Source organism: Lissotriton helveticus, chromosome 8 (assembly GCF_964261635.1).
Source record: "Lissotriton helveticus chromosome 8, aLisHel1.1, whole genome shotgun sequence".
Classification (NCBI taxonomy): Eukaryota; Metazoa; Chordata; class Amphibia; order Caudata; family Salamandridae; genus Lissotriton; species Lissotriton helveticus.
The window spans coordinates 317,187,037-317,331,215 of NC_136069.1; positions in this window are offsets into that span (position 1 = coordinate 317,187,037).

Here is a 144,179-nt window from a genome sequence, read left to right on the forward strand (position 1 = left end):
AGAGACACCTTAGTCACGTATGAGGAAGAGTTGCCTATGGGGTCCCGCCCCAGAGACTTTTGGGAGCCCTTTCAACAATATCTGGTGTCAGTGGCATCTGAAGATAATGAGGGCTGAGCGCTCAACTGCTAAAGACTTATTGCCATTATGAGCTGCACTTGATGGGGCAATGAGGGGGGGAGAATGCTGTGACACAGTGCTTTGAGTTTTACAGGGGGTTATTGCTTTGTTGTTTGTAATGTCCCCCCTAGGTTAAGGGGGCTTTTGTCGAAAATACCAGAAAATGTAAGACTGATCAGGCAAATCTACCATGCGGATGCACTGTCGAAACCATCGCCTACACTGCTACCGAACTTGCGCCGCCGGACCTATGGTTGTCGGCTGATGGGCTGTGTATGGATAAGCTGATCATTTACTCTTGCGTGCTTTGTAAAGCCGGCCTTCTGAGGTTGTAGGCGAGATTGACTGTACTATTTCTGTGACAATGCGCAATAAACGTCTTACCCAAAAAAAAAAAAAAAAAAAAAAAAAAACATTACTGAGACACAGGCACAGACGGCATGCATGAGCTGACGGGGGGCCGCCTTTTCTCCGCTAGAGGTAGAACCCACTGCACTGCTATAACGAACCACACCACGTGGCAGGTAGGAACGGATCGGCTGCCCTCATCCAGGCCTGAGGGGAAGCGGAATGATGCACTGCTAGGGCCGACAACTGATGGCTAGATACCTCCGAAAGCTGCTGAGGGAGAGATCAGCTACAATACCTATGGGGCGGGCACCTTTGATTGGGAGAGGCGCTTGGTCTGAGGGGCTCCCTGGCGCTGGCACCACTCGGCTGGGCAGGCCGAGGTTCCTCGCAGAAGAAACAGGCCGCAAAGCCTAAGATACTGTAAGAGTGACGCATACACCACGGGCCTTGCCTGTTGTTTGGTCTTGGAGCAAGCTCTCCCCAACTTGCAGAAAACGCGCTAGGGCGCAACTACGCTGCTTGAGTCTGGAGGTACTGCCTTAATAGGATTTGACTTGAATCAATACTTGAGGGGTCTGGGGGGACCGCAATTTAAGGTATCAGCATTGGACAGACAGCCACTTGATAATATAAAGACCTCCCCCTCTCACCCCCCCATCCTCATAAGGCGGGGAAGACTGTGGTGTGCACCTGCAGTACCTGCAGATACACTGGGCGACCCTGTGGCAGACACACAGACCGTGTAAAAGGATCAGCTAAGCCGCCACATCACGACAAACAAGCCAGAATCCTAGCAACATGGGGAAACCAGACACTCGCCAGCCCAGAATCACCTTCGGCTCGGCGGCAAGAAAGGGGCCCAAGCTGAGTTCCACTGCATTAGTGTTGGGGGGCACTGCAGGATCAAGTGCCAATGACGCGCCCCCGGAACTAGATATGCGACAAATCCTCCAGGAAATGTGACAGGGTTTCGCAACGGTTGTTGATAAAGTGGACCGCATGTCCTCCAGAATGGACGCAATTGCCCATAAAGTTGACCAACATGAAGAGAGGTTAAAGGAGACGGAATGGCGAGTCTCTGATAATGATGATACAACTGCTACTCATGCGGCACAATTGGCAAGAATGGATAGGCTGCTGCGCGTTATCGCCGCAAAGAACGAGGATTTGGAGGCCCGTAGCAGACGCAATAACATCCGCCTTTACGGGCATTCCGGAATCCACAGACACTGGTCGTATGGAGGACTACATTGAAAATCTGCTTAGAGACTCCATTGGGACTGAAGCTTTTTCTACACAACTGATTGTTGAACGGGCACACCGCTCCCTTGGGCCTCAGCCAAAGCCTGGGACACCACCAAGGCCCATCATTGCGCGCCTATTAAACTACCGAGATCGTGATGTGGGCCTCCGCGCAGCGCGCACCAAACAACAACTGTCCTACAAGGGAGTCACATTCTCGATTTTCCCAGACTTCACTCCGATAGTACAAGAGGAGCGACGCAAGTTTATCGAAGTGAAAAAAAAGCTGCGTGCGGCACAGATTGATTATGCTCTACTCTATCCAGCAAGACTGCGTGTGACACATCAAGGTAAACAACGTTTCTTCACTAATCCGCAACAGGTGGAGGAATACCTGCGCTCAGTGAAGAGAGCACACCGAGGTGGAACTGATCGCGAGTTAGAGCAACGGGAAGAATCCCCGGCCAGAGATGATGAACATTAGCTGGGAATCCCGCAAAGTGCCTTGATGCACTGGTTATTGCTGGGGACATTGGCTGGACATGCCCTTGAACCGAGTTGAGACTGGGATAACTGCCGAGACGCACAGTCAGATTACTCTTCTACTCGTCCAGTGGTAACGTATTCCAGGACCCACTGCCCTCCCTCGTTCAAAGCCTGGAGGTGGTGCAGGTCCGGAGGCTTGAGGAGAGGGAAGTGCTGTTGTGGCCCTCTAGAATGGCCCCCTATGGGTATACCCCAGCATCACTCTATGTTATTTGGGGATTGATTGTTCTACTGTTTGGGAGTAGGGGAAGTGGGTGGGTAAAGTATGCTGGCAAGTTGGGGATGCTTCAGTGGGAGGGGGGAAGGATGGAGGGGAAAGTGTTGCATGATGATTATAAGACTTGGATGACTGCTGGAAGGATAAGGGAGGGATTTTGGAACCGTCTAGGGAGGGGTTGTTCATATGGTGCATTTGAGACATACACACATGAGTGCCGACTATTTTAGCAACAAATGCATATCACGGAAGCTGAGACACAACAGAATTTATGTGACACGATTGGCAGATAGTACATGTCATGATATGGTCAGGTGGTTTTCCTGGGTGGATCAGACACGCAGGCACCGTTATCAATATGAAACGTGTGACACATGTCAGCCACTGACTTGAACCTTGTCACCTGGAGTTCAGCATTAGGTGCTGAACTCCAATACAGCAGCTAACAATTTTGATGACTGGATCTCCTCTACACTCAACATGGTCCTCCCCGTACAGGCTAGTAGCTCTATGAAAAGACCTAGAGCTGCTCCATGGTACACCCCTGCCCTTAAGGCCATGAAACTAACCTGTCGGAAACACGAAAGGGCCTGGAGACAGGACTATTCCGAAATTAGGAAGGATGATTATAGAGCCGCCATTAGGCTCTATAAACAGGAGATAAAATCGGCACAAGCTTCCTTTTATTGCAGCAAAATCGATGAAGCTGCCAATGCTCCAAGGGAAATTTTTAAAATTGTTAAAACACTTATTTCACCCCCTATTGAACTTCCTTCTGCAGACAGTGCCCAAAACCGCTGCAATGAACTAGCTGTTTTTTTCTCTGAAAAAATTCAGACTATATACTTCTCTTTTGGGGATGCTGACAGTGATTTAGACCTTCCTATGCCTACCACCTCTGAAGCCCCCGTCCAGTGTATACTTGACGCAATCCCCCCATTAGACACTCTGGCACTGGATAGACTCATCTCTAAAGTCACCACGGGCTCCCCTAATGACCCAGCTCCCCCTCAGACCCTTGTTAAGGCAATAGACATAATTCGCCCGGTCATATTGGACGTTCTCAACACTTCCATCTCCTCAAGAACCGTACCTCCCTCCTGGAAGTACGCGATGGTGAGGGCCCTGTTGAAGAAGCCCAACCTTGACCAATCCAACCTGGCGAATTATCGTCCTATCTCCTTGCTCCCCTGGCTGAGTAAACTACTCGAGAGGCACGTGAACAACATCTTGATGAACTTTTTGGAGTCAAATGGTCTCCTACGTGCCTCTCAGACCGGGTTTCGGCCCCTACATGGGACCGAAACAGCCCTCCTGGCCGTAACTGAGGAAGCTAGAGCAGTGTTAGACCAGGGTGGCAAAGTCGCAATCATCTTGTTAGACCTCAGCGCCGCGTTCGACACGGTGAACCATGTCATGCTATTACAACGTCTGGCAGACATGGGCGTGTCGGGCCCGGCGCTGGACTGGTTGACATCCTTTCTGGCTGACCGCTTCTTTCAGGTCTTTGAGGGCGAGGCAGTGTCACCCAAACATCCTCTTAGGTGTGGGGTTCCTCAGGGCTCATCCCTGAGCCCCACCCTGTTCAATGCTTACATGGAACCTCTAGACAGGATTGTCCAGCCCTTCGGTGTGCGTATTGTCACCTACGCGGACGATACCCAACTGGTGGTCTCTTTGGACCACTCAGAGGTATCGTCCTGTGGAAAAGTAAATTTTGCCATGTTCTGTGTCCCTACGTGTTCCCCATCTTATGTTATGTGTGCATGATTAATATGCATATGTATTCCCCATGTTCGATTAAAGACGCAATTACAGTTGTGTCCATCTCTAGTATGCCAGTTCCCAGTTCTCGTGAAAGCTACGAGTATTAGGCCTATGTAAAGTTACGTTGCCACGTTTCCCAGTGTGCACGTTATTTCATTGAAAAGTCCCCGTTTCTAGGCCTCAAAAGGGCCCGGACACCAGATTCAGCTCCTGTCTCCTGAGCCCTCGCTGAGGAGCGATACAGCCCCCACCTGTGTTCCTGACCCTTCACTTACTTCCTGCCTCACAGTGCCCGGCTCGGCCTGGCTCTGCCTCTGAGTCTGCCAAGAGTATGTTATGATTCTAGTTATCAGTCCAGCCCTCCTTCTCTGCATTCCTAAACTACTGAATCGCATCAATAGTTTCCGTCATCGTCTAGCCTTTACGTCTCCATGTAAGAGAAATACTGTATTTATGGTCATTTAATATTCTTCAACATGCACTACATGTAGATAATGCATGCACCAGTCTTAGAATCTGTTAGCCTTTACCCCGATAACTTTTGGATTCTATCAACATGTTCTCTAAACATCAGATACTAGATAGTGTTAGGTACATGTCGCCCTGACTCTCCAGACTTCAGTCTCTGCTCCTAGCGCAGAAGTCATAGCCCCCAGCTTCTCCTAGTAATACGTCATTGTCAGTTTACGCACACCACTAGGTTAGAGGTCCCGGCTCCTCAGGTAGCCCCCTCCATGTTTCCGCCCCATTTATGACATATTCTGTTACGTTTACATCACATGTCTATGTATACGCCTCCTGTTACACCCACTTTCACCCTTATCTTTCGCGACTGCTATTGACCACACCCACTGCTCCGCCTATTGTATGTATTGCAATTGCAACTGTTTTAGTATATATGCTTGTGTATTGTTATTAAAGTTAGCGCGCTCATCCCAGATCCAGCCCCGGCAGCTGCCGGGCTCTGCCATCCTATTCCTGTGCAGGTTGTCCTGTTCCTGTCCTTTATGCTGTATTAAACCTGCAAACTCCTACTACCTCGAATCTTGACTCTTATTTATTGAGCTATCTGTTATTGCTATGTCCAGTCAAACCTAGATCCGGTATTATTTATTTATATACCACATAATGGCGCCCGAATAGGGACTTGCCCTTTCCCCACGCGCCGGTGAAGCCACGTATGCCCCCTGATCCTCTGCAGCCGTGACGGAACCATACCGTGCACGTGCAGATATTTCTGCTTCAAGTATCCCTCAGGCCCACGGAGGAGACGGAGGTTGCGGTCCAGCATCCAGACGAGGCGGTGGAGGAACGCGGCGAGTCCCGACCAGAGCCCAAGCCGAGAGTCCAAGGTCCGAGGTATCCGGAGGCCCACCCGTAACAGAAGTCCGAAGTTCGTCCGTCCGGCGTCGAAGCAGTCCAGTCCAGTCCGAGGCCTTCCGTTCTTGCTGCCCGGTGAGTACCGTTGCTGGGGTAGTATCTAGACAGGGTCAATCTAATTGTCTCTGGTCCGTGGGGTTTGGTGGTACACAGATCCCAAAAACGAAGTGTCCACTCCGGTGGATGCGGGTCCTGACGTGTCTCTTTATGAGACCGGTAAGTTTCGTACTGTTCCAGCAGTGCATCTAGTTTCTGTTCTAGTCAGTTCTGTTCTCGAGAAATTCATGTATTCTGTTTTCCGTATTCCAGGTAGTATTCTGTCCGAACTGTTATTTTAAATGTTCTTCATGTATTCTAATATCGTGGTATGAAAGTGGTGTAATTATCGTGTTCATTGTGTATTGTATTGTGTCTAGATTACAGTTCAGTCATGCCGTTATTTTCCAGACTACGTCAGTTAAGAACTAGAAAAGGTCTGTTAGAAGAAGCAGTTCCTGTCCCGCCTAGGGACAGTCCAGGTCATTTTATGTATCAGAAGCATGGCATAAGTGCCATAATATATCTAGATTTATGGGTAGAGTATACCAAACAGTTAGAAGAAAAGTATAGATGGCCCGTATCGGGTACATGGGATGCCGAGTGCATCATGCGAGTAGAAGAAGCATTATGGAAAAAGAAAGCCAGACAGTCACAGAAAGATGCCATCGAGTTATGGCGCAAAGAATCTCATAAAAGAACCGAAAAAGAAACGAGAAAGTCAGAATTAAGTAGAGAATCCTCAGAGAGAGCCCAAGAAAGGGAATTAATCGAGATAGGTGAACGAGTCAAAACCGAACAGTCAGATAGACAGAGGAATGCCCTTATTAAGTGTATGTATCCTCTTCTTGCCGAGGGCTTGCCAAAAGCGACCCCGGAGGCATCCAGTAATTTTCCGCCACCATTAGTTCCGACCAAGCTACGTCACAAACCGACCGCAGCTGATATTTTCATCTCGTCCTACTTGGACGACACAGTCCCAGAATATGCAAATCCTGTTCCGCCAGTCCCTGTAAATCATGCCATTCCTGCTCCTCCAGACACCAGAGTACCTGCTACGGTACCCCCGGTCCAGCCTACATTACCACTGCCCGCCGCACCAGCACGAAGAGTATCAGTCGATGATTCCAGTATAGGGGCCGCAGGAGGAGGTCCTCCTGGTACCCCGCCACCACACCAACGTTTAACGTTAGTCGAGTTACATGAATGTGCGTTACAGCGTACGCCCAAATATAAGTCCGTTGCAGATATCCGACGAGCTCTTACTGAATGCCGCTATGATCCAGTTGCAGGTGATGATAGTACAGTTATATATTCCATCCGTGTAAGACGGGTGACCGGGTATTTGGACACCCTACCAGATATGAAAGAAGATCTAGACAGAATATATCGTTTCATCCGTACAGGGGATGATCCAGAAAGTATTGGCGAAGCCATGTCTCAAAGGAAAGCTGAAATCCAGCTCATGCTATTAAAGTTTCTGATTAATTGTTTAATAAGAGAACAAGATTACCCGTCCAAAGATCCGGCCGAAATGAGAATCCTGACAAGGTGGAGTGATAATATAGCCGAGGGTAAACACAGAACTATCAGTAGTATAGAGAGTATGTACAAGAGAATTCGTAAGGAAATAATAAAGTTACACGAACAACGTAAAGCAGCACAAGTAAGCGAGAAAGAGAATGACTCTTCTACTGAAGAGGTAGAGGACGAGAATCCCGCCAGAATAGCGTATGTAGGAAAATCTAGATTTCCAGACCGCCATTTACGCCTAGAACACAAGTCAGTTTTTCATCATCCAGCACCAGAACAAGGTTCTCTAGAACAAGTATTTCAAGCTACCGATCATATTCTGAAATCACGAATCGGTTATAGTGAGTTAAGTACTATGCATGAACAAGAACTAGTCCGATCAGCAGTCCGATGGATTACTGATTCTACCACTTTTCCAGACGAAATAGTGGCACACATGTTTCTGAAATTGCCCCCAGCCGAGCAGCGACTGGTGGGTATGTATATGATCCAGCACCTCATTACATTGTATGAGGGTCAACATTCTGATCCAGGTCCGTTACACGATGTCCTGAACGAGTTACTCCAGTATAGATGGAAAGGTTTAGGTACCGATTTAATTAGTGTCATTCTAGAACAGCGCCACAAATATAGAACGTTTCTGAACCCGCATTTTGTTCATGTCTCACCTCCAGAAAGTAAACCGTTTTACATAGATAGACAGAACCCGCTACGAGAAGTACACCCAGTCAGGACAGCAGATGGTGAAATGCAACGAGTATTTGTTTACACCCCGATTACAAAGATGGAACTCTTAGAGATGAAGAAATTAATTCCCTGTCACGACAAAGATCCAGCAGGGTTCCACCGAGAATTAAAAGACATGCTCCGTATGGGAGAATACACGTATCCAGATATTATTAAAATGCTAAAGGTCCTGTTGCCCGCAGGGGTATACGAGAAACTCAAGGAAAAAGAATGGGAGGTGGGAGAGAAAAAGATCGATTGGGCAGTTCTAGAAGCCGAAGATAAGATACGAGTACCAGGTACCGGTCTTGGAGAGAAATGTAAAGAATTACCAGAACTGTTAATACAAGTTTTGCCCAGATTATTAGCCACCAAAAAGGAAGACTGGGATGCAATCTCAGCCTGTAAACAGAAACAAGATGAAGACACTAGTGATTTTTATTCTAGGTTCGAGAAATGTTTCATTATAAACAGTGGCTTGAAGACGAGTAGTGAGTCGTACCCTCATCTTTTTGTTACTAAATTAGTCGAGAATTCAAGTCCACAAGTTAAGAATCGAGTTTTGAAAGTCGAAAGTACATGGCAAGCTAGTACCCCGTCCCAGATGTTACAGATGCTCCAGTACCACCAGAATAGAATCAGAGAAGAGCAAGAACACGAGAGAAAACGTATGAAAGACACGAAAATGAAAGTACTAGTTGCACAATCTGTTCCACAAGACAGTCAGAAGAGGGGTCCGAATCAAGCCAGTCATCTTGCAGCTCCCGTTAAAGGGACATGCAATTATTGTAAACAGCCAGGTCATTTTATAAACGAGTGTGCAGTTCTGAAACACAATATAGCTACTGGTAAAACTAAAGAAAGACCACGTCCGCCTAGACAAGAACAAGTTTCACAGACTTCTCAGCCACAGAATGCACAACAGACGGTTCCAGCACCGCAGCCTATTGCTGCAACACAGCATATTACACAGCAGATGTACCAGTATGCACAGTCTGAGTATCCAGAGTACCAACAGTACTCATGAAACAGCCTAGAGAGGGAGGTAGGCTTGCCTCTCATCGAGATTCCTGTAGATCAAGAAGGTCCCTATGTTCACAGTCAAGTATTAGGGAAAGACAGAAAGTTTCTGATTGATACAGGGGCAAGTAGGACGACCATCAGTCACGCCGAAGTTCCAGGGGCTCCGCTCTCAGGCTCTAGAAATGTTTCCCTTGGATTTTCAGGAAAGCCTATTGTAAACGAGATATCTAAGCCAGTTACTCTAGAAGTAGGTCCATTGTCCCGAACTACTGATCTATTACTTACGAAGTCATGTCCAGAAAATTTGTTAGGCATTAAGACACTGAAAGAATTAGGTGCAGTCATATGTTGTTCCCCAGAGGGAATACGTCTGTTTTTACGTGACTTCAAGGGTCACTATGTATTACGAGATTTTGATCCAAGATTGTCTAATGTTCCGCAGCATCTATGGGCGCAAGGTCCAACTGATGTTGGCTTCATGCAAATCACACCCCATCGTGTGACTCTCAAACCAGGTGTAGTGTTACCACGAATCAGACAGTACAGATTGCCACCTGAGGCTGTAGCAGCCTTATCCAAAATTATTGACGAGCTCATGGCTCAAGGAGTAGTTGTAGAAACTGACTCCAATGTATGTAATTCTCCGATCATTCCAGTCATGAAACGTACTGATCCAAATGCACCCCCAGTATATCGATTAGTGATTGACCTTCGAGAACTTAATAAATGTATTATTCCCCAGTACCCAGTTGTCCCAGATATTTCTTCCCTATTGACAGCCATTGATTCCGAAGCCTCATTTTTTACAGTCATAGACCTCAAGAACGCGTTTTTCAGTGTCCCCATTCATCCAGACAGCCAGTTTCTTTTCGGATTCTGTTTAAATGGAAGGAGCTATAAATTCACACGAGCTCCTCAAGGTTTCACAGAAAGTCCTAGTATTTACAGTCAAGCACTTAAGAGACAACTAGACAATATTCACATGCCAACTGACACTGCCCTGCTCCAGTATGTTGATGATCTACTGATCACAGCCCGTTCTGAACGTGCTTGCGAGCGAGCATCACTTACAGTCTTGTATTTCCTTGCCGAGATGGGGCACAAGGTGTCCCCTTCGAAGCTTCAATTCTGTGTACAGCAAGTGATCTACTTAGGCCACTTACTGTCCAAGTGGGGTAGGCAGTTGACACCAGACCGTATCCAGTTAATAGCGAGTCTTCCTCAGCCCAAGACCCAGAAGGAGGTACGTGCTTTTATCGGCCTTACTTCTTATTGCAGACAATGGATTCCTCAGTATGCATTTCTAGCTAAACCACTAATACAGTTAACGACACAGGAGACAGCCCTATCGACTGTCCTCCCTTGGACATCTGAACATACACTTAGTTTCAATGAGTTAAAGAAAGCTTTATGCCAAGCTCCAGTTCTAGCTACACCGAACTACAGTAAGCCTTTTACACTTTTCGTCACAGAACGCGAAGGTACAGCATTATCTGTTCTCACACAAGATCAAGCAGGACAATACAAGCCCTGTGCTTATTTTTCGAGCACATTAGATCCAGTAGCCCAGGCTTTGCCTGCGTGCCTCAAGTCAGTTGCAGCCACAGCACTAGCTATCAGACAAAGTGATTCCATAGTATTAGGACATTCCTTGACAGTACAAGTTCCACACTCTGTGGAAGTTCTTTTAAACCGAACACAGACTCAGCACTTGACAATTGCACGTTTAACAGGTTATGAATTGACACTGTTCCAGCCACACATAGAAATCAGACGCTGCAACGTTCTAAATCCTGCTACACTATTACCGTCAGTTAATTCGAATCCTGCCACACACGACTGTGTGGAAGTAGTTAACACTATGACTAAGCCAAGACAAGATCTGACAGATATTCCATTACCAGATTCCGACCTGACACTTTATGTGGATGGTTCATGTATGAGAACAAGTACAGGAGAACTAGTAGCCGCGTATGCAGTGACTACTGACACTGAAGTTATAGAAACACACCGTATTGACACCCTGTCTGCTCAAGCAGCAGAGCTAGTTGCTCTGACACAAGCCTGCATACACGCCAAGAACCTGAAAGTTAATGTTTACACAGATTCACGCTACGCATTTGGAGTTGTACACGACTTCGGAGTGCTCTGGCAGGAGAGAGGTTTCATGACTTCTCATGGAACCAAGATTCAGCATGGTCTCCTTATTCAAGCTCTGTTAGATGCCATACATTTACCGACATCTATTGCTATCATGAAGTGCAAAGCACATACGAAAGTTACTGACATTATTTCTCAAGGTAACGATCTAGCAGATCGCACAGCCAAGCTTACAGCACAGACTCCAGACATTTCAGTTAACAAGACACAGACACCTACTCCAGATCCGACTACATGCATGACAGTTAAGGACCCTACTCAAGATGTCATAGATATCCAGTTACATGCTACTCCCGATGAAATCAAGAAATGGTCCGAACAAGGAGGGGTCCAGACAGATCAGGGATGGGTGACGAAGGGTAGAGCCACATGGTTTCTCCCCGACTCAATGGTTCAAGTCATTATCAATACCGCACATAGTCCTGCACACTTAGGAGAAAAAGCCATGTTAGACAGTATCCAGAACATTTGGTTTAACAAGCATTTACGAGCTGCAGCTAAGCAGAAAGTCCGTACCTGTATGATATGTTGCCAGTTTAATCCAGGTAAAAGTGTCCCGGTGGAACAAGGTGGATTCCAGCCCCCTGACTACCCTTTTGAAGTCCTCCAGATGGATTATATTCAGATGGAGCGATGTCGAGGTTTCAAGTATGTCCTTGTAGTTGTATGCGCTTTGTCCAGGTGGACAGAAGCATATCCAGTATCAGATTACACAGCCGCGACCACTGCCAAACAGTTGGTTCGTGAATTCTTCCCCCGTTACGGACTCCCAAGGGTCGTATATTCTGATAACGGCCAGCCATTCTCATCTGAACTGATGAAACACGTTTCCCTGTTGTTAGGATACCAGTGGAAGTTCCATTGTGTACGCCATCCAGAAGCAGCCGGTCTCGTAGAGAGACATAACCAGACCCTGAAAATCCGCATTGCCAAAATCTGTCAAGAAAAAGGTGTAGACTGGTTAGTTGCCCTGCCAGTCGCTTTATTTTATATGCGCATGGTCGCACATTCCAGATCAGGTCTGTCCCCTTATGAGGTCGTATTCGGCCGCCCCCCGAATGTATGGGGTACACCTAGACCCCGAAGTATTACAGATGTTTCCAGTAATATGCTGACAGATTACCTAGCTTCCTGGATGTCTGCCCTACACTCTTGTCGTTCACAGGTTGCCGCCGCATTTCCAGACAATACCGAGGTGGCACCGCATGAGATCGTTCCCGGAAATCTGGTTCTTGTGAGGAACTTTGATCGTTCAAGTCCGCTGGAGCCTCGCTGGAAGGAGCCAAAACAGGTCCTCCTGGCCACCCGTACTGCCGTCAAGCTGGAAGGCAGGAAGGGCTGGGTGCATCTGTCTCACGTGAAAAAGTTTTATGGATTAAAGACTGTTTCCAAGAACATTTCCCAGGATTTTAAGGATTGCCAAAGTACTATTCTTAAGGACTGTCCCGCAAAAGACAATGATACTAAACCCTCCCTGTTAGAGAAAACTCCGCAACAGGAGTATAAGCTAAAATTAAGGTCTAGTAAAATAAGTCAGCCAGTTTGATTGTCTAAGTCCTCCCCTAGATGAAACGGTTAGACCGGTTTCTGACATGTATAAAATAGACCCCCATAGTGAGAGAGTTAGTCAAAACTCAATCCGATGTATCGTTTTTCTAAGTTTCATATTGTTTTTCAGCCTTATGACTACCTGCACAGGTTATGCATTTTATTTGTGTTTTCCAGTTTCTCATGTAAATAAGTCTTCTAATGCTACAGTAGAGCACACGTTTAGTGATCTGCCTCCTCATGAACTATCTTATCGTCTTGCTATGCGTAATAATTCCTTTATCCGCATGTTACATTATTCACACCAGACCAGCAATGCCACTAATTGTTGGGTGTGTGGTCGACTCCCCCCTTTCCAGACACCGAAGGGAGTTCTGCCACTGTTTCCTTATCCATTTTCACATAACGGTTCATGTGGAGCATGGTCCACGTTAACGTCATCTTCAAATGATATGTCCTTTCTTAACAGTACATGTTTTCCAGACAAGCAAGGTCTTCCCCACAGAACAGGGTTAGATCTAGAAAATGAAGTTTATAATTTAGGTAATTATTCTTCGAATTTCATGGTCCTGAATGTTCAGTCTGATACTACTCCAGACTTACCTGCTATGTCAGTACTACCAGTTAAAGGCGAATTATGTGTCCGAAAGAATGGTTCCGTACATGTAGGACATAGTGATTGTACTACTATTGTCAAGTATAGTGACAGTAGGAAATCTATTTTTAAAGCTTCACGTCATTCTTATTTTGTTTGTGGTCAGACCGCATATGTTCGTCTGCCCCTCGATTGGGAGGGAACCTGTTACATTGCATTCCTACTGCCACCAGTTTTCCTAGCCCCACCTGACTACCATAGGAATTCCCACCTAGTACATACTAGACACAAGAGAGACCTCCCGATTGTCGATTATACTGAAACTGCTCTAGAACAATATATAGATATCAATAAAGGTGTCTTCCCCTATTTAGGTACTGTCGTGAATAGTAAACTGATACGTAGATTAACCAGAACCCTTGAAGCAGTAGTGATTGAGACTACTTCTGCTCTAGGTAACTTAACCGAAGAGCAATCCTTTATAAGAATTGTCGTGCTCCAGAATCGTCTCGTCCTTGACGTCATACTGGCCGATAGGGGCGGGGCTTGTAGAGTCATCGGATCTAGTTGCTGCATTTTCATTCCTAATAACGCGCCGTCTGTTTATTCAGCTATAACCAGACTCCATAAAATTGCCCATATGTTACACCAAGATCCAGGCACCTGGACATGGTCCGGTTGGTTCTGGAATATAATTTCCGCCTGGGGATGGAAAGTGTTGTCCTTTCTAGGTATTGCAGTAGCGATCATATTCAGTTGCTGCCTCTGTATACAATGTGGCACTGCGATTTGCGGCATTTGTGCTACCTCTTGTATTCCTAGTCCCAAGTCCCGTTCTAAATCCCGTTCCAAGAAAATCCGAGACGAGCAAATGATACTGTATGAAATGATAGATGGTATCATGAATATTGATGTTTCCTGATGGAAACGTAGTGACAAGGAGGGAATGTGGAAAAGTAAATTTTGCCATGTTCTGTGTCCCTACGTGTTCCCCATCTTATGTTATGTGTGCATGATTAATATGCATATGTATTCCCCATGTTCGATTAAAGACGCAATTACAGTTGTGTCCATCTCTAGTATGCCAGTTCCCAGTTCTCGTGAAAGCTACGAGTATTAGGCCTATGTAAAGTTACGTTGCCACGTTTCCCAGTGTGCACGTTATTTCATTGAAAAGTCCCCGTTTCTAGGCCTCAAAAGGGCCCGGACACCAGATTCAGCTCCTGTCTCCTGAGCCCTCGCTGAGGAGCGATACAGCCCCCACCTGTGTTCCTGACCCTTCACTTACTTCCTGCCTCACAGTGCCCGGCTCGGCCTGGCTCTGCCTCTGAGTCTGCCAAGAGTATGTTATGATTCTAGTTATCAGTCCAGCCCTCCTTCTCTGCATTCCTAAACTACTGAATCGCATCAATAGTTTCCGTCATCGTCTAGCCTTTACGTCTCCATGTAAGAGAAATACTGTATTTATGGTCATTTAATATTCTTCAACATGCACTACATGTAGAATAATGCATGCACCAGTCTTAGAATCTGTTAGCCTTTACCCCGATAACTTTTGGATTCTATCAACATGTTCTCTAAACATCAGATACTAGATAGTGTTAGGTACATGTCGCCCTGACTCTCCAGACTTCAGTCTCTGCTCCTAGCGCAGAAGTCATAGCCCCCAGCTTCTCCTAGTAATACGTCATTGTCAGTTTACGCGCACCACTAGGTTAGAGGTCCCGGCTCCTCAGGTAGCCCCCTCCATGTTTCCGCCCCATTTATGACATATTCTGTTACGTTTACATCACATGTCTATGTATACGCCTCCTGTTACACCCACTTTCACCCTTATCTTTCGCGACTGCTATTGACCACACCCACTGCTCCGCCTATTGTATGTATTGCAATTGCAACTGTTTTAGTATATATGCTTGTGTATTGTTATTAAAGTTAGCGCGCTCATCCCAGATCCAGCCCCGGCAGCTGCCGGGCTCTGCCATCCTATTCCTGTGCAGGTTGTCCTGTTCCTGTCCTTTATGCTGTATTAAACCTGCAAACTCCTACTACCTCGAATCTTGACTCTTATTTATTGAGCTATCTGTTATTGCTATGTCCAGTCAAACCTAGATCCGGTATTATTTATTTATATACCACAGTCCAACACCCTAGGTCCCTGTCTAGAGGCTGTTGCCAGATGGATGCAATCCTCCCGTTTAAAACTCAACGGGGAGAAGACAGATGTCATCTTATTGGGCAACCCCTCGCCCTCTGTCTTTTCATCCATCTGGCCTCCATGTTTGGGCCCGCCTCCCGCTCCCAAACCTCAAATAAAAAGCTTGGGGGTTTGGCTTGACACCGCATTGAACTTCTCAGCCCAAGCCACAAAGACCGCAGCCACCTGTTTCGGCCTGATGAGGATGCTACGGAAGGTGCTCCCTCTGCTTCCATTCCAGGCAAGGAGGATTCTAGTCCAGGCCCTTATACTATCTCGCCTGGACTATGGCAATGTCCTCTATATGGGAGCCCCTTCCTATGTCATTCAGAAACTCCAAGTCACCCAAAACAGTGCGGCCCGTTTGCTTTACAATCTCCCTCGCTGGGAGTCAGCAAGGACCGCCATTGGGGAACTCCATTGGCTCCCCATAGTGGCCAGAGTACAATTTAAAGCTATGTGTACTCTACATAAAGCCTTCCACCACCTTGGTCCTGCAATTCTGCAACCCCTGATCACCCCCTATGTCCCCTCACGTTCCCTTCGTTCCAGTACCCTCCAGCTGGCCTCCTCTATCAGAGTGAGGAAAGCCCGTTGGGGAGGTCGCTCCTTTTCATACACCGCTGCCAAGTTCTGGAACACCCTCCCCCTTTCCCTTCGAGGAACCACCGATCATCTTTCCTTCAGACAAGCCTTGAAAACTCACTTGTTTGCCAATTCCCGCTAATCTGCCCGAGCCTGTGCTAAGTTAGCTTTAGTCATAAGCGCTACGAGGCCTCCGGGTAGATGGCGCTATACAAGTGCAATTTCAATTCAATTCAATTCACATGGAATGTACGGGGGCTAGGAGACCCGCGGAAGTGGCGACAAGTATTGTCATACCTGGACCGTCATGCTATACACATCGCCTTTTTACAGGAAACACATTTCAAACCCAACACTAGTCACACCTTTGCTTGTAGATGGGCGGCTTATACAGCCTTCTCCTCTTATTCAACTTATGCTAGAGGAACAGCAATTCTTATCAAAAAAGGCGCGCCATTTACTTTGGTTGGTGGCAAACAAGACACTCAAGGACGTTACTGTATCCTATGGCGGAGGCTGGGACACATGGCGGTTACTATGGTGTACAGCTATGGACCCAATACTGATGACCCTCAATACTTTATTGAGCTATGAGCCACTATAATGAGCACAGGCCCAATCGCATAATATGGGGCGGAGATTTTAACTTTGCACACAAACCTACCTTCGACAGGTCACATCCGGCCCCCCACCATTACACTAAAGCAAGGACTGCACTACACACCTTGACGCCACTACACGAGGAGGCAATCATTTCACAGCGCAGGCTAGTTCCTGGGCGAGGCTTGATTACATATTCATATCCCCGCAGCTCTGTCCTGCGCTTGTAAAGGCGCAACACTTAGCCAGGACTTACTCCGATCACTCGCCTGTAAAAATCACGCTGAGGGCTGAGGACCTAGGTCCACCGAGGTTTGCCTGGCGACTACAGCCTACAATGCTTCTAGACGCTGTATTTCAGGAGGAGTTACGAGAAGAAACTTTAGACTTCTTCGAACGCAACAAGGACTCTGTGAGGGATGTGGAAACTGTCTGGGACGCCTTTAAGGTGACCCTAAGAGGGATTTGTATGGCAAAGGGGTCTGGGGTACTTAAAAGTATATTGTCCAAATTGACTAAGTTGGAAACTGAGCTTAAAGCACTTGATGGATCCCTGGTGGAATGCCCAGATGGAATAACGCTATCGCAAATCAGAGATAAACTTACAGAATACACTGATGAGGCCAATAGAGAGTCCAAATTCAGAGGCCGGCATTGGACGGCTCGCAGATACGGCGAGGGTGGAAGACCAGGGAAGGCGCTCGCTGCGACAATCAGGCTGACGCGGCAACCAAATGTCATACTGGAGATTGAGGGACCGGATGGGCTAATATACAGGGACACGGCACAGATTCTTAATGCTTTTGTCGCACATTACACCACATTATATACCACCACGAGAACGGGAAAGCTTCACTTACATGACTATTTGCAGGATATATCCTTAGGCTGGCTGAGCGATACACAGAGGAATTTTTTAAGTGCTCCGTTTGAAATAGATGAAGTACGGGACGCTATAATGCATATGCAGTCAGGAAAGGCTACTGGATTAGATGGGATTCCAGTGGAGTTCTATAAAACATATATTGACTTCATGGCCCCGGTTCTGCGAGAAGTTTATGAAGACGCACTGGAGGTCGGACATCTTCCGCCGTCCATGCGCATTGCGCTTATCACGTCATTGCTAAAACCAGGAAAGCCGGCGAATAGTTGTGATTCGTATAGGCCCTTATCGCTGCTAAATTGCGACGTGAAGATACTGGCTAAACTTATTACTACGTGCATCAACCTCCTCCTTCCTAATCTGATTTTACCCGACCAATCGGGCTTCGTCCCTGGCAGGGCGACATCGCACAACCTACGCACTTTTTTTACAATCATGAATAATGTCCATGAAGACTTGCCTATGGCTGCCATTTTTTTGGATGCCACTAAAGCCTTCGATTCCCTGGAATGGGACTATGTGCTCCAAGTATTGGAGCGAATGGGCTTCCAGACTATATTCATATCCTGGATCAGGCTACTATATGAGGCGCCAGTGACCAAAGTGACTATTAATGGAAGACTGTCTCAAGAATTCCCCATCACACGGGGCACGAGACAAGGCTGCCCCCTATCGCCCCTACTGTTTGCGATTGCTACTGAGCCCTTGGCGGCGAGACTGCGGCAACATCATAACAACAAGGCGTTGCAATGTAATCAGTGGCAGATTTTGATATCAATGTACGCAGACGATATCACCCTGTACATTCGAGACCCCAGCCACAACCTAAACCCCATTCTCAGGGAGTTTATCCGATTTGGTGAACTCTCTGGCATCCAGATAAATTGGAGCAAATCGTGCTTGTTTCCCCTTACAGCGTCCACGGTGAAATTTCACTTAGACTACCCCATTGCTTGGTGTGAGGAGGATTTCAGATACTTAATCCGTGTGGCAAGGGACAGAGATGAATTATTACGGATCAACTATGGCACAACCATGTCCCGTATCACTGATAACATTACACGGTGGATCACCCTTCCACTGTACATGGCAGGCAGAGCGTCTCTCATAAAAATGGTTGTTCTCCCACAATTGCTTTACCTATTCTTAAATGTACCATTCTATCCTGGAAGATATTTCTTCCTACAGCTCCGATCGGAGATCATTCAGTTGGTGTGGGGTGGCAAAACGGCCCGTCTGCGTTGGGAAGTCCTCGTTAGGCCTTATAACCGGGGCGGCTTCGGTATTCCCGATTTTGAATTATATTATTATTCTGCTCAGGCACACTATGTTTACTTTTGGATATACCAGCCTCGGTATATGCCCCAGTTAGCGGCGGAACATTGGCTGGCTCATCCAGTCCCAATAGAAGGGGCATTATATACCCCCTCCCAAGGCAGAGATCGGACACCGTCTACGGTGATGAGCAGTGTGAATGCGTGGGCTCGACTGGGAAATATGCTGAATGCACCTATGTTGTATTCACCGTTACTGCCGCTCACCTATCATCCAGACATGCCCTTGCTACAAGAGGCAGTTTTCCATAAACTGGCTAAACGCTTAAATGTTGCAAAATGGGGAGACCTGTATCATGCAGGAATGTTTTGTACACTGGACCATCTGGGTTCTGACATGACCCCGTCTCCTCTTGAGGCTTTCCTTTACATTAGACTGCGCCAGAGACTCAAGGCAATTACACATGACTTCCCTAATGAGCCTCAAGCCTTTGAGCCACTACAGCGTATACTGCAGGACGAAACACCCAAGAAACTGGTATCTACGATTTACAAAACTGTACACACATTAAGAGAAACACCACCTCTCGCGGCCAAGACACACTGGGATCGGGAGTTAGACGCAGTACTCTCGGATAAACAATGGGAATTTTGCTTACAACAAACTAAACGCGTTTCCTCGAGCAGCAGATTCAGAATAATACACTACAAATTCATACACAGACTTTATTACACTCCGGTCCACATGCACAGGTTTCGCCTACGGGACACCGACACCTGTAACAGATGTCATGCCCCAGGGGCTGACTTCCTGCACTTGGCATGGGGGTGTGAGAGCGTGCAGGCTTACTGGCGTCAGGTATTTATAGCGGTGTCTAAGATGATACATAAGGACATAGTGCCCTCTCCAGTACTTGCTCTGCTGGGATATGTAGAGCCGATACCAGCGACATACTGTAAATGTATTGCACTAGCATTCCTGGTGGCTAAGAGGAGAGTAGCCTGCAGGTGGGGTAGAGGCAGAGCCCCTAAATTTAAAAACTGGCTACACGATCTTACATACTGTCAGGAACAGATTGCTACACATTCTGAACTACTTCTGGTTTCCTTAAGGCTGACTGATATTTGGGCCCCATTGCGGTGCTATCTGCTGGAAAGTGACGACCCTGACAATACAGAAATACCACATTCATCACAGACATAATGTCTTAATGAGATAGACCTCTGAACACTCACCCTAATGACTTGACACAAGAGAGTTAGGAGTGGATTGCGGGACTAGATAGCGGCTGAATGATGATCCACTACAGGCTATATTATCTAACATACAAGGCGCGGATCATTTAGATTGCTTGTTCATTTTACGGGCTCCTCTCGTACATGCGAAGGTGAATAGCATTGCACTAGACCAAACTGTGAAGCTTGTCTTACTGGGTAACTACTGTTGACACATAGACTTTGCATTAATGCACGGACAAGGATGCACAGATGAGGGCATGTTCCAGCTGCTCCAAAGATTGTATTGACATGTATGTTATACTCTGCTGTTGGATCCGGTTACATGTGCACATTGATGACTAGGTACTGTAATGTATGACTATGAAAGCACCTTTCTTGTTGTTTCACTGACAAAATTGAAAAATAAAGTTTTAAAAAAACAAATAAGAAAGCATAAAATTTTTCTATTTTCTATTTTCTAAACACTATTGCTGGTGCTATTCCCTCTCTAGGGCTCATTACATTTTGAGACAGTTGTTATAATGTTATATTTGTATATTTTGTTAGCTCACTTTGGGACTTTGGTGTTGTGTTGAAATTTGTTACTGTGATGTGTTGTTTTTATGCGTCCTTATTGTGTAGTCTTGTAGTTGTAATGTGTTGATATTGTCACGTGGTATTGATTTATTGTTGTTTTGCGTGTTTCATGGTGTATTGTTGTGTTGTATTGCTTTGATTCATTGTTTCGTGTTTTCTGTAATATTCTATTTTTATTGTTATTGTATTGTATTGGTGTCATTATTGGTTTGTGTTCTTTTGTATTGTATTGGTATTTTGTATTTATTCTAGTGTTCTATTGTGTTTGTTGTGTTATTATTGTATTGTGCTAAGTTGTGTTGTGTTCTTCCATTTTGCATTTTCTTGTGTTCAATGTTGCTTTGTTGTTTAGTGGATTTGTGGTGTGTTATTGGATCAGACTGAGTTGTGGTTTAGCCTGATAGTATTGTGGTTTGCTCTTCTTTTGTGGTAGTGTGTTGTGTGGTGTAATGATTGTGCTGCATTTTGTTATGTTGGTGGTGTCCTTTGTTGTTTTGTGAGTTCATGTGTTGTTTTAGTGACGCATGTAAGTAGGCGCTTACACTGCTAGCTGCTACTTTTTAAAAATACACTTCACCACTGCGGCGCTTGATTTTTAAATCTCTAATTGCACCTACTATCGCTTTCATTGTCACCGACTGCTCCCCGGTCCACCACGGGTACACACGATTGCTGTGGAGGGAGCAGAGGTCTTAGTTTATTTCCGGGTTGAGGCGGGGAAAGTGGAGCGCTGACGTCAGCAGTCAGCTGACAGCAGGGCTAGAAAGCCCACGCCCGCACTCAGCGCAGCGGACGCATGTAAGTAGGTGCTTACACTGCTAGCTGCTACTTTTTTAAAATACACTTCACCACTGCGGAGCTTGATTGTTAAATCTCTAATTGCACCTACTATCGCTTTCATTGTCACCGACTGCTCCCCGGTCCACCACGGGTACGCACGATTGCTGTGGAGGGAGCAGCGGTCTTAGTTTATTTCCGGGTGGGGGCGGGGGAAGTGGAGCGCTGACGTCAGCAGTCAGCTGACAGCAAGGCTAGAAAGCCCACGCCCGCACTCAGTGCAGCGGACGCATGTAAGTGGGCGCTTACACTGCTAGCTGCTACTTTTTAAAAATACACGACACCACTGCGGAGCTTGATTGTTAAATCTCTAATTGCACCTACTATCGCTTTCATTGTCACCGACTGCTCCCCGGTCCACCATGGGTACGCCCGATTGCTGTGGAGGGAGCAGCGGTCTTAGTTTATTTCCGGGTGGAGGCGGGGGAAGTGGAGCCCTGACGTCAGCAGTCAGCTGACAGCAAGGCTAGAAAGCCCATGCCCCATGCTCCACGCAGCGGACGCATGTAATTAGGCGCTTACAATGCTAGCTGCTACTTTTTAAAAATACACTTCACCACTGCGGCGCTTGACTTTTAAATCTCTAATTGCACCTACTATCGCTTTCATGGTCACCCATTGCTCCCCGGTCCACCACAGGTACGCCCAATTGCTGTGGAGGGAGCAGCAGTCTTAGTTTATTTCTGGGTGGAGGCGGGGGAAGTGGAGCTCTGACATCAGCAGTCAGCTGACAGCAAGGCTAGAAAGCCCATGCCCCATTCTCCGCGCAGCGGGCGCGCACCAAAGGCAAGCCTGTCTGCGCCCGTCCGCGCCTGGACCGGGCCCAGGGCCAAAAACCCTGGTCCTAAGCCCTTAAACATCACCACCACAAATAAGAACCAGGCAATCGTAGAGACCCAGGCTGCTCACATCGCCCATAATAGCAATTTGCCATTACTTAGGTACAATTCGGAGCAGCTCTGGGCTCTAAAAATCCCTTTCTCATCGAAATGCTGTAAATTACATCTGGAGGACAAATTACGTCCTGCCCCAATTGTAGTTTCAGAGTTGCTCCGGGCGGTAAGCAAACTGTGAACAGGGAAAATGATAAGAGCGACCAAAGTCTATCCCAAGATAAAACATTCTCTTTCCTTAGCCTCAATTGCAGGTCCTTACCCAAACATAAATTTGACATTTTCAACCTATTAACGGATGAAAAACCTGACGCCCTTTTCCTCACAGAAACGTGGCTCCAGGAGAGCTCAGGTCCGGACGTTGCGGTGGCGGCGCCCGACCATTACGCAATAGAAAGAATTGATCGCACTAAAAAGATAGGAGGCGGGATTGCTATCCTTTTAAAAAAAGTGTATTCTTGTGACTTCACTCACCTGCCCATGCCTAACTGTGAAGCAGCAATATTTAAGCCTGCCCTCACCCCCAATTTTACGTTTTCTGGCATACTTGCGTATCGCCCACCTGGTTCTGCTACAGCATGGGCAATGGCCCTCCCGGATATTCTAAGTCCTTTTGTGATGAAGGCTGCTAATTTCTCCCTCGTAGGTGATGTCAACTTACATTTGGATAATCAAACCTGTGCAACAGCTTCTGAACTTATCTCAGACTTAGCCTCCTTAAACTTAGGCCTGCTAAATTCAGGATCTACACATATGGCAGGTCATCTACTTGACCCTATCTTTTCTAACTTCAAGGTAATCAGTGTTCTTCCCGCATTGCCCATCTGCTGGTCAGACCACTACCTGATTAAGTTCTCATTTCAAGTGTCAATGTATGAATCTAAGGTTCCTTCCAACAAACCCACACTAATAAGGAACTGGAAAAAATTAGATATAGAAACACTAAACACCTTCCTAAACTCTCATCTTCCTTGTTCAAAACAATCTATACATTCCCTATCCGCAGCAGTGCAGAATTGGCTTCTGACGACAATTGACACTTGCCTACCTCTGACTAAACTAAAACGTAAGGGCCTTCGACCCCCCGCCCCATGGTTTACGGAATTACTGAAAAAAGAAAAATCGGAATGTAAAACTTTTTTAAATTTTTTTTTTTTTTTTTTTAAGTTTTTATTTTTTCTTTATCACAGCGGCACATGTTGAATTACACAGTTTACTTATACACAATTTACAATACAATGCCTATTTTTACACTCTCCATAACACCTTATACCTACTTTAGTTTTAATACATCTGGACCATAAATCATAAATCAACCGGGCTCTTACCCTTAATTCAAAAGAAAAATAATACAGAGCAGAACATTGTTAGGGAGCCGTTAAATTACAAGCCCCCCACCCTTTTCTCCACCCATCCCCTATTCAGCTTCTTTGCTTCTCTTTCCATTTACTTAATGGCTCCCAGATTCTCCTCCCCAGGCATCTTCCTCTCCTTCCTTTCCGAGCATATATATTTTCTTCTATCTTATGGGCATACAACGTGGTCGCCAACCAGTCTTGAAATTTAGGGGGGTTTTTATCTAACCATGCCCGGGCTATTGTCAGTCTATACACTGCCATTATTACAAACAAAAATTCTGCAAATTGTATTTGGTCCTGTTCAGCTACTCCCAACATAATCCAAGAAGGTGTAAGACGAATTACAATCCCCAAAGATCTTTCTAAAAATCCCTCTATCTCCATAATCAATGAGTGTAGCTGTGGGCATGTTGCAAAGATGTGAATGCTATCAGCTTCCAACTCATTACATCGGGGGCAATTTATGCCTGTGTTCCCGCCCCACTTTGCTATTTTCTCGGGCGTATAATAGAGAAAGTACAGTGTTTTGTAATGCTGGGACTGCAGCGGGGCAGCACTTAAGATTGTGCAGCCTAAGTTTAAGGATTCAAGAAATAGATTACGCTCAAACCCCAATTTGTCTGCCCACTTCGTACTATATTTCTCTAGATCGTCCTGCTTTCCTTTCACCAAGGCTGCGTAAAGAGACCTGATTGTGCAGTCCCTCGACTTCGTGATTTTCTCCATTATTTCTATCTTGTTAAATCCTACTGGGCCTCCTGATTTATTCTTTAAGTAACTTCTGATCTGTAAATACTTGAAGAAACCCCTATTCCCTATACCATATGCCTCTCTCAGATCTGCGAATTGCATGAACCCTTCCTGGTCAAATAAGTCCCCTATTTGCGTAATCCCGCTCGCTGCCCAATCTAGCATGGTTTGATCAGCAAAAATTTCCCCCGGGAGCGATCTATTATTAAGCAGCAAGACATATCTGTTATATCTACCCAGTTTGACTTTCTTTAGGAAAGCGTTCCGTATCGTAACTGCCGCCCTAACAGTTTTAAACCTAGTTCTTTTAAAGTAGCTATAATCTAAGCATTTTAAAAAGCAATTACAGGCATTTGGCCCTAGTACAACAGTATAAACCTTTGTGGACATATCTTGTATTCTTACATCATCAACTTTCCCCCCAATTAGCCCTTGTATATATTGCAAGACAGTCACCATATAATATAAGCGAAAATCAGGTGCTCCCCATCCCCCTTTTTCCCTAGGTAATGTCATAAACCTATAGGCCCTCCGGGTCTTGCCGTGTGCCCAAATAAACCTGTTGCAGATGGCTTCTATATTATTGAACCAGCTGGATTCAAATAGCAGGGGTATGGCCCTAAAAAAATATAAAAACTTAGGAAAAATCATCATCTTAATAATATTCGTGCATCCCACCAATGATAAATGTAAGTTATTCATTTTTTCCAAATCCCTTTTTACAGAGGTCAACAAGGGGTCGAGATTGCTTTTAACGATACTATCTATCTCTGCTGTAATTCGCACCCCTAGGTAAGTTGCAGCCTCTACCACTCTAACGTCATTACATATTACCCACTGGTTTTTAACAATCTGGGTTTTGGTGCTATTCAGGCTATACCCTGAGAACTGTCCAAATCGCCCCGCTTCGGCTTCAATTGTTCTAATAGCTACTGTAGGTTGTGCAGACAGAATAGCCACATCGTCGGCATATGCTAACGTTTTAAATCTGCATCCATTAAGAACTAGCGGCGGAATTTCATCATTAGCTTCTAGTTTCCGTATGTAAGGATCGAGATATAGAGCGAAGAGCAGTGGAGAAGAAGGGCACCCCTGCCTTGTCCCTCTGTGAATTTTAATTACGGTTGAATGCCCACTATTAACCCTTATTTTAGCAGTTGGATTAATATACAAAGACTGTAGGGCCTTTACAAATCCTGCCCCTATACCAATCCACCTCAGAACTTCCCATAAGTATCTCCAGGAAACCCTGTCAAATGCTTTCTCAGCATCTAAAAACAAAGCAGCCGTCGGATCTTTTAGCGTGTTTGCTGCATCAAATACCGTGATTACTTGCCTAGTGTGTTGAGTCGTTCCCTTTCCTGGGATGAAGCCGTGCTGTGAGGGAGCTACTAGTGTTTCTATTACCCTTGATAGCCTTTTTGCCAAAATTTTGGAAAACACCTTGACATCTGCGTTCATTAGCGTAATGGGGCGGTACGAGCCCCGGACATCTGTGGGTTTGCCCTTCTTAGGAATCACAATAATATCTGCACCTCCCCATGATTCTGGCACAGCCTCACCCTTTTGTGCTAGTAACATCACGTTAAACATTTCTTCTAGTAACACTGGCTGAAAAGTTCTATAAAATTCTACTGGCAACTGGTCCGGGCCAGCTGCTTTCCCAGATGGTAGATCCCCCAAGGCCTCCGCCAGTTCATTCAGCTGCAGTGTATTTTCCAGGCTGTTTTTGTCTAAGTCACCTATCACCGGAGGCTCTATCTCACTTAAATAAGTTCTTATATCATCCTCATTCTCCTGGCCATCCTGCGTATAGAGTTCCGTGTAGAACTCTTTAAAGACCTCTCTAACTTGCCCAGCTTCCTTAACTATATCCCCTTGAGAGTTCTTGATTTCCTTGATATTAGCCAGTCCCTCCCTTTGCCTAGCTCGCACCGCCAGTATGTGGCCTACTCGTTCACTGAGTTCGTAAGCCTTTTCTTTATTTGCCATATATTTCTCCACTGTCTTTTTCGCCATCCCATCCAGGGCTTCAGATTTAAGGGCAACTATTTTCAATAAGATCTGGTCAATGGGGGCATGAGAAGATATGGCTGAGATAAGTGCTTCTTCTGCTTCCCTAACTAGATTAATATCCTCTTCAGCTTTTTCTTTTGATACTCTCTGTGTCTTAATGACATAGCTCAGGGTTTCCCCTCTTACGCTAGCTTTAAAAGCATCCCAGACTATCCCTGGTGTTGATGTGCCCTTATTTGTCTCCCAATATTCCTTAATCCAGTTGCTCATTCTATCCTTGTAGCCCTGATCTTGTAGTAGTGTCCTATCAAATGTCCACTGGCTCAGCTCTTTATTCCTCTTTTGTCCAATTGTTGCAATTAATACTAATGGGTTGTGGTCTGATATAATCCTCGGTTCCCTATCAATCCTTGCTCTATCCATCAGGCTTCTTGAAATTAAAAAGTAGTCCAGCCTAACCAGTATTTGATGGGGGGCTGAGAAGTAAGTGCTCCCATCTAGATTAGGATGACATTTTAACCATGGATCTTCTAACGAATTATTCCTTACCATATCTGATAAGGCTCTGTGGGTCCTTTTTTTCCTACCTAAGTAATTCCTACCAGGATCTAAGAAGCTACTGTCTACGTCATGTATATTCAGATCCCCACATAGAATAATGGGTTCTGGCCATTGTGCTAACTCTATGTCTAGGTGTTGAAAAATCTCCGGGTCGTCTCCTGTGGATCCGTACACCGAGACCACCGTGATGGTTTCCCCTCTAAACTCTAATTCAGCTATAGCCCATCTACCCCATTGATCTTCCTTCTTTCTTTTTACCTGGGAATCGTGTCTCTTACCAAGAATGGCCACCCCCCTCGTTTTAGTATTTTGATTAGTTTTCGCTAATACATTAAAACCAAGCTGTTCTAATAAATAACCCTTGGTACCCTCAATGTGGGTCTCTTGAAGACACACTACATCAGGATTCAGTGATCTCAAATAGGCGGTAGTTTTAAGCCTTTTATTTAAATCGTTCAGACCGCAGATATTCATCGAAACTATCCTACAGGTCATCACAAATCGGGTTTTTCCCTCTCCCATTTCCTATACTTGATTGCTTCATTGTTTCCTTACCTTGACTTTGACTTTTTGAAACAAAACTGATGTATACTTTATCCTTCAAGTTTTTCTTCTCTCTACTACGTGCATTGTGCTTAAACTTGTGCTTGTGCATGTGCCCCTCACCTAAGTGCCTACCTCCCCCCCCCCCAACCTCCCCCCCCTCCCTCCCACTATCTCCCTCCCCTCTGGAACCCACCCCCCCTTATCACAGGCAAATAGGTCTGGCAGACCTATGTGTGACCCCTGTAGTCTGCAGAGTCGCTACTCTCTCCCACCCCGTTTCCACGGCTATCAATTCTGTACACATTTAGTTGCTATTAGCTTTACGGAGTTTTTGGTGGACTGGCTGTGGGGGATTTTGACGGTGTTCTAGGTCTGTTCTCTCTTCTCCTTCTGTCTAGATCTGAAATCTCTTCGAGATACTCCCCCGCTTTTATCTCTGATGTAAACATCCTTGTATACCCCTTCTTTATCACTTTCAGCCTTGCCGGGAATAACAGATAGGCTTCCGCCCCTTGCTTCTGGAAGGGAGTTATCATCTGCCTTAACCTCCACCTTCTTTCCACGGTGACATGGCAGAAGTCCGGCCTGGCAAAGAAGGTATTTCCATCGGCAGTCCTTCTGGTATCAGGTCTAGCCTTGTCGATTATCTCTTGCCTTGCTAAGAAGTTCCCTAAGAAGACCAACATTGCCCGTGGCAGTGCCTTCTCTGGCCCCCCACGGCTTTTCTTTATGAACATAGGGTACCTATGGGCCCTCTGTACTTCGAGTTCCCACTGCCATTTTGAATCTGGAAATGCTTCAGACAGTATTTTAATCACATACCCTCTAGGGTCCTGGCCCTCCCGCCCTTCCTCCAGTCCCAAAAGTCTTACATTGTTTCGCCTTTGGCGGTTTTCAAAGTCTTCCACCTTCCATTGCAAGTCCTCCACCACTTTTTCCTGTTCTGCCTTAAAAGTTTTCCAATCTGCCACCTCATCTTCCACTCTGCCAGTCCTCTCTTCCACTTGAGTTACTCTTACTTCGACCTCTTCCTGTTTCCTGCTTACTCGCCTGATAGATGCCTGCAGCTTCTTTGTGTCCCTTTTCGCTCTCCTACTTTCAGCTCTGGCCTCTGAATGCATCTGCTTCAATGTTCCGAAAAGCATTTCCAGTGTCACATTTTGGGAGTTCCCTGGCTCCCCATTTCCATCCTCATTTTGGTCTCTTTCCTCATATGTCTCTGATGTAGCAGAGTAGTCCCATGACAATTTCTTGTGCATACTGCTTCTAGACCCTCTGCCATCTTTTCTACCTCCAGCTCTCTTTATCTTTTTTTTTCTAGAAGTTTGATCCCTGGAGTCTTTACTTGTATCAGAGTCTAGTGACTGTTCCGTACTGCTTCCCACTTCCTCATTTTCTGGTCCGCTAATGTCTGTAATGTCAGAGCCCTCGTTGACTGAAAAAAACTCAGGCGAGCCTCCCCTGGCTCCTCTCTCTCTCTCATCTCTTCCTCCTCTGCCATTCTCCTGGCCAAAAACGGGGTCTTGTTGGTCCCTTAGGCTCTGTGTACTTCCCCAGCTTGGATCAATATTCAATAGAATTTTAGTGTTCAATTCTAGTTCAACATTCTTCAGTGCGTCTAGCATTTGGCTATTGTTGCGCTTTTCCAGCTGCTCTAGCGCGTTACCTTTCACACCAGCGTCCTCCTCGCTCCCCTTGCCTCTCTCCGTGCTCTGCTCCGCTTGTTTCGCGCTGGTTCCCGCAGCCTGCCGCGGTTGCCCAGCAACCGGGCCCTTGGCGCTTGCGTCCTCGCGGTTTGCTGATTCTCCGTCATCCGCGTTGAGCCCGGCTGTCAGACTCGTAGCTCCCGACTCAGCCTGCTTCGGTAGTGGAACTTCTGTCACTGTGCGCTGTTGCTGGGGATCGGGTGCCTGCCCTTGGGTCAGCGGGAGTGCCTTCGTTGCGAAAGATTCCGGTAAGGTAGATTGCCGCAGTTGCTCCTTTGTTAACAGTACTTGAGCTCGCTGGCTTTTTGCTTCCGTGTCCAGGACTCCCTCCCTGGAATGTAAAACTTTTGAGCGCAAATGGAGAAAAAACAATTCTTTGGAAGCAAAACAAATTTATAAAAGTAAATTAGCTAAATACCATTCCCTTTGCAATAAAGCGCGAGCTGACCACGTGTGCTCTACCATCTCAGAAGCTCTAAACCAATCCAAAACCCTATTTAAAAATCTCCTTGCTTCCTGTGTTTTCCAAGATTTTGGAAAAACATGTACTCCGAACTCTCACTGAATTTGTTGTTGCACAAGATCTGTTGCCCCCCGGCCAATCAGGTTTCAGAGCTGGATTTTCGACAGAAACCACTCTGTTAGGAGTTACAGAAAACATTCGATGCCAGCTGGATAGGGGTGAGACGGTGGCCCTTATACTGCTGGACTTAAGTGCCGCTTTTGATACGGTGTCACATACTGTATTAATTAAAACACTTCGCTCCTCAGGCATTCACGATTCGGCACTTAATTGGCTCATCTCCTTTTTAACGGATCGTACTTTCCAAGTATTCTCCCACTCAGCCTGCTCAGACACATATGTTTTTAAACATGGTGTACCACAGGGCTCTATACTCAGTCCTCTGCTATTCAACTTGTATATGAGCCCTCTGGCTAAGGTGGTGGAGGACGCAGGCCTATTGATGTATTCAATGCAGATGATTCTCAGTTGATCTTTTCCCTCTCCTCTGAGAACAATGCCACACCCTCCACACTTACGGAAGGTCTCATTAAAATAGCAGGATGGATGCAAGACCACTTTCTCAAATTAAACGGAGTAAACCAAAGTCATTATTCTCGGTAAAAATAAGCACTTGTGGGGCCCTCACCAGTGGCCTCAGGAAATGGGCATGTTTCCCGCCCCAGTCTCACAAGCACGCAACCTTGGCATCATCATTGATGACTCCCTTACTATGCACCAGCAAGTTGTAAAAACCTCGGCTACGTGTTTTGCCATCCTTAAATGGCTAAAAAAGATCTGCTGGATGTTGCCTGAACCCACAAAGAAAACAGTAGTCAATGCCTTAATTACGTCCAGGATCGACTATGGCAACGTGCTCTATGTGGGCTCAAATAAAGCAACCATTTGCAAACTACAGGTAATCCAAAATTCAGCTGCTAGGCTGCTATGCAAAATCCCTAGATCCAGTCCAACAACCCGATACCTTCGGGACCTCCATTGGCTCAGGGTCGACAGCCGAATCAAATTTAAAACACTCTGTTTCATGCACAAGATCAATGCAGGCAAGGCCCCGAAATATCTTCACTCGCTTGTCCACCCCTACCACCCTGCCCGCACTCTCCGTTCCTCTACATCAAACAAAATTTGTCATCCCCCAAATCAAGCTCACACGTATGGGCGGCAGGTCCTTTTCCTACCTAGGGCCTTCGCTATGGAACTCCCTGCCTTTTACAGTACGTAACGAGGTGAATTATATGAGCTTTCGTAAAACCTTAAAAACTTGGCTATTCAACATCCAGCAACTCTGTCCCCCTAACCCTACTTACATTACTCCAGATTTCGCGCCGGGAAACCCTTTGTGGGTAGCTGCTGCGCGTTATAAATGCAATAATAATAATAATAATAATTTAGTGTTGCATTAATGTGTTATGTTTTTCTTGTGGTTTGTTGTTTTTGTGTTGCAGTTGTGTTGTCATTGTTATGTTGATGTCCTGCTTTCTTTTGTGGTTATTTTGATGTGTTATGTCATGTTTTTGTTCTGTTTTGATTTCTTATGCTACTATGTTATTATTGTTTTCTGTGTGTTATGTAGCTCATTTAAACACAGTGAGAGTTTTAAACAGTGCAACCTCAACATTTCAAAGTGCAAGTGCCAGATTGTAAAATTGAGGGAGCCATTAATCAAATGGGACAATTTTAAATGGGCGATGATGGACTGGTGGTGGTGGGATTGTTATTTTTATCAGGGTCAACTCCTTTGAGTCTGACAAATGACTAAATATGCCATTGAAGAGTTTTCGCCATTGCTGATGTCAATGTATAATCCTTATGGGCATGGACAATATTGATACACCTGTTGATTCACACAAAAAAATGCGGTCATGACTCGTGACCCAGTTTATGATGCCAACACATACAGAAGAGACATAGACAAAATAAACTGAAATGACATGGAAGTGAACTAGACAAGAGTCTCAGACAATGGAATATGCAACAGCAGTCCAGCGAAACTTAGAGGTATTGCTGTCTTCCATAGTGAATTGTATGGGTGTTCTTGCTACATTTCTAAATCTCTTAAGCACCAAACTATCAGTGGGCATTTTGGAACCAGGAGTATTTAAACCAAGCCTGATTCTAGATAACTTTAATTGGCCATTGAGGTCTAACTATGGAGATTCCCATAGTTAAAAGTAGCCGTTTTAGTGGACTGCCATTTGATTTTCACACTTACCTGCAGCAATCAAGGTTGTTGGAGGTATCTGGAAGTGAAGTCTTGAAGACCATAAACTCAGGACATCAGGTTGAACTTACAAATTAAAGGTGAAGGTTAGTTGTGTTACCTACAAGAGACAGTTAATGAAATAGTAGATTCAGGGAGACTAAGTGTAACTAATGCCAAACTAAAAATAGAGAGGCAAAATGTGTACAAGGGACTATAAAAGATATCGTCCTTCTTTGTCTGTGCAAAAAATTGACAGCAACAAGAAATTATACAAGCATATGTCAGAAGTTACTAAATAGTGGAATAGAGTGAGATAGTTACTGGGATTAGTTATTTACCTCCAATTATTTTTGTGGGGAAAATGGGACGTTACATGTGAACTAGGAAACAGTGCATCTGAATGTGTCAGATTTTCCCCGAAATTGTCTCCCAATATCTTGCTTGGAGCTCTCAAAATCTAAATTGTGGAGTTCGCTTGCTTACCACAATATTTGAAATTACAATCCCTGCATAAATTCGTGATTGTGAAGAGACCAGAAATTTCATCCACACTCATAATCGCTCCCTTGGTATGGAAATCATATACTCCACACTGCTTGGCCATAATCTCAATTGTTCATTGCTATTAGGATATGATAAACATTCATCCGCAGAGTAAAAAATGCCATGCCCAGATAGTTGCACCTAAGGCTCGGACAAAAATAACATGATTGCAGGTATATCTGCATAGTGTTAGATATCTATCTGATCGTTTTTGTGTGTATTTTGTGTGAACTACAACTGCAGGGACAGAGCAGCCAGTCAAACCTGTATGTGCATGAGGACATGTTCACAGTTTCATAAATGCTTCATACTGCTTTACAAGATCCTATTCCCCTTTTCCCTGGAGCATGAGTTTATAGGTGCATATCAGACCACATCACTCCTGTAAGGTAGGAAGGTCAGTACTTGTCAATTTTGAATGCTGAGTAGGAGTCGATAGTGTAACATGATATGAAAGTGGAGGAAACCAGGATGTTCCTAGTGGTTAGGTAACTACAAGATGCAAGCTTGGCATGTGTTAGACTGAGCTCAGTGTGGGGCAGCAAACACTAATCAGCAGAAAGACATTTGTGCCCCAAAGAGTTTCAGACCTAAATTAATAGATATCGCTCATCAGATATGTCTAGGGCAGAGTGTTACCATGAAAGTATTGAGGGTCCTATAGATGGTATCAGTTGTGGAGAGCATGTTCAAGGCGTGTAATGTGTGTGTTGGGAGGGATAGGTTCTGCGAGATCTGTGCAACCTTTGCAAGTAATTCAGTTCTCTGATAAATATTGATCAACAAAATATCCCAACCACAATATTGACTGCAACTATATCATGAGGGTAAGTAGATGTGGAGTTACTAAGGGCCTGGTTTAGACCTTGTCGGGTGGGTTACTCCATCACAAAGGTGGAGGATATTCCTTCAGCCTAAATATGAATCCCATTATATTCAATAGGATTTATATTTCAGCAGACGAGATATCCATCACCGTTGTGATGGAGTGACACATCCGCCGAGATCTAAATGAGGCCCTAAACGCTACTTCCCTGCATGTGCTTATCTTGATGACTTAGTGGGAACTGCTACTGTGGATGTGATATTTATTAAGGTGGATATTTTTACCACAATATTGTGTCATAGACCCATAAGTGCTGATTGATTAATGGCTTGATAAAAATGAAATAATAGAATGGTTCACACAATCCAGTTTGGTCACCGTGTAGTAACCTTATTCAATCTAAATTGATTTTAGGGCATGCAGCAGGGTATCACTTTCTGATCCATATGCATGTCTGAGGTATAAAAATGTAGTGTTCCCTTCCTGGGGAAATGTCCCCTGAATGCACGGCGAAGATTCCGAAGAGAAATATTCTGATAAAATTCCAATTCACAAAGTTAGTCGATTTTTAAATGTTCAGGTTGTCTTTTATAGATTCATGAATCTCCTCATTGAATTTCCTTGATCAATCATGACATTACATCATTCCATACGAATGTCATTGGTGGATCTATTCATTGAGCAATTCAATGAGAGGATATGGCCTTATGGCTAGAGCAGTTGATCTCAAAGCTGGGGAACCGGGTTCGAGATTTGGCAGGGACACTCAACATCTTGTAATTCTGGGCAAATCACTTAATCTTCTCGTGCCTAAAAAAAATGAATGTGTCCATCTGTAATGAAACTGGTGCTCATGTAAAGCGATCTGATATCTGATATCTTCAAGTCCAGTTTGCGCTATATAAAACTAATGAAAAAAATTAATTCATGTAGTGTGGATAATCCCAATGTATTTTGGGCTGGGGTTGCCCTTCATCAGGGGATAACAACTCTAAAAGGAAACATAATGAAGCGAGTAGGAATTCTCCTGACAGCCATCATGTGATTCCGGAATGGAATCAAAATTTTGTAACTGGATGAAAACAATGCATTTCAATGTTACGGTTCATGCCGCATCACGTGTCTATAACCAATAATGTTGATGCCCATAAACAATCTAAATCACTGTGGTAGAAAAAAAAACTCTATACAGAAATGAGTGCATCATGTATTCAGATGTGCCGTGAGCATTAATGTCAATCTTCATGAACAATCTCAACACATGTAGTGAAGCAGTCTCAAACAACAACATGTCATCATGCAACCGTTGACTCAAAACCATATTACATATGTTTAAAAAGTGACTCCAAAAGGAGTGCACGCCTTGCTGACAATTGCCAACAAGTCTTATAGGAGAGTGAATGCCCTAAACAGCAAATTTGTGAAACATGCAAGACGCATATTTTAAATGTGCCATAAAAATTGCTGGCAATGAAAATAAATCAACCAAGAGTGCAGTGGTTCTTGCTATCAAAACCAGCAGTGTCTCCTTGTGTTTTGTTCGTCCGCCATAGCAAAGCTGAAACATTGTTGTTTAAGAGTACTCCACTACATGTGTTGAGATTGTTCACGAGGATTGACATTAACGTTCATGGCACATTCTGAATGCCTGAGCCACACCTTTCTATGTAGAGTACTTTACTTTTTTGCCACACTGGTTTAGATTGCTTAACCCTTTCCGTGCTGATGATGGAACCACTCCGTCATCAGATGCGGTGGCGCTGTGCTGATGACGGAGCAGTTCCGTCATGGCCCGGCCGCCGCGCCTGCACGGCGCAGATTCCGCACCTGCGCTGGGCGTTCTATTGAGCGGGCGGGGCCATGAAGGAACCGCTCGGTCATCAGCACAGCTCAACCGAGGCTGGTGACGGAGCGGTTCCGTCACCAGCATGCGGTCGCCGCGTGGCCGCCCCACCCCCTTAGCGCTGCAGCGGAATAGCCGCTGCAGCGATGCGGTTAAAGGGATCAACACTATTGGGTATAGACCTGTGACAGAGCACAAACTGCGACATTGGTATGTGTTGTTTTCATCCAGTTACATGATTTTGATTCAATTCAGGAATCACAGGGTGGCAGTTATATTGATTTCTGCTTAGGACAATTCGTCCTCACTTACATTTCCTTTTAGAATTGTTATCCCCAGATGAAGGGCGACCCCAGCCCAAAATGCATTGGTATTATCCACAGTACATAAATGAATTGCTCAATGAATAGGGCCACCAATTACATTCAATATGGAATGATTTAATGTCGTGATTGATCAGGGAAATTCAACGAGGAGATTCATGAATTATTAAAAGACAACCTGAACAATTGAAAATCGACTAACTTGTTACATTGGAATTTAATCTGAATATTTACCTTTGGGAATCTTCACTGTGCATTCAGAGGACGTTTCCCCAGGAGGGGGACGCTACTTTTTTTTATTTTTAATAAAAATACAACCTGTGCGGCAAAGTGACCACAAGTGAATGAGGTTTCAGACATGGCCTTCAAGATATCGGTATTTTAAGGGAATCTGTTACAAACAATTAAGTGCAGCCCTGTTCCAGAGGGCTGAAAATATATTTGAGAGCGTAACTAGTCCTAAGTTTGAAGAACTGTATAAACTCAGACCTAATCATTATGTGCCAAGAACAACAAGAATTGGTAAATAATGTTTACAGCTTGCAAATTCAAGTGGGTTAAAATAGAAAGAAGGTGATGGAGTAATGGTATGATAGTCAAACATACTAGTTATTTTCTACCTGCCTGTGTGAAGTTTAATTAATAGAATATAAGAAGATTAGTAGAAAATAAACCAGTGTTGTATGAAGTGCATTACAATCGATGCATGAGGCATAAGGAGCTTAATATGTCTGTAGGAGATTTAGTTAGTATTCACAGTCCTAATGGGGGTAACAGGTAGTCTGTTTTCAAGTTGCATACATAGTATGCCAGATAGGAAAGGAATATGTCACCTTGGGTGATGGTTTATGGTTGAAGAAGGTAACGCTGATGGTCTGGGAGAGCAGTAACAGGAAGGAGGCTCTGTTAAGGACTAAGGGAAATGGCTGTCTTAGTGTCATGGGTTTACTGTGAGAAGAACATCAAGATATAACAAGTCTGCAGTGCTAGAGTTTAGAAATTAAGTCACAAATTGAGCTTGCCCTTTTTTTATCCATCAGGTAGTGGATACTACTCTTTGTGTGAGCATTTACAGTGAGAGAATATTGAAATGGGTGAAATGCGTCGAGCAGAGGTGGTCAGGAGGGAGAAATTGTATACGGGGGCTAGTCTCATGTACAGTTAGTTATGTGATTATTTGTAGTCATTTGGGTGCAACTGGAAATCTTAGAGATATAAATTGAGCACAATCTGAGCTGACTGTTGGAGGGTCATGTGATCTGTGTTGAGAAGAGCCTGCTACTTCAATAGTCTCTTTCTCTACCAATGTTTTCGAGTGGATTACTAGTTATTCAATATTCAGCAGTGGTGGAAAGAAGTAAGAAATGTGAGACTTAGTTAGGTATCTTTAGCTGCCTTCAAGCTACTGAGAAATAAGTGTGAGAGATTGAGTTCTTCCAGAACAATTAGATCCATTGCTTTACCTATCTTTCATTGCCATTGAACCCTCTTCTGTGATTGTTTACCAACCAATGTATTTAATGTGTAGCAGCAAGGTTTGTAGTAATCATGGGCATAATAATTTCCTCCACTGGACACTATTTTTGTAGCAATTCACTTCAAGCTAAAATGTAAAGTGTCCTTGTTAGTAGGATTTGGAGATTCCCAAATATGTGAGGACAAAGGCTCATGTGGTTCAATCCTGCTCCTTCACCTTTCTTGTCTAATACATCAAATAAGGGTTTGCACTGTCTTATAACCACCATTTGGCTTAAATATTGTGTTTGAATTTAATTTTGAGGAGAACCCATGCTGAAAGCAGAGGCTCACATTTCATGTTCACTAACAGCGTAGAGAAATAGCAGTGACGGTAAAATATTGTAATTTTGCATTTAACCATAATTTATTACCATTAAGGACTTCCACAACATTTAGAAATGTGCTATTGTTTTGTGATACGATACAAGCCACGCTATAAATCGGTTGCCAGTATGCTTGAGATAGGTATTGGTGATGTGAAATTCATCAGCCTCCACCTACAAGGTGGAGGTGCTGTCATTGCAAGTGTTTGTGCAACAGCTCCTTTCAAGCTCCTCTCATGACTTCTGCTATCCATTCTGTCCAGTACTGGTCCCCGAATATTAATCAAATTAGTTTGTAAAGTAGAGTCTCACCAGAACCCATTCTGTGCTTCCTTTCTTCTGGCACTGTTTCAGTTACAGAATCGAGCAAGTGGTGCAACTATTTCCTGATATGTATACCTTTTATATATTTCAGCAACAGCATTCCCTTTTAGAAAGCACATATTCCATTGTTAGATGAAAGTGGAGTGAAGCTGACACAGGCCCCTAACAATGCATTCTTATGTACTTTCTGACTCGCAAAATGTTGAGGTTGCAAACTCCTTAATTTTGTGAAATGCAGATTTTGGGATACAAAATTGACTTTGTACACCTGGCCCCATGTTTCGTACAGGAATGTGGTCCACCTGACACACACTCAGAAAGCACCATACTCTACATTACACAATTATTTATTTAAAAAACTGATGATCTTAAATTTGAGTGCTGCACCTTAAGAGGGGTAAAGTAAGATCGATTTTATTAGGTTAGGCTCATTACATAAGGCTAATGGAGTAGGTTCTGTTAGAAATTGGGGTCTCTAGTTGGGAGTGGCTTGCAACCTGTACAAATAGGGATCCTTCCTTCTAGTCAAGGTAAGGGAGCTACACACCCAGACAACCAGGCTCACCACCTTGGTAGCTTGTCACAAGCAGTAAGGTAAGGCTTATCTCAGAGGCAATCTATAAAGAAATTGTAAATAACACACACAGTGACAGTGAAAACACTACAAATGGACACCACCCCAGTTTAGAAAAACAAATATATCTTTATATAAACCAAACAAGACCAAAACGACAAAAATCCAACATACACAACTCAAAATATGACTTTTAAAAGGTTCTGAGCAATTTTGTCCATAGAACTCTCTGGATGCCGTAATTTTAGAAAAAGTACCTCAGATGCTTCAAAATACACAAGGCAAAACAGCTGCAGAGGAGGGATACGTCAGAAAAAGACAGTGATGCGTCGGTTCCTGCATCCTTGGGGAGGCGATGTGCCAGTTCTGCTGCACGCAGGAGAAGTGTATCTTCGAATACGGACTGTAGTGGGAAGCGATGCATCAGACCAAGATGGTTTTGGTCTGTGGGTGATGCGTCCGCAAAAACTTGGCACACAGGCGCGATGCATCTGGACGCACTGGAGGTCAATGCAGGGGTTGTAAAGAGACGCTGCATTGATTTCTTCAACTGCGATCAAACGAATTTTTGATTCCTTCTGCTGCACATCAGGGCCTGCGTCAGAGTCAGTGCGGGGGTCTCGCACTTCCGAGACACTGTGCGCTGAACTCAGGCTGTGGCGGTTTCTTCACCCGCTGACAGGCGATGCGTTGATGTCTTAGGTCGCAAGGCAGCAGTGCGTGGAAATTTCTCCTGCATGGTGGTGCTGCATCAGAAAAACAGCCACTGGAAGGGTAATGCATCGATTTTGATGGTTTCAAGCAGGTCTTTTCAGCAGGAACAACCTGCAAGGGCCTAGAACTGGATTTTGCATCACAAAACAGATCAGAACTCCAAGCAGTGGAGTTCAGGGATGAAATCTATGATGGCCCTGAGACTTCCAACAGGAGGCAAGCACACACAAGCCCTTAGAGAAACTTCACAAGAAGGAAACAAAGCAAAGTCCATTTTTTTTTTAAAGGATTGTCTGTGTAGTGCACAAGTTCTTGTCCTCCACACGTCTTGGCTCCATACACACTCAAAGGGGGTGGAGACAGCATTGTGAGAGGCCAAGCTCAGCCCTATTCAGGTGCAGGTGACAGCTCCTCCCACCACTCTAGCTCAGGAAGGCCCATCAGCCTGGTGATGGGCAATCAGGATATGCAGGGCACACCCCAACTCCCTTTATGTGACTGTCTAGGGTTAATGCACAAACAGGCCCTGTCAATCTAAACCAGATGTTGATTCCACAGGCAGACAGAGGCATAGGATGGTTAAACAGGAAAATAGAGAGAAAAGTAGAGAGGTACCACTTAACAAAAATCAAGGGAAATAGGGTTAACTAACCTGAGATAAAAGAAAAGGTTCCCTTGAACAGAATTTAATTAATGAGCCACAAATAATGTAGGGTCGAAAACAATTAAGAATTATGTACATAAAATACAGTTTATTGATTACACAATTGTTAAAAAAGTGGACAACTTAAAGACCACTTAACACAAATTTAAAAGGAATTAACCATAAAACTACCTGACAATCAATATTGACCAGCAAAATTGATACATTGAGACAGAAAACAGTAAGACATTGACCTTGTACAATACTGGATGTATATTCAAACTCAATTTCTGACACCAAAATTATGCACACTATAATACAATGTATCAACAAGGGTATCCGAGTCATGAATTATACTGAAGATTGCGTCGACGCGTTTCGGTGGTTTTCCAAAATTCTATCCACCTTTATCAAGACTACGATTGATATCTGTCGTGGTTCAGGGGTCAATATAATCTCCCTAAAAGAGTGGATACACAATGAATTAGAATTGATACAACATAACTCCAAATTTTTTTAGGAATGTTATAATCTGATACAATAGATGAATAACACTGTCAGACTAATTACAGAAATGAAAGTCTTCCTAAAATATTACGGTAGATTCTACATTTCTCATTGTGCTTGTAAATACTAAAAGACAAAAACATTTGAATATAACCTAAATCCAAAATTCCTTTTTAGGGAGAAAAACAATTCATTTTCTAATATGCTAAAGAAACCCTGTCAGGCACATACATTTCCATATTTCTGGGGGCCAACTAATCTCCTGTTTTACTTTACATGTCATATTTAAAGGACCTGAATTGCCATTCAAAAAAATAATTTTATGTTTTTGTATACCTCTAGAGAAGAAGGGGGCTGTTACGATTGACTCCTATTCCCGCTTCATCTTTTGGTTGTATTTGGCGTTGTTTTGGTTCGCATGTAAAGTTACTATTCCTATTTAATAGACACAAAGGAGGGGATTATGTCCTACATCCTATGTTTTAAATGACTTGTTTAGTCTAATTCCAACATACATTAAATGCTCTTGTTTAGTTACCTCTACATCCGCTTTTAAATGCTGTCAGGCTTTCATCATAACATATGGTTTAAATAAAAAGCTGCTGGCTTCGTATGTCCATTTAAAATTTGCGTGTCTACATCTAGTTGCAGTTACGTTATCCTGCAAATGAAGATGTAAGCGACCATTAGGGGTGAGCAAATAATAATTGTTTGCAGGGGAAAGACACTAGTTATTGTCTCGTCTGGATTTCTTAGGGGACTGGCATACCTGTATCCTGGACGCTTGAACGATGGCTGCACTCGCTCCGACTAATTAAGCTTTGTAGAACACTTTTTACTTTAAAATTAACCAGGGGCACTTATGTCATGTCCTTGCGTCGTGAACAATTGTTTGTCTCACTGGAAGTAAAGAGAAAAGGGACAAGTGCAACTGAAGCTGTTACGAGTACTTTGCTTAATCTTAGAGCTCGCCTTGACCGTTCCCCCTTATTTCCATGTGTCGCTTACCTGTTGAATCGCAAAGGACTGCCTGCTTCTCTGGTTACGTAGAGTCTACCAGAAAAGAGGGAAACGCCTTGTTTAAATACCATGTCTGGCGCGTCATAGGTCCATTTTGGGACCATTCAGAATGGGATATTTGGATCAAGGGTATTTGCATGCACTGGCTTGTAATGCTTGTATCCCATTGGACGTGGCACATGACTCAGTGTTTTTTTAAAATAGAATCCCATTGGACGTGGTCCATAATTATATGTTTATATTCTATTGGAGATGTTGATGAAAGAACGACAAACTATCGATTCTAGTAACCCTTATCGGACTGTAGCCGAAAGGGGGCATACAAATTGAATGTACACCGCCCGCGAGTGGGGGGGGGGGAATTGTCTGTAAATTATCGAAATCCCTATTGTTAAGTGATAGGAGAGGGCTTGGGGCGTGAGGGCAAGTTGTCCTGATTCTGAAAGTTGGAAAAGACGGGGGGCGTGTAAGAGGAAAAAATTGTTTACACTGGAATGTAGATAGATCCTATTGGGGGAGTGATCTTATGTGAAGCATGAAGAATTGTGTGCCCCCACTGTCAGGAATATGTTGAAAATGAAGAACAACGTGCCTGTCAGAGTGTTCAAATCAGAAATACCATTGTTCCCGAGTTTTTCTTAATTTTTCGGTATCCCCTCCTCGTCTGGTGGTTCTAATCTTCTCCAAGATATACCACCGCAAATCATCGCAAGAGTGACTATGCTGTCTGAAATGTTCTGTCAGTGGCGCATTGCATTTGTTTGTGCGAATGGCCGATTTATGCTCCAAAACTCTAAGTCTGAGTTCCCTGCTAGTCTCTCCCACATATCCCAAGTTGCAGGGGCAGACTAGCAGGTATACCACGTTCTGACTCCTACAGTTGTTGAAGGTTTTGGGAGTCAGGGTTTTCCCGTTGAATTCAAAGCTGGTGCCTACAATACAGTGAGGGCAGATGGAGCAGGTTCCACATTTGTGGTTACCAGTTGCCATACTGCCAGTCAATGTTTGTTGGGTTTCCTTAGGTGGCTTATAGGTATGGACCAGGCTATTACGGAGTGTTTTATTTCTCCGAAATGAAAACAACGGTTTGTTGAGTTGGTTTTCAGAATTAAAGTTAAGTATTCGCCAGTTTCTGTTAACTATATTTTTGATCTGGTTACTCAAGTGTGAGAACTGGGTCACAAATACAATTCTGTCTAAAGTATTTTTGTTGCGAGTTTTGTTCTGGTCAAGAAGAGTATCACGATCATAAAACCGTGCTCGCTTAAAAGAGTTTTTGATTAATTTATGTGGGTACCCTCTCTCCTTAAGTTTCCTCTTCATATTGTCTGAGTGTCGGTAGAAGTCTTCCAGGTTGGAACAATTTCTTCTTAATCTCAGAAATTCACCAAAGGGCACATTGTCCCTTTGTGCCTTTGGATGGTTGCTGGAATAGTGTAAGAGTGAGTTTTTATCAGTTGGTTTCGTAAAAAGCTCAACTTTTAAACTACCTTCCTCATCTTTGATGACTATGTCCAAGAATTCAACCCTGGAATTACTGTGATGTCCTGTGAACCTAAGGTTACGATCACCAAGATTGAGCCATTCCAAGAAGCAGAGCAATTCCTCGCTGGCACTGCTCCAGATGAAGATGATGTCATCGATATAGCGATGCCAGCAGGAAATATTTTCAAAAAAAGGCGCAGCCTCATTGAATATATGTTTTAGTTCAAAATTTCCCACGTATAGGCAGGCCAGACTTGGGGCACATGTGGCCCCCATGCTGGTCCCTTTGATTTGGAGGTATAAGTCATCCTTAAAGAGAAAAAAGTTTCTCTTCATAATCAGGTGGATACATGACATAATGAAATTTTCTTCGCCTCCATTAAGGTCCTCTGTTTTCAATATAGAGGATATCACCTCCAGAGTGTTATTTTGGGGGATATTCGTGTAGAGGGCTTCAATATATAGGGTGACCAGGAACTGGGTCACCCTATTAAACCCTCTACCCTCAAAAACCGAAATTGCATGGGAGGTATCTTTGAGATAGGATCTTTGTTTTTTCACGATCGGCTGCAAGAAAAAATCTACATTTCAACTTCCATGGTAGGTCATCCTTCATTCTCCAGTCCATCAACTCTTTCTGGGAACGGCAAGCCAACCTTAAACCTATCTCGTGCATCGTACATGGGATATGCCAGTGAAACATGATTAGATGTCTCATTGACACCAGATTCCCAAGCAAAAACTCCAAGCTCATCCTTATATCGCACCAGTCAGCAGGCTGTAGCTATCATGTGTCTAGCTTCAAAAAGAATATACTTCAGCCTAAGGGGGAAAAGGGTCACTAAATAATCATAACAGGCATCTGGTTTAACTAAAGCCTCTACATCTTAAGGAATAAAGGGCCATATTATCAAGAAAGGGCGATACATTATCGCCGCTTTTATTGGCAGGAAACTGCCACTAAAGCAGCGATAATTGGCTTGATAATATGGCCTTGTGAATTCCCATAGCAACCCAGGTTAACACCAGAACCTGGTCTTCTATGGGAATTCACAAGGTTATATTATCAAGCCCATTATCGCCGCTTTAGCTGCAGTTTCCTGCCGATAAAAGTGGCGATAATGTATCACCCTTTCTTGATAATATGGCCCAGAGTTCTTTTTCAACTCAGATTTTACCAGCAATACATCTTCTATAAGGAGTCTTTTCAAGACCCGGTGGTCTTTCATAGTTAACCCATCAAATTTTGGGGCAATATTAATTTTACAACTGGGTTCTCTGCTCAGCCCAGTATCACAAATCCCAGAATACTTTGATTTGATTCCCATTGCTCCAAAAAAGCCTAATAAAGTAGGGAATTTAAGAAACACTTATTAATTTAAAACTCATTGCAAACTTTGCACGAACTGGCTTTTTGACTTAGACTTCCTCCGCGCCCAGATACCCCACTGGGTGACAGTGTCACACTTTACAAATGTTGACTGATGCAACTCTATATTTGAGAGACCAACATCTAAGTTCACAGTGCACTGCAAAAGATATTTGTTTCTCAAGTTCAGGTTTGATCATCAAAACTTACCATTTAACCAATTAAGCATAAACCCGGAAGTGGAAGGTCCTTTCAAGAGTTGCCAACCCTGACTTCAGCCCCACACAAAGAAACCTTACCCATATAGATACTCAGTGAGTGACGGATCTTTTACCATAAGTACTGTAAGTTTTTAAGAGTGGATAGAACAAACCAAATGCGGTTTTGCACGGACACTTCATGTGAGAGGCCTAGCACCAATTTCCTGGTAAGAGTATTCACAGATACTTACATTACCAAACCTCCTCCAATTTAGCCCACTTTGAATACCATTTGTCATTAAGTAATTTAAAACCAAAATTCATTGCCCTCTTCCTTTTAAAGTGAATAGTTAGCAAGTTCATTAATACTTAGACATCTGTAGTATCTATAAGTCTTTGTAGGTCCATTGTTCTCTGGGGGAGCAACTGTAAACCACAGCATAGAACAGTACAGGCTGAAAAGTACCAGAAATATTCAGGGCCAAACTATCAATGGAACAAAAAAAAACCTCAGGAGACGCAAAAGAAAAATACTGAACAAGAATGGAGCCAATAGAGTTAATTTGTTAAAAAAAGTCCTCCCTTAGGGTTGAGGATCCCTCCATTTATTAAAAGTTTGCAACACAACAGGGTCTAACTTTAAAAGTTGTAGTTTCACCCTCAGAGCCTCATTGTATGAACCCTGTGAAATGTGGAAGAAAAAATCAACAAACAAGCATGCAGATCAGTTGCTTTTTTACAGTATACCAAGACACCAACTTGCTCAATATTGTCCAAGAGCTGTATATTTCCATTCGGCTAAACATTTGATTACGAGTAGTCCAATCTTTCAGGACCAGAAGGCTCGGTCTAGAATACCCTATGCACTGTCTAAAAGGATAATTAATTTATATAAAGATAGATCATCCTGAAGGTATCTCTTAGGGCCCACACACTGGGGTGTTGTGTGTCGTTTAGAGCTCCGAGTGAATTTTCCAGATTCATGCCCCTATATAGGTACAATTCACATTGCCCTTATATAGGCATAGAAATCAATCCCTTATTTAGACATAGCCCATGCAGACCAAATACAGGCATGGCTACTTCCACCCGTACCAAACGTCACAACGATTTCTTGGAAAATCGGCTTAACAGTTAGGGAACTTCCCCTTGCTTGAATATTGATTTGTCCAAGAACTCATGTACTTTGCAAAGAACAACTTTTCCTTAGGGGTTCTTTCGTGACATTATTATGCCAGACTGCAAGGTTCACCAGCTGCAGTGATTGATTCAATTTTTAGGCAACTTTCTAATGGAAGTTACATTATGTTGAAAGATCACAGCTGGGTTCTTTCCTGACGTTATTATGCCCGACTTTACGTCAATCTATGGCATTCCTCAACACCTTCAAGGTATAAATATACCTTCACTTGCAATTACAAACTACGGTGGTTCGAAGCAGTTCGACTATCTACTTGCCTGACGCAGCTCGCTACAGCAAGTGTCGAAGGAAGCCGACCCTCCAGCTGATCAAGAGGCTGTCTTTCTCACACTGAGAATCCAGCTCCGGTGTTTCCAAGCTCCCCTTGCGGGGTGTTGGGAAATTGAGTCCTGAGACAGAGATACAAGACCTCCTTCATTCTAAACCAAGGTATGGGGCTGATTAGAACCTAGAGAAACCTTTGGTAGATTATTGGCAAAATCAACTAAACCTATGCTACACAATACTTAATTCTTCCTGCATACTAGACTTAGGTTAGATACATTGGGATAAGCGTATTTAGAAGCACCAGGTGAGTATTTTTAGTCAATGTTTTTTATGTATGTATTTTTATATGGCTTAGAAACCATACAATGCTTTTACAGTATTATTTTATAATACTATTCTCGCTGTACACATTATACTTTGCAGTCTGCTTAACGATTGTAGCAGTTCCCTTCTCTTGTATGAGAAAGAAGACTGTTCAATAAACCTTTTTATTGAAAACGCCCATCTCTCTATTTCTCTACAAACTCTGTTGAAACAAAGCATGCACGATTGACTGAGTGAAATACTTATCTATTGTTTCCACGACTCTAGAGATATATTTCTTATTCTTGGGAAACAAAGTTGTCATGTTTATGCGGTTGTCAGAAACTAATCCCTTCTTGTGAATTTGAGAAAGTTTCTAGTGACCTCTGAGCTAACTGGCACTCACTATTAAGTTTAGTATATTTGATAGACATAGTCGACCTACGTCTAATCTATAGGATATATTATTCGAATGCGCAGAGCCTATTGGGAATATAGGAACTACACTACATGGTGCCCAACGTTTGGTAAGGCACTAATTTGATGCTAGATACTAAAGTAACTCTGTCGTGCTTTTCTCAGAGACCCCCTTTTTCCGTAAAATACTCCAATAGACGTCTGGAGTGGGTAAAGGGATAAAATATGCACCATATGTCAGTAGGACAAAAATCCTATGTATTAGTTTTTGGTTTGTTCAACGTTGAAGGATACAGTGTTCCAAATATTGTGCACCTTATCTTTGTTTCCTTGAAACTTGCTCTGCAACTTAAACAATATCGATTAACGGCGACAACAAGGCAACCGGTGGAGCAGCAGCAGATGCTGCCATACAAGCTTTAAACTTTACAGGTTTTCAAGACACCGACGCGGATGCTATAATCATCCCAGAAATTTTAAGAAAAGCCATCACTATGAAACTTATAAGAAATGGCCTATCATCTAGAGATGGTAGGGTAGGTTTTGTGATAGAGGCACATGAATATCATCAGACAGAGGTATTCTATTCATGGATAGTCTTTCCTGAAGCAAATCCAGTAACAAAAGTGTTTCACTTCTACAAAGATGAAGCTCCAGAAGAATACATTCCTTTCAAGGATGTTGAAATCCCACTAACACACCAAGAGCATTACCAGGCTTGGTCCACTAGGTAGACCAGGAGCAACATGGCCGGTATTAGCCAGCTATACACCACATCCTGCCATTGAACATATGACAGATGAGGAACTATTAGTTAAAAAAAAAAGAGCTAATTAAAATCCACAGACAATTGGTTCAATATGTCATGCAAACCTTTACTGTCCAAACAGCAATAAGGATTCTTCAACACACCCCTTACCAGGGGAACACAAATAAAATTACGCCACAGGCTATACAATCAGTCATTGGTAAATTACCCGCAAAACGGGAACAAATTCCATTCTGGATAGCTCAAAAAACTACTCAAATCGAGGCAGTATTTCCTGATACTACCCCTCATGAGAAACACAGGATTCTAACAAACTGTTTACAGATGGGGATCGCACCACACCTGGAGGACTGTGACACTTGGGGTACAGTCTTTGCTGCAATCTACACCAAAACACATGGTGTTCCATCTATGGCGGTAATACCAGACGTCCTGAAACAGATTCAAAATTAATACGGGGCGGAGCCTGCTTTAAATCTAGGTATGAAATTACTGAAAGATTTCAAACAGTCCTCAACCATAATATTAGCTAATATTAAAGGTGAAGCAGCATCCGTGGTGATCCGCCAAAAGTTAAGAGAATTTGATGTAAATGAGCAACCTCAGGAACTAGCCTGAATAATTGAAAAACCCTATGAAGAATTATGAAGAGACAGTTTGGGTGGTAAACCAGTGAAACCCCAAATGACTGAAAGTCCGGAAAAGGTCTTTATTAAGAACTCTCTTACTCCCCTCAAAAAGAAGTGGGAGAACACTAAACAAACTTCTAAGGACAAGCATTCTCAATGCCGAGGTAGGTCTCCTCAAAAGGAGCCCTCTGAAAGGAGGTATAACCTCAGGAATAGGGATAATTTGAGAAAACCTGATAGATATCAATATACTGATACACGTTCCTCTCCTACCTTTCAGACTTCCTCACAGAAATCGGAAAGAAGAGGACTGTCAGAACAAAAAGAAGAACGTGTGAAGTCCAAAGACGATCAACACGTTCCAAAAAATAAGAAAACTCAATTCACCAAAAAGAAGGTAGCAGGTCTAAAAATCAGACATGCCGAGGATCCTGAGGACACAACTCAAGACGGGGAATGGGCTCAGACGATGTTGGACAGCACAGCAGAAGTCACCATAGATCTCAAGAACTTGAAGGATCATCTAGAGACAGTGGATTTGAATGAGTACATCCAAGTTGAAACTGCAGATACCAGGGTTAGTGTCCCACATAAGTTATATGAAGTAACACTCCGGATTGAGGGGGACAACTAGAAAAATAAGAGCACTTTTTTAGGAGAAGCTCTCTCAGGGTTATGACATTCTTTTAGCTGAACAAGACTGGCCACCTGAATTTGTCAGGGAGTGCCCACATAGCGAAGACATCATTATGCTAGATTTCTCCAATGATATTCCAATTTATAAAAAATATACCTATGCCAGGAAATGGGCAGTAGCCCAAGCTCCTGCATTATTTAAAACTCGTGTAGGATGGGATGAGGATTCTCCTCAACATAAAATCCAGTTAAAAACTCAACCAACTGCATAAAGGCAGTACCCAGTAAAGCAAGAAGCTAAAAAACAGGTCAGGGAGATATTAGATCAACTTGAATACCAAGGGGTGATTGAAACATGCACCTCGTCCATGAACAATCCTTTGTTTCCTGTCTTCAAACCAGACAATACATATCGTTTAGTTTTGGATTACAGACATTTAAACTCTTGTTGCATAACTTTTGCAGTACAAAATGCACACAGTGCAGCACTAATGAATAACATTGTGCGCAAAAAATATAAAACCACATTGGATATTTCTAACGGTTTCTTCTGTCAAAACATTGTACATGAAAGTAGGTATTTGACCGCTTTTTCAATCATGGGGACACAGCGTCAATTCTGTTGTCTCCCCAGGGATTCAAGAATAGTCCAGGGTTATTTTCAGCCAGAGTAACAGAGTTACTACAAACCTATGTCGACCTTGTCGATGACATCTATCTAACAGATGATGACTTGGATAGGCACTTGAACAGAGTGAACACCATTATTTTGGGATTCGCCTCTGAAGGGTATAAATTCAATTTTAAGAAATCGAGAATTGCCCACCTCACGTACTTTTACTAGGATACGAGTTATCAAGTGAAGGCAAAAGCCTGGCAGTAAACTTTCTAGAGAAATGCGCGCTGCTCCAGCCTCCAAAAATGCTGAAAAACTTACAGTCGATTCTAGGTTTCCTAAATTTCGGAAGAACTTACATTCTAAATTACGCAGAAAGGGTTAAGCATCTCTACAAACTAATCAAACCAGATTTCAAACAAATTAATTGGATTCAAAAAAACACATAAAAATTTTTGAGTTTTGACATGTTGGCAACAAAACATTTGCAAACATGCCTAAACGTACGCACAGTGATCTGAATCATCCCAGGAAGATGCAGATTCACGTACGTAACCTTTAATGAAGGAGAAAAAGTACCAATAGCTTACAAATCACACTTGTACACACAAGCAGAAATGAAATTCACTTCAAAAGACAGCTGTTCAAACTGCAGTAGCGAAAGAGAGAGCCCTCGCACAGGGCATGCGCATAATGGTCGTTACTCCTGCACCTGCCTTAGAGGCAGTGACAAAAGCGAGAATTCCAAATGCTAAGACTTTACATCCAAGATGGATTGAATGGGTTCATTCTCTTGCTGCAACAGACGTTGAATACGTTTTTGACTCTTATTTGAAAACACACGAATTTCTACAATATGAACATGAATGTCCTCTGCCTACTGAAATTCTGCCTCTAGAGCAGTATGAATGTATCATTTATACTGACGGATCAGCACAGCCCGCAATTGGGGGTAAACAAGCTTATAGTGCTGCGTGCGCGATCGTTAAAGGTCGCTGGTGAGATGGCAAATTCCGACCAATGGTCACTAAATCACTAAAACTCAATCTCTAGGAGATTTTACAGCTCAGCAAGCTGAACTACAAGCATTCAAGATGGCGCTTGAAAATACTGATCGCGAATGCCCCACACTCATAGTGTGCGATTTGTATAATTGCATTCAATCTTACAATGAATACTTGCAGAACTGGATTGAAAACGGTTACAAAGATGCAAAACGTGGCACAATCAAGCATAAGTTGCTTTGGGAACAAGTAGTTCAGTTACAACAAGAACTACAAAAAGCTCACATGATCCATACACTGAGTCATCAACGTGATGGCGTTCACGTTGCAGGGAATTCATTGGCTGATGAAGCTGCGAAGGCAGCTGTGCAAACGGCTTCCGTAGCTGCAATCACTCGTTCAAAAATAGACGGCGAAATGATGCTAGCTGTCAATGCGACAAGCAAAGGCAGCGGTGCAGCATTATCGCAAAACTATCCACTCAAATATTCATACATAATTGACGCAAACTCTTTCTTTTGCTCAAATTCCTGGAGTGGGGGATAGAGTAATTCCAAACACGAAACGTAGAGTAGCTTTGAAACAGGAAGCACATTTGGAAGAGGGTCTGATACATAAGGGGATCTCTAAATCTATACTAGAATTAAAAGAGACGTACTGGTGGCCAGGGATGAATTGTCACATTCACACATTTGCAATTAATTGCCGTAACTGCAACAGAGATTGCAGCAGAGAATGCCGCCAGATACCTGACTACAGTGTAGCAAGCCCAGTACAGACACCATTGTTAGAAAGCATTAGACTTTCTACACGCAGACGTCCCTATGGACAGATGCGGTCCCATATATATTAAGACAAGATTCATTTGGATGTGGCCTAAGCGCTCGGATGACGCTCTAAATGTTTTTAAAGTTTTGCAAGTCTTTATCGGCACATACGCAGTCGGCACGCTACATTCTGACCAGGGTCCTGCGTTTAGCTCTCGGGCTTACAAAGAGGCCATGGCCAACATTGGTGTTGCATTGTGGTATTCTAGTACATTCCATCCTGAGGGAAATTAGGTAGTGGAGAGAAAAAAACAGGACATAAAGCAATCTACAACAGCTAGGGGACTAGGCTCGGGTGACGAGTGGGTCAAATATCTAATAAGAGTCCAACGTAGTTTTAACAATCTGCCAAGACGTTCTCTAGGGGGTATCACTCCATATGAAATCCTTTTTGGAACTAGAATGATTGTGCAGGACCTTGATTGTCACACTTCAGTGGTGGAACAAACACCCTTTAATATCAAAGATTGTTTGGCTGTTTTCCAGGACTTACATGAAATAAGATCCAGACAAAGTAACGTACTCCTGAAGCCAATAACCACTGAAAAGAAACCATCCGTTCCAGCAAGACCTGTCTGGATTACAAAGATTGGGGATCTAGTCAGAAAAAAGATCGCGGACAAGAAGGAATTTGGGCCCTCTGACAGACAACCAGTACCTGTCCTAGTCATCCACGGATCAAGAACAGTATTACTGCCGCCCCTTGCTGGTAAAAAAGAGAACAGGTTCGTGTCCATTGACCTGATCAAACCACATCATGTGGCCGATCATAAGTAGTAGGCCAAGTGGACTCCAAAGATGTAGCAGATGCCCAAATCTGGCTACTATCCAAGAGGTTCAAACTGAGAGACTCATCACTTTTGAAGAATCTGCAGTGCAAAAAGAAGGACTATGCAACAAAACCATGGAACTTGTACCTCTTGAGACTCAAATAACAGCTTGTCAAGAAACGTCTTTTTACAATGAAATAGCAACTGACTATACAAATGTAACAAATGATCAAGTGGTTCCAGTGATTTCATCGAATCCTGATGCAATCCCTACAATGGAGAGAACTGCCTCTGGCTATTTCATTAACTTTGATACGTTTTCCGAGGATCTCAGTGAACCTAAAACGATGCCAGCTAAAAGAACTTTCAAAGAACAAGTAACAGAACTTTTTCATCAAATAGAAAAGACTTATCTGGTTTCACCATGGATTGAACTTTGGATTGTGTTGGGTGTACTTTTTCTTCTATTTTGGTTGACTCTTGTATTTACTTTGGGAATGCTGATAAATGGAAGATATGTTAAAAAGGTTTTTAAACTGTGGCCGGCGCTGATCTAAGAGCGCAGGCAAGAATGCTGAATTGCTGTTTTTAAAAATCACTGCGTCTTATTTTTAAATTTGATTCATTGATTGCACATTGTTTGGGGCTGAATTGGGGTCGCTTACCTGTTGCACTCCCCCCCTGTTCCACCGCGCCCATTGTGGGCGTTTGATGCGGTGGGTGAAGGAGGAGCCCAGCACTTCCGGGCACACTGCAACAAGGTTAGCGCTCTAGTGGCGCTGTCGCGCCCCCTACTTAATGTAGGGAGAGCTGCGGCCACTTTGTGGAAACGAGCTTGCCGGTGGCAGTGGCAGGCTCTATCTGCTTATGCTGGCTATTTTTAAACTGTGGCTGGCGCTGATCTAAGAGCGCAGGCAAGAATGCTGAATTGCTGTTTTTAAAAATCACTGTGTCTTATTTTTAAATTTGATTCATTGATTGCACATTGTTTGGGGCTGAATTGGAAAGTCCGAAGGGGTCGCTTACCTGTTGCACTCCCACCCTGTTCCGCCGCGCCCATTGTAGGCGGTTGATGCGGAGGGTGAAGGAGGAGCCTAGCACTTCCGGGCACACTGCAACAAGGTTAGCGCTCTAGTGGCCACGCCCCCCCCTACTTAATGAGGGAGGGACAGCGGACGCGCGCAGCAGGAGCGCCGGCGGCGCGCCATAGGCGCGCCAAAGGGAAGCCCGTCTGCGCCCGTCCTCGGCCGGACGGGGACCGGGGCCAAAATCCCTGCCCAAATTATGCAATGTCCCACCCACTACGGGAGAGAGGAACTGCTACAAATCTGTCCACCCATAGTGGAGAGGTGTAGACACTCCAATGGGGCGATGCAATTTAGAAGCTACCTAAATTGCCCCTTCAAGGGAAGTAGAGACTTTATTAGTGGGATAGGCAGCAAGACGCTTCTGGGCGGACTACTGAATTGTAGATCCCTAAGTAAGCACAGTATCCAGATCTTGGAGCTCCTTTTAGATGAAAAACTTGATGTACTTTTTCTGACAGAAACATGGCTGGGGGCTAACTCTGACCCGGATATAACAGAAGCCCTCCCTCCTGGCTATACCATAGCTAGAATTGACAGAGCCAAAGGTAGGGGGGTGGGATTGCAGTTATCATCAAAGCACCTTATGAATGTACCTTGGAACCCCTAGCAATGAGTAACTGCGAGGCAGGCCATTTTGGGTTAAAGTTAGGCCCGAAGTCTTCTATCACAGGGATCCTCCTGTATCGTCCTCCGGGAATGCTTGGCAACTTTAGGTTGAGTCTGCAGGAGGGCATTGCCCACTTGGCAATTAGGCGGAGTAGGCTTCTCGTGTTAGGCGACCTGAACTTACATCAGGAGGATGCATTGCAGAAGGAGGCAGTAGAGCTAAGGCAGGATATGCAGACTATGCAACTGGAGCTGAAATCAGGTACCTCCACCCATAAGCAGGGCCATCTGCTAGACCCTGTGTTCGCCAGTTGGAATCGGGTGGTGGTGGATACACCGTTACCAGTTCCCTGGTCGGATCACTTCTTGGTACCCTTTAGGATCAACGTTACGGCGGAAGATCTACAGAGGGGAGAAAATAAAAACTATCCCTGTCGTAAATGGAAACATTTCTCGCAGGACACCTTTAACATGGGGCTGCGGAATGGAGGACCTCCGGGAGGTTCCGACAGTGAAAGCGTTAATAAAAATCTAGATGAGTGCATTCTGAAGGCCCTCAACCAAATGGCTCCGCTACTCCTGACTAGACCTAGCAACAGAGCTAGGAAATCTGCCCCCTGGTTCATTCCTGCCTTGCAGACGGCCGGTCCTCGGAAGCTTGTTTCCGGTCCAGGGAAGGCATGGCTTGGCAGTACGGGCTGGACTGTTCCCATGAGGCACAGGGTCAGACTGATTTGTATATAGCCATGTCTGAACTGGGTAGCAGAGTGGGCTAAAGAACGGTGATGGATCAAACCCAGATCTTTTGACTGGGTGTGAGTGTTTGATTGGTTCAGATGCTCCGTCCATCACCACCCCCTTTTGTACCGTAAAATGTATACCAGCAGGCCTATATGAAAGGTTGGGTAAAGAATACATCAAGACATCCTGGGAATTACCTTACACACACAGCTGTTGGAGTGGGGGGAAAGAAGTGTTTCTCAGTGGCAATAATTGTGAAAACGCACTAAGCGTCTCTCTCCTATGTCAGGGTATAAACTTACATGGGGCCTGCGATGGTTCCTCGAACAAGTTATCCTGCCACCTGCAAGGTTCACCAGCTGCAGTGATTGATTCAATTTTTAGGCAACTTTCTAATGGAAGTTACATTATGTTGAAAGATCACAGCTGGGTTCTTTCCTGACGTTATTATGCCCGACTTTACGTCAATCTATGGCATTCCTCAACAGCTTCAAGGTATAAATATACCTTCACTTGCTATGGCAAACTAAGGTGGTTTGGAGCAGTTCGATTATCTATTTGCCCGACGCAGCTCGCTACAGCAAGTGCTGAAGGAAGCCGACCCTCCAGCTGACGCACTGATCTTGAGGCTGCCTTTCTCCTGCTGAGAATCCAGCTTCGGTGTTTCCAGGCTCCCCTTGCGGGGTGTTGGGAAATCGAGTCCTGAGACAGAGATACCAGACCTCCTTCATTCTAAACCAAGGTATGGAGCTGATTGGAACCTAGAGAAACCTTTGGTAGATTCTTGGCAAAAACAACTAAACCTATGCTACATAATACTTACTTCTTCCCACGTATTAGACTTAGGTTAGGTACATTGGGGTAGGCATATATAGAAGCACCAGTTGAGTATTTTTAGTCAATGTTATTTATGTATGTATTTTTAAATGGCTTAGAAACCATACAATGCTTTTACAGTATTATTTTATAGTACTATTCTCGCTGTACGCATTGTACTTTGCAGTCTGCTTAACGATTGTAGCAGTTCCCTTCTCTTGTATGAGAAAGAAGACTGTTCAATAAACCTTTTGATTGAAAACGCCCGTCTCTCTATTTCTCTACAAACTCTGTAGAAACGAAGCATGCACGATTGACTGAGTGAAATACTTATCTATTGTTTCCGCGACGCTAGAGATATATTTCTTAATCTTGGGAAACAAAGTTGTCATGTTTATGCGGTTGTCAGAAACTAATCCCTTATTATGAATTTGAGAAAGTTTCTAGTGACCTCTGAGCTAGCTGGCACTCACTATTAAGTTTAGTATATTTGATAGAGACATAGTCGACATCAGTCCTACGTCTAATCTATAGGATATATTATTTCAATGCGCAGAACCTATTGGGAATATAGGAACTACACTACAGGGGTACTACCCTTCCAACACAGTGGAATCCTAACTGTTGTTGCCCACTCAAAATGTAAATACCTCAAGAGTAAGTTTCTCTGCAATAATGTGAGTAACTATATTTTGCATTATCAATCCCATTTTGTCTGGTGTGATACAAGCTGCTAGAATAATTAAAACACTATGTTAATCTTTATTAAACCACCAATTAAATGGTGAAGTCAGATTATAACCAAGTATTTAGGAAAAGTGACTTAAAAAAAATTCTACTTTTAGGGGCTCATTTTTATGGTGGGGGGACCGTCACTGACAGGCCGTCAGTGACTGTCCCTCCGATATCCAGGCCATCTGTCTGGCTGCCACATTACGATGCAGACGGTCGGACCAGGTGGTCTGGGGGTGCAAGGATTTTTGAAAAGTGTCTTTTTCTACTGCAGCTTGTGTGGTGGCCCTTTTCTGGGCCGCAGCAGAAGCCACAGTGGAAAAAGGCATTTTACGAACGCCTGCATGGCAGTTGTATCGTAATGGGGTGGGTGGGACCAGCAACGTCGTAATTGGGCAGTCGCATGCCCACAGCAATGGCCGGCGGATGCTCGCCCGACCAAGGCCCTAAGTGTCTAAACCTACAATAGGCTACTTAGCAATATCCTGCTGTCAGTTGGCCCTGCCAGTGCTTATCCAATAAGGTGTGAAAACTGCTCCCAGAGAAAGAACAATGGCTTTGGCCTTTTTACACCTGGGTGTGAAGTATACGATAAGGACTGAAAAGGAAGGACAGGTGGGAGAGTCACGGAACTAATCCCTTATTATGAATTTGAGAAAGTTTCTAGTGACCTCTGAGCTAGCTGGCACTCACTATTAAGTTTAGTATATTCGATAGAAACATAGTCGACCTCAGTCCTACGTCTAATCTATAGGATATATTATTTCAATGCGCAGAACCTATTGGGAATATAGGAACTACACTACAGGGGTACTACCCTTCCAACACAGTGGAATCCTAACTGTTGTTGCCCACTCAAAATGTAAATACCTCAAGAGTAAGTTTCTCTGCAATAATGTGAGTAACTATATTTTGCATTATCAATCCCATTTTGTGGACAGATGTTGCTTGTTTTTTAACTCTGTACATTGGGTTACAGCTGTCCAGGTCCCAGTATATGTGCTCTGACTCTTAAAACATGACCGTTTTGGCTAATACCTAACTGGCATATTTAACTTTCCAGAAAGGATATAGTATATGGTATAAGAAAACACACCAATAGCATAGAAAGTTTACTGCCACTTGTGAACTGCTGCACATTCTGTGACATTCACTAGGCTGACACAGAAAACATTGCTGCAGGCCTACCTGTACAGCCTGACGTGTGCTGCTTTTATACTTGCAAGAAAAACTGTGAACAAACATTGTAACAAGAAAGAGTGCTACTTTCAAATTACCCCTAAGTAGGCCTTGTGGTCCTGAAGTTGGAATGTCAGGTATTTGAAAGTGGTACATGCAATTTTGACTTTAAAAGGCTGTAGAAAAGTAAGAATTGAAAATAAAATCATAACCCTGCTATTTCTGGTGTGATACAAGCTGCTAGAATAATTAAAACACTATGTTAATCTTTATTAAACCACCAATTAAATGGTGAAGTCAGATTATAACCAAGTATTTAGGAAAAGTGACTTAAAAAAATTCTACTTTTAGGGGCTCATTTTTATGGTGGGGGGACCGTCACTGACAGGCCGTCAGTGACTGTCCCTCCGATATCCAGGCCATCTGTCTGGCTGCCACATTACGATGCAGACGGTCGGACCAGGTGGTCTGGGGGTGCAAGGATTTTTGAAAAGTGTCTTTTTCTACTGCAGCTTGTGTGGTGGCCCTTTTCTGGCCCGCAGCAGAAGCCACAGTGGAAAAAGGCATTTTACGAATGCCTGCATGGCAGTTGTATCGTAATGGGGTGGGTGGGACCAGCAACGTCGTAATTGGGCAGTCGCATGCCCACAGCAATGGCCGCCGGATGCTCGCCCGACCAAGGCCCTAAGTGTCTAAACCTACAATAGGCTACTTAGCAATATCCTGCTGTCAGTTGGCCCTGCCAGTGCTTATCCAATAAGGTGTGAAAACTGCTCCCAGAGCAAGAACAATGGCTTTGGCCTTTTTACACCTGGGTGTGAAGTATACGATAAGGACTGAAAAGGAAGGACAGGTGGGAGAGTCACGGAACTTCAATAACTTGAAGAGAACCCGGGTGAGGCCTGCCCATTCATAGTTAAGAATGAAGGGAGAACTAGGGAAGAGAAACACTTTTGTTCCAATGCCCTCTGTAGCCAGCTTGACACTAGCCCAGTGGAAGGGGGAGCTGGTTCCAAAGCCAGTTTGGTGTAGCTGAAGAGAGGGGAATTTTCATGTCCCTAAACACAGCCCAGGCTAGCAGTCAAGCTACCTTCAGGGAAAGAAAGATTATGCCATGTTGTAATTAATGAAGCAAAAAAGACCAAGGCAGCAGACAAGGTCAAGCACTACGGCTCATTTGGTTCTTAAATTAGGATGGTGCAGTCTCTTCCCACACCCGCCGCCGGGGGATGTGTGGATCAATGAAGTACAAAGAGCAAAAATGGAAGGTGCACTCAAGTAAAGTCAATAGAGATAGTGATTTAAGTGTCTTCTTCTTTATTCAAAAAAAGTGTTCATGAAGTATAGGCACAGCCAACGCGTTTCGTTCCTCTTGCCTTTTTAGTGGGTGGCGCTTATAAACCGGGCATGTCTAGGGTTCTCCATTACTCACCGTAGATTTTACATCCTTTGGTATTTTTCTACACAGCTTCCAATTATTCATCCAGCATAGAACCCTGACCGGATTAATGTGTGATTACCTACTGCGGGGCCTTTTCTTCTCCGACATTGATGGTACAGTTTTTACTCTAACATTTAACTGGATCACCTTGGGAATTCTCTTTGGATGTAAAATCGCCCCTCTCTATATTCCAGATATGACACCACAGTCCCAATGGGGTGATTCCACCCACTTTATTGAACTTACATTCGCTTCCCCTTATGCCCGCAGCAACCAGCCATTTAGACTCGTCGTGTATTTGTAACTTTTTCGAAAATAATATTTTTTTCCCACCACCGATCAGCACTTACCTCTTTAAATAATATTAGATATAATAATTAAAATAAAAAATATAAAACTTTTTGTTTCACTTCAGGATACATCCGTCTTTCTTATGAACTATTACTACCTTCGACTCAACTTTACATGACTGTTTTGAGTCCAGCTTACACCTAACTAAGAACTCGGTAAGTTTTCTAAATTTACCTATGACTTCTACCTTCACAGCATGACGAGTTACTACTCTTCTCGCCTTATGCCGCTAGTATCTACCGTTATACTCTCCACCCTTAGAAATCTCCATACATACCCCATACCACCTTCCCCTTGGGATTTATAGCTGGGAACATTACTTTTATGTCTAGGTCTACATCACATTAACAATCCCCGTTTCTCTGGAATTTGCTCTTTATAAAATGTTTATCATATTGAACCTGGAATTGTACATATCAGTCCTCTAAAAACACTTAAAAAAAAGGTTTCTGTGTAAATAATATGTATCGGTCCTCTCCAAGCATAAGGAGTTTTTGTAAATAAGATGCATCTTAATATGGGTTGCAACAATTTTTTAGAATAATCTAGTCTATCTAGTTATAACTGTTGTATTTTAGAACGTATTTTGATATTCTCTGTTGGTTGACCACAGCCTTTAGTTCTTAATTTCTGTCAGTTGTTGCTTTCTTTGGGTTATTCTTATTTCTGTTAATTGTGATCACCCATGTCTTTGTATGTTATGTTAAATGTATATTTATGTATATATATGTTTGTAACCTTTACAGCTCTGACGAAGTTCCTAAAAAGGCAAGAGGAACGAAACGCGTTGGCTGTATAGGCATGAACACTTGAACACTTTTTTTGAATAAAGAAGAAGACACTTAAATCACTATCTCTATTGACTTTACTTGAGTGCACCTTCCATTTTTGCTCTTTGTACTCCATGTTGTAATTACCTCGAAATAGTGCACTGTGGGATAATTAGCAGTAAGGAAAACAGGATGTGCTGCAAAAAAGTGAAAAGTGTTGCCTCTAGGAACTTTTTTCTTATATGTTAAGGAGTGTCCAGGAGTCACACCCATTCACTGGCTAGCGAAACCAATAAAGCTTGCCCCTCTCCCACAGCTCCTCAGAACACTCAATTGATATGTGGAAGAACTGGAGAGAGCTGAGCCTACTGTTTGAGATGGGGGAACAGCGTTTGCCACCAGGTTTTTACCCCAAAAAGCAATTGCAATGCATTTATTACATCGCAAGTACTTTTACCACACAAGTCTTTACTACAGAAGTGTGTTTGTATTAGTGAGCATGTAGTAAGTAGTTTGCATATTGTTTGTTTACTAAAATTTGTTGATATGTTTATTTATAAATATATTTATATATGTATATACACATATATATATATATATATATATATATATGTCTGCCTCAAATAGTGGGAGGGAACATTTGCACCCGGTCATTCTCTATGAAATTAAAGAACCTAAATCAAGCCAGTCAATATTTGCATCTTCATTAGGTATTCAGAAAGAAGATCTGGAGAAATAATTGATGGTTTTACTAATCAGGTTCGTGACCTGCAACATAGAGGGTCAGACTGTGAAGCTTCCTAAAATAATATTGCAAAATGAACCACATTTATTCCAATGAGATATCACTGATTAAAATCCGAATAGAAGAGCAAGAGAATAGATCAGTACATTCTAGCTTGAGAATCATCAGTATCCCCAAACAGGAACAGCAATACCCTTTGGTGAGAGAGGTCACTGAGCATCTCATTTGCACCCTTGTTCTACGAAAGAAGATCTAACACTAACTTAGGAACACTGACTCCCATTTTCTTTCAAACCAAACAACATTTATCCAAGGACTGTATATGTAAGCTTTAAGAGAAAGAATTGTGTCTGTTGCTGTAAAGCAAAAAGTATTTAATTAATCAAGCAAATTTAGCATTACATTTTTTTCAGATGTGACGGACGAGATGTTAAGGAAATAAAGGACATTTAAACAGATGATACCCTTTTTTTGAGGCCAAAGGTGTTCATGCATTTTTGCTCCAACCCACAAGATTGACAAAGCTTGCAATTTGGACATTTAGAATTTTCACAGACATTGATTTAGCACAAACAACTCTGAAATCCAAAGAGAAAACAATATAGCATATAGTTAAACGTTATTAAATGATAAATGAGTGTCTTACCTTTTTATTCTTTTTTTACAGTTTAAGCATATTTCTTTAGAAATGTGACAAGAATATTTTGCTGTTTTCTCATGATGGTAAAAGTACAGGGGGGTAAAGGTCTTCCTCCCCCATGGGATGCTATGGTTCTTTGGTGACAGCGGGACAGCCAAGCATGGAAGGACACATGGAGGAGGTGAGGGACAGGAGAGTGAAAGGGGGTGAAAGGAGAATTGGAAGAGCTGGATGAGAGAGATTGGGGTATATACAAATGTGAGAAAACATCTTAGTAGGTTCTTAATTAATGAAGGTACAGACACACACAACTATTAATAACAGAGTTAAGAACATTAAGTTCATCATTCCGATAGTTTTAAAAAATAATAACAAAGGACATAGAAAGATAGCGAGATATGACACAAATGAAAATAATTTGAGTAAATGCTATCGGACTGACTAGTAAGAGGAAAAAGAAGGCAATGTTCAATTGCATTAGAAATCAAAATCCCTCACTCGTTTTATTACATGAGACTCACATTCTCAGATCCCGAAATAAGTATTTGTTTTGATTAACCTTTGTTCGACTAGAAACTCTCAAACTTTTATTAGCCGCAGAGGGACGACTCTATTGAAAACCTGCTAATTTGAGGAGACAGGAGAAAAAACTGCATGCGATGAAGTGGGGAGGTGGGCTGTAGTAGCTATAATGGTTATGCAACAAAAACCTTCCTTAGTATCATATCACTACCCTTTTGAGAATGATCCTAAATCAGTTTATGGATTAGCAATAGTACTAGTAGATTTCCCTCTAGAGGTAATATTGGGGGTGGACTTTAGCTTTGTAAAATCCATGACACTAGATTCTTCTAGATCAGACGGTAAAGAGAGAAAATCTAGATTTGCCAAAGCACTATTTAAACTTAAACAGGAGTTTGGACTGACGGATCACTGGAGGAAAACCAATGCTACACTGAGGTATTTCACTTACTTTTCAGGCAGACATCAAGCAATATCCTCCATAGCCTTCTTTCTATCACAAAAAATATTAAACAATATACATCATATATTACACCCAAATGTTTTTCATATCATTCCGCTATTCACCATAATATAATATTAAAGACAACATTTCTCAATTAAATCTCAGTTTTAAGTAATAGGAGAATATTCTACTGTGGGGGGTATAAAATAAACAGGGCTAAAATAGAGATGTTCCTGTTTAATATGTCGCTGCAAGATATAGTATCATTTTTGTTGCAAAATTATAATAGAACACTAATAAGGTATTTAGGTGTACACATAATTGAAAAAATAGAAGTGTTATTAAGACATTTTTTGCCTATTTAAGGAAAGATACAGACGCTTTTAGATGGATGTTATAACGTCCCAGCCATGATCATTGGTAGAATTTACATCATTAAAATGAATATTTTACCATTACAGGTTTTTATGTTTTCCACCATTCCCTGCGTAATTTATGCAATCTTTTTCAAAGAAATAGATGGAATGATTTTACTGGAGAAACTGTCCAGCTGAGCTAGCTTAAACAACAATACAATTATCCGAAGAAGGAGGAAGTCTTGCTTTGCCAGATTTTAGGAAATGTTATCAAGTGGTTTATCTACTACTTTTCCCTTTTGGCATGACCTCTAGTCAACTTCTTCAAATTTAGTATTTGATAATTTTTGTTTAGTCAAGTGCATCCTTGACCCAAACTAGCAGTGGATTCAGACTCCCAAACTAGTGAGATTTTAAATCCATACCATGTACCAGACCTAAACAACTGTTCCATTATTTAAAGTTACGTACCATACATGCTGAACTAGATCTATCATGCCTCCCAAATGAAATGACACATAAATAGCTTAAACGTGGCTGTTACCTACCATCCATGCTGAACTAGCTCTATCATGCATTCAAAATGAAATGACGCCTAAATAGCATAAACATGGGTAAGGAGATGGGGTACAAACTAGGGAATTGGCTAATTAATAGCAGAATAATTGCATGGGAAGTGGTACAGAGAAGAATTAATTCACACATAGGCTATCAGTTCGCATATAGAAAATGACGGAGTCAAAAATCCAAATGAGCAATTTCTGAAATTGAAAGCACTACAAAAGTAGGTATGCACCTTTTTAAGGAACAGACATTCCCTCTTGGACTTGGATACCGGGCTTCATATCTTTGACATCATAAAATCAATCTATTCATAATGCAAGATCAAATCACATGAAAAAGGCACAAAGAAACATCTTTTATAATATATGATGCAATATACAAGGAAGCATAAGACAACACTCTAAAAACCGTAGGAGGGCAAACTTTAAAATAATGAATTTGCTCAGTGGCACTTGCACTACACTCCTGTCTCTTTACATAAGAGAAACCTTAACCTTTCTAGAGACTGCCACTTGTTTGGGAATTGGGGACTAGGTTTAACTGTTTTGGCTGTGTCCTCAATTGCAAGACTATTGAGGTAAAATTTGTAATTAGATAATGCAATCTATAATCATCTGGATTGATCCAGACACAACTTTTAAATTAATAAGAAATAAGGTTCAGTTGGGGAATAAAACGTAAATCAAAGAGAAGATGGTGGTATATTGCAGCGCTAGTGGCAAGATCAGTAATTGCCACAAATTGGTAAATGAAAAACCCACCCTCTTTTTCAGTATGGAAAGAAAAACTACAGAAAGTATAAAATAGGGAAAATTGATATGCAAAACAATTTATTGCCACTAAGACATTTAATGAGACATGGACGTACTTTGCAGTAAATAATTGAAATCTGCTTTCTGTATAATTAATTGGCTGTGTATAACAAGGCAAAGTGATCATGAAAATGTATTATTAACAGGAAGTTGATGTAAACAAAACATATAATAATAGATGATGAGTTGGTATTCTATTTTTTGGAAGTATTGGAATCTAAGATAATAATAAGAAAAAAGAAAGTATTGTGACTCTGTAAATTGTAGTTTGTATTTGAACGCTGATACATAGTGCATCTTCCAGAGATGTAAAGCTTGTTGAAACAGCACTTATGATCTAGGAACAGTGTGAACTTTACTTCCCTGGAATAAACTGTGGCCCAGTGAGCATTGGAAAGTAAGCTGCTGATCATGCCAATGGCATGGAAGAGAGATTAAATAGAGTTGTGAATGGTAGACTTTAAATAGCATATAAAAAAGGTGCCCGGTGAAAGGATAGGATAGTGAGAATCATACGGGCAAACATACAACTACAAGTCCCAACAAAGGCTTTCTGGTTTTGATCTTTTGAGAAAACGTGTGCTGATCTTATAAGTGATGCCAAGATGAATGTTGTTTAAAAAGCCAGAATGGTCTCTTGTGGAAGCATTGAAAAAGACAAGAGACACACAAACTAAGTATAATGGGCAATGCTAGGAAGGGATTGAGTGAGAATGAAGTGCATGGCAGACATTGGATCTGGTGAAAAAATACATTAAGATTCATTAAGGTTGCCAAAGGAGAGGGACAGTTCAGTGGCCCCATTCAGATTAGAGAAGTAGAATTTAGAACAGTGGCCTGAATAATGGTAATGTCTGGAATTGCATGTTATGGAAATGTATTATGTTTGAGGAGACTAAAGCTCACTGCCCCCAGGTTTTTCAGGCTAAAACTTGACTACACAACCTGAAAGATGTAGCACTTCATTCTGTTTTGTACACATACTTCATTGTCTTGTAATTGTGCACCTTTAACTGTATCTCTTTCTGTTGGTGGATTTCTCTTTCGTTGACAAATTTCCATATTTAGTTGTTAACATTTATCCAGGCGAAATGGGATAAACATTAATAGAGTAAAAGAGAAATCTTGCCTGGTTATAGACTGGGTAGTACTCATTCATTAAATCTTTATTTCGGCACAAATGCCATAAAAGAGCAATGCATATATCATATTACATTTCATTATGTTAAAACGTTACAATAGATAAAACATTAGTTTTTAAAAAACAAAAATACAAACAATTTATGAAATGTATGGAGCAGAAACGCTTCATTCGTAAATCAAGTTAAGCAACATCTTATCAATTCCAATCAAATCAATGCCATTACAATCGATGTCCCATTTTTTTCCTTAAATAGAATATGGAAAGTAAGAATCTACTAACACTAAATATAATTTGTTGGGATGTATTAGTTGTTAGGATTCTCAGAACCTGTGAACTTGACCTCACGCCTAAAAGAAGGCAAATGGGTTTAATCCATCTCTTTCTTACCCGAATGTAACAGGGGCAGAAAAGGAGGATATGATGCTCATTTTCAATCTGATTACAGTTGCACATAGGGCAATTTACATCCATTGACGAGGTTCCTACATCACGGTTCCTATCCCAGCGGGCCAAAGTAGTTTTTATTTGTAAGTTTCCATATCTAAACTTTAAAAATAAAGTTTTGGCAAGCGGGGGCTCTATTTCGTCCATGAAGGTCTCATACAAAGGTTCGTCCTTGAAGTTTAAGAACCTTGTTACCAGGGTCCCATTGCTTCTATTACTTATGGTCCTATTTAGTATGAAGCTCCAAAAGGCCCTTTTCAGTATTATTTTGGGGTTGGTGGGTAATTGTTCAGGGTTCTCCCAAAAATGTTTCAGCCCAATTTTACTCAACCAAATCTTGATATGTTTTAACCATGGGATGTCAGCCTGACTATCAAGTAACATAACTTCTTTTATCCCATCTCTATAGTCTTGAAGTTCAGGGACATGCCATAGTCTGACCCACAACATCAGTGGTCGGATCAAAACTTGGTGGTCGGTTCTTTTGAAGTTTAGATCAAGTTCCAGGGGCACTAGTGGAGTACCTCTGGGAACCCTTGTCAAACTTCGCATAAAATTATTGTCTAGCAGGCTAAAGGTTTCCTTTGAGCCGGGGCCCCATATTTCTGCCCCATAAAGGACCGCTGATTGGACCTTGGCCTTAAATAATTCCATCACAGGAGAGGCTGCTTTACTTGTACTTAAACTTTGCTCCCTAAGAATAGGTTTGACATTCTGTGCAAAAATTAATTTGCTTTTATCCATTTGGGCTTTCCAAGTAAAATTTGAATCCAAAGTCACCCCCAAGTATGAAAAATGAGGGCCGGATTCCAGCTTTTCACCGTTTAGTGTTAGACAGTCTCTGTCTGGTTTTATAGGATTTAAGGCCATGTATTTGGTCTTCTTCACGTTGATTTCCAACCCCTTCTGGCTGCAGTAATCATTAAAAGTGTCTATTATTGTCTGCAAGCCGTTTTTCGTTTGGGAAATCAGGATGGTATCATCAGCAAAAAGTAGCGATGTCACCTTCTCGCCATTCAGTTTAGGAGAATCGTTCTTACATCTCTCCAAAAATAAGGGAATGTCGTTTACGAAAAGAGAGAATAGCGTGGGGGCCAGGACACAGCCCTGGCGAACTCCACGCTCAATGGGTATCTTCTGGGTTAATTCACCATTTGGACCCCATCTGATTTTCGCAAAGTTCCCTGCATGTAGCTCCTTAATCTGAGTGACAAGATTATTTGGCATACCTGCTGCACTCAATCTTTTCCATAGGAGATTGCGAGGCACCAAGTCGAATGCTGCCCTTAGATCGACAAAGGCAACATATAAATGGCACCTTTTAATCACCACGTACTTCCAATAGAGGCAGCAGAATCTAAAAATCTGATCTATTGTACTGATTTTAGATCTAAACCCTGCTTGGAATTTGGTGAGTATTGCATTTTCATCTAGCCAGTTGGTCACTCGTAATAAGATATGGCGTGAATACATTTTTTGTAAAATATCCATTAAACCTATTGGCCGATAGTTACAAGGGTCCATCCTGTCACCCTTTTTGAAAATTAAAACGATTTCAGCTCCCTTCCAGCTCTCAGGAAAATCCAAAGTGCTGGAAAATACATTACACAAGAAGTTAATATAGGGTGCCCATACTGCTAAATCATGCTTGTATAGGTCCCCCGGAATTTTGTCCAAGCCTGGAGCTTTCCCTGGTTTAATCTGGGATATTGCCAGCTCTGTTTCGCCTAAAGTAAAAGACAACTGGTCTACCGGGGATTCACAGTTTATTCCATGCATATCCAAATCTGGGTCATCATATTTTTTGTATAAGTTCGTAAAATGGGTGACCCAGGTTTGTTCATCCAGAAAAACATCCTTGACCACCCTGCCCACATTATTCCCATTTGCCACCAGCCTCCAGAAAGTGACATTATCACGCGCCCTGGCGGCTAACAGCAAATCGGCCCATTTGTCTTCCTCCCATGCCATTTTTGCTGTTCTTTGGACAGATTTGTATTTATTCCTTGCTTGTTTTACCTCTAAGGGAGATTTAGCCTTGATTGCAGTTAATAATTCCCTCTTTGACTCTCTACAGGATCTGTCATACCACGGTTTGCTGTGGGACAGATTCTGAATTTTCTGTTGGGGTTTTTTGGTCATCTTGGTGACTAATAGTTTTATTTCATCAAAAAATTTCTGATGTATTGGTAGAAATGTAGTTTTTATTACATCTTCATCCATTGTCGCCAGATAGGGTCCAAATGTCCCGGCCAGAAGTGAATATATTTCACTGAGAATGTCGCTATGGTCCAGTATGAGTGGCCATTTCAGAGATCTTCTATTATTACTAATATGGATCTCGAGATTAGTGTTGGCCCTTTCATCAATTGTACTTTGTTCGACCATATTATTAAAGAGTAAGACATCTACAGTTAAAGTTAGGGGAAAGTGATCACTTTCGAACCGTTCCATTACTTCAAGGTCCAGGAGGTTTGGCCAAAGAGGAATGGAAACAATGACGAAATCTAAGTTACTTTTATAGGTGTTTCTGGTGAATGTTGGTTTCTTAGAGATGTCAGATGGTAACCTTCCATTGCAAGCCCTAAGAGAATGTTCTACACATAAACTCATCAGTTGAAGACCCAAAGTTGAGCATCTAACTGGTTTAACATTCTCCAGAGTGGGGATTTTATTTGCTTGGTCTTCCTCCTCAAAAATTTCACTTAGACCCTGAACTGGCTCGAAATTGCAATTTAAATCTCCAGCCAAAATAACAAGATCATTCCTGGAATCCAGTTTACTCAAAAAGCAATCTAATTTTGCAATAGTTGGCGATTCTCCAGAGGAAGGCGAGGGCCTATTGTAAATATTTACAAGAAATAGGTACTTCCCGTTGGATACAGTAGCTTTTAGCGCCAATATGTCTACACAATTAGTGGGTATAACCTCAATCTTTACCTTTAAATTTATTTTCACCCATGTCAAAAGACCCCCAGATGCCCTTCCACTTCTAGAGGGAGTCGCACCAATTCCATATGTCTTGTAACCCACCCTATGAGGCGCCTCCACAGCCCAGGTTTCCTGGAGGAAGCAAAAATCGAAGGATTCTATGAAATTTGTCCACTCGGGATCCCTCAGATTTTTTACAACTCCAGCTATATTCCAACAAACCATTTTTATCGACTTAATGAGATTAGATGGCCTCTCAACAACACTCCCAAACATCTCATCAAGATTAGTAAAAGACACAGGTAGGGGTACCAAAGGTGTTACTTCTGCGGTTAGGGTACTCCCCGAGAGGGTCGTGGCTAATACCTGTTCTTCCATAGCATTTACATCTCCAAATACATTCCTGTCATGGTGTACAGTTTTATCCAAACAGGGAAGCACGGTGTTATCAAGTACAACAAGCTTATCTGAAATGCCCACATCACCCAAAACCATTTTATCTGTACCCTCATCCCCCCGGGTCGAATGGCATCAATCACAGTCATCAAGACCACTAAAGATGTCGAACCTATTAAAGGTTTCTAAAGGGGTGAAGGGTTTTAGGTGATCCATCCTTCCATTCTGGGGATTATATGATTTGGGCATTACTCACATTTCTCTGGCATCTGGTGAAATCATAAGATGGGTATTCGGAAAACATATTAGGTTAAAAATATCAAGGAACACAAACATCCAGTTTTTAATATCGTGATACACAAATATCATGATGCAGGAATATTGTTGAAAAAAATATAGATTTTATAAGGTAATATCAATGTCAACAATATCTATGTTGTTAATATTGTTTACAAAAATATTGTTTTAAATAATGTTTTTTATTATCTTCATGTATTTTAATATGTTTTAATTGAATATGTTATGAATTGTTTGCATAATCATTGTTAATGTTTTTAAATAGAATTTGTACATTTTTAGTTGTTTTAACTATTCATTTAACTGTTAATTGTCATTTCTAGTGTCATAGTTGATTGTGGGGTGTGTAGGGGTAAAGGCTGGGATATGAATTAACAATAATTGATTAATAATAATTTTTACATTAATAATAATTATTTAATTGATAATTTATTATGTAACTTGTGTAATTAGGATGTTTTTAAAGATATATTTCAGGTGCTGTTTTTTGGGTTGGTAGGTGTAAATAGTGGGAAGACAATTAATTTTAATGAGTGTATAATTCATTTTTAATTATCAATTATTTAATTGATCATTTGTTTTGTACAATATGTAATTATTATCTTGTTTAAGATATATTTGAGCTGTGGGTTGTTGGGTTTTTAGGGGTAAAGGGTGAGAAGTTAATTATGTATAATTACATTTAATTATTAATTATGTATTAACAATTGTTTAATTGATAAATAATTTAGCATATTGTGTATTTATTAAAAATTTTAAGATATATTTTAGGTGCAGGTTGTTGGGTTTTTATGAGTACAGGGTGGGAAGTTAATTAGAAAATATTTTATTGATAATTAATTATCAATTAATTATTTAATTAATAAGTATGTAAATTGTGAAGTTATATTTGTTAAGTTATATTTTAGTTGTGGGTTGTTTCGTTTGTAGAGGAATAAGGTGGGAAGGTATTTAAGTAATAATATATTCAAAATGTTTTTTTCATTTATAAAAAATTGTTTCATTTATTACTTAATAAGTAAATTGTGTTATGCTTTTTGCATTTCAATTGCGTTTTTATTGCCTATGGTCAGATTTGCCTCCGGGCGTCACCGTTTTGGGGAAGAAACCACCCCACCATGGGTCGTCAGTTTCGACGTCGCAATTATGATGCAACCGCACATGGTGCGGTCACAAACTTCAATTTTTCAATGGAAGGTTGTGCAGCGGGCTGAAACCACCTGCAGCACAAGCTCCCATTGAAGAATAAAAGTTTTAAACATTCCTTCACCATGTGGCAGGCCCCTGTTTAGGGGAGCACCATAGGTGCCCTCCACGCCCAAATGTGAAGGGCCAGGGGACAAGGGGGCTCTGTTAAGGGCCCCCAAAGTCAGTTTCCGACAGCCAATCCATGTCAGAAAGGCCGACATAGATTGACTGTTGGAAACCGACATCACAAGCCCAACTACGGAAACGCCGCCCTTAAGGGATTATGGGGGCTTTCCGACTGGCGATGGGCTCCTGGAGCCCGCCGGAACAATGTTGGAATCCCCAGCCAGTTTAAACTCTGACTGCTGTCATCATAATAAGTCGCTCATAGTTTAAACCTACCATGTCGGTCGGAAAGCCTCCGACCACTGGTCAACATCGCAATCATGCCCTATAGTGTTTTATTTTAATTAAATTATCAATATTTGTTTTAATTGCTAATAATTATTAATAATAACTGTAATAATTATGTAGTTTGTTTAATTTTTGTTTAACATTGAGACATAATTTTTATATTAAGGTTTTTTTGCGTATTTAAAAGAGTTCTTAAAATATGTTATTTGTTTGAAGTGAACTGCTCTCGCTCTACTGTTGCACAGGCTGCAATGGAAATAGTAGATATAGTAGATTTTACCCCTCCTGAGTCCAACACTTTCTCTTCTGTTGCACAGACTGGAGTGGGACTAGTCAATTTTACCCCTCCTGAGTCCAAAGCTTTCCCTACTGTTGCATGGATTGGAGGGGGAATAGTATATTTAATATTCGTTCCTAGAGTTTAAAAGTTGTGCTAATATTGTTTAAATATATATTAATATGTGTTTGTGTATTTAATGTTATAGTTTATATATATATATATTTATGAAATGATTACGATATTTTTAGTAAAACTTATTTCTTTCTATTGCTTACTTATTGTGTATAATTAAATTAGAAATATTTCAAAATGTTACACTTTATTTGTTACATTTTTTATTTATTTATGTGTATGTAAATATTTATATATACATACATATATATGTGTGTGTATATATATATACTTGTATTATTACATTTAAAAATAAATTGAAAATTGTAATATAAATTTAAATTAATATTTTCTATAATAGGTTTACATTAAATATGTGTATATAAACGTACACTTAAATAAGTACATATTTATATATATTTTTAAATCTAATTAAACATATTTAATTGATCTTATATTGTTGAATATTTCAGATGTACTGTTCTTAACTGTATACATATTAAAAACGATATTTTTGTATATATTTTCGATATTAATGTAAAATTATATTTTTTTTTACGCTTTTTGTACGTACCTTTACAGGTATAGGAAAATTATCTTTTTGTGATTCATATTTTTGACACCATATTTCTGTTGTGCAATATTTATGGTTTTGTTATTATGTCAGTGAACCGATTAGAAAAGCAATCAGAAATCTTAGTCAGACCACAATAGCATAATGTAACTGGTTGAGATCCTTTAAATCATATTGCTTTATCAGCAGTTAAGAAACTGTTAGAATGTGTGATAATTATCGCAAGAGTAGCGTAACCCAACTTTCAACATCGCAGCCTATAGTGGGAAAACAACTCTGTGACAACATGGAATTCACAAGGCGGTAGCATGCGATTGTATGCCGACACCGCGGCCAATGTACGCGATACAACCACCTCAACGGGGATAAAAACACAACCCCAACGTGAAAAATCCTGTGGGCGATATGGGTCATGATGTGGTTGATGGTTGTCATCTTGAGCCTGTAGTCGGCAATGACTTCCTCAGGCGAGAGGGCTGTGAGAATGGTGTGTTTTCTGTAGGTCCGCTGTCATACTCTGCGCTGCCTCGGTAGGGCCAGGTCCGTGTCCTGGGGGTGGTGGCGGTCCAGGGGGTGCTGGAGGTGGGTGTTGCGGCCCTGTTGGGGCTCCGAGCGGCATGGTATCATTTGTTCTTCAGGTGTGGCTGTGTGCGGGGTTTTGTTGCCTACTGCAGGTAGTCGTCCGTCGTCCGTCTTTACACCTGCTTGAGGCAGGTGTTAAATACCTGCGGCTACCGCGGCTTATCGCCTGTCTTTGGTTCGCTTCGCGGATCTGTCAGGTCGTTGTGAAAGTGATGATGTTGTTTTTTCGTGTGTTTTTGCACGGAAACACCTACTCTGCTTCTGACTAGGGTTAGTCGGTGGTTTCCACTGTGGTGTTAGGTTTTGGGGCAGTTATCGAGGGAAAACTGACAATGTCTGCTGTTTACACCAGCTTGTAAATGTTGGGGGTAATTTTATCTCGACTTTGGCTGCGCAAAAGTGCTGTTAATTCGGCGATAGCTCCTTGTGAATATATCCCTTAGTTTCTTGAGAATTTTAGGCAACTGTTTGGGAAAAATTGACAATCCTTTCACTTTTAATTTTACATAGTTATTTTAAATATATAGTTCTGTGCATTTTACTTTTCTTTTTATTTGTAAACATGAACATTCCTTTATAAAAAGAAATTGGTGATCTCTTATTCATTTTTAACATTCTTCTAAACTCTTTATATGTTTTATTCAGCGAAGCTAGGAGTGTTTATAAGCAGAAATCTTCTTCTTGCAGCATGTAAAAATATTATTTTTTAAACATTTTTAAAGTTATGTTAAAACATGATTTTTTCCAATTCTTTTTACCCGCACAATTGTAATCACCTGTTGCATTGACAAATGTGATCTTTTATATTTGTATTAGATTTGAAACTGAATGTGCACATGGCAAAATCGACTTGATATGGGATATATGTTAATGGTTTAAATCGATGCTGGGACCTGTTTGACAATTACAATTCACAAACACCAAGGAACTCTAATTCCAAGAAGATTGCTAAAGTTCATGTAACATCTGAGACAGCTAGCTCAATCTCAAAAGTGTGGAATTTGGGCAAAGAGCCCATCTTAATAAATCTACTACATTACAGAAGTGATTTCCTATCGGCTCACTCTGCCAGCTCGAGATATATTGTGTGAGCCAATGTAAAAAAATGGTGGCCTCTGTGATAGCATAATAACTTTAGCTCTAATGGATCCTTTTATTCCAAGCTCGTTACCACATCCGAGACTTATAGGTGTAGTGTGGGACACAGGTACCTCTTTGCTGGCTATAAACAAGCAGTGGCCTTTGTTGCTTCTACAAGTCAAGGAACCAAAAGTAACTTCCCTCCCCAAGTATAAAGAACTTTACAGGTCATGTTGCTGTTGTAGAGACACCTTGCGCTTTGTAGATGTACAACCTCACAAAATCTTGAATCAGTGTGATCTTTGTAAGGAACATTTGATAACATCTGTGAAAAACACACTCTTATTTAGAATATATCTAACTGTCTGCATTCGCTCAGTGGTGTTTTTCTCATCGACTTGCTATATCAGTGTGTATTTATTACTTAAAAGCATTCCACAGACGCTCTCCATCTGCACTAAGAATCATCAGGCAATGAAAACCGAATGCTTTGCAACATCCTATTTTGTACTGTATTTCTTCGTATAAAGGAGCGCAATTTTGTTAGGCAAATGTTTTGAGTGATTGAGAACTTGATTTATGATGGGCTAAAAGCAGGGTAAATGCTTACCTAATTTTAATCTATAATTTGAGTGGTAAATAGGCACGCTGCAGTTTTCAAAACTATTGTTGGTTCTGGGAGAAGGCCATAGTGTCTTATAAAAACAGGTGAGATTAATGGACCAGATGAGTTTGAGCCACTAACATTTTACAAAGTCCACTTTGGAATGCCCTGATCCTTGCACCCAGGTTATCAACCACCCCCTTAGCTTTAGGAAGGAGTGTACAACTTGCCCTTTAAAGGGAGAAAATGTGTGGCGGTGGCTGCCGATGGTGGAACCTCAATATTGCATTTTGAGGGCAGAGGTTATTTTCCCTCATCAAACTACGACCCAGAGTAAGAAAAATGAAAAACCAAAAAAGGTAGCAAGCAGCAAAAGAGAAATATTGGTAAACAGTGACAAAGGCAAAAAACACCTGTAAGAGTGTGATAAAGAGATACTAATGTACTATGGTGGAGTAGAGGCATAATGTGAAATCAAGTCTGGGCAGGCTTGGAACTAGATAGTTTGCATACCTGACGTTTGACTGCATTGGAAACACGCTTCTAAGAAAAACTTTGAGCCCATGCACTGTTTTTATTTTAAGTAAAGGTTAGGTTTGTGGACAAAGATGTGTGGTGTTGTGGCCTGTCATTATAAGCGTTCTCCAGGCACCTGAAGCGCTATATAGATGTGTTTTAAAACATCCCCAAACAGAGTCAGATATCAGTATCTCGCTTGGCGTGGTGCATCCTGGTACGATAAGTGGCAGTATATAAATTCACGCTTTCAAGAATCAGTGAAAATTCAGCCTTCTAGATCTTCAAATGGTTTAGTCTTTGTTTTTTTACTTTTTCTTTTTTTTTTTGTAAAGAACTGCGCTCAACCTACAATTGCCCTTTCTAAACTATTTTTGTTCAGCACATGCAGCTTCAATATGGTAAACATCGGAATTTAAATGGGAATTTAAAATATCCCTTTGTTTATTTTTCTAATGCTTGCTGTTTACATTTTTATCACTGTTTACATGTCTGCTACTGTAGCCAGCATGATATTCACGCGACTGGCTATTTTTCAGTGTAGGCTGAGTGCCTCTTATCTCCAGAGATGACACCACGAAAGCCAAACACAAGGTGACATCCAATAATACTGCTCTGGGGGAGAATTGCACTGATATCAAAAAGCTGCATTTTTGTTTGAGTTCACTTGTAGTTGACATTCTAGATCTTGGCACGCTTAATCGTTGCATTCCTTTGCTTGTTTTAGGAAGGTATTTTTTGATGAGCATTCTGTCTCTGCAGGCAGACCATTTTTATTATTTCAGAAATAAGATTGCTTTGGACTAATAAATAAATGCGGTTCCAAGCTTACACTCAAACAGTTATAATGTAGGGTCTTAGATAAAGAGATAAAATATGAAAATTACACTGTGAGAGAGCAGAAATGCACAGTCAGATCCAGTGTTTCAGACGGAATCTTAATTCAATCGATACTTGAAGAGTTGTAACAAAAAAGAAGCTGCATTGAGTCTGATCAGCTTGAGGCGGCAGGGCCTGGTGCTAAACCCACTAAGGATATGTAATTGTTGCTTTTACACTAGTGATTCAGGAGTAAATTAAATTAGCAGGCTGCGCGTGCGTCAGGCAGGGCGCATAACCCCCGCACTGCGCCCATCCCGTGGGAAATATCTTCCCCAAACCCATCGCCCTGGTATCACAATTAAATTAGCCAACAGGGTGTTGTAGTTGTTGAGGTTGTTGTTGGCCGCAGTTTTATTGGGATTATACACAGACTGGTTATCAGGTCATCGTTAGCATGAACCCTGGCCACATTGTGTCATTTGCGAACTGCCATGTCTGGGTCATAAATAATATCTGGGTCATAAATCATACATGTCATCATCATACTGTGCAGATCATATTGTGGTTCATAAATCATACATGTCATCATCATACTGTGCAGATCATATTGTGGTACATTCAGTTCGTAAATGGCACGCCAAAAAACAGTTCTTTTGTTAGTCCTTGGTAGTCCTCTTTGTCATGTTACTTCTGGGACCACCATTTGGTTGGTCACCCACGCCCTCTGCGTGTAGGGAGGGGTAGCTTCTCCAAGGAGTTAGGCCCCCAACTCGCTACCTTTTTGTGCCCTGCTGTCCGGTCGGGTCTGGGACGCGAGCGCCGTGTCCGTTTGCTACTCCCCTCCTTGGCCGGGCCACCTCACCCTGCTGTGCGGCATCCCAAAATGAGTGGCCTACTTCCTACACACCGCCCTGTCGGTGTGTCTCCTTAGCCAACCATTGTACCAATTTCCGCCACGCCGCAGGGAGGCTAACGTCTTCCTGCGGCTCCCCCCAGCTATCGTGATTTTTCCCTTCTTTTTTTTTGTTTTTGGTCTGCAAGAGCCATTGCGCCCCGCAGTTATTCAAACAGGACTCTCAAACCTTTCTTCTGACAGATGTGACTCTGTCCTGGCTAAACAGCTCTAGGCGACCGAGGTAGATCAAAGAAACCTGTCTGATGGATTCCGTACCGTTGGACCTGCAAAAACTTGTGCACTGCTATGTTCTATTTCCTTCTGCCGTTGTGCCTGCTTTGTATGACTCGGCGCCCCTGCGCGGTCTCCCGCTGATCATCTCTGACCCTATGATGGTTGTGCCGGCGTACCCTGCGGGCGCCTTCGCGAGTTCGGCCTGAATGGCCTGCCCCATGCCTTTCTCCCCCATTAGGGCCCGGCCATTGCCCCCTGAGATAAACAAGAGTGTCCAGGTGCTATGTTGCATCTGACAGCAGGTCTCCAAGTGTTACTGTCAGCTGGCTCAAACTCATTCCTGGCTGCCCCAGCCAGTCGATGCACGTGCCTCTGTGTTTGCTCGCCCTCCTGTGGCCTGCCAGCGCCACCATGTCTGCATTATGGACACAAAGGGATGGTCCACTACCCACACCAGCCGTGGTGTTTGCCTGCTGGGAAAGAATTGTCCAGTCAGGCGGTGGTTGCAGCGCTGAACGCACCCCAAGTTCCAAACTTCCCCCCCTTTTCTTGGGGGGAGGGGGGGTCTCATGACACCCTGCTCATGATACCCTGCCGTGCGGCATCCCAAGGTGACCCGCCTCGACACTCACCCTGCCATGCGGCATCCCAAAGTGAGTGGTCCTGACCGCCGGCGGTGTGGTCTACAGTACCTGTGGTTGGATGTAGGTTTTGTTTTTTTTGTGCCTGGGACCGCAACCTGCCCACCGCCCGGATTCTTTCCTCTGGCATGTCGTGCTGCGATGCCGACGCAGGTGCGTGATCCTGAAAGAGTGGGGGAGGAGCAATGGCCTCTAATGGCAGCCCGGCTGTTGCTAAGGCCTGGCACATCAAAGCTGTCCCTTGGAGCTTGCTTAGGTTGTCCCCATCTTGATGTTTGCAAAATTGGCCCTTCGCCCGCTGGGCGCACCCCCATGTATCTGAACAAGCAGCACACCACCCAATACTTGCTCCTTCTGATGTAATGCAGTTGTATCACTGCGCCTTTTCCTGCCTGTTCTTGTTTTTTTTTTGGGGGAGTTATCTCCTCCGACCATGCCCTGGGTCTGCTGTCTGTGGCTTGTAGACACCGCCCTGCTGGTCCCTGCTTCCTAGGTGTCACCAGCTCGCTGCTGGGGAAAGCGCCAAAGAATGCCATGAAAGGTGCTGCTTGGCAACGTTGGAGCTTGCGTTTACCTTCGTACACAACGCCAGCGCCTCCATCAGCTGGCCTAACTTTTGAAAAAATCAATGGGACGCCTGCCATCCACCTTTGTCACCCCGCTCTTTTCCACCCATTTGGTACTACCTTGAGTTAGAGGGATGCTGTGGGCTCATCCCCTGTGCGATTTTGTGTAAAAATGGGGTGTGGCTGACTTCTTGGACGTAAATGTCCCCTTGTGTGAATCGCTCCAATGCTCTTTGTGCCCCCTCCCTGTCAGCCTGTGCGCATGTGCCCCCTCTCCTGATCATCATTGCTGGATATTTCTTGAATGGGGTCACATTTAGAGTGCCAGCACTCCAGGCAATATGAGGGGTTATATTTAATATACCAGCCTTTCTCCCGCTCTCAAGCGCCGGTGCTGACAGCACCAATTTAAGTATGTATTATTGCCGAGCTGCGGAAATACGAAGCGCTTACTGGCTGCATACTTAACTGTTGGCCATGCTTGGCGTTAAAGTCTGGGCTAGTTTCAAGCGTCTCGCTTTGGCGCTCGCATTCAGCACTGTCGGAGCCCACGAGCAGTTATCGGATAAGGGTACTGGCGCACAGGCAGGTGAAATGACTTCGCAGGCTCACCGTGTTCGGAGACATGATGAAGCCGGGATCCGAACCCAGGACTCCTATTCAAAAGCCTGCCACTTAAAGTGCATAGACCGCACTTCCTGCCTGAAACCCTCTGGGCTGTGGGCATGATGCGGCGGGCCCCCTGAAGTTCTGTTGCGCGGCACCAATTCGCCTCTCCCCCCGCTGCTTCCTTGGATCTGTCGCCCCATGATCTCTGCCTCAGGGCTGTGTGGGCACAGTGGGGGGGCCTCCCTGTAGATGGGGAGGCGAGACGTCTTGATGCCCCCCACGATGTCACCCGCCGCTGGTGTGCGAGTGCCTGCCGGCGGGGGTATGCTCTGACAAAGTTCTGTTAATATTGTCAGTGTGAGCGTCAGGTCAGTGAGCTGATGTGGGGGATTATCGTACTATTGATGGGAATTTGGCGTTTTTCTTTTTTTTTTAAAAATCTTTTGTTGCTTAATGAAACTCTGCACCGATTGTGGCGCTATGTTGACAGGTTATGTATGATCTTCTTGTTGGGAACCTGAAGTGGCACGGCTGCCTCCCCGTCCCTCTCCTCTTGCTTCAAGCCCCCACTAACACATAGCTCTGGCACTAGCAACTGGTCACCAAAATTAGCAGCACGCCCAGGGTGGGAGCTGTGGAGGTCGAGTAGGCTGTTGGCGACTCTGCAGCGTCCATACCGAGATGTTGGTCGTGGCTCTAAAGCAGTGATGTGAGTCGGGATCCTGCCTAATTAGGTCTACACCATCAGCCACGGGCAATTACCCGTTCCCATCAAGCGAAGAAAATTTGGCTGAACTATTATATCATCTAATGACAACCATGTGTGCTTCGACCCAAGTTCTTTGAGTGAACTAGGCCCATCCGCCGTTCAGTGAATTTCCAGTGTTTAATTTGTAAAGAAGAAATTAAATTATTAGGTGCCAGGGCCTTCGCCGGGAGGCCACTGCAGCTTTCGCCACCGATTGCGCCAGTGACTATACCTGCGCAACTACTCACCATCACTCTCCTACAAGCATGCTCATTTGGATTATTCCAGGCACCTGACACTACGAGGAATGCTTGGTAATAGGTATTGGTCATTTTTAGTATATATTGAATAAATCAACCACTGCTGTGTTGCTTAATCCTAATTTTGCAATGGCACCACCTGGCAGACTTTCTTAAGTGTCTGAATTGACTGCTGGTGCCAATCATAGGAAACTCCTGCTCACTTCTAAAGCATCTCTTTTCAAACTTTAAATGTTGCCCTGAACTGGGGTTGAACTTGTGACTTTGGCATTATTAGCGCGGAGCTCTAACCAGCTGAGCTAACATACCGCTCTAACTCAGACAGACAATACACCGTATAGGAACCAGTTTTTACAAGTTCCAAATCACTGCAGGGATGCAAGGGCCCCCCGTGCTCGCGCAGTGGTGTGCTTTGGAAAGAGCCACCAACCGTGAGGAAAACGTTTGATTGTGAGCCAGTAAAAAAACTAGATTCTCTAGGATAGAGATCTCCTAATCTACACCTTCCGTGATGCGTCATTGCATTACCTTTACCCTGGGTGCTGAAGGGTTAAAGGGGAGGGGGAGAGCGGCAGGAAAACAGACCTGGCACCCCGGCATATTAGGGCTTATGGGTTAGCCCGCAACCCTCGTCCTTTCCCTACGCCACATCTGCTCTAACCATTCGAGCTTGTGTCCTTGGGAGGGAGGAAGATTTTGTGAGAAGCAAGGAACCTCTCAGACCTTGCCGAAAACCGGGATTGAACTAAGGACCTTTAGAGCTTCCGTCCAACGCTCTCCCCAACTGAGCTATTTCGACCAGCCGAAATTGCCTCGCAGGCTATCGGAGGTCATGTAGCTTTCAGACCATTGGGGGGGGGAATTTACCAATACCATGGCTTAGCCCCTGTCACCACCCGCTGTAGTGGCTTCCCGACCCCCACCTCCGTGCGCCGGCCGCAGCAAGCACCCTTCCCCTAATAAACTAGACAGGGTATAATTCAACTGTTGGTAACTCTCGCTCGCTCCTTTCTTTGATCCCTTACCTTGCCACAGCCGGTGTCTTGTATTGCCCGGTGCTTCCTCTTCCCCCGTTGCGTGGGGAGCCGGTAGGGGGGTCTTAGAAACCGCATCACTCGCTCCCGGCCACCTCTTCCCGCTGAAGTCTTTTGCTCCGGCGGTGGGCGTGGGCATCAAAGGGTTCGCTTTCCTGGCGGCTTGGTTTCTTGCAGCTGGTCACCTTTCCTGGTAGACAGTTTGCTGGGTAAGTTTGAAGACGCGGGAAAACGCGGGCTTTCTGCGCCACTCCTGGGTGGAACTCCCGCAACATTCTACTGTGCCCTACCACCCGCCTACAACCTGCTTCACTGCGAGGTTCAAGGATACGTTCATTTTTTGGTAGGCAGGAGGGGATTAACTGCCCAGACTCACAAGATGCTGAGCCGAAGCCGAGGATCGAACCTGGTTCCGGAGCTTCAAAGTCGGTAGCTCTAGCCGTAAGGTTACATCCTCTCCCCCTCCGCAGGCCAAACTCCGGCGAAGCCAGGCAGCTTCAGTTCCGTGCTCCCTTGGCACCCACCCACACCCGGACAGACTGCCGGGCCTCAACAATGGCTGCGCCTCGGGGGCCCTGTTTCGATATGCGCTATGCGCGCTTAAAGATGATCTACCTGGCCCACAAACATCCTGGTTGCGTGTGGAGACATCCACCGCCTCCCGCCCAGGGCCGTTCAGTGGGTTCTAGCCACCCGTCCCCTTACTGCCACCGGAGAGAGGGTCACTGCATGATAGTTTGGCTGCAGCCGCAGGCAGCGTCTCGAGGGCTCCACTGGAAAATTATTGAGCCGGCTGTGAGCGGGCGCACCTCCCTCGCTTTTGTCATGTTCCCGAACCCCAACCAGACTGACAGGGCTTCGCCTCTTCGCTAGACAGATAATACACCGATTGGTTTCCTGAGGCAAGAAATTTGGGCTTTTCTTCAGTCTCCCTCGGCAGAGCTTCGCCTCGTGCTACAAATGTTCAGTCTTCCAGAAAATGAAGGTGCGCCGCTTCCCCGCTCCACGAAGATAGGAGCTATCTGTAGGAGCGGATGCTTATATCCCCCCCTCGCTCTTCCCACCACCCAGGTGTACCTAGCGGGGTCCCCCCATTGGCCGGGGTTTTTTGGCGCCACTGTGGTGCTCCCGCAAGGGGTGGTGTGCCTCACTTGCTTCTTCTTGGCGCTTTGGGCGCCCAGAACTGGTTCTCCCACTGGGGCTCGGCGTGGGTTATGGCGCCGGCCCCTGAGCCTCGCCCCCCCTTCGGGGGGGGGGAGCGGCGGCCTCTGCGAATGAGCCCTGTGTCATGTCTGAGGCTTTGTTACTGTGGTGTGTCTTGCAAACTAGGCCTGGTGTCTCCCCCAAACCATAGACTTTACACTGACAATGAGGCTGTTGCCACACACCTTTCCCCACTCTGGTCACCGAAGTCCTGCTGCCAGTAGGGCTCTTGCAGCTTACACACTGCCCCACGCCAGGTGCTTGTGAAGAGTGTGTCCCTCTTGTCTCCATTTCATTGCATCCTTTTACAGGCGTCTGTGAGCAGTGACAATTAGTCCAGCGAGTTCGCTGATTCCCCGGGGTGGTGTGTCCATGAACATCACGGATCGCCTCTGTTTATATACCACAAATGTTAGCTCCAAATGGCTCTGCCCTCTATGACTGCACTAGTATGGCGATCACCTCCAGAGATGCTCATTGTTGCTAAAAATACGAAGACACCGCTGCTGGTAATTTTGCAAAACTGCTGCAGGCCGGACCGGCCTCAGCATGGACAAGCTGGGCCCAGTCCTGGGGCGCCAAAATTCTGAGCGGCGCAACAGGGAGCTGCCTGACTTAATGTCATGAAAACAGCAGCTCGTCCTTCCCTCTTGGTCTCAATCGGGTGCCGTTAAAAACGTAAATGGCCCTTAATGTACCTCAGCATAATTACTAGCAGCCCATCAACCCCCTGCCCTCCTCCCATCTTCTTCACACCTCTTGACATCACACTGCAATGACCCCTGTCCCAACAACACATGCTAAATTTACTTTCCACCCAGTGCGCTGTCCTTGTCAAACTGATTTAGGTCCAGCCCTGACTGCATGTCCTAACATTAAGGCACCATAGGGATGTGCAAGTCCTGAGCTTACTTCAGTATGCAATTCTGTGTGTCCTATGATTACTGTTGTAGGCTGTGTTACTGATTACATCTTGGGCACATAAGATGTCTCGTGAGCCCCCACACATCAGTTCATTTGAGCCTTCCCACACTGAGCCCAGAGCCTTTGTTGCACCTTCACTGATACTAACTTAACCTCAACCTACAAACCAATAAGCCCGGCACTTGAACTCTATAAAACGCAAGCCAAAGCAGCTGCAATGTATGGCAGCGAGCTATGGGGGTACAGAGCTGGACCAGATCTTGCCAAAGTGGAAAACATCTTTCTTAGACGCCTTCTAGCCCTCCCTTGTAGCACTCCTCTGACTCCCCTTAGGCTGGACGTGGGTTTGGTCCCTATCGCTGCTGAGCTGGAGTCTAAGCCAGTAAAATTCTGGCACAGGCTCTGGTCCACCAGCGAGCTTGAACATTATAGGAATGATCTCACCCACGTAATGGCCGTGAACCATGGAGATAGAATCCCATGGCTGACCTTCGTTAAGAAGGAATTATATCGTTTAAAGCTGCCTGAGCTTTGGGAGACTCCAGAACTGGGTTGTCAGAGGGTATCCCGGAAACGCTTAGCCCAAATCTATAAGGAAAAAAGCCTTGAGTCACTTATGACCTCGACTACTAACGGCACCCTTACTGAACGCTTTTTGCAATCCAAAAATTCCTATGAATTTGAGGCTTTTATGGACATTATTTTCCCAATACAAGCTAGAAAACTGTTTGTTCAGTGGAGGCTGGGTACCTTACCTATTAAAATCTTTACTTCAAAGTGGCTCCCAGGAGAAGACAAGACCTGCCCGGGTTGTAACTCCCATGATGAGGAAGAAACCCACCTTCTTTTCTTTTGTCCTGCATACTATAGACCAAGGAAACATTGGCTGGTCCCCCTATGCAGGAACTTGGGTTTCAGGAGTCACATAGAAGCGTATAGAGTTTTGAGAACTAGTACTCTGCCCCACATAGTCTTTGCCATGGCCAAATTTATTATGGCTATGTGGCGCATTAGGGGAAAACTGTTAAATACCTAATACCTCAAATCATGATTTTGTTTTTAAATATGGACTGTGATCTTTTTAACAATTTTTGTATGTTCCCCCTTTGATATGAAATGTTTTATCTTTTTCCCCATTTTTGTTTGAACGGCATGTAATTACTTTACTTTATGTAATGTGTTTCCAAAATTGTTGTTAAATGTATTCTATGTATCTTTTATGGTCTCATAGACCGAAATAAAGAATTTTGGATTGGATTGGATACTAACTTAACGCACCCACATAGTCACCCCACGTAGTGTCAGCCATGCTACAGAATGCAGCTGAAGCTATACTGCAATTTGATATAATCTCAGCTCCTTCCTCCGTTGGCCAGATGTGGAAACTGTGGGTGACATGTCTGAAGAGATATTCCTCTGCAACAAAAGACATTAATGGGACTACGAAACACTCCATACTATTCCAGTTTGCCAGTGTAGAAATACATAAACTGTACCTCACTCTCCTAAAGAGTGGCTGGGATAATGACTTTGTGTCTGAAATGGCAGCACTTAATTGGCAATTCAGACCCCAATCTAAAGCATATTCCAAATGTTTAATCCTAACACAAGCCAAGCAAGGTCACAATGAGCCCATTTATACATTTTATGCATGCCTAAGGAATTCGGCTTACTATAGTATACAAAAATGATGGATGGAAAGCTTGAATTTTTCTCAGCCACTGGTAATCACTCATGGCCACATCCCAGTCCATCGTTATTTGGCACACCATGCCACCTCCATTTTGATCCAGCCAAATGCAAATCAGTCTTGTTCCTATTACAATGGGAAAGGTCATGCCCAAACTGCAAAGCCAGGTCCTCCCTGCACCATAACACAAGCAACCTGGGACTGGGCTCCCCACTTGTTATGGGCTCATCAGCCGGGTGTAGGTTGGTTCCAATGAGACAGTGTTCACAGGACCCACGTCTGGGTATACCTGCCTCACTTAGTGTGACATACTAAAGTACACAAAAAGTGATTGATTGAATTCTGAATGTATAATCATACCTGTAATTTACAATTTATGCAACACCTTCAAATTATTATAACTCCTGCATCTCCATACACAGTCTAATCAACTTGATAGCCACACTACATTAACTGTTTATACCATTTCATATGATCTCACTTATACTATGTTAAATAATAGTATTTACAGAAACAGTTATGACATCACATTCAAATCTTCTGTGAGAAAACAGGGCATTAGAGAGTGGTGGGGTGTAGTTAATGTAGTGTGGCTACCAAGTTGAATAGACTGTGTATGGATGGCGCACATTATAATAATTTGAAGGTGTTGCGTAAATTATAAATTAAAGGTATAAGTATGAATTGGGAGATTAAAATGTTTGTGTACTTTAACATGTGGACATAAACAATACATAAAGTTATATTAAATAAAGATGGTGTGCAAATTACATATGTAAGGAATAACTAAAACTTAAGAATTTCAGATGTTTGTGTATTTTGACCTTTTGCCTGGCGTTCTACCGTTGTGGGAGCAATACCCTGTACCTGCCTTGGTCTTGCCTGGAGTAAACGCCGGACTCTTCACCAGCTCCTTGCCGGACCCGCTGCGCGGGTCCCGCTGCGTTGTCTGCCTCTGTGCGGGAGCTGCAGGGCTGCGAGCTGACCCGCAGGAACTCGCTATACCAGGAGCCCCTGCGTGAGGTCGAGACCCGTAACACCTGGGTCGCTCTCCCTGCCTGCCCCGCCCTCGCCTCAGCAGATAAGGATCTGCTGCACCTCCCCTCGCTGGGACCTTTTGCCTGGCGTTCTACCGTCGTGGGAGCAATACCCTGTACCTGCCTTGGTCTTGCCTGGAGTAAACGCCGGACTCTTCACCAGCTCCTTGCCGGACCCGCTGCGCGGGTCCCGCTGCGTTGTCTGCCTCTGTGCGGGAGCTGCAGGGCTGCGAGCTGACCCGCAGGGACTCGCTATACCAGGAGCCCCTGCGTGAGGTCGAGACCCGTAACACCTGGGTCGCTCTCCCTGCCTGCCCCGCCCCTCGCCCTACCCCGCCCTTATTACTGTTCCAGCACCGCTGCGTGGGAGCGCCCGGGGCGAAGCCCGGGCAAAGGGCGGGCCCTCTGTGGCCCTCAGAGGCCTGAGGAGACTGGGCTGGGCCCATCCCTTAACATCTGTAGACCTGCTGTTCCCGCTACAAGCAAGTGTAATGGCCTTGCCGTCTGTAGAGGGAACGCCTGGGAAGATGGGAAACTACGCAATGGGTCACTGGACAACTATTTCCCTAAGGTTCTGTGTGATGGTGATAAGGAACTATCTATGGCTGAGCGAAGGGCGGAACGGCGACGCTCAGTCGAAAGTTTGAAAAATAGATCCCTCACTGACATTGTTCCTTTGACTACTGCCCAGGAGAGAGGTTCACCTGATATGTGTGGGGATATTGTTAGTCAAGAAGGTGTCCCTTTTTTGATGCGAGATTGTACCCCCACCCCTTGTTTGCCCTCAGATCATATTGTAATTGCCTCTCCCACTCCTAGTCTTCGTTGTACTATTGTTACAACAAAGTCTAGGACGACGAAACCTAAGCAACTAGTGGTGGCCCAGATACATGGCCCACCACCAAGTAAAAGAAGGAGGAAATTAAGGGTAGGGCAAGGCAAAGTTAAAACTCCCCACTCTGATTTTGGCAAAGGGACAAAACCTCCCTCCTCACATGATAGGGCAAGAGTGGAGGTGCCAGTATTGCCATTACCCGGCGCACCTCCATTAGAGGTTATATCGCCTGTTATGGACTCAAATGCTGTAGGTTCTGATATCATCATGGGGACCACAGTACCAAATACATTACCTCCCCCTCCATTGTTAGGGAATTTGGAATTCTTACTGAGATCCCTGCTCCTACCAATTAACTAGAGCATTAAGAAAGTGGAAATCAGATTGACTCTTCTGGAGACTGTTGTGAACAGCATGGTCACTTTAACCAAAGCCCAGGGGAGCGGGGTGGTGCAACCCATAGTCTCAGCCAGACCACCCACCAATAATGCGCCTAATACCCCATTTGCTACACCCCAGCCGCCCAAACAGCCGCCCAAACAGAAACCACAGCCTCATGGTAGGGTCGAGCCTGGCTTCCAAAATCCACACCCTCAAAAACATAAAAACACCTCACTAGTAGGGACGGGTGGTGACCCCCAGAGGGTAGCGTCGAGGGCCCCCATACCAAACAAACGGGAGGAACAAGGGGAAGGAAGAAACACTAGAGGTCAAGTAAGTAAGGGGCCACAAGTGGAGATTCCCCACAAGCAGTGCCCTTTGTGGTAGTTTTGACTGGGGTTCCACCGTTAGTAGAGAACAAGAAGGAGGGATATGCTCAACTGAAAAACAAAATAATTCATTGGACACTTGCAATAGGTTTTCGCAGCTATCCGGTATGGAAGACTGCGATTGATGTTTACAGCCTAAGGGGGAGAGAGGTGATCGATTAGGTGTGGAGGCTCCACGGCTAGTTGGTTGCGAAGTCACAAGTCAGGAGGCTACTCTTGTAGTTCAAAATGCGGTTAGCAGCAGGTCGACCGGGGCCCCCACGGAAGCTCTGAGTATGGATGATACTGTTGGTTTCACTGTACCATCCAACCCATCTATTTGTGTGGAGGATACTTGTATGATCAAGCCGGGGGGTGGGAGGGGGTGCAAGGGGGTCACTGGCACAGTTAGTAAGGGCCGCCGAGTAATAAACCTGTTATCTTGGAATGTAGCAGGACTAAAAAGGAAGCTGGATATACCGGAATGGCATACATTCATCGAGAAGTTCGATGTTTGTCTGTTTTAAGAAACCTGGAGTCTGCTACCAATAAACAAATCAGGTTATACCACCTTTTCTTCTCCAGCAATATCCAGAGGGAAGGGCAGACCAGCGGGAGGTCTCACGATCTGGATAAAAATCGACCTGGACTGGGATATGGTCATCCATGACTCTGAGTGTAGTGATATACTACATCTCTCCTCTAGGGGTTATACTGAGGGGAATAGGCTCGAACTATTTAATGTGTATGCCAGAGGGGCCCCGGGGGATACTACTTCAGCAACTATACTAAGTTTAGACTCAGCATTAGCCAATTGTCCTCCTGCAGCAAAAATTATTGTGGGGGGGGATTTCAATTGTATGTTCGAACCTCTCCTTGGAGATGACTCCCTAGGCACTGAGGAAGAAGATTCTAAATGGTCCATCCCCGCATTATCAATACCCCCCATTCGAAAATGGTCGGCGAGGGCAATCCAAATTAATGCCCTCACTAAGGAACACAAACTAAGAGCACTTAATGGTAGGACCCTGTCTGACAGGGCAGGTGCAATGACCTTTAATAGGCTAACAGGTCCGTCCAGAATCGATTACATCTTAATGGACGTTAGTTTGTGGACTGACCTAATTGACATGGAGGTGGTATCTACCCAGGATAGTCACCATAATCCTCTGTGCAGCAAGTTTAAGTGGGGTAACCTTAAAGATAGGGTGGTGCGAGCCCCCATGAAAATAACTAAAGAGATTATCCCATATAATAATAATCGTAGACTGAAATGGGATAAGGCTCAACTCAAGGAGGACCAACTAGGGACCATCAAATCCCTTGTTGTGGACCTGTCCTTGGACCTGGAGGTATGGGACCGGGAAAATGGTAGTGCCCCGAATCCCTCCATTACCCTTGCTTCAGTTTATAAAGGCACAATAGACCAGGTGAGCCACTACTTCCTCTCAAATGGGAACAGCCGCAGACCGAATAACACCCCCCCCATTTCTCGCAATCCTTGGTATTCAGCCCAGTGTAAGGGGAAAAGGAAAAAACTGACAGCTGCTCTACTGTCAAGGGATCCATTACTAGTTAGAGCGGCTAGGAGGGATTATTTGAGAGTATTAGCGCTGGCTAAACGTGAATGGGAGGAACAGCACTGGCAGGATTTAACAGATGCTGTGAGTATGAGGAACTCAATGTTATTTTGGGACTTAATCAATAGAGCTAGGCAGGGGAGATCCCAACCACTAGCAGCCCATATAACTAGCCAGCAATGGTTCAATCACTTTTCAGCTTTATATGGCGGAATTGAAGACACAACCAGCCCCAGGGTAGCTAGCTATGGGGGAGGGGAACTTACAGGGGACGATTATCCATTTACGGCCTCAGAAGTAGCAGTGGCTATTAGACATTTGACCCCAAAGAAGGCGGCAGGTCCGGATGGGATCCCAGGGGACCTTTTGATTGCGGAGCCTATGGCCTGGGCCAACTTAATAGCCACCATAATGAATCTGATTGCAAGGGGTCATCCTGTGCCAGATTCCTGGAAGGGAGCAGAGGTCGTCACTGTGTATAAGAAGGGGGCAAGAGATGACCCTGCCAATTACAGACCTATCAGTTTGATAGATGTAATCCAGAAAGTGGTTGGCAGGGTCATCATCTCAAGGGTCGGCGACTGGATGGAGGAGGAAAGTATCCTTTCCCACCTCCAAGCGGGATTCCGCCGGAAGGTGGGTACGATGGACCAGGTCTTTCGTTTTTTTGTTATCTATTGGAAGACTGTTACCATCAAAAAGGGCAGCCTTTATATGGCCTTCATAGATCTCAAGACAGCTTTTGACCTGGTCCCTCGAGCTAAATTGTGGGAGATCTTAGGAAGGATGGGCTTTCCCGGCTCACTCTTGAATTTAATTGCAAGGCTCCATGAGGGGAATTATGCGAGGATCAGATGGGGCACCCAGGGACAGCTGACAGATAGGGTCCCCGTGAGGAGTGGAGTCCGCCAGGGATGTGTTATGGCTCCGACCCTCTTCTCCTTGTTTGTGAATGGAGTGGTGGACCACCTGAGAGGAGAAGAGATGGATGCCCCATCCCTGGCAGGGGAAAGAATCCCCACTCTACTCTTCGCTGACGATACTATACTGATATCCAAATCCCCTGTAGGACTGCAAAAGGTCCTGCATCGATTCAGCTCCTTTTGCATAGATAGAGGCTTAACCATCAATACCTCTAAAACCAAGTTGATGGCTTTCTCACCCTGCAAAAGATTAAAAACAACTTCACGCTCAATGGGGCCCCCCTGGAGTTGGTCGATTCCTTCGACTATTTAGGGGTGAGGATAAATAGTCGAATGAACTGGAAGGACCACCTGGCCAAAATGCTACTTGGTCACAAAAGAGTATCTGTGGTGACCCTGAGGGAGTATCTGGAGTCAACCAGTAAACCTCTGTCACCGGTCATGGCTATTTACGAGGGTCAGATACTCCCTGCTGCATTATATGGCTCGGAGCTTTGGGGGTTCGAAAACGTTTCGGATCTAATTACAGCGGAAAATACGTTCCTGAGGGATGTGGTGGCTCTCCCTGTTTCTACCCCGTTGATCCCCTTACGGCTAGATTTGGGTAGACGAGCCTTAAAAGATCTAGTGAGGTTGCGCCCACTGCTCTTCTGGGTTCGTCTAAGAAGAACAAAGGAGCTTGCCAAATATGCCGAAGGGTTGGATGACCTAATACTGCTCGATACTGGCAATAAGATTGGTTGGCTGTCCAATGTGAGGCGCCTACTCTTCCAATTGGGATTGAGAGATGTGTGGGAGACCCAAATACCTCCGCCCAAACTAGTGATTAAGAAGTTATATTGGGATTGGGTGCAGGTGGAGGCTACACGCAGCGGGGCTGGGGGTTCACTCACTGAACGGTTCTTAGAGTTCAAGTGGGCTAAGAAGTTGGAACCCTTCCTCGATCTTATAACTAAGCCGCTAGACAGAGCCTTATATCTAAAACTAAGGTACGGAATCCTCCCGGTGCATGAATTTACCGCGAGGTGGTCTAACCCTGGTGGCCCTTCGCGATCGTGCCCCGGTTGTGCGGCCCCTAAGGAGTCTGTGGCCCACCTACTTTTTGCCTGCCCCGCTTACAAAGTGGCACGGAAGATTTGGCTGAAACCAATCTGTAGGGGGTTGGGATTGAGGTGCCACAGACTGGCCTTACGAGTACTCTCTACAGACTCATCATCTACTGCCACTGTATGCGGGGTGGCAAAATACCTGAGTAGTGCTTGGCTGACACGTTCAAGGTTATTGAAGCTGCACTCTAGGCCACCAAGTGACTAGATTGGTTGTAATTGAAGGTCTTCCACTACCACATAATGAAATGCTGAGAATGTCTGACTAAGGTCCATACTAATTGTTTTGTTGTATTCTGTGTTATATTTTCAATACTGGTTTTATTGATGATAGTTAATATCTTTTATTGCGGGGAATGCACCCTTTTAATGTGTAAAATGTACTCTTTTATGGTGAGCAATTTCACCGAATAAAGATATTCAAACACAAACACAAACATTTTAAGTTTGGCTTGTATAGGAAGAATACATTTAGTTTTCCTAACTATAACAGATTTCAATACATTTCAATGTTTTACTTACTGTTAATAAAATGTTTTTAAGTTGTAAAGTTCACTGTTATCGAGTGGAGTGTCACGAAGTGGAGTCTGGTACATCAGCGTGGACGAGAGTGTTGCACAGTGAACTATCGTCGAGTCGAGTGGAGTAGAGTGGAAAGTAGTACAGTGGAGTGGGATACAGTGGAATAGTGTAAAGTGGAGTGGTGTACAGTGGTGTGGCATAGAATGGAGGTGTGTACAGTGGAGTAGGGTATAACTCACAATTCAACTTAGGCACCACCTTAGAACAACTTGTGAACCTCTGTATACAGTCTTCTCACCTAACTCGCCACACTACATTAACTATAACTCACCACTGTACCATGTAGTGTGTTCCGGAAAATCATGTAATTTCACATGCCATAAGTGTTGCTATTAATGCAGTTATTTCACATGCTCTAACGTCTGTAATACCCAAGGGTATCGGTGGCGAGTTATAATTAATGTAATGTGGTGAGTGAGGTGAGTAGCCTGTGTACTGTGGTGAGTTAAGTGAATTTTAAGGTGGTGCGTACATTGAAATGTGAGTTATAAGTATGATACATTCTTCTGAAAGTGGTGCTTAAATAATAAATGTAAGATATGCTGGGCTATTAAAAGGGAGGCCTGGGATAACCTTATGTCGACTGATGTTCTTAAAGACAGCAGTAAATTTTGGGCAATCATTAATCACCCCTACTTTTCTGGAGAAGACAATTCTGTTTTGAATTGTGTGATCCCAGATGAGAAATGGGTTGCCCACTTCAGCAAGATATATGACATTGTGGAGGGTGCCACAGATGAGATGGGTCTTGTACATATGCATCCAGCCCCCATGCTGTGCTTCAATGAGGTAGAGGTCCAAAGGGCTATAGTGGAGATGACAAAAAACAAGGCACCCAGACCAGATGGCGTCCCTGCCGACTTATATAGGACCCCACTTAAATTCTGGGCGAAGACATTAACAAACGTCTTAAATTCCACTAGTACAGCAGGGTTCCCCTCGTCCTGGGCAACTTCTATAATAATACCCATATTTTAAAAAGGATTGAGGAGTGACCCCGCCTGCTACAGGCCGATTTCCCTGATCGACTCTGCCGTTAAGATCTTGGGCAGAGTCATTCTGCATAGACTGGAGGACTGTCTGAAGGAGAGAGGGGTCCTCTCTAACTTACAATACGGGTTTAGGGCCAAAAGAGGCACTCTTGACCAATGTCAAAATCTCTACATGTTAATTAGTAAATATACTCAGGCCAAGGATGGCCTGTTATACATGGCCTTTATGGACCTCTCTTCGGCCTTCGACCTGGTCAATCGAGCACCAGCTTCTTTAGGTCCAAACGAGGTGTTAGGCAGGGCTGCATTTTGGCGCCCCTCCTATTCACCTTATACATAAATTCACTGGAAAAATTCTTGGAGGGGGCCACATTAGATGTACCGCGAGCAGGGGACTCTGCGGTACCAGTTCTTCTTTCCGCGGATGACGCGGTGCTATTGGCCCGCACAGGACTGGGGCTGCAGAGACTCCTGGATGCATTTGGGGAATTTATGCGTACTTTGGACCTTCAGGTAAATAATAACAAATCGCATGTCATGGTCGCGGGCAAACGACCAAAGACCCTTAAAATAAAACGCTTTACCTGCAATGGGGCGGAGGTATCCAAGGTCCCTGTATTTACATATCTGGGCATCATCTTCGACGAAAGGGGCACTTGGGGACCCCAATTAAAAGCTAAGGGCACTGCTGTTATTAGATAAACTTCAGCCCTTTTGGGCTTTGCAAAACGCTTGGGGTCTCGCCCCATTGAAGCTCTGTTAACGGTGTATAAGTCCAAATGTTTGTCTATAGCATTGTATGGCGCCTCATTGTGGTTTTTGTTACCCCAAGGTAAATTGCGGATTACAGAGAATACATTTCTCAGATCCATTTTAGCGGTTCCCCAATCCACTCCAGTATTTTTAGTGCACTCCGAGCTAGGACTCGGTTACATCTCCGACCAATTACATTTGGCCTCATTGATTTGCTGAGCCAAAACTTGGCTCAACAATGAGATTACATTGAACCACACTATCTTAAAAGACTGTATGGCATTAGACATGGCACACAAAGTTCCTTGGCTAGCATATATTAAAGATACCCTGTGTAAACTGGGTCGTCCAGATTTATACACATCACCAAATTTGTTTCAGAAGGACGATGTAAACTGGATTAAGGACAACTTTCTGGGATTAGCTGCGCAAGAACGGGAGGCAGTGGAGGTGTTAAAGCCTTGTGTCAGGGCAAATTATTTGCTTCTGACCACTCCACTTATTGAACCCTATTTAAAGATCGTTACTCTCCCGTTCCAACGTCACCTTCTTGTCAGATTTAGATTCAATATCATCCAGTTCTCCCTGGGTCATTTTCTAGTATGGGGAAAATCTGTCTATTCCCTGCAGTTGTGATAATTTTTCTGATCAATCCTTAATGCACTTCATCATGTTCTGTGAAAATTATGCTGCTATCAGAAAACAGTTTTTGGTACCATTGCTGAGAGAGGCGGGTTTTACACAAGTGCGGCCTGCACTCATGTATTTACAACTGTTGGGCAGCACCCAGGTAATATTTGGGGTTGCCTGTTTCTTGGTTGCAGCTATGCGTAATAAGGCCAAAAGATTGATGGTGAACGTCTCTGAGGTGTGATTCTATTTTAGCTACTATTTTTATTCTCCTGTGTATTGTGTTTTTATTTATTCCTAATGTATATTTATTATGATGAACTGGTTCAAACTGTTTTTTAATTTTTTAATCTTGGAATAATGTATTGTAATCGCTTTTATGATTTTAATTAATCGAATAAAGCATGACATAACTTGACTTGAAAATGTAAGATATAACTGTATAGTGTCTAATGTTTGTGTAATTTAAATTGGGTTTATATACTAAACATAAAGAAAGTTTGCCTAATTATAACTTATATTTAACTTTTGTTTTTTGTGTGAATTTCAATGGTTTTTGTAATGTTACTAACAAATGCGTAATATTTGCACATTTTACTGTTCTGTAGTGAAGTTTTATAAAGTGGAGTGTGCTACAATATAGTGGAAGATAGTGTTGTAAATTCTACTATGGTACAGTACATTTTGGTATACTGGACTAGAATAAAGTTGAATGAGGTAGATTAGAACGGCATACATTGGTGTGGTGTAGAGTGGAGTTGTTTAATGTGTTATGGCGTACACTGAAGTTGGATACAGTAGATAGCTGTATCCTGCAGTGGCATACCATTTAGTAGTATTAAGTGTAGTGGTATACACTGGGATAGCATAAAGTGGAGTGTGTTAAAGTGGACTTACAATGTAAATATTGTAGAGTGTATTAACGTGCACTGTGTTAGGAATTAGGACACTTACCTCCGTTTTTCTCCTCTGTTTTGGGGCATGCATAAACAGGACTGTGCGCGCCCGCATTCTTTTGCGCATTTTGGGGGTATAAAACGGGCTGTCCTCTGCACTCCAGTGCTTGGTTTCACTTCCCGATCCTTCTACCCGGAAGAGCTTTGCCTGAGTTTCTGGTTTCCTGTTCCCTAGATCTCCTGGATTCTCCCCTTTTCTGGACTTTGCTTGGACCTGGACCTTGCAGGCGTTTCGTGCTTTTTGGGGACATCGTTTTGCTCCTTCCCTTCCCCCTTTTCCCTTCGGGACAACGGCCCAATACTTTGATTTGACGTGCTGCGCTGACGCTCGGACTCTCAGGTACGCGGCCGCGAGCCTGTGTAGTTCTTGACACTGCACTTCCTGGAATTACATGCCCTCTCCTCATCGTTGTTTGGATTTAGGAACACATTAGAGCATTTTTCTTTGGGCATGAACAATAATGGTTTAGGTGGCTGAGTTTTTTTTTCTTCTTCGTGTGACAATTCATGGATGTTTTTTTTATACCTAGTGAGTATTTGTTCCCCATGCATATTTTTATGTGAATATCCAATTGGTTACAAGGAGATTATTTCCCCTTTTTGCTGCCTCGGGGTCACCATTCTGGTGAACACTGTAGAATGGACAACAGGAGTTTATGACACTGGTAAGGGGTTTCACATTTGCGCATTGTAGTGTCTGTTCATGCATGCTCTTGGGCAATCTCTGTGGGGTGGGTACATTTAATTTGTTGTTTTGTTTCCCTATAGGGTACATAAGCTCCTCTCATCAGTAGCAGTCCCAGAAGAAGAGCGAGGTGTGCTGGCGTTTATCCTTTGTGTTGTTTTTTCGTTCCCACCCTCTCCCTGTGTTCCTGGTGGCTATTATACTGTGTCTACATTGGTTGTAGCCGCCAGGGCAGAGGTAGTGGACTGGGCATATCTTCCATCCTGCAGTGTTGGCTGGAATCTATTGGTATCAGGACACACTGTAGTGGTGTACAGTGGAGTGGTATAGAGTGGAGTGTTGTATAGTGTAGGGGCATATATTTGAACATTGTATACTAAAATAGCATACAGTGGAGTGGCGTATAGTGGAGTGTGGTATAGTGGAGTAGCATTAACTGGACCAGCATCCACTGGAGTGGGGTACAGTGGAGTACCATACAGTGGAGTGGCGCAGAGTTGAGTGCTGTACAGTGGATTTGCCCAAAGTCGACTGTGGTCTAGCGTAGTGTTGTAAGTAAAATTCGGTAAAGTGTGGTGTACATTGCAGTGCCATACAGTGGAGTAGTGCAGAGTGGAATAGCATACAGTACAGTGGGGTACATTGTGATAGGGTACAGTTCAATGGTGTATACTAGAGTATCATAAATTGCAGTGCCATAAAGTGGAGTAGTGTAGGATTAAGTAATGTTTACTTCAATAGTGTTGAGTTTACTAGTGTTAAATCTTGAGATGTACATTGCAGTGGCATATAGTGGAGTAGCGTGCAATAGATTATTGTAGAATTCAATAGGGTTCATTATAGAAGCATAGAGTCAAGTAACATACACTGAAGTGTCATTTACTTGAGTGGCACACAATGTAGTATTGTTAACTGAAATAGCATACAGTATATTGTGGTACACTGCAGTGGTGTATACTGCATTTTAGTAGAATTGAATGGTGTAGAGTGTAGTAGCGTATGCTGGAAGAGCATACACTTCAGTAGCGTACCATAAATTGGGCATACTCTAATAGCAAATAGTAGAATAGCGTACAGTAGAGTTGCGTACAGTGGAAAAGCTTACAGCTCGGAGCAGTATAGTGTAGGGGCATCAAGTAAAGTGGCATACAGGAAATTGCAATCTAAAACATTAGTGAACAATATAATAGCATAGCGTATAGTGGTGCACACTGGGGTGGTGTACAGTGGAGATGGGTGGAGTAGAGATGAGTAACGTACAGTGGTTTATCGTGGAATTTAGTGGCAAACAGTGGAGTGTCATAAAGTGCCCTGGCATAGTTTAAATAGCATTCAGTGCAGTGGTGTAAAGTCAACTCTTATAGACTGGAGTGGCATAAAGTGGAGTGTGTATTAAGTAAAAGGTATCGTAAAATTTTATGAAAAAGTGTCAATGTTATACCTCCAAAATATCAATTATAATATGTAAATATTAATTTTGTGGCTGTATATATAAATAGTGTAATGATTTGTAAACTTATAAGTTGTATAAAACATACTTATATATGGTGCCATAGTATGCTGTGCAAATTTGACAGTATAGTACAATACCTGGGGCTTGGAAGTGGTGATGTTATAGGTGGATGGCTGTGTTTAGCAAAGATAATAATCACCCATGTAGTATTTATCAGATATTTGCATTCTTATATGGTCAGCGTGTCGCTGATTTGTGGGTTAGGTTGTTACAGATAGTTATCTATTAATTTGTATTGTTGTTAATAATTTATACCTCCTTTATTTAAATGGATGATTTTAAAATGTATTCCTTAATAACTTTGCACCCATTATACAAATGCCAGCAAATTTGACCACTCTTCTTCCAGCCGTTTATTTCTTGAAGTAGTCAAACTTTTGTGGGTCTGGGTGAACTGGTTGCAAAGCAAAAAGGGGGGGTGGGTCCCAAAATGTGCTTTAATCCAATATATTTCCATACAGTTTTATACTTTGCGTTGTGCCAAAACCGTGAGTGGTATTTTGTTTCAATATAGCAGGATTAAATATTATGCTGCATAGATATTTATTTAGTATAGTGCAGGTAAGTAATGTAATTATTTTGTACGTTTTAATGTATTTGAATTTAGAGATATCTGATATCGCTTTTGCGTTGTTCCAAAACCCTGAATGTTATTTTATTTAGATTTGTCAGGATTAGGTATTATGGTGCGCAGATTTTTTTTGTGTAGGTCAAGTAATTAATAACATTATCTTGTAAGTTTTATTGTATTGAAAGTTAGTGATATCTCTTATTGTGGTATTTAACAAACTGTGAGGTAATTAGTGTTAGTACAGCGGTTTAGGTTTACACAATTCACTAGCTGATGAGGGCATCATTGGCTAACCAAACGTTAAAGGTGGACATGTTATTTTTTGTTACACTTTCCCTGGGTTTTGTGTTACGCCTTCCGATGTCAGTAAGTAGAAGATTTTATGGGCTATTAGGATGTTGGGTGGTGGCACCACCGCGGTGCTGGTGGGGTGGAAAAACGCCTTTTTCCGCCCACGAGCAGCGGAACTCACGTCCGCCATATCAGAATAGCAAATCATAGGTCATTTCCCATCCGCCGCGGAGCGACGCGCATCGCCATCAAAGTGCGCCCACCACCGCGGCGGTGGTAGCCAATGGAGACTCACCGCCGTGCGGAATGACGTCTGCACCGCTCCACAAATTAGGATGACCCAAACAGGCAGACGCACGGCAGCAGAGACACCGCCCAACCAGACACGGCGGAAACTCGATAGCGGAGTGCAATAGCACAGACCCGGTCGTCACCACCCGGTCATGAACGCCATGGACCCAGCCCTACATATGCATCCGGTCATGTACCTGCACTATCATCAGCTGGGCCACCGCGGACGACACCGCAGTTACGTAAATACACAAATACAACACACAACACACGGGCTGACACAGGGTCCAAGTCCACCACAGACACCCTGCTGGGGGTCACAACACGTCCACAAAGGCACCCCTACATCACCCACCTGACAACAAGTCACCCCTCTGCGTCCGGGATACACATCGACTGCGAACTAGCAGCAACGTCACGCTCCCGGTCACGTCACCGCAGCTGTCAACACATGCGCACAATTCCCAAGGCAAGGCAACAACAAGACATGGGCAGGGCACAGACACCACAGACACACACCACCCCCAACCACACATCAACACACCCCAACAAGTGTGCAAGGTCAAGCGCACACAACCTAAGTAAATTCAATAGTTAGTTGTGTATCTTTTGATGAAAGGATAAGATCAGACTTCACTTTTGTTGTTTCTTTTCTTATTTATTTTATCCATTGACAGTGTTTGTTTTTACACGAAAACCAGCCGACACGTGTTTCGTCAATAGCGGGGTGAACCCGTGACTCTTCAGGGCTGGGGAGATAAAGTAAAGTCAGAAACAATTTTATAGTAATGTGAGAGTGAAGAAAAATGGTACCCGTAAAAGGGGGGTCGAGTGATGGCCAGTGTGAGGGGATGTGATAGGAAGGAGAAAATGACTGTAAGAACAATCATGAAGATGTGTAGACCAAAGGAAGGTGCAAAGGGATGGGCTGGGGGTGAGTCTATGACTCGATGAGCACCCGAGTGTAACATACAATAAACAGTGAGTGTGATCTAAGAGATCAGTGTGGTGGTGAGCTGCTAATCGTACTCATGATAACAATAATAATGCAGCGATGCAAGACGCAAAACCACATGGTGTGTGTCATGTGGGGACATGGTGACGAGCTGAATATCCAGAAATACTTTGACATAATCAATGTCCAATAATATATCCTGTGGAAAAAAGGGAGGAAGACAGCATATACTCTAAGACCAAAAATATATATACAGGTGGCTCCAAATGAATGTGGTGGTGCGTGGGGCGTGGTGACCTTACAATATCATGCATATTTCCATAGTTATTTTCCTTCTTTCAATGCTTAACGAATCACAAATAGGACCGAAAACCACATACATTTGCAAGATTTCTTGTCTGAATTCTTAGTTAAGTGGTAAAAAATATATACAAGTAGCTCCAATTCGATGTGGTGTTGCGTGGGGTGTGGTGACCTTACATTATCATGCACAGTTCCATAGTTATTTTCTTTCTTTCAATACTTAACGACTGGCAAATAGGACCGAAAACCACATACATTTGCAAGATTTCTTGTCTGAATTTTTAGTTGAGTGGTAAAAAATATAATCATAATTGTTTCCACATACTCTGTGTGCTATACAGTAAACATCATCTCTATCTGGAGTATATATATCTATACTAATACGTATGTATGTATTCACTAACCATATCTAGCGTGATTGGCTTGTACTTACGAAGATCATATTAATCATTTAACAAGTGGTGCACAAGGAGAAAAAAAAATGTTCTATTTTGTATGATAGTTATGCTTTCTTTAATGAAACTGGTTGGAGTCTGGTTTGATTGCCCTTGGTGTCGGTATGTCTAATCAATTCAACTGCCCCAAGTGTCCTACGTAATGGTATCGAAGCGGACGATAACGATTATAATTATAAATAATAATGTTCTATTTAGTATGATAGTTATGCTTTCTTTAATGATACTGGTTGGAGTCTGGTTGGATTGCCCTAAGTGTCGGTTTATCTAATCAAGTCCACTACCCCAAGTGTTCTACGTAAAGATATCGAAGCGAAAGATAACGATTAAAAAGGTGAGGAATATTTAACAAAATGTGCAGGCATACCTGTCATAGTTTGAGCTGCGGGCAGTGTCAATAGAATCGAAAAACAAGAAAAAAGGGGGTCATGGATGATAATTGACATAGAACATTATTTTTTCTCCTTGTGCACCACTTGTTAAATGATTAATATGATCTTCGTAAGTACAAGCCAATCACACTAGATATGGTTAGTGAATACATACATACGTACTAGTATAGATATATATACTCCAGATAGAGATGATGATGTTTACTGTATAGCACACAGAGTATGTGGAAACAATTATGATTATATTTTTTACCACTCAACTAAAAATTCAGACAAGAAATCTTGCAAATGTATGTGGTTTTCGGTCCTATTTGCCAGTCGTTAAGTATTGAAAGAAGGAAAATAACTATGGAACTGTGCATGATAATGTAAGGTCACCACACCCCACGCAACACCACATCGAATTGGAGCTACTTGTATATATTTTTTACCACTTAACTAAGAATTCAGACAAGAAATCTTGCAAATGTATGTGGTTTTCGGTCCTATTTGTGATTCGTTAAGCATTGAAAGAAGGAAAATAACTATGGAAATATGCATGATATTGTAAGGTCACCACGCCCCACGCACCACCACATTCATTTGGAGCCACCTGTATATATATTTTTGGTCTTAGAGTATATGCTGTCTTCCTCCCTTTTTTCCACAGGATATATTATTGGACATTGATTATGTCAAAGTATTTCTGGATATTCAGCTCGTCACCATGTCCCCACATGACACACACCATGTGGTTTTGCGTCTTGCATCGCTGCATTATTATTGTTATCATGAGTACGATTAGCAGCTCACCACCACACTGATCTCTTAGATCACACTCACTGTTTATTGTATGTTACACTCGGGTGCTCATCGAGTCATAGACTCACCCCCAGCCCATCCCTTTGCACCTTCCTTTGGTCTACACATCTTCATGATTGTTCTTACAGTCATTTTCTCCTTCCTATCACATCCCCTCACACTGGCCATCACTCGACCCCCCTTTTACGGCTACCATTTTTCTTCACTCTCACATTACTATAAAATTGTTTCTGACTTTACTTTATCTCCCCAGCCCTGAAGAGTCACGGGTTCACCCCGCTATTGACGAAACACGTGTCGGCTGGTTTTCGTGTAAAAACAAACACTGTCAATGGATAAAATAAATAAGAAAAGAAACAACAAAAGTGAAGTCTGATCTTATCCTTTCATCAAAAGATGCACAACTAACTATTGAATCTACTTCACAACTACTATCTGTAGAGCGCCGTTCTATTTCTGAACATTGTGATAACCCTACGCTGAACTTTGTACACCCCAACAAGTCACAGGCCAGGTGCCCATCCTGGGCTCCACCATGCACAGCAACAAGCACAGGAACAAGCAAGCACAATACACACCCTGAACCACACCACAGACAACCAGGGAGACAGCCACTGCAGGAGTGGCTGACAAGGAACACACAACACCTGTGCCTCACACACTGAAGGCTGACAATACTTTACAGCACATACACACACAAACACACACCCTTGGTGTATCCACAAACATAACACACACACAAACACAGGGTAGCCTGAACAGATGCCTGCACAAAACTACACACAAACACCACAGGAACACACACACAACCCCAACAGAAGCAGACATACCCTGCCAGCCAAACTGTGAAAAGGTAATGGGAGTACAAACACAACATCACTGCACAACATCATCACTCACCAAACAAACAAACACACACAACATACCACAAATCACACAAGAATTGCACCTGCGCAGAACTACACTGCCACATCAAACAAACCACACATGCACATGAAAGCACAAATCAACAAACACCACAGGACATCAGGGGATGCACATCAGGCAATGCCAAGCCCACATACCCACAACACTGTATGCACCACAGGCAGTGTGTGCACAACAAGCACAACAGCTACACACAGATATGACTGACACAACCTCAACATACACACCACAAATCAGCACAGCACAAAAACAACAGCACACCCAGGAAGTGAAGATAGACCACCACCAACACAGACACCCAACACAAGAACAACAGGATGCACCACTCTGGGATACAAGAGCACAACCAGCTACACCAGAGCACTGGGCAGCACACACAGCTCAAGGGCACAAGGGCAATCCACACTGATGAATAGCACAAGAACATCACACATAAAACAATGAGGCCATGTCCAGAGTGGAACAGCACTCTTGGCCCAAAAACTGCACCACTAGGCACAGTCTCACAAATGAAGGGATCGGGAGGCACATACACATGCAAACAAAGGGGACAGCTGACATCAAAATCAACTGACTTGCATGTCACCATTAGACATGTGAGGTGTGTACCATACACAAATAGAGGGAATGCAGAGCCACAATGGCTAGGCACAAGTGGCACACATAGGGGATGGTATCACACCACACACCATGCCATACAGGAGGAGAAAAGGCACCATGTGCCTGCAGTGCAAGAGAAAGTCACCCACAATGCCAGCGATGAGCCGCAGGGCCACACAGTCCACACAAACACACACAACACACATTGATAATCAAACAAACACAACACTGATGTGCAAGTCTCATACTTTGCACACTCATAAGTGACAAAAACAACAATGAGGAGTCACACAGAACTGCATGGACACATCAACACACTGCACAGTGCACACCAGACAACTCACACAAGTGCCTACAATCATTTACACAGGGCAGGACTATCCAAACAACAGGCACACAACTCCTGGCTAACACATGTGTGGCTATAACAATCCAGGGGCACACACACATCCACACCCACTACAAAGTCACACCCTTCACACTGCACACCTCCTCACCACCCAAGAGCATACATCTCATGTATGCCAGTGGACCAGGTCTAAGGGCCAACACAGGATGACCATACACATACACAGCTGGGCACATATACAGGAATAACACACATACATCATGACAGTGCCCAGCCTGCATGCAAACCTGTGCACAGCATCACACCCTGTGCTGGCAGTCTACCCCAACCTGACATGGCAACAACATACCCAACAACACAAAACCACTCGCAAGAGAGTTGCATGACAGGTAAAAGAGCCAACACAGATAACACAAGTATCAGTGTCTGAATGGACTGAAGACCCTGTTACCCCTATTTAAAAATGTGATGCAGCCAAAGAGCTTGGCAATGTTGAAGTGAGACATAGAGTTTGGGGCACAGGCTACCAAATACACACACAAAAAGATCTTTAATCAAAAAGTACATTGACAAAACAGACAACAGGAGTAACTGTCTTTATTCACATATTGCACAGATGTGATAGTTGAACAGCTGTACACAAGATCAAGGTACAAAATGCTGAACAAATACAAGAAATCCTGCAGAAGCAAACTGTAAACAGGAATGCCAGTGTCCATGGCACAGGGGAGACTGCAACACAGCAGAGCAACAGGGCCAGTGTCCAGGGCAGGGGGCCCAGCAAGTACATGAGAGGCTGCACAGAGGACAGTACAAAACAGCAGAGCAACAGGGCCAGTGTCCAGGGCAGGTGTCCCAGCAGGTACATGAGAGGCTGCACAGGGGACAGTACAACACAGCAGAGCAACAGGGTCAGTGTCCAGGACAGGTGGCACAGCAAGTACATGAGAGGCTGGGCAGGTGAGAGTACAACACAGCAGAGCAACAGGGCCAGTGTCCATGGCACAGGGGAGACTCCAACACAGCAGAGCAACAGGGCCAGTGTCCAGGGCAGGTGGCCCAGCAGGTACATGAGAGGCTGCACAGGCAAGGGGAGAGCTGCAGTGAACGACAAGGCCAGTGGCCAGGGAGAAGTGCAGAGTCAGGACATGAGAAGCTGCACAGGCAAGGCCAGAACAGCAGTGAATGACAAGGCCAGTGGGCATGGCAAAGTGCAGAGTCAGGACATGAGAAGCTGCACAGGCAAGGGGAGAGCAGCAGTGAACTACAAGGCCAGTGGGCATGGCAAAGTGCAGAGTCAGGGCATGCGAAGCTGCACAGGCAAGGCCAGAACAGCAGTGAATGACAAGGCCAATGAACATGGCAAAGTGCAGAGTCAGGACATGAGAAGATGCACAGGCAAGGGGAGAGCAGCAGTGAACTACAAGGCCAGTGGGCATGGCGAAGTGCAGAGTCAGGGCATGAGAAGCTGCACATGCAAGGGGAGAGCTTCAGTGAAAGACAAGGCCAGTGGCCAGGGAGCAGTGCAGAGTCAGGACATGAGAAGCTGCACTCGCAAGGCCAGAACAGCAGTGAGTGACAAGGCCAGTAGGCATGGCAAAGTGCAGAGTCAGGACATGAGAAGCTGCACAGGCAAGGGGAGAGCTGCAGTGAACGACAAGGCCAGTGGCCAGGGAGAAGTGCAGAGTCAGGACATGAGAAGCCGCACAGGCAAGGGGAGAAGAGCAGTGAACGACAAGGCCAGTGGCCAGGGAGAAGTGCAGAGTCAGGACATGAGAAGCTGCACCTGCAAGGCCAGAACAGCAGTGAATGACAAGGCCAGTGGGCATGGCAAAGTGCAGAGTCAGGGCATGAGAAGCTGCACAGGCACGGGGAGAGTTGCAGTGAACGACAAGGCCAGTGGCCAGGGAGAAGTGCAGAGTCAAGACATGAGAAGCTGCACAGGCAAGGCCAGAACAGCAGTGAATGACAAGGCCAGTGGGCATGGCAAAGTGCAGAGTCAGGACATGAGAAGCTGCACAGGCAAGGGGAGAGCAGCAGTGAATGACAAGGCCAGTGGGCATGGCAAAGTGCAGGGTCAGGGCATGAGAAGCTGCACAGGCAAGGGGAGAGTTGCAGTGAACGACAAGGCCAGTGGCCAGGGAGAAGTGCAGAGTCAGGGCATGAGAAGCTGCACAGGCAAGGGAAGAGCAGCAGTGAACGTTAAGGCCAGTGGCCAGGGAGAAGTGCAGAGTCAGGGCATGAGAATGTGCACAGGCAAAGGGAGAGCAGCAGTGAACAACAAGGCCAGTGGCCAGGGAGAAGTGCAGAGTCAGGACATGAGAAGCTGCACAGGCAAAGCCAGAACAGCAGTGAATGATAAGGCCAGTGGGCATGGCAAAGTGCAGAGTCAGGGCATGAGAAGCTGCACAGTGAGTGTGTTTGACTGTACCCTTCCATGGCCAGCAACACAACCAGGTGGCAAACAATGGTCAGGACTAGCACACCTCTATGAGAGACAGGTGTATGAGGGGGACTGCCACTCACATCTGGCTGTCAGGTGGACTTGGAGCTGGCTGTGTGTCGGGGTCAGCAGGAACACTTGACTGGGGAGACAGAGAAACAGGTGATGTAGGGCTATCAGTCGACTGGCAAGCTGGAGGGCTGTTTGGACCAGGTGGTATAGTGGCACTTGGAGGTGGAGTCATGCAGACCTGGGACACAGTGTGGGTGGAACAGGTTGGAGGGGTGACCTTCTACTTTTTGGTAATACGAAATGGCTTCCCTGTCTTGGGGTTAATGGGAACCGGTGATGACACAACAGCTACACACACCAACTGTCCTGCATCTGGTTCAGACACTGGAACTCCCTCTGGTGATGTGCTGCATCCTGCAGAACGCTTTGTCTGGCTATGCCTCTGGACCACCTTACCCTGCTTGCCAGGTGTCCCACTTACAGTGCTATCCTTTGCCTGTTTGCCAGGTGTCCCACCTACAGTGCCCTCCTTTGCCCCTTTGCCAGGTGTCCCACCTACAGTGCCCTCCTTTGCCTCTTTGCCTGGGGTGGCCCCTACAGTGCCCCCTCCACCTGATTCACTGGGCTTGGAATTGGAGTTGATGTGGTGGGGGGATGTGGGCCTGTGCCCTTCCTAGGTGTACCCTTGTAAATGTGTGTAAATGTAGAGGTACTTGTATTGCGCACTACTACCCATAGGCATCTCGGCGCTTATACGAATACCGCTGAGGAACCCTTCCTGGCTTTTCCCTGTGAAGTGTCCACTCCTGGGCACCCTCAAGGTGAAGCCAGGCATCCTAGCGTTGTTGGGGCCGTTGTGGAGATTAAGCAAGCTATTGCCCAGAGTTGCAGAGTGGGACCCATGATTAGAATAGGCACCGAGGCGAGAATTAGCAGGTCCGAGGAAATTGAGCCCAAGACCCGCCGAGGCGGGAATTGAACCCTGGTCCCGGGCCAGCCTTCTGCATCAGGGTCTGCCGCTCTAACCATTGAGCCACACTTCCCTGCTATAGAACACCTCCTCAGTGGGCACAGACACTGCACGCCTAGCTCTGCGTGAGGTTGTAGGGTCAGGAGAGTCCTTTGCTGGAGATGCCTCAGAGGTTTGTGAGGCTGATGTCAGCCTCATTGCTTTTTCGGCCTTGCTCTTCCCTGACGGGCTCTTGTGCTTGCATTCTGGGGTGGCTCTGCTCTTCTGTGGGATGGTGTCTGTGGGCGGGACCGCTTGGGTTGTGTCTGCTGTGTGCTCCATGTGCTGTATCGTGTCTGTGACGCATGCGAACCGTGGTCACTGTCCTCTGATGTGGCCACTGACTGGCGGGTGGACAAAGACACCTGAGCAGGAATGGGAGTATGTGCTTGCTGAAGGGCAGACGTTACTGCGGATGACAAAGACTGGACTGTACGGTGGAGCCCACCCATGTCAGAGTGTATGCCCTCCATGTAGGCAACCACCTGCCCTAAATTCTTGTCATGGTCACTGAAGGCATTGAGCAGGGCGGTCTGGCCCACACAAAGCTGGTGCAGGAGCTCCACACACTCAGCACTGAGGGCAGCAGGGGTGACAGGTGCAGGCTCAGTGGTGCCAGGTGTGAATGTAACTCGTCCCCTCTTACGGACATGGGTAGCACCAGAGGAAGTGGATGGAAGGCTGGGCACTGGCCGGTGAGAGGTAGTTGATGTAGCAGGCTCCCCATCCCCTGTGCCTGACAACATGGATGCATCACCCCTCGCATCAGATGATGTAGTACTCTGTGTCTCAGCCACGGATTCCTCCTGCATACTCCTGTCCCCTTCAGATGCACTGGTGAGCTCTGTGTCACTGGCCTCTGGTGCGGCTGTAGTGCTACTCTCGCCACCACTGGTTTCCGGCTCCTGTTTCTCCGTGCCCACTGGCGATTCTGCATGAGAGAGAGATGCAGGGTTGTATAAATGACATCATCAGGACAAAGCAAATTAAACAATGCATACAGGGGATGCCCAAATCAACATGCTGACCACCACACCCTGCATAAAAATTGCAGCAACACACTACATACACCACAACAGTGCCTGCAACACTGACTACCTGCCATGACTGAGCCATGTTTAGGCCACACAGCACAACACCTTGCCCGTGGATGAAGTGTACCACACACAACTTGACATTCCCACACCTATCATGTCCCAACACTCATTGTCACTGACAGCCCTTCAGGGAACCTGATGGGAGAACAAACAACCCTATAAGGACATGACAGTCCACAATGCCAAGTATGAGACGTGAGCAACCACGTCTCATTCAGCCACTCCACCGGACTGCACTGGACTGACCACAGCTGCATCCACTTCACCTTCAAGAAAACCACATCCCACCACCACACGCTACAGATCCCCCGCAGATGCTGGAGCAAAGTCACCACAGACCAGCTGACCGCATCGCTGAGCCAGAACCCGCCTGTTGACACCCCTGACACCAACAACGCAGCACACAATCTCGCACAGTGGATCTCCGACTGCGCCGACGACCTCGCTCCACTAAAGAAACCCCCAGCCAAGACAAGCAACAGAAAAACCTCATGGTTCACAGACGCCCTCAAAATCGCAAAGAAATCATGCCGAACCCTCAAAAAAGCTTGGCGCCACAAACGGACATCAGAAAACATGACAGCCCACAAGAGCGCCACCCGTGAATACCACCAGATGATCCGCACCGCCAAAAGGACATCGTTCAAAGAGCGGCTGGACAACAACACCCACAACAGCAAGGAACTCTTCAGCATCGTCAAAGAGCTCTCCAACCCCAACGCCAGCAACAACGACTTCACACCGTCGCAAGACCTCTGCAACTCCCTCGCCACTTTCTTCCACCTCAAGATTGCAGATATACACGACAGCTTCGGGCCCCAAACTCCACCTCCAGCCACCAAACCAACGACCCCCACCACCAGCCTCAGCGCATGGACCCCCATCAGCACTGAAGACACCACCCACGTCATGAACACCATCCACTCTGGCTCCCCTTCCGTTCCGACCCATGCCCTCATCATATCTTCAACAAAGCCAACACCATCATCGCACCCCACCACCGGAACGTCAACAACAGCTCCTTCACGTCAGCCACATTCCCGGAAAGCGGGAAATACGCAGAAATCAACGCCCTGCTGAAGAAACCAACAGTGGACCCTAAAGACCTCAAGAACTTCCGCCCCCATCTCTCTTCTCCCCTTCCCGCTAAAGTCATCGAGAAGACCGTCAATAAGCAGCTGACTGCATTCCTCGACGCAAACAACTCGCTCGACCCATCCCAGTCCGGATTCCGAGCCAACCACAACACCGAGACCGCCCTCATCGCAGCCACCGATGACATCAGGACCCTGATGGACAACAGAGAGACAGCCGCTCACATCCTCCTCAACCTCTCGGCAGCCTTTGATACCATCTGCCACCGCACCCTAATAACCCGCGTCCACAACACTGGGATCCAAGGAAAGGCCCTGGACTGGATCACATCGTTCCTCTCCGACAGAACCCAGAGAGTCCGCCTCCCTCCCTTCCGCTCCGAGACCACCAAGATCATCTGCAGTGTACCCCAAGGCTCCTAACTCAGCCCAACCCTCTTCAATATCTACATGAGCCCCCTCGCCACCATCGCACACAAACACAACGTCAACATCATCTCCTACGCCGACGACACCCAACTGATACTCTCCCTCACCAAAGACCCATTCACCGCCAAAACCAACTTCCAGGACGGAATGAAAGATGTGGCAGAATGGATGAAGCACAGCCGTCTGAAGCTCAACTCGGACAAGACGGAGGTCCTCATCCTCGGACAATCCCCATCTGCCTGGGACAACTCCTGGTGGCCCACGACGCTGGGCACCGCACCCTCTGGGACCCGAGGGTTGACGAGGGTTCGCCGCTTGTGTGCCGAGGGTCCTCGCATTCTGTTGGGTAAATTGCTGTTTCCTAATTTTGCTTCTTGGCGCTCCCTGTGCGCCCCTGTCCCTCTGTGCCCCCCCGTTCCCCGCTTCCCGCCGCTGCTCCCCCGCAGCCGTGCCCCCTTTTTCCTTCTGTACCGCTGCCCACCCATTGGCCGCCCCGCTCCCACCTCCCAGCTGCCCCTCCCTTCCACTTCGCCTCTTATGGAGGCCGCGCAGGGACCGCGCAGCTGGCGCGTCAAAGGCAAGCCCGTCTGCGCCCATCAGCGCCTGGACTGCGCCCAGCACCGGAACCCCTGGTCCCAGCCGAGGCCGGGGCACCCAACTGAGATACGACACCGCCACCCTCGTCGCACTCAACACCGGACGACCTGCCGCCTGCCACCGAGCCACCCCGAGGCGCACCCACGGACCCTTCACCTGCCAAGCCTGCAAATTCACCTGCCTCCGAACCTGCACCCCGTCCACCAAACACAGCAATGATAACAACAACCACCTCAAGTGCATCCTCCTCAACACCCGCTCCATCCACAAACACGCCGTCGAACTCTGGGAACACCTTGATACAACAGCACCAGACGTCGCCTTCCTCACGGAAACCTGGATGGACGCCTCCTCAGCCCCCAACATCGCCATAGCCATCCCGGACGGCTACAAAATCAGCCGGAAGGACCATGTCAACAAAACTGGAGGAGGAATCACCATCGTCTACAGGAACACCATCAGCGTCACGACCAACGCCGAATACACACTCACCGCCGCCGAACACCTACACTTCCAGATTCACATCTACCCCCAGACCACCCTCAGAGGAACACTCATATACAGACCCCGGGCCCACGGACACAATTAAGCGAAACCATCGCCGACTTCATCAGCCCGCACGCCCTAGCCTCACCAGAGTACATCCTCCTAAGGGACCTGAACTTCCACCTGGAGAAAAACAGCGACAACAACACCTCCACCCTGCTCGCCAACCTCGCCAAACTGCGACTCAAGCAACTGGTGGACACGCCCACACATCTCGCTGGCCACACGCTCGACCCCATCTTCTCCGCCAGCAACCACGTCTCATTCAGCCACTCCACCGGACTACACTGGACTGACCACAGCTGCATCCACTTCACCTTCAAGAAAACCACATCCCACCACCACACGCTACAGATCCCCCGCAGATGCTGGAGCAAAGTCACCACAGACCAGCTGACCGCATCGCTGAGCCAGAACCCTCCTGTCGACACCCCTGACACCAACAACGCAGCACACAATCTCGCACAGTGGATCTCCGACTGCGCCGACGACCTCGTTCCACTAAAGAAACCCCCAGCCAAGACTAGCAACAGAAAAACCTCATGGTTCACAGACGCCCTCAAAATCGCGAAGAAATCATGCCGAACCCTCGAAAAAGCTTGACGCCACAAACGGACATCAGAAAACATGACAGCCCTCAAGAGCGCCACCTGCGAATACCACCAGATGATCCACACCACCAAAAGGACATCGTTCAAAGAGCTGCTGGACAACAACACCCACAACAGCAAGGAACTCTTCAGCATCCTCAAAGAGCTCTCCAACGCCAGCGACAACGACTTCACACCGTCGCAAGACCTCTGCAACTCCCTCGCCACTTTCTTCCACCGCAAGATTGCAGATATACACGACAGCTTCGGGCCCCAGACTCCGCCTCCAGCCACCAAACCAACGACCCCCACCACCAGCCTCAGCGCATGGACCCCCATCAGCACTGAAGACACCACCCACGTCGTGAACACCATCCACTCTGGCTCCCCTTCCGACCCATGCCCTCATCATATCTTCAACAAAGTCAACACCATCATCGCACCCCACCACCGGAACGTCATCAACAGCTCCTTCACGTCAGCCACATTCCCAGAAAGCTGGAAACACGCAGAAATCATAGCCCTGCTGAAGAAACCAACAGCGAACCCTAAAGACCTCAAGAACTTCCGCCCCATCTCTCTTCTCCCCTTCCCGGCTAAAGTCATCGAGAAGACCGTCAATAAACAGCTGACTGCATTCCTCGAAGCAAACAACTCGCTCGACCTATCCCAGTCCGGATTCCGAGCCAACCACAACACCGAGACCGCCCTCATCGCAGCCACCGATGACATCAGGACCCTGATGGACAACGGAGAGACAGCCGCTCTCATCCTCCTGGACCTCTCGGCAGCATTTGATACCGTCTGCCACCGCACCGTAATAACCCACCTCCACAACACTGGGATCCAAGGAAAGGCCCTGGACTGGATCACATCATTCCTCTCCGACAGAACCCAGAGAGTCCGCCTCCCTCCCTTCCACTCCGAGACCACCAAGATCATCTGCAGCGTACCCCAAGGCTCCTCACTCAGCCCAACCCTCTTCAATATCTACATGAGCCCCCTTGCCACAATTGCACGCAAACACAACGTCAACATCATCTCCTACGCCGATGACACCCAACTGATACTCTCCCTCACCAAAGACCCATTCACCGACAAAACCAACTTCCAGGACGGAATGAAAGATGTCGCAGAATGGATGAAGCACAGCCGTCTGAAGCTCAACTCGGACAAGACGGAGGTCCTCATCTTCGGACATTCCACATCTGCCTGGGACGACTCCTGGTTGGTGGCCCACGACGCTGGGCACCGCACCAACACCCATGGACCACACACGCAACCTGGGATTCATCCTGGACTCCTCCCTCACAATGACCAAGCAAGTCAACGCAATCTCGTCCAGAAAGACGGTCACCCAGGCCCTTGTCATCAGAGGACTGAACTACGGGAACGCCCTATACGCAGGAACCACAGCCAAACTGCAGAAACGCCTTCAGCACATACAGAACGCCTCCGCGCGACTCATCCTGGACATCCCTCGCCACAGCCACATATCCGCCCACCTGAGAAACCTACACTGGCTCCCCATCTGCAAGAGGATCACGTTCAGGCTGCTCACCCACACACACAAAGCGCTCCACAACATGTGCCTCGAATACCTCAACAACCGCCTCTCGTTCTACACCCCCTCCCGCCAGCTCCGGCCCACCAGCCTCGCCCTCGCCACCATCCCATGGATTCGCAGAACCACCACCGGAGGAAGATTGTTCTCCTACCTGGCAGCCAAGACATGGAACTCCCTCCCCGCACACCTACGACTGACCCAGGACCATCTCACCTTCAGGAAACACCTCAAGACCTGGCTATTCGAGCAATAGCGGCACCCTCCCCCTCCCTACAGCGCCTTGAGACCCTCACGGGTGAGTAGCGCGCTCTACAAATGTATTGATTGATTGATTGATTGACACTAGCACACATCCCTGCAGCCACTCACATGACACATCACTGCACCACCCCGCAAACATAACATGGCTCATCGCTGCCACTGGCTCTGTACACATGCATCCACTCCCAGGCAAAGTCACCCTCCCCAAATACTCACCCCTGCCTTGCTGGCGATGCTCCTTCAGACGTGCATCCAACTCCGGATTAGTCACTGCCAATATGAGGAACATCAGTGTTGTTAAGTTGCGCCGTGCCAGACGCCCAGTGCACGGTTGCAGCCCCAAGGTAATCTAGCCCACGTTTTTTGCCAGCCGGCTGATGTCGTCCCATCTCTTGTGGCAGTAGGTGCGTCATCTGATGGATACCCCCCGGGCCCGTACCTTTGCAGCAATGGCCCTCCACACGGCCTTACGCTGGTGTACCTTGAGCTGCAGGTATGGGAGAAAAGTAGGGTAAGTGACCAGTTACATAGTGTAATGTACCAACATCTATCACAACAGTAGCAATACGCAGAGTCAGGACCAATTGTAATCCCCCTAATTCGCAAACTGGGGGACACCTCACAAGGGCACTCTGCATGGCCCAAATAGTTATCATAGCATGCATGCATGAGGACGTAGAAGCTACATGCCAATCACACACACATGCAGGATGACTGCACTGAAACCCCTCTGTGCGTCGCACACATCACCAGTACCATGCATGTCTGACCTCCCCCACCCAACAGCACCCTCAATGATAACTTACCACTACATTGGGGCCACCATACAGCCTTGGGTACTGTGCCAGCACCTCGTCCACTAGCACCTCCAGCTCCTCGCTTGTGAATGGACTGGCACGGATCTTCTCAGTTCTTGCCATCCCTGTGGACATGTAACACCTGTGGTTGAAGTGTGTGGTGAGGAGTCCCAGGCAGCAGGCACTTCTGGCAGCAGCAGCAGCAGAGGGTCCCAGGCAGCAGCAGAAGAGGGTCCCAGGCAGCAGCAGCAGGAGAGGGTCCCAGGCAGCAGCAGAAGAGGGTCCCAGGCAGCAGGCACTTCTGGCAGCAGCAGGAGAGGGTCCCAGGCAGCAGCAGGAGAGAGTCCCAGGCAGCAGCAGGAGAGGGTCCCAGGCAGCAGCAGGAGAGGGTCCCAGGCAGCAGGCACTTCTGGCAGCAGCAGAAGAGGGTCCCAGGCAGCAGCAGGAGAGGGTCCCAGGCAGCAGCAGGAGATGGTCCCAGGCAGCAGCAAGAGAGGGTCCCAGGCAGCAGGCACTTCTGGCAGCAGCAGGAGAGGGTCCCAGGCAGCAGGCTCTGTGAGCAGTGGAAATGTGTTGCTCACTAGAACAGATTTATAGCCCCCTGGGCTTGTTTGTGAGGTGCAATGCTGCAATTATTGGTTGTGCAGGACTGCCTCATTCAAAAGCATCCAATGACCGGCTCTGCGGTGGCGGAGCACGCCTTCCGTGATTTTCAAACCTGCATCGTGCCACCGCAATCATCGCTCCCATTGGCCGTAGGCAATGCTCCATGGCGGTGATGCACCGCAGGGGCACGGGGTGAGCTACCGCGATGGTGCATCGTTCAAAAGCATCCAATGACCGGCTCCGCAGTGGCGAGCACGCCTTCCGCAATTTTCAAACCTGCATCATGCCACTGCAATCATCGCTCCCATTGGCTGTAGGCAATGCCCTATGGCGGTGTCGCACCGCCGTGGACAGGTGGTAGCAACCGCCATATGTGTGGCAGAACATTCCCACCGCCAGCAACCAATGTCTCCATGCCAATGTCTACCGCACTTGTGTAGGGGGTGGTGCTGGTATCACACCGCCGTGGACAGGCGTAGCAACCACCATATGTGTGACGCAGCATGCCCACCGCCAGCAACCCATGTCTCCATGCCAATGTCTACCGCACTTGTGTAGGGGGTGGTGCTGCTGTCACACTGCCATGGACAAGCGGTAGCAACCGTGAATTTGGTCACATGCAATGGCAAATTCAATCGTGCACTCTGCATCAGTACACGGCAGCAACATGTTTAATGGCACATCATTGTGCACACAATGCCATTTATTGGTTTCATGCACAGGTGGTTGCACGATATGTGTGACGCACATTGGTCTGTGTTCCTGCAATGTCACTGATGCATTTGATGGTTGATGATGCCTGACAGTGTTAAGCTGGTGTCAATAATGTATAAACAATCAATGTGTTGCGGGTCAGTGCTGACCTTGGCAAGGCTTGTCTCACTGTATGGTGTTGTTTCATACTTGTGCTACCATATCAGCCCATGCACACAAGTTTACCATCTACTGTGATCATTGTGCTCCTGATGTAGCCCGCTTCACATGATGCATTGAGGTGTGACAGGTACAGCAGATGTGTGTGAGTCATTCATGGTCATCTTATACACTTTTGTGGATGGTACGGGATGTGGCGTGCACATGTGGAATGTCGTGTTCAGAAACTGTGCATTTGCATTGACATTCTGTTATGTTTGCGGGACCTGTGTATTGAAAAAGGATTGCTGTGTCCTCTGTGTGTCTCGAATTTGAACACATGTAACCTTGTGTGCCACGCATCTCTCATGGAATTTTAAGGTTTTGCGTGACATGCTTAACGGTATGTGCTGAGTCCACCTCATGATGGTTGTCATTGACATGTGTCCATGTACATCTCAACTAGGAGGAGGCCAAATCTCATACGTCACCTGACAGTGCTGGGGGACATGGAGGATGTAGCGATCATCCGAAAATTCCACCTTGACAGAGCGACCATGATGACCCTTTGTGATCTTTTGGAGCCCCACCTGCAGCCTCGTCGCCACTACCCAACAGCCTTTACACCCACATACAAAGTGATGGCAGCCCTCCACTTCTTTGCAGCTGGTTTCTTCCAGGAGACCGTGGCTGGCGCTGCAGGGATGTCGCAACCCATGTTCAGCATGGTGCTGAGGGATGTTCTTGCAGCCATGATGAGATATAAGGATCGTTACATACATTTCCCCAGGGGAGCAGAATTGCCAGGTGTGAAGGGTGACTTCTATGCCCTTGGGCACATCCCCCATGTTGTTGGTGCCATCGATTGCATCCATGTCGGTCTGGTGGCACCGTAGGCCACTGAGCATATTTTTAGGAATCGCAAACATTACCATTCTATAAATGTGCAGGTGGTGTGCCTTGCGAACATGATGATTTCACATGTGTGTGCAAGATTCCCCGGATCTGCCCATGATTCATACGTCATGAGGAACAGCATGGTGCCCCGGATGATGGCTAACCTGCATCCCGATCCTGCTTGGATTGTGGGTGAGTATGCCCAGTGATATGGCGTGCTGTGTGTTTGTGACCTGCTGCCCTCTGCCTGTGCAACATTGCAATATGTGTTTGTCATTCCTAGGTGACTCTGCATATCCCAGTCGCCCATGGCTACTGAGTCCACTGAGAAATCCCAGGACCCCGGCTGACGCCAGGTACAATGAGGCCCATGGCAGAACCCGACGTGTAATTGAGCGGACTTTTGGCCTACTCAAGTCAAGATTCCACTGTCTTGACAGGACTGGAGGAGCACTGGCATACTCGCCTGGGAAGGTCTGCAAGATTGTTGTGGCATGCTGTATGCTGCTCAATATGGCCATTCACAAGGGGATTCCCCTGCTCCTGGATGATGGAGAGGAACCAAGGCCCGCCCCTGCCCAAGGACCTGAGTCCAGTGATGAGGACAGTGGAGAGGAGGAAGGAGTTGACATTCGTCAACAGCTCATCAACCACTACTTCACTTGAAGGTGTGTAAAGATGTACGACTTGTACATTGTCTGTTGTGGTTGTTGTTGATGTGTAGGGCTATCTGCGGATGGTACAGACAGGCACATGTTGAGTCACCTGTGTGTAGGAAAGGTGGCATTGACGTTCCATATGTGGACGTATGCTGCACATAGTCTTGTATGCCTGTAGTCTCATGTGTATGTTTTGTGTAGTGTTATGTCTGTGATGCCACAATGACACCAGTGATTGTTGTTCTGTTGTTCTGTTGTGTCTCCCTAGGTGCTTCAGAATAATCCTGCCCTACATACTGTACATCATTTGGACAAATCGTGGACATTTTCAAAACTGTCAATATTGCACTAAAAGCGATACAGCACAAAATCCGGTGCGTCAGGTTTTTTATTTGCAAAGTGGACATGTGAGGGGTGCGGTAATATTTTCATGAAGGTGGTGAATGGGCAGTGAGTTGACAGTCATGGTAGATGACATGCAAGAGTAGACATCACATGGATGTGGTGACCCAGTCCAACAGACAAGTGCCATTGCCATTGCCAAGGCAGTGTGGGGAAGGACAGTCCAAACAGTCAATGCAGTGGTGAAGAGGGTAGCCATCAGGGCTGGCTCCGTGACTGGCGTGTGGCTGGTGCTTTGCCTCCGGAGACTCCAGGCTCTTCTTTGGACGCCCCTTGATCTTTTTGGTGGTGGGGTGCCTGCTGAATGGCCAGCGGCATCTGAGGACTCGCACCTCTCTGTTGGCACAGGGGAGGATGGTGCACTGTCATCCTGCAGCACAACAGAAGGGGGCAGAGGTGTTGGTTATGACGCAGGCCTGTCCCTCAGTAACGCCACTTGCTGGGCCATGAGGTCCACCATTTGACCAATGTGTGTGTCGATGGACCTCATCAGCAGAATGAGCTCACGTAAAAGTTCGTCCGACCGGCCACTTTGTCCCCGGACCTGTTCATATGCACTGATGACTCTGGTGAAGTGGTCCAGGGATGGTGTGCCAACCTCCTGAGGTCTGGGGGGGACCCTGGCCCTCCCACCTGCCCTGCTGCCACGGACCTGTTGCCTCGCCACGGTGGGTCCTCGCACACTCTCCCTGCCCTCCACAGTTGGTGTTGTGTCCTGGTCGTCCCCTGGGACAGGGAGGGTGCCGGTGGTGGTGGTGGCCAAGGTGGGAGCGGTGGAGGCACAAGCCGTGACTGCAAGGGTCTGCTGTGCAGTTGTTGGTGCAGCAGACGTGGTGGTGGGGAGGATGGGGTCCTGGGACCTGTTGGGCCTTAGCACACCAGATGGGCCGGCCTGGAGCTCATCGTCCAAACTGTCTTGGGAGTCAACTTCCGAGAGTCCATGTACCAGGGGTGGAGACTGGCTCTGCTGGTCGTTGTTGTCCTCAGCAGCAAGATCTTCATCACCTGTGGATTAGATAGGAAATGGTCAGTGTAGGGCAATGTGCAAGTATTTTGTTAGCTGCATGTCATCTGCTGTCTGTACACTACACAATTGAGGCAACTTTTGTATTATTGTTACATGCAATACTGGCTGTTATTACATGGTGCATGAAAACATCAAATAATCAAACATGTCCTGTGCCGATGCATTGCATGCAATTGTTGCCGTGTGTAGTGTTGCAGGTCTCACATCCAGAAACAGCCAGACCTGTGATGATGCCTACCTACCTGTTAGGTGAGGGTGAACAGTGCAATGGCTGACACATGCTCCTGGGTGGGGGAGGCCTCAATGCTGCTGGAGTGTGGAACAGGGGGCATGCTGGAAGTAGTGATACAGGCCTCCGATCCCCAAACAGTCCTCCAATACAAGATGGCTACCTTCCTGTTAGGTGAAGGTGGACAGTGCAATGGCTGACACAAGCTCCTGGGTGGGGGAGGCCTCCATGCTGCTGAATTGTGGGACAGGGGGCATGCTGGGAGTGGTAGTGCAGGCCTCCCACCCCCAAACATGTCTCCCAGTGAGGTTGGCTGCCTACCTGTTAGGTGTGGGTGAACCGTGCAATGGTGTTTGGGTTGTGCAAGGAAGTACTTATCAGTGTGTTGGTTGCCATTTGTTTGTACTTACCAGCCTCCGTTCCCCCAGCTACTCCTGTGAGACTCTCAGGATGCAGTATGGCAAGCACCTTCTCCTCCCATGGTGTGAATGTTTTCTGTGGGATGAGAGGGCCACTGCCAGTCCGGTTCGCCAGCTCCCAGTTCTTGCTCCTGTTCTCCTTGACAACCCTCTTGAGATCATGCCAGCGCTTCATGATCTCCTTCTTGGATCGCGGGGTGGTCCCTACTGCATTGACCCTTTGGACTATCCTTTCCCACATTTGTGTCCTTGTGGCTAATGGTGTCTGTTGGACCAGGCTACCAAACAGTTGTGATTCCACTCTCACTATCTCATTGACCATGACTGTCAACTCACCCTCTGTGAATTTTGGCATTTTCTGTGCTGCCATGGTGGTTGGTGTTTGCAGTGTTTATGGGTGTAGGGGTGTGTGTGGTGGGTGTGGTGTTGAGGTGTGAGGTGTGTTGTGTGCTGGGGGATTGATGGTGCTGGTGCTGGTGTAATGGTGGTGGTGGTGTGTGTGTTGTGTTGTTTTGCCTCTCCTGTCAGATGTGGTGTTTGGCCTTCTCTTCTGGAGTGTTGCAAAGGATTGTGGTCAGTAAAGGGACTGTATTTATACTCAGCTGTGTGGGTGTGTCCAATTGGGCCTTTGCTGTGAGGTGTATTGTGGGTGTTGTCCTGGGAATTGTAATTTTTATTTTTTGCATTTGTTTTATGATTGGTATGTGTTTTGTGTATTTGTGGGGCATGGCTACTTTGATTTGTGCTGAGTTTGGCATTTTTGCGGTGTTTTGGCTTCGTCCGCCATGTTTTTCATGTACTGCCCGCTGCGGTGGCTATGCTGCAGCTCTTCTGCTGTCTCTCCCATTCACTGCAGTGTGCGACCGTGGCGGTCGGAAACAGCGGTTCGTACCGCAGGACCATCGGAGAAATCCTAATTTCCTGTGCGGTGTCTCCGCTATGCTTGCAGCGGGGTGTAACTTTTCCGCTGCTTTTACGACCGCAGCGGTCACTTTTGGGTCGTCACCGCCTGCGTCAGGCGGTTTTTGTTAGCCCGCTACCACCGTGGTCAGACTTTTTTGGTGGTTGATCCTAATTTGACCGCCGGTTTATCCGCGGTCCCGGCGGGCAGTTGTTTTCCGCCTCCATGGCGGTCGGGGTGATTTTCCGCCCGCTATCCTAATGGGCCCCTTTGTATTTTGACCCAACCACTAGTGCTTGCGTAAAGTGGTAATTGGTAGAGCAAAATAGTTATAACTTTCTATATATTTTTTTAAAAAAACTACAGAGTTGTGCAGGAGTACTGTGGTACCCCAATTTTTTTGTCAAAAGTTACATTTTGTACTGCGCAAGACTGTGTAGCTGTGCCTCCTGCTGATACCAGTGAACCGAGTCACAAGAAATCAGAAGAAAGAACATGAAAAATAAGAAAAGGGGGCAGGGTACAAACACCATGACCCCCTAGGCCTGCTTAGGGGGTCCCACAAGGCCTCCAGGGCCAAAGAAAGCATTTTTTTTAAAATCAACCGAATTCACGCTGGGTGCAAAATTATGTTTGCTCGGGGACCGCCAGCTACCTGGGGCTTCATTTGTGATTTGCCGGGGGTACTCAGCTTCCCTGCAGCCCCGGGGACTACCACGTCCCCGGGGCTTCTGTGTGGGGGGGCTTAAGCCCCTCCTCACGCACCGGGGACCATCACCTCCCCTGGGCTTACACGTATTTGTATGTGGGGGTCCGTTGAAGACCCCTGAGCCCTGGGGACCACCACCTCCCCGGGAGTTTGAAATTATGAGAGGGGGGCTGGGCGGCCGCTCTCCTGGAGCCCACCTTGGCCCTGGGGGACCACCACACCCCAGGGCCAGCTCCTGCAATGTCCCGGGGTGCCAACCCCTCGGACATTGCTGTTTGCAATGACAGGGCGGGAGCCGCATTGTAAGCACTGCTTTGCTTCTTGGAAGCAAGAGCAGGAAACCTGCTTTCGCTTCCAAGAAGCAAAGCAGTATTGCTTTTGGGCAAGGGGAGCTGCATGTTAGCAGCTCCACTTGTCCAAAATCAATGCAGACGGGGAGAAGGCTGGGACCGTGGGGGCATTGGGGCTCTCCCTAAGGTCCCCAACATACGGCCAGGCCCCAGGGGATGGGGTCCCCGGGCCCAGAAGTGGCCTGGGAAAGGGGCCAAGCTGCTTACAGAGATGATGTTTTGTAACAACTGTAAAAAGAAAGAAAAATGTAGAACAAACAGCGACAGAAGTACGGACATATTTCATGCTTATCCTTTTTTCTGTCCCCCCTTTCCCCACAGCCCCCCCGCCCCCACACCCGCACGCGCCCCTTACCACAACTGCTCCTATGTGTTAAGGCTGTACATTCCAGCATGACAGCATGTGTAGTGCCAAGACATGGGAACATCTCGCGATTTACCCCAACCCCCCTAATCCCTCGTGACCCCTGCATTCACACTGCTTTCTGGCGGCCCCAGGGCGTTAAGCATATGCTCCCAGCACTCTGCCATAGGTTCCCTGCGAAGTCCCACCGTTCCCTCCCTGCGTATGGCAGTCCATTCCGCCCGGGCCCATGCCTGGAAGGAGGAGGTCCACGCCTGCACGCCGGGCGGGTCGCGCGCCTTCCATCTCCTCATGAGGAGGCCCTCTGCCACTACCATCCCCAGGTCTAAGAAACGGGACGATACCTTGTCTTTGGGCGGCCTCGCGAAGTGGTGTAGGAGGTATTCAGGCCAGTTAAAGGGAATAGTACACCCAGTGCAGTTCCTAAGCAACTCGCTGATGTCGCTCCAGTAAGTGCCCAGCCCAGGACAGTTCCACAAGAGATGAAGAAAATCTGCTCCCACCTCCCCACACCTGGGGCAGGACGCGTCAGACCTGTGGAAATACTTTTTGATGAGTTCAGGTGTGAGATAGGCCCTGTGAACAACATAGAGCTGAATTTGACGAAAGCGCATGTTTCTGGGGATGCACACCGGACTTTTAAGGAATTTCTCCCATTCTTTATCAGCGAGCGCCCGTCCTAAGTCCCGTTCCCATTTGCCTCGAAGTGCTGCCAGACTGAGCTCCGTGTGTGTCCGTATGGACGCGGCGAACCACCGGACCAGGTGTCTACCCCTGCCCATAACATGGAGATATTGCAAGGTTAGATATTGCTCAGGTTCCGCTGTGACATCTCCCCATCTGGCCGCCATTCTCGCTATTAGGGAGCGATGTAGCAGGAACCCCCCTGCAGTAAGCCCCACTTCAGAGACCAGTGTCTCATAAGGCACCAGGGCGCCATCCCTATAGAGGTCCCCCAGCTGCTGGACATCTGCCTCCTGCCACTGCTTTAACATAGGGCTTGTGAGAACCCCTTCGCCGCCTGGTGAACCCTCCAAGGGTATCGCCGGTGCGTATGGAAACACCTTTCGCATGAGGAACAGTGCTCTGCGGAAGCATTTGTACGCTACCGCCAGCAGCAGCGGGACAGGTCGCTCAGTCGCCGCAAGTGGATGAAAGAGTTTAGTGACACGTTCCAAAGTGTATGGCGGCTCACCAGTGGCCGTGTCATCTCTCCCCCTATCCGCCAGCCAACGGGCAATCCATTGGAGCTGCGCGGCCAAGTAGTAGTGCTCAAAGCAGGGAGCGGCCAGTCCACCCCTGTTCATAGGTAGGAACAATTTCCCCAGCACCAGGCGATGTCGGGACGTGCCCCAGATAAAGTCTCGCAGGACCCTGTTGAGCGTGGAGAAAAAGGAGGCCGGTATAAATAGGGGAAGATTAACAAAATAGTACAGGAGGCGGGGAAGCATGCCCATTTTAGCAAGGGCCACTCTGCCCGTGGGCGTCAGCGAGAGCCTGGACCAGAAGTATATCTGAGATCTGAGTGCTGTCACCGCCTGTCCTAGATTGCCATCGAACAGTTCAGCTGGCTGGCAGTAGATCTGAATCACACAACAGAGCAGACCAGGTCAGGGAGTGGTGTATTACTATGCTAGTGACTGTGAAACAGTTGAATGCATGTGTGGGCGAATATCATTGAGATACATAGGCTAGAACCAAACCCATCAGCCCAGCAATTTGCTGGAGTTAACGTCATGTGGGGGTTCCTTGTAGTTGCAGTACCCATTAAATATCTAAGGTCCTGAAAAAAGCCAGGGTAACACCCTATTAGGCTGAAGCATGTCGACCGTCCTGCATAGCGCCATAGGGTAGTCTTACTACTTGGCGTGTTTTTAATTCTTTGACACATAGACTTCTATTTTGAACCTATGTCTGAGTCTGAGTAGTCAATTTTAAATATCACTATCACTGGAGCACTGCACTGTATCATTATCACTCCAAGATGAGTTTCATGGCTATAGTACTGACATTCATTCCTACACCGGCATGATAAAGTCGGATGTGGTGTTGAATGTTCTACTAAACCCCCACATGACGTTAACTCCAGCAAATTGCTGGGCTGATGGGTTTGGTTCTAGCCTATGTATCTCAATGATATTCGCCCACACATGCATTCAACTGTTTCACAGTCACTAGCATAGTCATACACCACTCCCTGACCTGGTCTGCTCTGTTGTGTGTTTTGTACTTCAGCAGTAGGGGAGCGAGCAGACAGGTCGTAAAACTTTCCCCTTGACCCTCCAAACACAGGCTTGTTTTATTAGTAGATCTGAATCCCCAAATACTTAAAGGTGTTGGCCTTCCATTGGATTCTTGTGCCATCTAGGCAGTACCCCGGATCATCCATTCCGCTGCTGAATGCGTACAGGCAGGACTTGCCTGCATTCACCCGCAGCCCCGAGACCGCTGCGAATCGACGCAACAGCCGGACCAGTAGTTCCGGTATGCATCCCACATCTCTCACGAACACCAACAGACCGTCTGCGTATAATGATACCTGATGGGTAGCATCTCCCAGGGGAATTCCGTCTCCCAGGGTCTGCCTCATGGCTGCAGCCAGAGGTTCCATGGCTAGTGCAAACAGCAGCGGGGACAGAGGACACCCCTGTCGAGTTCCCCTGCCCACCGCTAGCGCTTCTGAGACATAAGGCCCCAACCGTACTCAAACTACTGGGTTGCGATATAGGAGGTCAACCATCTGCCAGAAGTCCATATCGAGGTCGAATCTCTCCAGCACCACCAACAGGTAGCCCCACTCCAGGCAGTCAAAGGCCTTTTCCAGATCTAACACCAGGCACCCTGCCCTTGGCCATTCCCTCGTTGCCTCCGCCGCTACCCAGAAGTACCAACGAAGATTCAAAGACGTGGATCTCACTGGCACGAAACCATTTTGATCTGGGTGGATTAGGTGGGCGACCACCGGCACCAGTCGTTCCGCAAGTATTTTTGCGAAGATTTTATAGTCAACGTTGCGCATGGCCAACGGTCGATAGGAACCCAAGGCTGTGGGTCTCTATCCAGTTTTGGCAGGGATACCAGGAATGCTTCTCGCATGGATGGGGGAAACGAGCCTGCGTCAATCGCTGTGCTATACAACTGAAGGAGTCGGGGCGCTAGAATATCCCTATTTGCCTTGTAGTATTCAGCTGGCAGGCCATCCGGGCCTGGGGTTTTCCCAGTCGCTAAGGCTTGAATCGCGTCTCCCACTTCCTCCAGCGCGAGCGGGGCATTAAGCACTTCTCTGTGCTCCTCAGAGGCCGTGGGCAGGGTGACAGCGCCCAGGAATTCGTCTATCACTTGCCTAGGGCCAGTACCTCGAGCCGTGTATAACTGCTTGTAGTGGTCTGTCAGGGCTCGGTGTATTTCACGCTGTGTGTATACCATCTCCCCACTCCCTGTGCGCAGGGCTCCTATCGGGACACCGCGGCCCGCCTTTTGCACCAGCCAGGCCAGCAGCCGACCCGCTCTATCTGCCTTGGCGTGCGTCCTGGCCGTGTGCGCCGCTTAATTGTGGCATCTTAGCTGCTCTATGAGGGCCGCATGTTTGCCACGGAGGTCACTTAGTGTGCGTGAGTGCCCACCATCCCCCTCACTCTCCCCCTCGTACCATAGGAGTTCGGACTCTAGGCGCGCCAGGGAAGCAGACAGCGTTTTACGGATGTTCCACGTGGCTCCCGTGCAGTGCCCATGGATGGCTGCTTTGTGTGCATCCCATTCCACCATGGGGTCGCTCGCCGTCCCTGTATTTTCCCCGAAGTAGGCTAGAAGGGCTGTGCCCAGTGAAGAGCGGAACTCAGCGTCCTCGAGCGCGGCAGGTTGCAGCCTCCACGTGGGTACCGGCGGCCGATCCGCCTCCCAGCTAATTTTGAACCATAGGGGGTTATGAACTGAGTGTGTCCTACCCAGGTACTCCGACTTGGCCAGGAGCAGTGGTTGGGAGCCAATTATACGGTTTAGCCAGACATGCAGGTCATGAACTGACGAATAGTGGGAGTAGATTTTATCTGCAGGGTGCTGCACGTGCCATAAATCGTGTACCCCCCAGTGTGAGAGCCAGTCCCCGAACGCCTGCGCATTTGACATTACCGCTGTGGCCCGGAGGGGGGCAAGGATCGATCTAGGGTTACATCTAGTATCAAGTTAAAGTCCCCACCAAGCAGCCTGGGGAGGCCAGCATGCGGATGAAGGATGTGATTTAAGCTCGCGAGGAAGGAGAGCTGGTCTGCGTTAGGCGCATAGAGAGAACATAGCAGGACTTCCTGACCATTCAGTCGCCCCTGCACTAAGGACTACCTCCCCTTTGGATCCACCTGGGTCTCTGCACAAATGAATGGGACTCCCGCCCTCACCCAAATCAGTGTACCACGCGCATGTGCGGAAAAGGTTGTGCCGTAGATTTGCCCCCTCCAGCGCCTGCGGAGCCTATCCAGTTCCACTTGGGTCATGTGGGTCTCTTGGAGGAGAACAATCCCCACAGCATGCCGCTGCAGATAGGAGAAGACAGAGTATCGACGTGATGGGGTGTGCATGCCGCGGATGTTCCATGTCATTATGTTAGTGTGCGTCATGTGCTGGGACGTAGCGCGCACGCTCGGGGCCAGGGGAGTGCCCCGGGGGTGGCCTGTGGGCGCCATCAAGGAGTGGGGAGTCCATGTGCCGCATCTGAAACTTGTGAACTGTGACGAACAGTGTAACAAAATGGGCAAATTACCAACGGGGCATACGTCCAAACCGGAAAGGAAACTACCGCTTGGTGTCGTGTGAACCCAGCACAGTGGCTATGTGGGTGAGCGCGCAGCAAACAATCAAACCATGCTGCACCCCTATCTCAAACCCCTAGGTGTCCAAGAGGCGCTCAAGGAGTGCTAAGGTGTGAAGCGCCCGGAGCCGGTGCGAGCCCCTAGCAGTGGAGCCCAACATGAGCTGTTCGCGCAGCGCCGCTGAATCGCGAGCCTAGGAACCCGCCTGCATACACTAAGCAATGCATTCTCGCAGGGCAGCGCACGCACCATTGGCTAAAGATACATGGCAGCAAAGCGCAAAACAACATCAGTAAAAGGATATAGACAATAGCACATTCAGAGACAGGAGTTTCTGACTGGCCACCGTAGTCCATTATACAGCCATACAATCTGGTCAGCCGTCTGGGGCGTCACATCAGGTAGGCCCATATCTTCTGAAAGCACAGTGGATGGGGAGGATGAACCACGTGTGTCCAGGTCGCTTCACGTCCGGGCGTCCAGACGGGCTGCCGTGCTCGCCACTCCCAAAGTCGCAACCGCGTCAAGTGCTTCCTGCCGTTCTAGCCGCATCTTCTCCGGGCTGGGTGCGACCTGACCGAGGCCGGCACCTCGACAAGCTCTTCTCCCTCTGCGCCTCTTTGACCGCTGGACTTGCCATCCGCCTTCCTCCGGGCCCGTGGATCTCGTTTCTGACCATTGCCCCGTCTCTTCCAGTTAGTCCCAGACGTCCGATGGAGTATCGAAGAAGCGGGCACCTTCCTGAGAGACTACACGGAGGCGGGAGGGGAACAGTAGGAAATAGGGCAGTCCCAGTTCTCTCAGCTGTTTCTTAACGGCCATGTATGTGCTTCTTCTCCTCTGCACCGCTGCCATATAGTCGGGGAAAAACATTACTCGGCTGTTCCCCACTTTGAGATCACCCAACTTCCTGGTTTCTCGGAGCACCGCCTCGCGGTCTCGATAGTTGAGAAGCTTGAAGAGGAACGGACGAGGCCGTGCTCTAGGGCGCGGGGCTTGTGTCGGCACTCTGTGTGCTCTCTCTACCACAAAGTGTGGAGAGAGCGTCCCCCGAGGCAAGAGTTCCCGCAGCAAGTTCTCGGTGTACAACTCCGGGTCTTTCCCTTCTTCCCTCTCCGGCAGACAAACCACCCGGACGTTACTTCGCCGAGAGTGCCCTTCTGCGTCTTCAATACGGTCCTCCAGTAGGTGAATCCTTTCAGTCAAATCCTGCAGCGCGGATGTGTGGTTCTGTACCACAGGTTGCAGTTCTTGGACCGACTGACGTTGGGCGGCAATAGATTCCGACAGCTTACGATGATCCGCATGCAGTAGGTTGAAGTCAGAGGTGACTTTATCTATCCGAGCTTCTAGGGACATCTTAGTTTGCTCCAAAGTGCATTTTGGCTGCCAGGGCTGCCGCCGGCTCCATGTCGTCCTGCCTATGCTCCTGCGCGGAGCCCAGATTGCTTGCCGGCTGCTGCTCGGATTGGGATTTATCCCTGAGTCTTTCCACCACCAGTTGCTGTGCCGTAGGCATCCACACGTGGTGTCGTACTGCCAGAGAGCAGAGAGAGAATCGCAGTGTCCCAATCTCTTGACAAGCCGGCAGTGTCGGGAGGAGGCTATGCAAAGAAACAGGCTTTCTCTGCCAGGCGCCGTGTCGTCTGCCCCAGAGGGAGTGTGCCGTCAGCCCCGACTCCGGGGGCCTCTGTGAGCGTGCCCTCTCAGCAATAAACAGCCTCTGCTCCTAACTTGCACCCCAGGTTCTAGGGGCCTCAGTAGCGTGTACTTATGGACTCAGTTCACCCAGCACCGCCCCGAACACCTGACGCCTGCGTAGGGCGCCGAGGCCATCACCAGAGCAGAGTCCGCTGACTGCGATGGCCTGGGTTGCAGAAGAGAGGCCACTTCACCAGTCCGGTGTCACCAATCGCAACGAGCTGCACTACCCCCATGCGATAGGCGCCAGTTCCGTCGGGGCAGCGGCACCAGGTATCCGATGCCTACCCTGAGGGTGTCTCCAGTAGTCGTTCTACCGCCGCCACACCAATCAGCAATGCATTACCCCTAGTGTCGCTAAGGATCTCTTTACCGGTGCCCCCTCCCCGGCCAAGGACACCAGTATCGCCCAGATGTCCTCAGGCAGAGGGGCCCCCGACGTCACGGTGCAGGGGTTTAAGTCGTCAGTCCCAGGCCCGAACGCCTGGCTCCTTCCCCCTGCGCAGCGCTGCCCGCCCACCAAGTGCGCGTCCTTCCAGGAGCAGCAGCAGCTAAGATGGCGCCCGCACCAGAGTCAAGATGGCGCCCAGGCCTCAATGTGCTAGGTCACTGGTGCACGGCACGTTCCAGGGGGCACCACCAGGGGGGCCTCCAAACGCTTCCTCACAGTCAGCCACAAACCCTTTTAGCGGCGGACTGTCGCCATTACCTCCTTAACCCACACACCGCCTTGCTCCTCCATTATGGCAGCTAGATTGGCGCCAAGCCATGGCCAGCCCAGGCAGCCTCCCCTCACAGTCTCTCCCGATGTGGCCTCAAGCCGTGTATCAGGCCAGGTGCGGGCCCCCAGAGTTAGACCTTGCCAATGGTGCAGTAGCAGTGAGGCAGTTCCACGTTATAGCCCCATCTAGGCCCCGCAAGCACTGTTGGAGCGTCTCAGGGCGTCCCCCTCCACCATGCAGCGTCTCCTCCAGGGGGCTCCTCCTGTCCGCCCTGAGCCCCGCTCCTTTCCGCGTGGGCCACCCGACAGTACCTGCAGATCGTGGAATCCTCCACGCGCCAGCCGATCCGTAGCCGAGGCGTCCGCAAGGCTTCACGGGCTCCGGGCTTTGGTGGAGGGTGCTAGGCCCCAGCCTCCACAGGCTGCAGGGGCCGCCGCGCCGTCTATTCACGCCGGTTCACCACCTGGCTATCTGGTCCTCCGGTCGCCGCTGCCCACCGCCTCTCCGCTCATACCTTCCAGCAGCACCAGGTGCTCGGCGGCACACTCAGGGCGTCAGGGCCCGGACCGCAGTGGTGTCCAGCTCCCCCAACCGCCGCCAGGCCCCAGGGCAGTTTTCGTACCTCTTCCAGCACGGGTCTCGCCTCCTTCGCCCGCCTGCAGGCACCGTGGCTCCGAGCCGAGATCTGCCAGTGCTCACGGGTTCCCCGCTGTGCCCCTCACCAGCTCCGGGCAATACCATCACAGAGTGGCGCCTCTGCAGGGAAAGTGGAGGATAAGTGTGGGGTCGAAGGACGGAGCTCTACTCAAACACATCCGCCATGTTGGTTGACTGGCCTCGCCCCCCCTGTGCAATCCATTTAATAGCCACATTTTGCAAAGCTAGGTCTTTGTCAATACCTCTGGGTTCATCATATACTTTGCACCAGAAAGCATAGCTGTGTCCAACAATCGACATTGTAAGCATCTTGAGGGGATGTCTGGAAGTAATGTAAAGATGTCTGTAGCTGAGGTAGTCATTTGGTAGAAGGAGAGTTATGTAAAATGGTGGATAAGAAGCTGTTTTTAAAAAAGTAGAGAATTGATTGGCTGTGTAAGAATATTGTACATTCAAAAATAGGATGCATTTTACTTTCTTTAAAAAGCATGTTTCTTATTGGTTAGTAAAAAATGTTTGAAAGGTACAATAGAAAGGATAAGATTATATTTTGCAAAGTCAAACACGCCTTTTGTTTGCATTTACAACATTGTGTGGTGATGAACTTGAAAATATAGTGAACTTGTGACCTGTCAGTTAAGTTGAATGTTCCATGAACTGTTACTATGGAAACTGGCATTAAACAGAATGGGGGAAGGGTTGAAACTTAACTGTGGACTTAAAATGTGAAAAAGTAAATTATATATAAGTGATATGTTATTAAAGTAACATTTCCCAAGTCAGTACTATGTGTAGAAGTGGTGTGTTCTTAAAATCTAGCGATATTGCAATTTGCAATATATTTTTGAACTCCCGTATTGATTCGCGGCTCCATCGCGTTAGTGCACGGTGGAGTTGCGAGTCCAAAAAATTCCAGAAGCATTTTGGGGACTTTTAGAAGTCAGTTGGTAAGGGTTAATATGTTTAACCAATGGAAATGTGTTTTACAATTTGAAATAATGTAGAAAGCAATGTCATTTGTTACTTACAATTATTTGTGTGGAGAAAGAGATTGAAACTTTGCCATTACTAGTTTTGCCTGGCTGAGAGCAGTGCATTACATTTACAAAATCTTTTCAGAGTTTCTGATATTTCCTATTCTATAAATCAATTTGGAAGGTGAGTTATAAATGTGTGAGGTGTATTATATGTTAGCTTTATTTTTCAAGTTAAATAATTAATCAAGAACTTTGATGTTTGATATATATTATTAAATGTAGAGATGTTTATTGTAGTATGTTTTATAGTAGTTAAAGGTTGTTTGAAATATATTCTGTATAGTATTATGTGTATATTGGATTATGGATTAGTGATTATGTTAGTTTGTTTTAGTGTGTAGATATGTACATTTGTAGTAGACCGCATAATTTTAGTTGTTGCTTTAAATTTGGAGTCTGTCAAGTTTTAAGGTGTGCATGGACTTCTGTCTCAAGTATGTTTCTACTTGTATATATATTGTCATAAGTCTTATACATTTGAAGGTCATTGATGTATAACAAAGAGGTGTTGTTGCTTTTTATGTGGTAGGCTGAAGACTGTGAGTGCTAGTAGAATAGTGAAGATGCAGCACAACATTGTGGTGTAACAGATGCTGACATAAGGTGTATTAATTAGGCTTCTTTTTTTAAATTTCTACAGAGGTACAGTTGAAGTATTCTGCATAATTCTTTATGTTTGCTTGAAATTGGAAGATTGTTCTGTGAATGTTTAAGTTAGGATAGTGTTATGGTACAGACATATTCATGTATGCTTTTAGTAATATGGTGAGAGTTTTACTAAAGATTTTTGAAGGGTTCCAGGTTTGTATTTGGGTAGGTGTGATATTATAAGGAGTTGTAGAATGGTTAAGCAGTAGCCTGAAAGTGAGGTTTGAGGTATTTGTATAGTTTTCAGTGTCTGTTTGAATATTGATGTGTACTCTGTGAAGGTTTGAGCTGAGCATGGTGTTGTGACTGAGATATGTGTCTACTCTCTCATACACTTATAGAATCACGCATGCACTACCTTTGCACTTGTGCAATCACCAAGGTATTACCCATGCACTCTTTCAATCATGTGACCACTATTCATGCACTTATATAACGATCCAGGCAGTACTCTTGCACTCCTTCAATCACGGGGGTGCTACCCTTGTACTTATGCAATCACTCTGCCAGTAGTCATGCTGTTATGAAATCACCCAGGCACTACCTTTGAACTCTTTTATTCACTCAGGCTCTACCTCAGTAGTCCTGCAATCACCCAAGAAGTACTCATGCACTTATAAAATCACCCATTCACTTTTTATGTATTCCGGTAATCTCCCAGATATTACCCCCCCAGTCATGCATTCACCCAGATAGTAGGTATGTACTATCCCATACAGTCATGCAGTCATGTGGTCTGTACCTATGCAGTCATGTAATAAACCACAGCTTACCCTTGCAGTCATAGAATCACACAGGCCCTTGTGTTGCATTCATCTACTCATTTAGGCACTACTCAATGACTCATCTATGCCTTCAGGTGCTATTTATACACTTATCCATGCGCTCAATGTGTATGTTTACACTCATACAATCACCCAAGCACTACCCATGGAGTTTTGGAATCACTCAGGCAGATCTATTACATGTCTCAGTTTCTAGGTTTCACTATATTTCAGAAATATTTTATATATATATATATATATATATATATATATATATATATATATATATATATATATATATATATATATATATATATATATATTCACTGAAAAAACCATAGGTTAGAGACCATATATAGTTAGCTGGACATTTTATTGACATAAAACCAATGAAATTCCATATATAGTTAGTTGCACTAACTATATATCGCGCACCCGCAATCCACTGCTGATGATGTCACATATTACATCATTCATGACATGGTCAGTGACATCACTGATGACATCACTGATGACATCTGAAATGACATCACTGATGACATCACTGATAACAACATCCAGTGATTTTTTGTTTCTGTAAAGTTTAAATATGTCTTACATATTGAAGAATGAGTGGATGTGTAAGTGTCTGGACGAAGGATTTAGTAGGTGCATGACTGACTGTATGAGTGAGTGATTAAATGTGTCTCACTGAGTGCATGGGTTAGTGACTAAACTGTCTTAATTTGTGCATCATTATGTCTGTTGTTCTGTAAACTGCTGCATGTGTTGATCAGTAGCTATATGACTAACTATATGGGTTATTGATTGATTGCCCAAGTATTTGTATGGGAGACTGAGTGTGTGTGTGGCTAGCTGGGAGGTGTGTGACTCTGTGCAGATCAATGTGTACTTGTATCAATGATTGTATAAGAAGGTAAGTATGTGTTAGTATATGTTTGAAAATGTAAGGTGCTCTATGTTTAACTGTATAGACAAGAAAATGGAAGTGTCATTGATTCTTTACAGAACTGACTAGGTGTGTGAGTAACTCCATGGATGAGTGGCAGACTGTGAGTGTCTATATAGGTGTATGAGTGCATATGATAGTGTTGTAAAGATGAGTGATTGTATGTATGAATGATTGTATGGGTGAATGAGTGAAGGTGTGTGTAGACGTAGCAATCAGTGAGTGCGTATGTAGTAACTAGTATTGGTGTGTCAATGGTTTCAAAAATTATACTCTGTATTTAACACTGGGTGAAACAGAGGTTATATTAAAATGTGAGGAGATGCATTGTATTGTCACATGAATGATATCATCAGTGATGTGGTCATTGATGTCAAATGAGATGTCATCAGTGATGTCATCAGTGATGTCATTTGAGATGTCATCAGTGATGTCATCAGTGATGTCACTGACCATGTCATGAATGATGTAATATGTGACATCATCAGCAGTGGATTGCGGGTGCGCGATATATAGTTAGTGCAACTAACTATATATGGAATTTCATTGGTTTTATGTCAATAAAATGTCCAGCTAACTATATATGGTCTCTAACCTATGGTTTTTTCAGTGAATTTTCATGGTTTTGTAAATGCTAATTCCTAACTATATATGGTCTATAACCTATGGTTTTTTCAGTGAATTTTCAAGGTTTTGTAAATGCTAATTCCTAACTATATATGGTCTATAACCTATGGTTTTTTCAGTGAATTTCAATGGTTTTTTAATAGCAAATATCATAAGCTGTCGAATGTCAAGTACGTGGTAAGTAAAAACATTTTCGTGTTTATGCACACTGATCTGCTTTGAATGCTGCCCCCCACCCCTCATTTCTATTAGGAGTACTCTCTTTGCAGATAGTGAAGGGTAGTTAACGCAGGCCTTTGCCCCCGTTGTAATCCGTCGTGCCTGCTTCTCTCTCCATTTGATTGATTGTTCTCTTTGGTTCATTCTCTATTTACAAACAAGCACAGAGTCGCAATACTCTGTTTAGTCTTTGCAGATAGCGAAAAATCGTGTAAAAAAACAAAAGGAATCGAGCAAAATCAGTAGGCCACTAATGGGATCTCTTTTTGACCTCGCTAAAATAGAAACATTAGGAACAACCTGTTGAAAATAGCAATGTGTATGTACATAAGCGGTGTTCATTTGTGTTCACAGTACCCCTTGTTGATTGTTTGAATCGAGCATTGAATTGTTCGAAGTTGGTTCTCTTAAGGATCTTCTCTGCCTGCAAACGAGGAAGAATAGGAATATTCTCTCTCCCTTTGCAGATAGTGAAGGGTAGGTAACGCAAGCCTTTAACACGTCGTACCTATTTCATTCCTCATTGATTGATTGATTGTCCGAACATTGACTGTTTGGGAATTAGTTCTTTTTGGAGGTATTCCCTGTTTGCAAATAAACGTAGGAAAATCTTTGCAAGTAGTGAAAGTGTAGGTAATGCGGACCTTTCTCCCCCGTTGTAATCTGTCATGCCTATCTACTCCCCACTGATTGATGCACCTGTTTCACCCGGACCATTTACTAGAGATAGGTCATCTGGCCCAACAAGAGAGCACCCCTAGTGAAAAGGACATATGCAATAATAACGAAGTGATCACTGTATCCTGTTAACAGAAACTTTAGCATGAAACAACCTGGAAAGAAAAGAATAGGAAAACGAAAATCAGTAGGCCACTGATGAACTTTTTATTAAATAACAAACAAAGAAACGATAACAATACGTAATGATAAAACCTATTATTGTCCTAGAAACAAGAAACGTTAGAAGTAAGCCCGTAATAAGAAACCTGAAAACATCGCCCCTCACTGCCCCAAAACGTGTCTGTCCCACCGCCTGCCACGGCCAAATAACGGCAAACTGGGAAAGATAGAAGTCAGCAGACATCCGCCCCATTCTAGAAACTTCCAAAGGGCAACAGGTTTTCGGCTACGCCCAGCCGGAAGCAACACATATAAGGCGGGTCCTGCTGCCACGCCTCGGAGATCATCACGTAGGGTGTAGCCGGAGGAGAGGCCGAGGCCGAGGCCAGCGGGACCCGGCCAGGGGGATTGACAACCCTGGAGAGTTGCAGGGGGGGGAATGTCCGTGTCCTCGACCCTCCCCTCTCTCTCCCAGTCCGGCCGCGGTGGCCCTTGACAGTTTCAGGTAGTCCCGCCACATTCTCTACCGGTCCGGCCACCAACGGCTGGGGCCGATGGGATCCGGCTGCAGCCGATAAACCAAGGAACCCGTTCATGGGGCCAGAGCAAGGGGCGTCCGGCCGACATCCACCGGAAGCCCGGCCCGAAGACGGACGGGACATTTCTTCTTTCTTCAATAATGGCTTTGACAACACTGGGGGGGGATGTCTTGCACATGCCTCCGACCCCCCCCCCCTCGTCCACATCGCCTGGTCCGGCCAAACAAATCTCAAGCGAGACGCCGTGGGGTGCACTGGGAGGGAGAGACGGTGAGAACAGGCCTCTCCCGCCTCCCCAGTGGAGGCTTCCCACCTGCACCCTCAGCGCTCCAGGCGCCCGGAAAAGGGTTCTTCCACTGTGGCGATACTGCAACGTCTCGCCCGGCAGGGTGGAGCCCGTCCGCTCATTTGACCCCGCGATCGCCAGTAGCTACCGAACTCTCAAAATGGCGATCGACCTGGCAAGAGCGGGCCCAGCATAAAGAAATGGCCCGGTCACTGGTTGACTCCACCACCGTAGTCCTCCACGACCTTGAAGATTCTAGAGGAGCCGCGGGAGTCTCCGACCCCCGCAGACACCCCCGATGGGGAATGACTGCCATGATCGCCCGTGGAGTGACGAAACTGTATCCGCGGGACGTCGGCGCTCCCATGCTGGCGCCAGCCTCACTTTGAATTACTAGAATCCTGCAGACCTCAGTTCCGGTGAAAGCACACTGTGACCCGGTAGGAAAAATTGTTGCACCCCCTCCCCTTTTTGACTGATAGTTCAAACCACCGATCCTTTCCTTTGCCCTTTTACCAGAACTTTGGACTGCCTCCCCCTCTTTTACATTTTCTAGAGAAAACAAAACATTAACCACTACATTAGCATAGCAGTTGACACCAGAACTGTTTTCAAATTGAAAACCAACAACATCTTCAACAGAATCCTTTTTGTTTCTGCTGTGACCCTGCTACAGCACAGGCATTGTCCCCAGCAGTAATTCTGCAATGCCGGTAAGAATAGCTGTGGTGCCTACTGGACTCACTCACCCCCGCGGCGCCCCACGCCGTTATTTGCTGGGCGGCAACTTACTAGACATCACCTTCGTGCCATCTAGATTTCAGCGCGTTCTGCTGCCTTCGAACTATTCGCACAACAGACTGCTACTGACGACCCACCCCCAGGCAACATCTTCTGAATTTTCATAATTTGAAAGAACTAGTAACATGTCCTCATCAGGAATTTCCTCATGAAAAGTCTGCAATGATGATTCTTGTAACTCTATGGTCTCCAAACATTCGATAAATTCGCCATCAAGAGATTGATCAAAAAAATCATTCAAGTCATCTCCTCCTTGTGAGAATATTTCATTATTGGTGCTGTCAATTTCAATAAATGTATTGGATAATTCAAAAGAAATTGCCACGGTCTCTTCGTTGTTTAAATGTTTTTACTGTTTTTGTTTTGTTGTATATATTTATAAGTTATTAAAGTTTTATAATCCTACTACTTTGTTGGAGTGCTATATATTTTTAATGTGACACATAAATGTAAAAACTTTGATGTACAAAGAGTCATCCCTGGAATCTTCCGCTTCAGGCTCGGTCCCCTCCCCAATCACAATACAGGATGGTTTTCAGATAGTAGGAACACGTGTGGTGTGACGGATCTCATCGGGTGTGGGCCTTGATCTACTTTAACTCCTTTGAAGAGGGGTGATTCTTTACAGCTGGAGCCATAAACTACATCTGCAGGGCTAGCTGATAGCCTGGACAATCGGACACAGAGGAAGAGGAGTGTCAGAGGGTGCGGTAGTGAATAGGGCGAAAGGGAGGTGTCGGGCGGGCACAGAGTGTGATTCTCAGGGAAGAGCAGCGCAGATGGGGAGAGGTTTATTGCCCATGCATAACACAGAGAGCGGGGGTGACCAGTGCCTGGGGAAGATGCTTGCGAGGGGGAGCCATGCTACGAATCGACAGCGTGCAGAGAGTGGGTCTGGTCAAGGCATCTAAAATGGCTGCCGTGCACGACAAAAGTGTGGCATTTCAAAAAAGGCAAGATGGCGCAAACAATGTTTTTCAACACTTCCTCATTTCCTTCGAATCGAACGTTAACAGACGTTGGTGCATATTACCAAAGTTAAGCGATATTTATCGCTAACGGTGCTTACCAACGAATTTTTTACCGCTAAGCATCGTCAGAAATTATCGAAGATAAACCTTGCTATTATCAAGGTTTATCGCAAATGCGATAACAAACGACCGCAATGCATTAATATCGCTGAAAACTCAGCGATATTCATGCATTACCGAGCTAATGCTCTTAGCCATGTTATCCACCTCCCATTGGATAACATGGCTAAGAACTGCTCAGGGCAGGTGTTAGTTTTTGGAGATATTCGCGCTTGGCGCGAATATCTCCAAAAGTTGGTAATAGGAGATATATATTTTGCATGTTGTAATGCAAATTATTGTGGTATATGGAACTCATACCATAATCTCTCAGGAAAGCAGAAACTGATCCTTTTGGGACCGCCTGAGAAGGCCTAGGGGGTGAGGGGTACTCTACTTTGCCCCCTTTTCACGTTTCGAACTATTTTATTTTACTCTCTTCTGTAATTACACAAAATAGCAGCGATAAGATGCATCAGAGACACACAGTGAGAGAAAGGAGGCCGGAGATGAAGAAGAGATGTCAAATACACATTGGAGATAATATAGTGGGAGAAGGGAAGTAAATATGAGTAAACTTACCATGTAACATAAAAATGTTGCACTCTATACTATAAGTCTCATTTTATACTACAATCACTACGCTACAACCTCATAAATTAAAAATAAAAATGAATAATGTCTCAAACAATTTTTGATTTCTAAATATACATTTATTCTTCTGAATTTTCTAAATTTGAAAGAACTACTAACATGTCCTCATCAGGAATTTCCTCTTCAATCATCTCATCTGGAATCTCCTCATTAAAAGTCTGCAATGATGATTCTTGTAACTCTATGGTCTCCAAACATTCGATAAATTCGCCATCAACAGATTGATCAAAAAAATCATTCAAGTCATCTCCTCCTTGTGACAATATTTCATTATTGGTGCTGTCAATTTCAATCAATGTAGTGGAATCATTCAAGTCATCTCCTCCTTGTGACAATATTTCATTATTGGTGCTGTCAATTTCAATCAATGTAGTGGACAATTCAAAAGAAATTGCCACGGTCTCTTCATTGTGAGCCATTTTATTTTGAAATTGCTTGCTGTAAATTGCAGAAAAAAATAATCACTTTCATTTATCGTTTTTAGTAATACATAATATAAAACTAACTTTATCAAGTATTTAGTATAACAGAAGGACTGCAAATAAATAACAGAAAACATTTTTCAAATTATCTTCAAGTGTACAACATAGTTCCCCTTACAAATTAACAACTCACCTTTTTAAAAGTAGGAGAAGTGTTAGTACTGTGTAAATCAAACACCAGAAATTCACCACCAAAAATTCCTCACAAATGTACCTCAGACAGTAGTATCACAAAATGGCTGTGGTTTCCTCTCATTTGAGATATATACATAACCAATTAACTTTCATCACACACAAATACAAAACCAAAGTAACATTTTAATTGGTTCTAAATTTCAACACTTTCAAATGTGTTTTCCCCATGCAATTTTCCATAGGACATTTACATACGTCTACAGCCTGAATGGCTGAACGGAATTACACCAAACTTGGCAAAATGGTACATCAAACCTAAGAGGTCAGGAAGGATCTACTATGCCCCCTTATGGTCATTTGCCCCTTCGCTTTGGCCTCCTCTTGTCTCTCGATCCTACCGAGAGACAAGATGGCGGCCGCTACGGACTGTTTGGAATGTTTACAGACGCCGGAGAACCAATCAGCTTCGCAAAGCTCCGTAACGCGAAAAGTACGCGAAGCGGAGCGCTGTTACAGATATATATCTTTTTTTGAACGTTAATTTCTCAAAATCCACTGGAGCACATATATTGAGACCTAGCAAAGGCACATCGGGCTACCAGTCCCTAATATTTTGCCAAGTTTCGTGCAAATCCATTCAGCCGTTCGATTATTATTATTATTTTTTTTTTTTGCCCCGCGGGGCCCTTTTAAAACCTCCACATCAAACCTAGGGGGTCAGCGAGGATCTACTATGCCCCCTTATGGTCATTTGCCCCTTCGCTTTGGCCTCCTCTTGTCTCTCGATCCTACCGAGAGACAAGATGGCGGCCGCTACGGACTGTTTGGAATGTTCACAGACGCCGGAGAACCAATCAGCTTCGCTTCACAAAGCTCCGTACCGCGAAAAGTCCGCGAACCGGAGCGCTGCCCGGTCCGCTGTTACAGATATATATCTTTTTTTGAACGTTAATTTCTCAAAATCCACTGAAGCACATATATTGAGACCTAGCAAAGGCACATCGGGCTACCAGTCCCTACAATTTTGCCAAGTTTCGTGCAAATCCATTCAGCCGTTCGGGCTAAAAGTGAGGCCAACCGCCCTATGGGAAACTCAATGTTAAAAACACGTTTTGGGACCCCCCTTTTTTCTTGGCCCCCCCTTGACGAAACCCCCCCAAATTTTCAGGGGCTGCTCAGAAACAAAATGTTCCATTTTCCTGAAAATTTCAGCCAATTCCGTCCACAAACGCCAAAGTTATTAGACATAGAATTTTCAAAAATCCCATAGAGAAAAAATCCTAACTATATATACCTACTGGCGACCTCCAGTAGGTAATATATATATATATATATATATATATATATATATATATATATATATATATATATATATATAGATAGATATAGATATATATATATATTTTCCAAAACAGTCTCCATTTTACTGAGGGCTATCGACCCATGCAGAGCGGGCTCTAACAACAGGAACGGAGAATCCTGAAACTTAACTTTCCACCACAAAAGAGCCCAACTTCGTCTTAATTTCAAGAAAGGACATTTAATGGTCTGCGCCACAGCAATACATCCACTCTTCTCTCCTACACATTTCAACGGTCTTGCCGCCTTGTTCACAGGTGAGTGGTATTTAACGTCCCAGTGGTCATGTGGTCTGTTCAGGATACTACAGACCCCACAATGCATCATGTGGAAATCACCAAAACGTGAGATGCTGCAGATTCAAAGTTTATGCTGAATAGCGTTGTATGGCAACAGTCACGAAAACAATTCTAAAACATGGTGCATGTCTTGAAAATTAAAAGCGCAATGCCTTAGTATGCTGCAGTTCTACAAGTAATTCTTGAAAGCGATGTGAAGGGAGAAGAATCACCTCTCCCGTCTCCCTTTCTCTTGCTGCCACTCACCGAGTTGCTGAGGAAGTCCAAATAGCTGGTGTGGCAGCTCGAGCTATATATATGCAGGAAACTCCTCCACGCCACTTTCAATCCAGCTGGACCAACGAAGCGTTACATAGGAGACGGACCACAGGATCGGTTACAGGTATTCTTTATTCGGCAAATACAGCTGGAAAAAGGTGCATTACGCGTTTCGGGCTGTGCAAGCCCTTGCTCACATGCAACAATTGTTTGTAACTTTTACATTTTTATATTGCTTGGTGACTGCGCAAACCCAGCCCTCTAATCCAGTCATGTGACCATAGACATAAACAACATCTCAATTGTTGTGGGTCATTACTGTGCAAAATACGCTAGAAAGAAATTAAAAATGTAATTTCTTTATAAGAACATTCTTTGGAATCTTCAATTATTACAGGATAAATCCTAGAAGATATATGGAAAACACTATGTATACCAAGAATTCCTATACATTTCACATTGCGTACCTCACATATTGTCAAGGAGGACTTATATAGGAAAGTGCATTTTAAAGTGAATAATGTAGTGCAAAACAATGCATGTCTAAAGTGCAGAACTAGAAAAATTACCATGTGCCAACATTTGAGAATAAAGTGCTACAGTCAAAGATAAAACTACCTGTATAAATATATAAATTTGATGCAATTAGTACTATTTTTGAATATAAACATATTTCAAAATGTATTAAAGCATAACTAAAACATTTCATATTAGATACAGAGTTTATCATAAATAACTGTTAAAAACACCCTGTGGCTAAGAACAGTGTTAAACAGTAAGAAAAGGAAGGTAGGGAAAACAGGACATTTGATATATTTACACATGTTGAAAATGCAGAAGGACTAAGAATGTATCCCTTCTGGCTAACAGGGAACCTGACTAGCCAGCAGGAAGAAAATCAAAAACCTATGCACCCATATTGAAGCAGTATTTGAAATGTATCAGTCCATTCATGTAACCCCAGGAAACAGGGAACCTGACTACCTGGGGTAGATTTACTTTGCTTCAAAGACACAGAATCTCACAAAATATGTAAGAGTTACCATCATTTTATAGAAATGTATGTAGATCCTCAGTATTATTGAGCCCATTGGGCCATTTGCTATCATACTCAAGGATCATACTAGATTCCAATTGCCGTAATTTTAGTTCTCTATGGCCACCCCTGCGAGATTTAGGAACTGCTGCCACTACATAATATTTCAAGCAATTAATATCTTTATTATGCTTCAGTTCGAAGTGGCGGGCCACAGGGTAGGTGGGATCGCTGTGTAAAATGGCTCTTAAATGTTGTAAGATCCTGACGTGCACCTGTTGTTTGGTGCTTCCGATGTAATTGAGGCCACAGGTGCACGTCAGGACATACACAGCGAATTCCAATTTGCAGGTATGATTACCTACTATTGGAATTTCCTCAGAACTAAAAGGGGTACAGTAATGGGTTTTGTTAACTCCAAACTTGCAGGCACGACAACTGGAGCATTTGCGAAAATCTGCTGCCGGAGCCAGCCAATTGGGTTTCTGCTTTAATTCAGGACTGGGTTGGTCAAGAATTGTTCCCATATTGCGAGCTCTACGGAAAGTGACAGTGGGTTTAGATGGCAAAGTAGCTCCTAATATATTGTCTGTAAGGACAATTGGCCAATTTTTATTAATGATCTTTCTGATGGTCTTTTCTTGATCACTAAAAGCTGTGATGAACCTTGGGCATGTATTAATATTAGCTAACTGTTCTGGGTCTTTAGAGTTAGTGTTGTCTAATGGGTCAGGAAAGAGACTCTGCCGGGATCTCATATTAGCTTTAGCCAAAGCTTGATCGAATATGGTGTATGAGTATCCTCGGTCTTTTAATCGATCTCGCAGTTCCTTGACACATTTATCAAATTCGTCAGCAGAACTACAGATTCTTTTAAGGCGCAGAATTTCACCAAAAGGAATACTATTTATGGTGTGTCTGGGGTGGAGGCTGGAGGCGTGGAGAGTGGTGTTTACTGCGGTAGGTTTTCTAAATAGTGTGGTTTGAAGTTTGTCGGAATCATCAATATATACTCTGACATCTAAGAACTCTACCTGTGATGCACTGATGTGCGATGTAAACCTTAAATTCAGGGAGTTGTTGTTGATTTCCCTAATAAAAGAGACCGCTTCTGCTTCGTCTCCTTGCCACACAATGAAAATATCATCAATGTACCTCAGGTATTTGATAACTTTCTCATTCATCCACGTTTTATGTGCAACGTTGAGGACCTGCTCCTCCCACCAGCCCACGTGCAAGCACGCGTAGCTGGGGGAGAAGCAGGCCCCCATTGCTACACCCCTCAACTGTCTCCACACATCTTTACCAAATGTGAAATAATTATTGTTCAGGCACCATTCCATTAAACTTAAAATCACTTTGTTATGCTCATAATATTCGATCGATCTCTGGCTCAAAAAGTGACTTGCAGCATTTAACCCATTAGTGTGCGCTATACTGGTGTAAAGAGATTCGACATCCAGAGTTATTAAAAGCATGTCCTCTTGCCACTCAATTGCGTCTATTTTCTGCAAAAAGTCACTAGTATCGCGAACATAACTGGGCAAATTCTTCACATGATCTTGTAGGAAGAAGTCAATGTACTGTCCAACATTTTCTCCTATACTCTTAATGGCAGAGATTATTGGTCTGCCAGGTATAGGTGATATGTTCTTGTGAATTTTTGGAATCAGGTAAAAAGCTGGTAACACAGGAAACTCATTGTGCATATATTTAAATTCATCTCCTGATATGAATCCTTCCCTGCGCCACTTTGACAAAAGTTTGAATGAAATGTCATTGGCTTTTAGGTATTCCTTGTTGTTGGACTTTTCATAACAGTCAATGTCATGCAGTTGTCTATAAGCCTCAATAGTATATTGTGATTTGGGCCCAAGCACAATGTTTCCACCTTTGTCCGCAGTTTTTATCACAATGTCGGGGTTTAAACTTAACTTTTTCATTAGCGCAAAGTAATTTGCCTTCTGCTGATTAAATGCATTATTTTTGCAATAGTTAGTTTTTTTATGCAGTGCTTTAACTTCCGCAGTAATGCAATCATGGAACGTATCAAGTGCGTCTTTTGCCATTAAAGGAACAACATTAGACTTGCCTTTAAATGGAGTGACTCCTGCGCCTTTTTGTACCATATGTATTCTGCTGAGTCTCCGTTGGGTACTTAAATCCACATCAAGACCCATGGGTTGTGAATCAGTAGCCATATCCAAATCATGTATGTTCAGTAAAGTTGGGACATCCGCCGCCAAAACTGGGGGTATAACATTATCAGTCGTATTCAAAATTGCAGTAGTGGAATTTGTTTTAAGACTTTGCAAAGTGAAGACTTTTTTGAGCTTGAGCTTCCTTATAAAGCAGTAGACATCAACTCTTGTAGCAGCATACTTAAAAGTTTGTGCAGGACAGAAATTGAGCCCTAGGGAGAGTAGCTGTTCTTCCGCTTTTGATAGAGTTATGTTAGACAAGTTAATGACATAATTACTTATTGTTTTTTCTTGTTCTTCTGCCATGTTGGTTTGTTCTTGTTTTTTTGTGTATTTTTGTTTTTGTCTTTTTCTTCTCTCTCGTCGTTTTTTGTTCCTTCGTTTGTTGCTGCATTCTTTTGTCGCGGTCGAAGTGTTCTTAGTCTTTCCGCGACTAAAAAATCTAGCTCTTCTTCCAAATTTAAAATGGTTCCAGATTGATCATTTCTCACAGGCCCCCCACTGGAGGCACTAGAGACACTTGATGATAAATTGGATTCCACGCTAGATGTATCATCATCTTTGTCTCCACTCGTGTTCACAACAGCATTGCATTGTGGTAATTAAGCATGGGCGGATTTTGCGGATCCACGATTCGCGGATTTAGCGGATCCACGGATCGTGGATCCGCAAAATCCGCCTATTTAGCGGATTCAGCGGATTTGCGGATTGGGGGCGGGGCTTCCTCGAGTGTGTGGGCGGGGCTAAACGGACGGGGCTTCCACGCGAGCGCACATGCCTCTTGTGTGTCTAAAAGGTCAGCATCGATGGTATATTTGGGAAGAAGGCACATCTGCCCAGCCTCCCAACGCTGATGAATGAGTCACTGCATTTGCGCTTCAACTAGTTCCAGCGACCAAGTGTGTGTTACTATGCAATCGCGCCGAAGTGCGCAGGGGTCCCTTTAGTGAAATGTCCATCATAGTGGGTAAATGGCGGGAAGACGGTGCACACCTCGAGTGTGTGGGCGGGGCCAAACGGACGGGGCGTCCATGCGAGCATGCCTCTTGTGTGTATAAAAGGGCAGAGACCGATCAGAGCAGCAGATTAATTTTTGGGCTGATCAATGAGTCACTGAATTAAAGCTTCAACTAGGGCACATGCTTTATTGATATCTGCAAGTGTTTCCTGTTGAGGTTTATTTTTTTGTGCCAGGACCGTCGTGCCCGAATGAACCCTGCCCTTCATATTTATTCAAGAAGACACCACCGTTGAAATAATTTACGATGGCGCCGGCAAGCTGCCAGCGCCATCCTGCAATAGTTACTTAATTAGCTTCAACAGGAAGCTCCAACTGTTAAAATAAAGCAGGCGCTCGAGCCCCTGCTGTATCTTATCTATTAGAGCTTCCTGTGGAAGCTAATTAAGTAACCATTTGAGGATGGCGCTGGCAGCTTGCCGGCGCCATCGTAAATTATGCAGGCTTGAACTTTTGACCGCAAAATCCGCTCCGATCGCGGATTGCGGATTCTCGGTAAATCCGCGAGAGTTCGCGGATCGCGGATTTACCGAAAATCCGCAAAATCCGCGATCGGAGCGGATTTTGCGCTCATGCTTAGTGGTAATTGCAGTTTATTCCCCTTTATGCTGAATTGTTGGCGTTTGATGTCATTATACTTTCTTGCGAATGTAAAAATGTGACCATTCGCGTAATCCGCCTGATCCCGGGCGAATTTGTTAACTTTCCGGACTTTGATTCTGTCCTCATGTTTTTTAAGTCGGTCCAACATTAAGTCCTTTAATTTCTTTATAGTTTCATTTTCAGGGATTTTGTCAATTTCTTCCTGGATAGTTTCAATGATTTTCAGAATCTCTGCTCGGTCAATGGCTGCATGTTTGATAAGAATATGAACTAAATTCATTGAGGCAGCCAAGTTGCTCTGCCCCCATTCCTTAAGTAATGCAGCACTTGGATTTTCGAAGCTTGGTGCGAGCATAATGCGGAGACCCCGGGGAACACGCCCGGCCGCCGCATATTTAGTTAAAGAATAGTGCTCCCACCACTTGGTGATCTCAATCCGCATTGGTTTTTCGAGATCTTTGTAAAGTGTTTTAATATTGCTTTCTTCCAGTGCTACAACGTTGATGGGGGCTTTTTGAATAACTCCACCCGAAGCAGTGATTTTTTCAAACAGTCCTTTGCTTCAACTTCCCGGACACGGAACGCTTCCGCAGACATGCTCTCACCCAGCTGTATCTGTATCTGCCAGTTATCTTTAAAGCAAACCGTTCGGCTTGCGGCGTTTTCGTTAAACAGTGATCCCACACCCGGTGATACTTTCCC